The sequence below is a fragment of the Colletotrichum fructicola genome, assembly GCF_000319635.2.
Source record: "Colletotrichum fructicola Nara gc5 chromosome Unknown KSG_Nara_v1_contig04, whole genome shotgun sequence".
Taxonomy (NCBI): domain Eukaryota; kingdom Fungi; phylum Ascomycota; class Sordariomycetes; order Glomerellales; family Glomerellaceae; genus Colletotrichum; species Colletotrichum fructicola.
Genome location: NW_027094054.1, coordinates 3,731,277 through 3,851,200, shown reverse-complemented (window position 1 = coordinate 3,851,200; position 119,924 = coordinate 3,731,277). Strand labels below are relative to the sequence as shown.

The window sequence follows — 119,924 nt, the reverse complement described above, 5'->3', positions numbered from 1 at the left end:
GGGCCGCCGTTGTCGTCATCGTCTGAATATTCATTTGATTGGATATGAAGTTCTCGGTTTACGAGAAGAGCTAGAGACTATGCAGTCCACAACACACGCCAGACCGCCGCCAATGTCCGTTGAACCTTCTCGGCGTCTTGACCCAAAGCATTACCAGCCTCCCGGGACTCTGGCCGTGCGAGCTAACGAGGTTGTGCATCCAAACCATCGTGTCTCCAACCCGCATGCATCGCCCTACGTCCAGAGAATGCTGCCCTGGCGCCTCCAAGCCTCGTGGCATTGGGCTGTCACCGTCACACATTCTGTGGCATCCAACGACATGATCGAACAGCTACTTGCGAGGCTGTTGTGCCAGCCTATGACGGGTCGCGCGTCGCATCGTCAAGCCACCTAGACCCTGGCCCGCCTACTCGGGAACCTTGCATCCTCCCGCTTTTCGTCCGCCTGCGAGCCAGTGTCGCTTGTCGCACTCTCGCGGAGGTGGCTTGGAACACCTCTATTTCCGGACCTCAAGCCTGCCCGCCGTCGAGCGTTGTCTTCGAGGTGTCGACGCCAGCTCTTAGACAACGAGTAACGAGACATGTTCGGGGAAGGCTTGGCAAGCGTCGGCCAATTTCCATCTACGGCTGTCTTGCCCAGTTGCTCTGAAGTTCGGTATCACTTCCAGAGTGAGAGGCTCTGCCGAGACGATCTCAGCCTCCCAGCTACTGCGAGGCATTGTGTGCCACCAGCCGGCTTCATCGCATGGTGCACAGCATCTCCTGAACGACGTGGTGTTCATGAGAGCCACGCACCGATTCCACGACAGCAACTCATTGCAGCCAGCTGGAACTCGCACGTATATTACTCATTTTTTTGATCATACAGAAGGAATAATGTCGGCCAGCTCGAATCATCATTGTCGACCAACGCCAATTCCATGGCGTTGGATCAGACATTCTGAAAGTTCTCGAACCCGTTCAATATAGCCCGGGAACATCTTTGTCTTAGCAGAACCGCCATACGGCTTCTTGCTTAGTGGCCTGGACAGAAGTGCATTATCGGGCTTTGTCGCACTCCGTGACCATCGACGCAACTAACGCGCAGCAGCAGTAAGTCTCCTTGAACTACCAAGTGAACGACCTGCGGACCGCATCGCTATCTCGCAGGTTGCAGATGCATCGTAGATCAATATGCGCGCCTAGACGGGCTTTGGCCGAAGCTTGGAAAGTCAAAATGGATGGCGATCGATGTGTGCGTTTTCCGGTCACGACGAAGTATTACATACTCCACAGTACGTGCTGGAACCTGGTCCAAACAAGTTATTCTACGCGTAACTCGATTGTATCTCGAGGGAACCCTTGGCCAAAACAGAAACTCAAACTCTACATGTGATGGTTGCAACACGCTTCTCGCACCCTTGTACGAACGTACACAAGCGCACGCGCAACACATACGCCGTACACACCGAAGCTGGCTCTCGCAAAGTATGCTCATGAGCGTCCACTTTTATTCAGTGGCTGCATGGACTTTATCAAGGCGAGGTGAGCCAAGCCAATGGTTTGTTGGCGGCGTTCTTGACGAGAAACGTCCGAAGTCATCCGACGATGCTAGAGACACGTTTCAACGAGGACCGCGAGTGAACGATGTCGATATCGAAGGGCGGACCTATACATTGCGAAATCTGACCTCAACGCCTGATATGACCAAGATATACGGTGCGTTGCCCATGTTTGCCAAATGGCATGTTCCCACTGGGTTGAGCCTTCATGACAACCAGTGACTGTCGGCTCTGTGGCCCAGCCTTAGCCTTAGTCCTCTTTCCTCTTTTCGCACCAACAACCGCTTCATATGCATGCTCAAATCTCGGAGGCATCATAGCCGCCTTTGATACTAAGTTTATGGCACACCAATGAAAGTTCACGAAGATCATAAACGCGACCATTCATATCTTCCGTTACAACTCATCTAGTGGATGACGGCTGTGTATGGCATCTACACCGCCCGACAAAAGAAGCCTCTGCCCAAACGCTGCCTGCACATAATGATACTAAAGTGCTTATGCATCGACCATCTTGACATCTTCCTCAGCGTTATCCTCTGGCTTTCTCATTAGCCAGTTCATCAGAGACCAGACAAGCCGCATGGCATTGAGACGTTCCTCGAGCACGAAAAAGTCGAACCAAGGGGTGCGGCGCACTTCAACCTGGCCCCAGCTGCGGTGCACATCGTTCTCGTCAGCGCCCTCGAGGACCTCGAGCAGCCGCTCGGGGACGCGAACTCGCAAGAAGCTGACGTGGTGGAACAGAGAGCTGATGACGAAAATATCATCGTAGCCAGTGCCCTGGACCTTGCCAATGGCTTCGTAGCGCGTTTTCTTATCCCAGCTAGCCGACGGTGGCCTGACCATGCGGTAGTTATCGTAAATTGACATGTTCTTGCGCGGACGCTTGGATGCGGGAGGCTGGCCGGATTCCGAGTTGACATTGTCCTTATCTCCCTGGATGGCGTCACGCTCGACCTCACGACCGATGGGGCCGCCTTCACCACCGCCCCAACGAGATTTTGACGTCCACCATTGGCCTTCGCCAAACCGCTTCTCCGTCTTGCCTTCACGAGCACGGTGCTGAGCGGTGACCAGCGCGGCAACAAGCTCGCGGGCCAAGTCGATGGTCTGGTCGTTATCGTTCTCAAAAGACGTGGTCGCGCGGGCAGAGACGGCTGCGAGTGGCCCCTCAATGATGCCTTGACGGGCGGCATCACGCGTCCGCGGAGTGCGGAAGATGAAAGTGCAACCGGATGCGAAGTAGGACACTCTGGGCGCCGGCAGGGACTCAGCCTGGCGTTTGTCGGACGCCGGCGAAGCGGCCGTGATATGCAGACGGGGTTCGGTCCGGGGAGCCGAGACGTTGCAACCGAAATCATAGGCAACGAGCTTGAGAAAGGCTGTGATGAGACTTTGGCGATACTCTCCTGGCATCGACGAGCCAGCTGAAGTGCGGATAACGCGGGGCAATTCGGGGGTTTGTGAATTGTCCCGCTGCGTCTTGTCTGCGTCGACAACATTGTTTGCGCCCGTCTCCTCGGGGGTCTTTAAAGGCTTAGAAGTGTCATCCCAGTACGTCGTGAAGGCTTCGAGGCACCTAAAGAACTCGTACGAGTTGCCCAAGCGAGCTTGCTGCTGGCCCTTGGGTGCAGGAATACGCCTCACGGTTCGAAAAGCAACCTCGTTGTCATGGGATAGCTCGCGCTTGCGGTCCAGGTAAGTCTGACAGCCGGGAGACTGAACGCCGTTGTTCAAGACTTTACGCGTCTCTGCGTTCTTCTCACGTGCCTCATCCGGGGTTAGCTTATCCCAAGCCTCAAAATCAGCAAGACACGCGGGGTCTGGGATGAGATCTGCGGGAGTGGCGTCCGGGATGAGATTTATGCCAAGGGCATCAAAAATGGCGGAAGTGACATCTCCCGAGCGGTAGACATTTTGCAAGACGGAGGTCAATGGCTTCGTCTCTCCCGAGGGTGCCGAAGGAGCGTGTGGCTGAGGCCGGCTGGTGGGCAAATTCAACGGGGTTGGAGGCGGGATGTCTTTCGGATCAACCTTGACAGCGGTTGGCAGGTTTGCTAATAAGCCTTGTTAAGACAAGAGATTCTGGAGTAGGAACATGACGGAAGCTTTAACCAGTGCGCAAGGTAGGTGAGGAGGATGATCGTGTGATTGGTCAATGGACCAGATAGGGTGGAGGAATGGGTTCCGGGGACTGTGGACAGGAGCTGGACGCAGCCGGCCGGACCAAGTGGCTCCGCGGACGGGCCGCCAGGGAGGCAGAGCCAAACAATTGAAGCAGATCAGGCACGGAAGGCACAAGATTCCGGTGTGGTGATAGGCAACCCAGAGCAATAAGTCTGCCAGCCAGCTTGGCTTAAGGTTGAAGAGGTGAAGCACTGGTAGCGTGATCGAAGGCGCCACGAAGGTGGGATCAAACTAAAGGGGGTCAAAGAAGTAGGGTGGTAGTAGGACGACTAGGGGTGTAGGCCACGAGGCTTTGCAATGTTGAAAGGACCATCGGAGAAGAGACGAAAAGAAGATGATGGAAGCGGGAGCGGGAGCGGGAGCGGAGCGGGCAAGATCAAGTGAGGTGAGGATGGCCAGGTGCGCTGTCGATGACGGTCAGGTGTGGTGGCTGGAGGTGTCGCTTGACAATGATATAAAACGTAGGCACAGTTGCTAGACAAATTGAATAGGTCGACTCACCCAAAGCGGGATACGTGCCAAACATGACGTCGCGAACGTCTCAGAATAGTTGTCCCGTGTGAGGATAACGAACGACGGGCGCAGATAGAGTAGTTTGGGGAAAAGATGCACGGCTCCCCAGGCAGAGACAGTGTGGTCGGCGCTGGCAGCGGAGTGTGTGTGTGTGTGAGAGAGAGGGAGAGGGAGAGAGGGTGGGAGGAGAAAGCAAGCTCGAGCGGGGTTGAGATTGTGCTCGATGGGTGAGATGAGAGATGGACTGTTCGCTTCGCTTCACGTTCGGTTTGTGTGTTGAGTCTCGTCTCAGGCCAATCAACTGTGTTGTTGAAGACTGATGTCGGCTTCGGCCAGGGTGAAAAGGGGAACTAAAGATGAGTAAAGAGAAAATGAGAAAATGAGAATTAATCCAGTACAGTCGGGTACGGATAACGTGGGAGACGAGATGGGCCGGAGGAAGCCCAGCAGTTCAGTCCGGGACGGAAGTCTGCAGTTGGTACGACTAGCCGTCGTGTTGGGTTGGGTTGCGCTCTGTGCTGCGCACTACGCTACTATGTATGTCTGCGGACCCTGTCGTAAGGTATTGGATGTATGTATGGCCCTACCTAGGTAGGTGAGGTAGGTACGGATACTCTCTTGTCTTTGTCTAAACTCAGGTAGGCAAGCAGAGGTGGACGACGTGAGGAGGCTGCAGAACAGGACGCAGAAGCGAGCGCTTGGCGACCGGTGCTGTTCGCTGCCAACGTCGTGTTTGTGGTGCTAATCACCGCTGTCGGGCTGCTGTTGGACTCTTTCCGTCAAGGGCCCACCGTGTGATGCAGCGTTGCTGCACCTCTGTGGCTCTCTCCTCCCCGGGCGAGAGTTCCAACAGGTTCATTGCCCGTTGTTTGTTGGTTCTTTTCAGGGGTTGCGATACCCTTGGACGCCGGTGATTTCCTCACGAGCGAATGGCGCGACGGGACGGAAGGGACAAGTCCCTGCCGGCTGCTGCTGTCCTGTCACATATCCGTACAGCTAAGGTCCCTTGCCTACGCCGCACCTTACTTGAGGCTGAGGTGTGTGGCTGGTGAGAACCAAAAGTCGGACCTAGTTGCTTAGACAATCACCAGCCGGACAAACCCACGTGGGCCCACGCTTCGGTACTGGAAGCCGGCGGCCCCGTTGCATGGCTGATCCTAGCCGCCGCCGTCAAAGAAATTCAACTGTGCTGCCAGCCCGGAGCGCGCGGGGACTTTCGGCGCCCCTCCCAGCTACCGAGTCCCGTCCCAATTGTCCGGTCGAGCTCCGGTGTTTCGGAACGGTGCTAGTCCTAGTGTCCAGAGCGGAGCGCCCACTTGGCACTTGTTCAACAGACTATGTGCCAAACATACCGACTCACAGGACGGGAAAACCAGCGCTTGATTGGTCCCTTGAACCTTGCCGACGTCTTTCTCCTCTCCTCTCCTCTCCTCTCCTCTCCTCTCCTCTCCTCTCCTCTCCTCTCAGTGCTTCCTCCACTCCGATTGCCTCTGATTGATGGTCGCTGCAAAAAGGGTGGTGCACAAGCCCCCGATGGTTTTAACACACAACTATATGTGTCTGTGGTGCCGGAAATTGATTATATGGCTTCACGGCTGTAAAAACAAAACACGGCAGGGCCCCGGTCTAGACTGAATTGTCCAGAGCAAACAAACGCACGTCCCGTCTTGTTTTTGCTCCCCCTCCTTCCAGACTAGACACATTAGGCCGAGGTGGCATTAGCATGAATGCACACAAAGTCATGTCTGGTGTCCTCGGCTGACGGGACCCTTTAGCTATGCAATGTTAACCTTACTGAGCCCTTGCCACGGCCCTATCTGCGACTCATCCTCTACCCTCGAGCACTCCTGCACACAGACGCGGAGCACTGTTCAAGTACGCGTATGACGTTTCGGTTTTCTGCAGCCAAGATGAATGTTCCAGTTCTCGTGTTCTCTTTATTGACTGCTGGTCTTGATTGACTTTCTACCCCATAGCCAAGTTCGTCCTTACTATCCTGCGTGCCGTTCGCCAACGATCCTGACGGTTGTCTCAGAGACATCTTGCTGGCCACACCTTCACCAGAGCCAATCGCGGCCATTCCACCACGAAGCCAGTGCGCCGTCAAACTGCGCAATGTTGCTCGACATTGTCATCGTCGGTCGTATGTCGTTCGGCCCTCACAAACAATCTGAAATGCAACAGTTCGGTCAAGTATTTCCCGATGCCCTAGAATGTTTGTTCGCCAGGTTTCATACCGCAGGTTATGGTTGTCTCCATCGTTTGATGATCCGCGGATCTGGCATGGTACATAGCACAAACATAAGCGGGCTTGACATTGTGCACCACTATTGTTTTGCAGTGTGATTGCTCGGCTAGAGTATGAGCCGGCCTACGGAGTATCCCTCGTAATCTGGTCAGGTTTGCATGTATCCCTCATCAAGCTGGTGCCCGTACTTGTTGATACAAGTCTTTTGCGGCCAGCATAAGCAGGGGACGACATCCCAATTGATCGGCGACACCGTAGGCACAGTTGTCTTCTCGCAAGCCTACCGTCTATAGAGCTTGACGTGATGACGAAGAGATGAATGTAAAACCATTGGGCGCGCGACTTGGTGGTGCTGATGGGATTCGGGCTGTGCACTGAGCATGTTTAGAAAGTTGTGCATTTTCGTGTCGATATTTGAGACGCGCCAACCAGACAGGACCACGCTGCGATCCCGTTGCTTGTCCCCTAACGCACGGCGGATGCATCTGTGAAGGAAAAAGCTAAGCGAATAATAGGTCGCGAGGCCGTAGGGATGTCGGGGCACGTACTCAAGGGTCACCCGTGCAGAGGTCGGATGCATGTCAGTTGATCGACGTGGCTACCCCTAGGTGTTTGACGCAGTGGTGTAGAGTAGGGAAGACTGGGGGGAGGGGGGCAACAAGAAGCAGACAGCCGAGGAGCTTTTAAACAACCGCGGGCATGCCTCCATATGGGCCCACGGGGATATTGCTTGGTTTAGCGGCACTGTCTTGTGCGTGATTGGGAAGCGAATTATTCTGTGTGTGGAGGATTGTCTCACTGTGTGGAAGCCGGTTGCCAGTGGACCGACCATCTCAATTCTACACCCATCACAAGCCGTCAAGATGATTTGGCGCGTCCTGGGCAACCACTACGATGGATGACATGCCAAGCGATGGAGGGAGGGTACAACCGTCGAAAGTTTGAGAGGGGATAGCCGAACTCGCGCAAATGCCGAGAGAAGAGAACCGCTCCTCACCGTCGATCTTCCTGTTCTGGCGTTCATCCTCAGAATATCAGGTCAAGCAGGTTCGGCGGGCGTTGACCGAAAGCAGGATGGCATATGTCGAGGCAAATGTGAATCCGCATTCCACTCAAAGCGCATTGGGGATGGACACGCAGTAAATGGGGCCCGCCGCGACCGACTCGGCGGTGCTTCAAGGAGCGGGTTAGTTGCGTGGTGTTTCCTGTTTGATAGGTGCCGCCTCGCGGAAAGAGTGTGGGCAATTGTATCTTACGACCGAAATGGGAGCGCGTTGCAAATAGGTGTGTAGGAGGAAGCAGCAGCAGGCCTTCTCCGGATCTACAAGCAAGGGAGCGGATGGGTGACGGAGCACTGCAGGTATCCGTACGGCCCGCCCTTGTTTGAGAGAAAGAGGCGAGAAAGCGCAGACTGGGTGAGGTGATGCTATTTCCAGAGAGTGTGACGCTTGTTGAGGTGGATCTGGGAGCGAAGGGGCCAGCACTGCAACCGCGGCCAAGATGCGCTTTCCGGGGTGCTGTCCGGACATGGCCGGAGAAATATACTATGGTGTAAGCGTTGGATGACGGCAGACACCAACGAAGTCGAAGTTTAAGTGGATGGTGTTGGAGGAGGAGGAGAGGAGGAGGAAGACGACGACGAGGGTAGGGGCGGAAGAATGCAAACTCGCGGCATGTCTTCAAGTGTGTCCTCCTTCTTCTTAAAATTTGCAGTGAAGCCAATACCGTATCCCATGGATATCACCCATGTTTAAACGGTTTCTTTTCATGTCGAAAATGAAGGTGAAGGGCATGTCGTCGTTTCCTCACGGTGAAATTAGTGCCTACTGCCTACTGCGTGCATAGGTACCTAGAGGGCCAGTGTGGGGCGTTGTGCTACTGCAGGGGGTTCGACTCCAAGATGGTTAGACTGTCACAGATGGCGAAGACTCTCAGTCCCAATCAGCCAGTTAGTAGCGCGGAGTAATGGCGGGGGGGTCCCCAGTCTGGAACGCGACTTCCTGCTTTGGGGGCGGGTACAGATGCTTCAGGTGTGTTACAGACCAGGGGTAGCCGCCGTCTTTGGGCGCTTTTGCTGGGCAAGAGGCTCAACTGCCTGCCTTGCATCTGCCAGTCAACGGCCAGACCACACCCCCTTGTTCTGGGGGACCCCCTCCCCGTCTAGACCTCTTCCATGCTTTCTTGATGCGCTCTCGCGGCTTGTCGCTCGTCTTCTCTTCCCAAAGCAACCTCCTCAGACACGGCCGGCCTGGGACCCAGCCAATCCGCGCTGCACCAGAGATCCATCAAACATTGCTCAATCCTTCCTGGTTGCGACAGACACCATCAATGCCCGTGCCTTTCTGTCGCTGGTGCTGGCTGGTGCTGGCTGGTGCTGGCTGATGCTGCATCTGCATCTGCATCTGCATCTGCATCTGCATCTGCAACTGCAACTGCAACTGCATCCGCATCCGCATGCTACGAGTCGACGACTTGGTAGTCAGTCAGTCAGTCACTTACCTTGTCGAGGCACGATGCCTTTGGTCCGTACAACGGGCCTGACGGCGCGGCACTACGGCATTCAGTCGAGACACCTTGCGCAAAACACTTGCAGAAGCACCAGAATACCTCACCAAGTATCCGTAATGGCCTTGCAGATGCTGCTACTGCGCTGCACCACGCTGCCCCGGTCCCAATAACTTGCATCCCGTCCTCGGCGCTGCCTCTGTTCTTGTCTGCCTGTCTGTGACCGGGTCTGGGGTCTGTCACCTCGGTCGTCCTCGATTAAAGTAAGGAGAGGTACGCGAAGTAACGCTGTCGCTCGGCGCCTACCGTCCAATGCTCATCCTTCCCCTCTGCCTCTCTTTCTTTCTCCCTCTCTCTCTCTCTCTCTGCGTGTGTGTGTGTGCCCCCCTCTCTCCGTCCATAGTACAGACTGCACTCATCCATCCTCACCCCCGATCATGGATGTGGCCCATGCTGTTCCATGTAACACGCAAGTGCCTGCCTGCATGTAGCATAGAGGTGTCTGTTTGTGAGAGGCCCAGAAAGAAGTGTGTGTGGTCCCCGTCCCTGTCCCGCACGATCGGAGAGACATCCCGCGAGCCTCAGTCAAGACTCAGACCCTACCTTACCGATGCAGTCCACTCCAAACCAAACCACACCACGCCCTTTTTTCCCTTACCATACCCTGCCTCCCCATGCCTTACCCTGCCTGACCCTCCTTCGTTCCTCTTACACTTCCTTCACCCCAATCTTTTTACCTTTTTCCTCCTCATCCCGCCACTTTCGATCTGCCTACCCTTCGATTCTTCTCACGATACCGCCGCTGGCGTCGACTTGCTCTATTCCGCAGTTGCCCGGCCTGACCCGCTGGCTATTCCACTTCGCCCTCTGTATACTATCCGCTTCTCATCATCGACGACAAAGTCTCGCCCTTTGAATGTCCGCTTCTTGCTCATAAACTTCCGCCAGACAGCAACTCCGCCGACTCGTCTCCATCGGCTCGTGGCCGCGTTTTCTTCTCACCCAGGTTCCTCATGAGCTTTTACCGATCGACCTAGATGGCCGGCTAGGCTTCTGCTAGTTCTTGTCTTTTCATTGTTTCGTTCCCTCGCTGGGGGCTACTGTTCGATTCTCAACCCCACGGTTCTCTGCGACTGGAATCGCAACGCGCTACGACAATGTCGAGTCCAAACCGATCAAACCTCCCGGAGGGGGCCTTCATCACGACGTTCAATGGAAAGAGGTGTACGGCTGTGCCGAAAGGGGCGAAGACGAGATCGGGCAACCAAAATCGACAGTCGACGAGTACGTCGCACTCGACATCGACAACTTCATCGACGACACGGTCGACCCCTCCACCGCCTCCGCCGCAAACAAGCGCACCCTCCGTGGCTCCTCCTCCTCCTCCTCCGCCGCCGCCACCGCCCGTGGTAACAACATCACCACCGCCGCCGCCGCTAGTATTGACTACCAGTTCAGCGAGTACGACGAGCTCCTCATTACCACCCCCTCCTGCACCACCCCCTCCACCGCCAGTGACGACTTCCTCTTCTCCACCACCACCACCAATACAGCAGACACAAGCGCCGCCTGCTCCCGTGGTCTCTAACCCTCCGTTGCCCATCATCATACCCTCCTCTTCTTCTACGCCGCCACTTGTTGATGCGGAACCACCGGCAACCATTCCTACATTCCAGCAGATTCCTAGCATACCCCCCCAAAGTGTGCCTCTTCCTGCTCAACTGCCTCCTGTTTCCTCATCCTCCTCCGTTCCTCCCATCATACCTCCAATCGCTCCAGGAACCAGCCAGACTGATGCCAACGCAGTCCCCACGCAACCAGCTCAGACGCCGCCAGCGCTGAGCGACGTCAGCCCTCCACCCGCAAGCTCAAGCACCCCTGCGCCGGCTGCCCCTACGGTTCTCAACCCTGGCACTGCCGCGGGCGAGGCTGGGGCCGGGGCCGGGAACGGCAACAACGCTCCCGCGAGTAGTCAGCCTTCTTCACAGGGCAGCAACAGATCCGGTGGCGTGGCTACACCTGTGGTGATTGCTTCGAGCGTAGTGGGTGCTGCGGCTGTCATAGGCCTGCTTGGCTTCCTTCTATGGTTCTGGAGGAAACGATGGCTCAGGAAGCGTCGGAGCACGCTTCTCACGCCTTTGTCGACGGATCCCAGCTTCAGGACTGGCGAAAAGTTTGTTATCGACCGTGGATCCCTGGGACCGACGCCGCGTACAGCCAAACTAAAAGCTGCCCTTGGCTACAATTTCAATCGGTTCCGTGGTCAAGTGGGAGGCCTGGTGTCACGCAATCGTGATAGTAGCTCTACCGGCGGCCGCTCACAGTTCATGAACATCTCTCAACACAGCCGGAACAGCTCGTCCATGTCGAATCATGGAGGTCCCCGCGACGTTGTCACAACTAAGGACCGGATGAAGGACTGGTGGGAACGATTAAGAGCGGACATGAAGTTCAACTGGCGCCTCCGGGGCGACAAGAATGCTGAGAAGGATCCGTTCGCCGCGTCCCGCGACATGAAAGAGCGTAAGGCTGCCACGGGTGGACAGCCTGACTTCTTAACATTGTTGGGGATGGATGAGAGAGAAGTCGAACGAGAGGCCCAGCGCAGGCGGCTCAGCCGAGGCAAGGGTAGCGCTGGGTCGGGCGATCACTTCCTTGGGGGTTTGGGGCTTAACTTCGACAATGCCTCGGCCAACCCCTTTTCCGATATCAACGCGCTACCACACGACTCTGCGAAGCCCGCGCCCCTAGCCGTGGCGAATCCGTCTTCGAATAACCCCTTTTCGGATTCCAATGCCATCTCGGCACCAGCGGCGGCTGTCAAGCCACCAATGACTTATGTAGCAGACGTCCGACGATCCAGGGGTACGTCGGTTGGCGGCAACACGACGCGGCCACCAAGTGGTTCCACGTTCTCTCCCCGGCTGGACTCGATGTACCGAGATTCAATGCAGAGCGTCGAGAGCTTTTCAACAAGACGCAACAAGTTCCGTTCTGACCCTTTCGATTTGGAGCGGCCTGAGTTGCTTGGCAACCGCTCAACGCCAGCTAGCAGTAACTACAGCCAGGCTGGCGGTGGGCCGCCGCGTGTACCTGGGTCAGCGCACACTCGATCCGACAGCTTCAGCTCCAAGTACAGCAGCGGGGTGAGCATGGACGGGTGGAGCGATCCGGGTCCAGACGTCGGACCTTCGGGCGGGCCCGCGGCATATCGGTACGAAGCCGAGAGCCCCGTGGCCGGCTACCGGCCGGGAGAGCAGCGCAAACCGGGACGCAGGCCGAGCCAGACCAGCCAAGGAAGTCAACAAAGCGTGGGCAAGGCTCTGTAGAAGCTTCCACAAAACATTTCACTGAGATATATGTCATATACCATCATGAAACACAATTCATGTACAAAGAATGAAGGAGCTGGTTGAAGGGAGAAAACGGTTTTTGTTATGCGATACGCAATGGTGGAACGGGGCGACGACTCAGGTGCAATGAGGTCATCTTGGTCGTTCGCTGCGTTCCTGATGAAAGGATGGATGTGAAGATACCGAAAAAGGATGGATCCAGGTTCGGGTCCGGCATGGTGTTTTGGTGTTACGATGAAGCGGACACATACGTTCAGTTATGCTGTGCCTGTTGCTCTCTTTTCCTTGTTACGATCACTCAGTCTTGATGAGAGAAGCTGCCTCTCGCCTGCCCCTGGAAACCCCTCATGGGCGGCGCAGATTGAGGCAGCGAACCTGTTAAAGGTAATAGTTATGTCAGAGCAATTTCACAAAAGGGTGAAACCAAGTCGACACTAATTAGTTACTAATTGTTCTTGATGCGCTGTGATATGCGTTGTGCGTGAATGAGCCGGGTTACAACATAATGGGCCGCTGCAAAGGCTGTGACTTGTACGTAACCGGAGACGAGACCGGGCTCCCGGACGCCCGGCCGGGGGTGGCCGGGGACATTTGGAACGAGGATGGAGTTGAATTGATAATAGATAAGCAATTATGGTCTCATGACCGACAGCTGGCGGCCAGTGCTAGGTTGACCGAGCTCTGGCATACGCTTATCCCAAGCAGGCAAGTCTCTGTCAAGTAGGTAGGCAATAGGTCACCGGGCAAGATACCTGAACGAAGTACCCCTGAGGCGCTTGGCTGGCACGTTGGTTACCCCTCATAGCGTACGGGTCGTAGTAGGTAAACAGGATGCATGCAGTATTAGCCACCAACGACGTCAGGTCTCCCCCGCCCCCCCCCCCCCCCCCCCCCTTGGCCACTGGTCCCGCATCATCCCACTGCACACGCTCCAATCCAACCTAGGTAGACGACAGCAGTCATACAGCTGCCATGGTTGAAACATCAAAAGGAACGATACCATCTATAACGACGGCAGTGCGATAGTAGCTATCCCTTGCCGTATCCCAAACGAGCAAGGTGATCGTGGGCCAAGGCATAGAGGCCCTTCGAACCCACGTCCCCCGCTGGCGCGTCGACGTCCTCGTTGAAGGACCACCCGACTGCTACAGAGCAACTCGCAACAAGACGGCGAGCGGGACCCGATCCGAACTCACCGCCGTTGGCCAAAAAGCCATAGTCGCGCCGCCGACAAACCCGTTTACCTTAATCTTCTCTGGCCTGGCCTGGCCTGGCTTTTTATCATACATGTCGTTAGGCAGCCTGCCAGCCAACCCTTCTTGCTTTCTTGTCCTGCTTACCCCATTCTACTAACTACTGTCGTTTTCGTCTGGTCGTTGGACCTACCACCAAGTTACCTGACGTAGGCAGCTTTTCCGTACATCTCGCGCGTCCGTCAATGAATGTCCTCCACCATATCTCCGCTACCGACGCCATCTCAATCAAACCGAACCTTCTCCATCTCTCCCGCCCATAAACCTGCACCTCCCACAGACCCTCGCCAACGCTCAACGCACACGATGGCTTACCAAAGCCCCCCGGAAACACCCTCCTCATCCGGAGCACACACACCTACACACTCGTCCGCCAACCCCTCCTTGTCCAATTCCATGATATCGACAATGTGGTCCGGTCTCGTTCGTCGGTTTTCCTCTGATATCCCCGAATCGTACGGTCCCCACAGCCATCACCATGAGTCCTCCCACCTAGCTCACGCGTACACCGAGCCCACGGCCCACGGCGCCTTCAAGGACGGCATCAACGGGGTGTTTGTGCCCGCCAACATCAAACGTACCGCGAGCCCCTTCCGCCCTCCACCGCTGGATCCCATCGTCCTTTACGGCTTCAAGGAAAGCACGCCACTCAGCGCGCGATTGCTTAGTACTGGCGTCGCCGAGGAAATCCGCATAATGCTGCCAGAACGACTACGAATCATGGAGGACTGGAAGCTGGTATACAGCCTGGAGCAAGACGGGGCTAGTCTGACAACATTGTACCAAAAGGCAGCTTTGTATCAAGGGCTGCGTGTTGGCTTCGTCTTGGTTGTTAGAGACGATGCTGGTGGCGTGAGTTGATTGCTCCAACGCGGGCCGTGAACCTGCAAACGATTTCACCTGCTAACAGCTTACCAGACCTTCGGCGCCTACCTCTCCGAATACCCTCACCCCGCACCCAAATACTTTGGAAATGGGGAATGTTTCCTGTGGCGCGCCTCCACCCTCACACCCTTGCCACCACCGCCCTCTGCCGACACAACCAACCTCACGCGTTCAACAACTGTGGCTAGCCCAACCCGCTCAGCATTCAACGATGACGACCGCGCCCAACCGTCCCCGGCACCCAGCGAGTCGATTCGCTTCAAAGCCTTCCCCTACTCGGGCGTGAACGACTACTACATCAACTGCGAGACAGGCTTCCTGAGCGTTGGCGCTGGCGACGGGCACTACGGCCTGTGGCTTGATGACAGCCTTGACCGCGGCCACAGCGGCCGTAGCCACACGTTTGGTAACGAGCCGCTCAGCGACGAGGGCGAGAAGTTTGGTGTCTTGGGTGTCGAGCTTTGGGTGTTGGGGGCTTGAGGGGGTTCGACAAAACAACAACAGGGGAAATAAAGGAAAGGGGGGAGGAGAAAGAAAGAAAGAAACAACAAGGGCGGGGGACCTCGTCCATCCACGAGAATGAGAGAAACGACCAGGCGCGGCGGAAACAGCACGCCGAGAAAAGAGAACCCGCGAAAGACTGATTACGGAGCATCTTGCGGCTTTAGGTAGACACGGCGAAACGGAGCGTATGGTGTTGTTCTTATGCGTAGTAGCTGGAGAGCAAGGTCCTACTGAGGCAAAGCAGAGCGCCGCAAGCATGACACGTCTGCTGCGAAACCCCCTCAGTTGGATACTGGCCTGAATGTAGGAAGGGGGTGCGAGTTGAAGAGTGTGAAGAAGTGGGAGGCGCGAACAGGCTGTGCTTTTTGCCCGCGCATGGGGAAGCAGACGATACCTCGGCCCTCAAGAGATTGGGCTACCTAGAAGCAACATACAAAGAACGTGGGCAATGGGTGCCGCCGGTGGACAGAGATTCTTAGCCTTATCGGTCACTGCGAAGTTTATATATATAAACAATGATACCCTCGAATTACATCAACTGCATGCATTGGTGTGCCGTTCTTTGCGAATCGCCTTATACAAGTACCCGCCATCTTGAGCAACGCAATCCTTTTCCAACTGCCTGCAGGCATCAGGTAGTGCCAGTGCCATTGGTTGTTCCACTAGCCTGCGGATATCGAATGTATACGACGTCGCCGTTGTTCTTCGCACACGAGAAGTGGAGGTGGACCCTGAAGTGGCGAAAAGAAGAAAAAAAGGGAAAGAATTAGACGAGAGATATTTGCTTATCCATCAATGAACGATCTAGCTTGCTCCAGCCGGATCTGCCTCGCCTCGCATATGTCCCTCTGTATTTCCTAACCTCGAAGACCCTTGCGGCCTAATTGTCCTCATCTCACTTTGCCTGTCTATAAAGTCATCTGTGCCCTTTTCGTTCGTCTTCTCGTTCCTTGCTCTGTATCCATCTCTCACAGCGCCCTGGCAACGCCACCAACAAGTCCCGACGACAGCCCTTTCGTCCATCTTATGCTCTTGTTCACCGCATAATCTCCTGGTAAATCAACTGCTTGAGCTGCTCCTTGCTTAGGTTGTCCTTGTGCTTGTCAAAATCAAAGAACTCCTCCGGAATGGGAGGCGCGGTAGGCTCATCGTCGGGATCATGGTACGGCTCAAGGTAGGGGTGCTTCAGAGCGTCCTCGACCGTGATGCGCTTAACAGGGTTGAATGCGAGGAGCTTTTCGAGAAGATCGAGAGCCAGGTCGGACGTCTTGGGGAACAAAGTCCGGAAGGGAACCTTTTTCTTGAAGGGAAGAGAGCGAATGTACTCTCTGGCGCGGCGGGACTTGATTCCGTAGTAATCCTCCATGGTTGGAGTTCCCAGTACATCCAGGATGAGTGTCAATTGGTGGTGGTCTGGTTTCCATTAGTATCATTGGCATGCGATCCTTAACAATTCGCAGATGGGGGAAGGAGGCTTACAGTCCTTGCCGGGGAACAGGGGCTTTCCGCTAAGCATTTCCGCCAAGATGCAGCCGACCGACCACACATCAATAGCTTTCGTGTACTCCTTGAACGTCAGCATAATCTCTGGCGCGCGGTACCATCGCGTCGCCACGTATTCCGTCATGAAGCCTGAGTTATCCTCCTGCGACGCCGCGGAACGTGCCAGACCAAAGTCACAGACTTTCAGGTCGCAGTTGGCGTTGAGGAGCAGGTTGGAGGGCTTCAAATCACGGTGCAAAACGTTGGCCGAGTGCATGGCCTTCAGGGCACGCAGAGTCTGGTAGATAAAGTATTGGCAATGGTCGTCGGATAGGTCCTGAGTGCGGATTACGCGGTGCATGTCCGTCTCCATGAGTTCCTGAATTGCGATGGTGTGTCAGTAAATTTCACAATGAAGCTTTTCAATTGCCTCGGAGTATCTTACTTGGATTAGATAGACCTCGTTGAAGGTCTCGTAGCTTCGGGGTTTCTGAATGTCGAGAATGGAGATGATGTTTTCATGGTTGAAGTATCTCAAGAGTTTCATCTCACGCAGGGTACGGAGACAGAACATGGAGTGGTCGAACGGCGTGATCTTCTTAATGGCCACCTTTTGGCCGGATGGTTTGTGTATCGCGGAGCTAAGGCAATCATGGTCAGTTCAGCAACTCTCTCGAGGATTTGGGTAGGGCCTTTGACGTACCAGACGACTCCGTAGGCACCCTCGCCGACGACATCCTGGATGTCATACTGTTCGCTCACGTTGAACGAAATCTTTCGGGATCCCGAAGCGTTGGGGGGATTCGCGCGCGACATGGTCGCTGGTATAGGACGATGTTATCGAGCTGGAAGGTGTTGTCGAGCAGGTAGTTATCGACGGATTGGTAGCACGAAGGCGGGTCCTGGCGAGGGAGATACTACTTCGGGCGGAGCACGAGAAAAAAAGGGGGAAAGGGCAGGATGAGAATTAAGCCGTCCTAATAAGGTGTGCGCGAAGAACCACAATTGCCTTGGTCGGTGGTTCGGTAACGAGCCAGGAGCTATTTGGTATCGTCGTCTGCGGGGGTATAATTATTGGCGGGAACGCTGTTTGTGACTTGTCGGAAGAACGGGTGGGATCGACGGGTGTCAAAAACGATGGCGTCGGAGACACAAAGTTTCGCAAGCCGGGCGACTTTGGTTTCTTGGTGGAGGAAAGAAAACCCAGGTCGGTTCAGTCAATGAACAGACGCGAGCAAGTCGGCTTGGATATTTTTCGAGAGAGGGGGGAGGTGACAAAGGGAGACGCAGCTCAGCGGACGGGAGGGTGGAAGGAGACGAATGTCGTCGGAGGTTCGAAAGTGGGCGAGGGCCGTGTTTCTTGGGTCCGCTCGGGCCTTGGGGTGCTGGTCCACAGGCCGGGTAGGCAACGTCTCGGGTTTTGGTTGTCAAGCACGCAGCGGAAGAAGTTTTCTGCCCTGGTCGGTGCGGCTTGCTGAGTAGACGGCAAGCGAGACGAAGAGAAAAGAGGAACAATTGTCGATGGCTCGATAAAGGGGATTGAGGGTGGTGGTTATTCAGATTCCGGTGTCAAAGAGGAGAATATCCCGCGGCAGTGGACTGTGTGCGAAGATATGGTGTTAGCTGGAAGGAGCTCCGACGGGTTAAGCGACAGAAGGGGCAGGTATCCCGATATGCGCAAGGTTGAGTGAGAAGTGAGGGTCCAAAGCAGCTGGGTAGGACGGGATAGGGTCAAGTTAGGCAAGGTAAGGTACGGTTTGGCAAGCAAGCCACAGCCAGGCTAGGCGCTCCGTCGCTGTCCCCCAAGCCAAAACTGAGTTGCGGAGCCAAAAAGCACACACTAGGCGATGGCATCCGTCTTCTTCGCTTCTTCTCGAAAACTGTCGCACCAAGAAGGTTTGTAGTGGCAGACAGGACGCAGGAGGGACAGGCTTCCAGAAGATGGCAGGAGCAAAGCGCAAGCCAAACAGCGAAGACAAGGAGAAGGATACCTTACTGAGTGGTGACTGTGGCCGTGAACGGTGCAGCAGTAACACGAGCACGAGCGACAGCGACGGCAACAGCAGGTGAGGGGAGCGAAAGCGGGTCGTGAGACAACGAAACGACGAGGCCAGGTAAGGGGAACGGGAACGGGCGATGAACCGAGCACCCCCTGCGACAGGACTTCAGACGAGGGATGTAAGGTGCGCAAAAGGACGAGAAGCACGCGGGGCCAAGAGACTGGCTACTGAGCACGAGGGCGGACGACTCCAGGACCAGGGCGCAAGGACGAAGGAGGTCTGGTCCAACAGGCAACCGCTTGGATGCGTCTTTGAAAAGCTCTCCAGGCCGACCTGGGACGGCGACGTGCCTGTGTGGTCGTCACGGCGCCACGAGGGGTTTATAGAGCGAAAGCGAAGAGGCGTAAGGCAGAGGAGAAGCGCCGTGAGAATGGAGAAGCGGGATGAAGAAAAGGAAGGAGTTTGATGGGCGGAAAGTTTTGGATGCAGTTGGGGTTGAGGCTTCGGGATGGGAACGCAAACTCCTCAGGGAATGAGAGAGAGAAGAAGAGCTCGAGTACGTACCGAAAGCCTTTTGACACGGGGAATAAGGTAGGGTGATCAAGTAGGTTCGGTAGGCAGCTCAAGGCCAGCAAGTCTGAAGTTGAGGTGGCTGAAGTCTTTGGGTGAACATTTCAGTCAGTCTAGGTATGAGGTAAGGTATGTAATGAAGTGCATCCAGGTCGACAATTTCGGGAGGAAACAGGTGAATTGAAAGCAGATGCATGTGCATGTGCAGGTGCAGAGACGGGCCCAGACGCAGACCCGGGCCCAGCAGGTAGACAGAGAGACAGACAGTCTCATCAGTCAGACGGCTGAGGCTGGTAACAAGGAGAATCGTCACGCCAAGCGCAAGTCCACGATGAGTAACTTACCCCGCCAAAAGCTGAGATTTCTTGTTCTCTAATGTATCTCTCCTCTCCCTCTTTCTCTCTCTCTCTCTCTCTCTCTCTCTCTCTCTCTCTCTCGCTCTCGCTCGCTCTCTACTTATGCCGTAGACAACAAAGGTGTTGGAAGAACAGCTTACTTGCTGGCAGGTGGGCAGTGTGTGGTTTTGCTCGGCCTGATGTTGCTCGTCTGGTCTTCTGCTGGTGTGTTGCAGCAGGTGCAGAGGTGAGGTAATAAGTGGAAGAGGAGAGGGAGGAGAAGAGGACGGGCTGATGTCGTAGACAGGAATCTGGCGAGACCTAGGACTAGGTCTGGGTCTGGGATTGGGACCGGGACTGGGACTGGACTGGGACTGAGAAGAAGTGAGCGGAGGAGGGCAGGAGGGGGTGAGGTGAGGGAGGGAGGGGGAGGGGAGGTGGGGGGGCCAGATACTTTGACCACATGTACACGTGGTTGCGGGTGCTGTGCCATCCACCCCGAGCACCGCTACTTACGAGTCGTGTACCTTAGCGGTAAGGTCGCAGCAGGGGAAAGCTACGGTGCCGCAACCGCCTCCTCTCAGTCTGGGCCCGTAGACAGGCACCACACTACTACCTACTACGCAGTACGAGGTAGGCACCGTAGCAGTACATAGGCCATGGATATTCGTACCTACCTAGGCGACACCTCCATCTGCCTGCGCTCAAGAGTGCAGTCAAGGTCCAGGAACCTTTGTTTGGAAACGTACTTGCTTCAACCCCAAGCAGGGTCACTGCACTTTCAAGGGCCATTCACACTTCCCGTCACCAGCACAACCTACATACCTACCTTGACCTTTGCACATCTTCGAACTCACCCTAGGTGCGTGCTGCAAGGCGAGCGATCCGGTTGGTATGTCACAAACACTTATCCGCTCATTAGGTCTATCACAAACACCGCCTACATAGCTACGTTCTGCAAGGTACGATGATGAACTGCATCTCTCAAAGTGCCCGTGTCCAGCCATTTTCAGATGCACACCCCATGCCGGGCAGCCCCAGGGGCGGACGAAGCCAGTTGCACTGTGTGCAGCCTACCAAGTAACAAGTCCGAAAGGGCATGGCATCATGGCGACTTTCAGGGACCTGCAAATACGAGAATGTGATACCTGGTCCGGCGTTTGAGGCCACGAACGCCTCCTTTCACAGCCTCGCAGTAAAACAATCTGGGACGGAAACACATCTCATCCAATCCCATCTAGCACACAAGAATTGACATGTTGCGGTACAAATCAATCTGTCCACTTGATTGAGCCTTGTTTTCCTCCCAGGAAATGCTCCTTAATACCAAGATTATGGGAGTCATTTGTACTTATCGTCTCGACTTCGCCAGTCTCACCCGCCCGGTCCAAGTGGCCTGTCAAATGTGCCCGAGCCAATACCTGTATTTGGCCATCACTGCTACCTGTACCCGCGACCCCTCTCCCCCGCCGATGCGTTGAGTCCAGACCGACGATGGAAACCTCAGATAGATGGGCTACGCTGTCATTAGGCACCTCTCGACTTGCTCTCGAACTCGGATGCCTTATCCATATTGTAGCGTGTTGAGAGCTCCCAGCAAGTCACATCATGGGACGGTCCACAGTGGACTACATTCGACATCAGCTACGACATGTTCCGCTCCATGTATTTCCTATTTCAAGGTCCGTACATGATCCTCTACAAACTATGCTGTGCTCACATAGGCTGTTGGGTAGAGTAGTTATGTTCTTTGACCACTACCACTTCTGCGATACCGTGAATACGTTTGTTGCATATCCCCACTGCTGTCCACTCTAGAGTTGCAGGGTCACCCTCCCCCCCCCCTCCTTTCCCTGATATAGCAACTTTCGTCACTTTGGAGTAGCTGCAGGACGGTTATCTCTGCAGTACTGGGCCCGAGAATGTGGCCGGCACGAGCTGATGACGGCCAGGCCATGTGATGAAATACCATGCCTAGAAAGCCAAAGGATACCATCCGAGCCCATATCGCAGACAGCATTGGCCAGCACGCTGCAGACCCAACACACAAGGGCGCAGACGGCGCCTAGCACTGCCTGCTATTGGCCAGTGAGGCGTCTCCTCCCACTCCGGCGCGTGTGTTTCAGCTCTCACTGGTGCCAGTTTCACCACCCGCAACCCACAATCCACAACATCCAACCCATGGATCCATCCATATTGACCACTTCAAACCAAGTCAATACGACACGGGGTTCATTTCGAACTGCATAGTGTGTACAATGCCTGCGGCGACATCACACATGGAAACTGCCATGCTTGTGCGGACTGCAACCATTCACTAGTTCAACAAGCTTGCTTGTTATGCGGGGCACGCAAATCACAAGCGTATCAGTCTTCCGAGACGACTTCGTCAATCTGAGGTAAACCAACTGAGCTCGCAGACCAACTTTCCTTCTCTATATCCACACTTTCTCCTTCGCCGTGTCACATGCGAAGCTAGAAGAAACGAATACACAAGCTTTAAGCGCGATGCATCGCTTGCTCAGGGGGATCTCATTATGAGTGCTGACAACGTTTGCGAACAAATTTAATCGTATTGATATTCTCTCAAGGGATAGTAGAGAGATTGCTCTAAAATGACAACCTGACACCATCGCGTACCCCCCCCCCCCCCCCCCCCCCCCCCCCCCCGTGCACCATTTCTAGTGCTTTTTCGTTTTTTTCGTCAAGTGACGACCTATTCAAATCATTAGCTTTTTAGACTTTGTATCGGGAGCTGCCGATGCTGCTTACCTTTTCTCTAAGAATTCCGAGCCATTGCGCCGCACTCATGCCCTGGTCTGCTCTATCCTCCACCAACAGTGTCTGCGCCCAGAGCTTGAGGCTAGGTTCGCCATCTTCACGCACAACATAAAGATGAGGAAGGATGATGCTGCCGACCCCCTTCGACTTATGGTCCCGGCTCTTGTGAACGACGGCCCGCACCCGCTCGTTGAAGTCGTTCTCAAGCTCTGGTACCGCTCCCTTACCCACCCGCAGCTGAGTCCTATCCTCGACGCCAAATACATCCGCCAAAAGCTGTGGCACAGCATCCCTGCCTGCCCACAAGAATTGTGTCTGACCATCATCGATAAGGTACAGGCCGTACGGGACGAAACGCTCCGAAGACAGGTTCAGGGGTGATGGGAGGACAATCTGGCTGGTCTCCTGGTCGGGCACGCCCGCATTGTCCGGCATGTCGTGAAGGGAATAGAGTCTTGGATAGATGTACTGCATGAGAAGAGGAACGGGGAGCGTCGAAAGCAAGCAAAGTGCGGCTGATCTCAAGTCTGACGGGATTTGTGCCGACTTTCGAAGGCCAACGTTCTTCATGAGGCCCAGGAAGAGAACAGGAAGACCACGCAGATTGGATGGGAATTGCAAGCCGCCACCCATGCTGCCACCAGCTAGCTCCTTCCTGAATGTCTGTAGGAGCTCAATGAGCTTATTCTGCAGAGAATCGCGAGCCGCCTCCAGGCCTCCACTCAAGGCGCGCTCAACAGCTTTGTGGCTGAAGTACGTTGTGATCGCTTGCTGGTCCGCCGAAGCGTAAATGTCGGCAAGATTCGTCGTTGTTGGCAGAGCCAGCGTCATGACGCGAATGCGACGCTCTCCATTGCAAGTGGTGTGGAGAACAGCCGTTTGCAAACAGACGACGTTCTTAGTGAGATTCTCGTCGATGGCGACTTCAACAACGTAACATTGATCCCGTGGAAATGCAGGAAACGCGCAAAGATCTGAGCTCCTGTTGAAAAAGTTGCCGTAGAAGGCGTTCATGCGCAAACCCGTGGTGGCACGAACACGAAGGACTGCCTCAAGTCCGATCTCCGATGATAGATAATCGCTGAATTCGGACGCGAACTTGATTGCGTCTTCGGGACGACCTGCGTTCCAACCTGGGTAGAACCAAGTCTGGCCGCCAGTGTATCTCGGGAGGTTACTGAGGGAGGCGACATCCTGGTATTGCGACGAGAAGAGAAACATATCGATAGAGACCTGGTTCTTGGAACACTCCACGGCAAAGCTCTTGTAAAAGCTGTTCGACGTCTGTAACAAACTGCTTTCCTTGCTCGTACCGAGCAGCTTCTTGTCCTCGCGCATATCCAGCTTGCCAACGCCCACATTGGGCAGCGACGCGCTAAGCACCACAATTTTGCCTCCAAGGGCCGAAATGAGTTTGTGGCCGGCTCTCAAGGCCGATCCCATTGCGGAACCGTTATTCTGATTGCTCTGGAACATCTCGGGTAACTTGGTGAGGAAGCTCTCGATGCTCTGACGGCTTTCAGTTAAGGGAACGAGCAGATCTTGAGGCACGGGAAGGAAAGGCTCGTCCAAGTCGCTGACGACCAGCATGCTGGTCTCGGCATTTTCTTCGCCGTCCTTTGGGACCGAGAAGTAATGCAGGCTAGAATCGACGGCAATGAATCCCAGACGGGTACGGCGATCAGCATTCGGTATCCGGTCGAGGCTGTCAAGAATCGTTCGGGCACTAGTCGCAAGGAGGCCAGTCGAAACGGCGGCGTAGCTCACATCGAAGAGGAACAGGTAGACGAGAGGCTGCGGGGGGCGGACCATATACTCCTGAGGAGCGACAAACTCGACGACCGAGTAGTTCAGCTCGTACCGGCCCCATCGGTCAGTGCTCCTTTGGGATGCAGCATCCCAGTCGAAGGCTTGGGGTACATCGTTGGTCAGGTTGCACATGTTGCAGCGCCACCTGTGACCGTGATCCAAGAAGGTGACGAAAGGATTGATGTATGTCCTGCAACGACGGCAGCGGGCGATGACCTGATCCTGCACAATCGGGACCGGATCCTCGTTGTCATGAAGCGCACCGTAAGGTTGAATGACAAGCGCAAACGGCAACCGTGACTTTTTGAGCAGAGAATGTGTGGTCGGGACAGCGTTGAGCGTGGAGCGCACGTATTTAGGAGAGCAGTTCGCATCGGGGGAAGGAGTTACGCTGGTCTGCAAATAAAGGTTAGCATGAAGCCTCCACGGGAGAAGGAAGCGGTGACATACATTGGGAGGCAGGATGATAGGAGGTGGAGGCAAGTCCAGTTCCGAGACATTGAAGGGCTGGGCCATCAAGTCAGTGGGATAGAGCTGGTTCAAGGTCACTGGGCGAGCAGCTTGTCCAGGAGCTTGCTGCTGCGGCTGACCGCCGAGATTCATGCCGGCCATCTGCTGGTTCAAACCAGCAACTCCGCCGGGGGGTGGAGCACCACCTTGGCCAGGGTAGCCGGCATCGGGAGCCTGATAACCGCCGTAGCCTCCGGCCGGAGCGGCAGCAGGCTGGGGCACGCCGTATTGCTGGGTTTGGGGAGAGCCATATCCTGCCGCAGCAGGCTGACCGTCTTGCTGAGGATACCCTCCGTACGCCGGTGCCTGCGGCTGCGGCATGCCGTAGGCCTGCGCGGGTGCGCCAGCGGTGTTGGAGTTGGCGCCAGCTCCGAACTCATAGGCCTGTGTCGCATAGCCTCTCTTCTTCTTCTTCCCATGGTCGGCAGCGGCAGGTTGAGGAGCTTGGGCAGTCTGAGGGTCGTAGCCATCTTGCGGCTGGTCGGCGTACGGCTGTTGCTGCGGGGGATACTGGCCGTAGCCGTCGTTCGGCGCCGACATAGTGAGCGGAGGCAAATATCAAAGAATCCTGCGTTGGGGGGCGTTGTGTCTCCCCTTAATTCTAGGTGGAGCAAGTTTTGGATGGATGGGAAAACAGGTATTCTTGTGCAGAAGAATGCGATGTGCTGCGCGGGCGGTGGGTGATTTTGGGGAGTAATGCAGCAGGCGGCGTGGCGTAGCGAGGGGCTCGAAGAGGACAGCAGACAGCCGGGTCAAGGCAAATATGTGTCCACAGCACCGGCGCCCAAACGTCGCGTTTGTTGGGGTCGATTGCGATCGAGCTGGATGCGCTGGCCTGAAGTTGCAAAAACCAGGCAGGGCGAGGAGGGAGAGAGGGAGGGAGGTAGGTGACGAGGTTGTGGCAATCAGCCTTGAGGACAGTTGAACACTGTGAATGGACAGGTGGTTCAACCCACTGATTCGAGCTCCTTGTTAGAAAGGTGTCGACCTGTCGTGTCCATAACCTTAGCCAAGTAAGGTGCCCAGGACTCAACTGGCTGCGGTGCTGGGTCTTGGCCAATGGCAATGCGGGGCACTGCCGCACACGCCATGTGAGGCTGGTGAACCTGACCTAAGCCGCCAGGAAAGAGGCGGAATATTGTTAGACCGCCGTCCGCTCAGCATGGAAGGTAGGTGGGTCCCCGTGTGAGGTAAGGGTCAAGCTCTGTTCCGACAAAGGTGCGCCGTCTGGTCGGGACTTCTGGACTTGGCACCGATGCCCATAGCTCCCAATGCTAATGGCAGTCGCCCTACCTGACACTGAGTACCTGGCAGTTGTACACATTGGCAGCCAGGAAGGAAGAACCTTAGTTCAAAACCAAGCCTATGCTGGTTTCCCCGCCAAAGAAGATCTTAGCTCATGGACACAACAAATAGCAAAGTCAATGAGGGCGATCTCAAAACGTATTCTACGAGGCAAGGCCGTTCCATGTTGAGCACGCATAGATGCCTTGTGACAAGTACCTACCCAATAGCCAAGACATGTGGGGACGACGCCGAGCAGCATACGGCACAGGCGAACCGTCAGGCGTCTTAGCAATTGCCCAAACTGCTGAATCCCGAGCCAGAACAGGTCAGTCTGGCTCTTGTTGAAGCAGTGCAAAACTATCGCATGGAGGTTTCTATGGACTGCGCAGCAAGCATAATACATGTGTACTTCGTCCTGGAAGCGTGTCCCTCGGCCTCCGGCAAAGTGGCTGAGTGCCTTGGGTTCATTTCTAGGTATCCGTACGCTCGCTGAAGGGGGTATGGGTGCGGCAGAACGAACGCGTCCCGCTGCCCGTCATTTGAGAGAGATGTTCAGTCCCTCATCCCAGCACCCGGCGGGGCCGTACAGATAGTTGCTTGGTATCCTTTTCAGAACGAACCGAAAGGGGCACTTGCGTGCACTAGAACAGAGGTTGGTGGCCCCTCCCGCATTCCACGAGCCTCTGCCAGCCTACGATGTACCTGCCCTCTCTACCTACTGCGTACACCTGGCCCCACCATCCAATGGTCCCTGGCACCCACTTCTATCTCTATCCCCTGTGCCTACCTAGCACCGGGCTGTCTCGTTGATTGCGTGTCGCCATCCGCCGCTACTCAGCTCGTGAGTGTTCTGGTTTTTTTTTTCCCTCTCTTAATGGAAGCTTGTGATGGAAGCAGCCACAGCAGATGTAAGTTTTTTTCTAAGGAGTCGAAACTATTACGGAATTGTGGGAGGGCGGCTTGGTTTTGTGATACATGCTTCCCGGCTAGGTATCGTATCGAGTTACATCCCACAAGAGGCAACCCGGGACACTACTAGACTTGTCTTCATCCACCTACCTGCCTGCCAATCTGCCAACCTGCCATCTACCTACCCAAGCTTAGGTCCGAGGTCTTGCATATTCGGTAGTAGGGCTGCCTCTGCTCCTGTCTCTATTGTAAGTCTCTACGTGAGGTAGCCCTGGTCAGAGAGGGTCAGAAGCGTCGCCTCGTCTCGTCCCGTCTCGACTTGGTGCTTCCGTTACTTTAGCTTCCCAACAAGGAGCCCAGCTTCCCTTTTCCTTCCCAAACTCCTGCTCGACCAACTTCTCTTTTTCAACTGTTTCTTTTCTCACACCGAACCGAATTGCAGCACATCCACCGCGTGCCATTACTCGCTCGCCTCTAATCGACCGGCTCCATCTTTCTACATCTTCCTCTTCTTCACCGGCGTAACTCTCGCCGACCCCTTTCCTTAGTGCCTGTCCAGTTTTTCGACTTTCGATCTAAATCAGGTCCTGCTATCTCTCTTCTTTATTCCATTTCTGAGAACGACTGTCAACCGAGGCCTGGCAACGAGTTTGCGTGCAAAATCCTCGGATCATTCGCATCGACAGCGTCAACGTCAACGTCTACCACCGCAGTAACCGAGTCGCAGCTACAGCCGCAATCATGGCGTGGGGCAAGAAAGTGCAGCCCCAGCCCTCGACGATTAGGTGAGTGAAACCAACAAAGACGACAAAGGGCGCACGGGGAGAATGAGGGCAGGCGCAACGCGCTTACGCACGACTTCCGTGTCGCATTGCCATTCCCGACCTGGCGCACTCTGCGCAAATTGAAATCTCACGGGGCGCGACTGTTGAAAAGGCTCAACGTGCTGACACAAACCTTGCGCTCGCGCACCTACAGTCAAATCCTACCACTCATCATCACCTTCGCCTTTATTGGTGGTGTGGCTTGGGTGCTCTGGCAAGTTTACATTTCTGTGGGCAAGATCCAGGAATCAGCCTCGGAGAAGATGGGCAAGAAGAACGTCGTCTTCACTAAGGACGGTGTTCGCGTCGGCGTCAAGCACACTTCCAACGAGCGATACGTCGACCAGACCCAAAATTGGGTCGTCAAAGCCTGGAATCTCAGCGGCAATACTGTCGGGCAGATAAAGAAGACCAAGTAACCAGTGTGTGTGCCCTCCTGTGTTGTCGGCGATACCTCCGTTGGTAATCCAGCCGGAAGTCCAGCCGGATCAACACGTCTTGGCCGCCCGGCATGCTGGAAGAATGCGACAGAGCAGACAGCAGCAAGTCGAGACGGAGATGAGAATGTCAAGAACGAACATGTCAGCCGCATTTCTTGGCAGCGAAGGGGTGTCTGGTGGCGGATCTGTCGTCAGGTGTGGCGACGTCGAAAGATTCCCAGCAGGATGCGATCGTCGAGATACCATTAGGACATACAATGGTCCAGTAGGGATGCCTACCAACGTAGAGTCTTCTCTGGAGGGAGGCAGCGTCGAAAGCCCAACGGCAATCGCTTGAGCACCGAACGGCCGTCGCCGAAGTCGTGGGTTAGGACGGACGGAAGCGGGGTCGTCTTCCATGCAGAAAGTCTGTCTTGGAAGTACCGCCGGGTTCTGCTGGTGCTTACGCACTGATACTGTGCCAGCGTTTGCGTTTTCTACGACGTACATACTAGCAGAGGGCCAGCAATGCACTTGGTGTCACAACGATAATGCAGCCAACGAATTTTGAGAAAACGTTGCGTTGATAGGGCATTCATTCATTCATTCTCTACCAGGAGTGCGCCATACAGTGAAAACTGACTTTGCAGTAAGGATTGGATTGTTTGGTCAACGATATCACCTCCAAAGCCAACATGGTAAACAATCATAACGCCGTGGTATCAAATCCCCTCGAAACCTGCGCTGCTCAGACCCTCGCGGGCTGGCAGATGCCTCTCCCAACTTTTGCTCATACCGTCAACAAATCATTGCTCTAATTCCAGGTGATTGTTGGAAAGTCTCGTTTTAGAAAGGACGACAAGTGGGAATGCATGACCAAGATAGAAGACGACGACGAAGACGACGTGTGAGCCAGCTCGCAAAATTTCCAAAGGCCCGCCTCCGCAGAGTGTCCTTGTTCTGGGTTGGTGAATCATTGCGGTCCGGACCGCACCGTCAACCAGTTCTGCGCCACCCACTGTCCTGCCTGGCCTGCGGTTCCAGTGGCTTTTGCAAGTAGCTCTGCCTTGTGCTTTTCTACAAACTCCTTCTGCATAGCCTCACGTTGCTGAAGAGGGTTCATGGAGTAGCCCGCGGTTGGAGGAGCATATCTCGCTGAAAGGAGCTTCTCAAAGTTGTGAGCTTGTGGGTAGGGCTGCGCCATCAACCCGTCTCTTCTGATGAGCATTGACGGGATACGAACTTGCAACTACAGAAGGCTGTTAGTCTGACTCGGCGACCAGTTTGTAAATGAACTTGCCTGTGATAGAATATGAGCGTACTTAACACCCAGCTCGTCGCCGATGAACTTTAGGCGACCAACCACCCAAGCTCTTTGGGCGTCCGTCGTGTAGTCTTGGCCGTGTAGACATGCCAGCGGCCACGTGAGGAAGTAACCGGGAAGGCCTTTTTGGGATTCTTCCAAGCCACAAGCGAAGCCGGAGATGTTTGCTCGCTCTAGAAGCTCGGGACGCTTCAAGTGCCAGCCGAGGTGGTATGGTACCGAAGCGATAATGTCGCCGATGGTGTCGACACATGTGCGTGCCGCCGTCGCGTACTCCGGGGTTGTACGATAGTCGACGGGCGAGCAGACCCACGCGGCGCAACGGACGATGACCGACGCAAGAATCAGGCGGGATACTCGTGCCATGTTCCAAACACTGGCAATCCAGAAATCTTGGTACACATCTACCCTACCCGGGAACACCTCGGCCTTGGTATAGTCCCCATTGGGAACGTTGTCTTCCCACGCCACGGTTGTGTACTGAAAGTAGTCTGGCGTGTTTCTCATCCAATTCACAAACTCTTGATCAACTGTCTGCGCCCGCCGAATCATGTCAAGCATGATGTCAATATTTTCGGGGCTTCTGGCCACAGTCGACATCAGACGGGTGACCTCGGCACGCAATTCGGCAGTCTTGATATTTAACCGCTGGCACTGTGCGGCTGACTCGTCCTTGACCGCATCGCTGAGCCACCACTCTACGCCCATGATGGGTGCCGTGCCCGTACTCAGGGTGTGTATGATCATTTGGGTTCGTACCGCGATGAAGAGAAGTAGACCAGTCTTGGTTCGTAGTTGTTTGCGGCCGCGAGCTTTGACCAGTTGAATTGCTCCTTCAATGTGCGAGCCCCAAGCAAACATACCCATTTGACGGGCTGTCATATTCTCGAAGAGGCCAAGCATGAGAACGGAGGCCAACGTGGCGTCCGACTTGGACTGGTCGGGGTCCTGGAGGGCTATATGTGTCGCTGCGAGTGCCTTCGTGTAGTGGCCCAGGGCCTTGTCGCTGAGCCCAGTCCCGGCAGCGTTCGGCCGATTGCCTAGCGAGGCAAGAGCACACGCGTTGAAAGCATGCTGTAGATGGTGATTGCCCTGATCATGCTTGAGTAGAGGCAGCAGATATTCCATGAAGCCACGAGTGCTGCCCTGCCGGGGCAAAAGGACGTAGTTGGCGACGAAGTGACATGATGCCATTTGCTCCACGGGCACATTCAGGCCGGGGCTCACGGCGGCTGGGGAGTCGGCTTCCTTCTTGAATGTGGGAGAGATGACCTTCTCGGACCCTGACGATGGCGAGTCGACATCCTTTCCCTTCTGTGCCAGCGCCTTGCGGTTTGCCTTCTGGGCCCTCCTCTCTGTCGCCTTGGTCTCGTTACGAAAGACAAGATCAAATTCGTCTTTGTATCCAGGACATTGTCGGCGAGACTTGGCGCATTGGTTGCACGTAGGCTTCGTCTCGTCACACTTTGCGGCAGACACAGCTTAGTCAGTATAAACGACACCACGGCGGCTCACTTTCATATGTTGCAATAACTCACCTTTATCCTTCGGGTTCTACACATCTGGCAGCCCCTCGAGGGCTTTCCGCAATAAACCATGGCGTCGAATATCAGAGTCGGTTTGTTCCGGCGTCGAAAAGAAGTCGAAGTCGAGGCACGGGTCGTGTGTCTTCAAAGTGACAGCAATGAAGTAAACGTACTCGGTTCGGACGCCTAGTAGAGTTCGTCGGGTTGGTAGAGCGGCGAGATTGTTGAAGTGTGAACCAGCGTGCAAATCACGGTGACGGTAGATCAGGGTGAAGATGGAAGATCGACAGGTAACTTCTAGACCGCGAGGGCGGCTACATGAAACTCGAGAGGTGGGCGACCTATTTCGGAACGTGGACAAAGTGAACGTCAATCTGAAAGAAAAAGAAAGCCGGCAACCATGCGAATGTTTGGGAGCAAGACTCGGGAACAGGTCGGGCCCGGGAGCGCGTGTTCGTGTTGAGATGATGGGGTGGTTAGCAGGAGGCGAGGAAGGCGGCGACGTATGTGTATCCACGGCAAATCGAAACCACAATGTCGGGCAGTGCACAGGACGAGTTGATGTTTGCCTGGTCGTTTTCAAGAACCAATGGGAGGTGAGAGGAACAGACGTTTTCTATGCGATGTTCCTGACGTGGATGAGGGAAGATTGGGCGGAGGATGGCAGGTGTGGACGAGATACAAGAATGCCAGAGAGGCGCATAGATGAGAGTCTTCCAAGCCACTCTGGTGGTGTTTGAGAACCGGCGGTGTTGCGAGTCTCACTGGGCCTGTTTCCCTGCTGGGTCTGGGGGTGACCGTGGTTTGGAGGATCCGGGGTGGTCCTGGTCCGGCCACAGCCCAAGATGGGATTGAGGTTGCAGGGTGTGCGTCGTCGAGTAGCGTTCGGTTAGAAAGAATGAACCAAACGAGGTCCTGGAGAACTGATTGATGCAGCAGACACCCGCCTTGAGGGTGAGCAGGATGTGGTTATGGTAAGCAAAGGCAGCGTACGAAGATCGTGGGTAGTGATTGAGTGGCACAGGCTGTGTGCGTAGGCAAGCTGATGGAGGTCGGCAGGAAAAGACAAATCGGCGAACCGCTCTGGGGCGGCCTGGAGAAGCGCAGCGTTGATTGGGTTCTATGTGTCGTTCGTGCGTTGTTCTTTCGGAAGGGGCGTTTTCTTCTTTTCTTTTTCGGCACCGAGTTTTGCAGGGCCGTATTGGAAGACGAGAAAGTAGCAATTCACCCCTGGAAGAAAACCATCAATACAGCCTTTTCTTCCAGACGCAGCGCAGCGCCAGTCGGCACATACAAGTACTTGTAGGGCGTCCCGATCCAACGTCTCTTCAAACACTCAAGTACAGTGGAGACGGAACTTTGGAGAGGGGCTTCAGCCCCTCTCCGCCCGTCGGATTAGACTTGCCCTGGCTAGTGCTAGTGCATGTGGCTAGCCTGTAGCAGGCGATGCGTTGCATTGGGAGGGGTAGAGGGAAATGATTGTGAATTGTGGTGGGGACTCGGGGAGGTGGGAAGAGACATGGAAGCACAGCACAGCACATCACATTACCAGCACATTACAATTTACCAGCATCAGACCAGCGATCACGAGAAGGGGGGAGCAGACAGGGGATAGTGACGCGCAAGGGGGAGGGAAGACTCGGTACTTGCAAACTAAGAGTAACGTGCCTCCCTAGACACCTTACATGAGGTACCTTAGGTACCTTACCTCCTGCGTAGGTAGGTAAGGTATTAAAGCTACTAAGCAGTAGAACAGAGTAGGTGCCTTAGGTTCCTGAGGGAGGTGGGCACTGTGCTACTGCGTAGGTAGGTAGCATATTGGGGACGTGACAGGGGAGCCGCTTTGACAATGGGCTGCAGATCCGACACTCGTTGGTTGACAACAAAGGACAACGGGAGAGAGAAGACGAGTGCGAGTGCAACTCGCTGAAGGGGGGGAGAGGGACGAGTGGATGGGAGGAAGACCAGTAGTCGTCGCAGAAAGCGCGACAGCGAGGGGGAGCAGAACCTGGTTCACAAAGCTTGCGGCCAGGATATGCCCAGCACGACGAAGCACCAAGACGTCGGGGACTCGGGGAAGGGCCGCCTTGTGGTGAGGTCAGCTAAGTTTGGTTTGCCTTTCAACGCTTTGCTCCGAACGGCCCAACCTGAGTGCATCTAATCTACGTGTCTAAATACCTAGGTAGGCCCTCGGCTGGGCTTGAGTCTTGACAGCTCACGTCCGGTCCTGACCGGCTGACGGGCGTTGTCTGCCCCAGCAGCCTGGCAAACAGCTTTGAACCAAGTCATGAACTCAAGCGCCGGAGAAAACCACAGTGGCCGTTTGCGTCGGGCTCGGTTTCTGTCAGTCTCCAGTGCTCTGGTTGGTGGCGCAGACACTTCTCGGCAGGCTACCCCGACGGCGCTGACTAGCGCGCCGAGGTCTCTGGACGGTTTCACCTGGGCTTGTTCTTCCTGTTCTGCATACCTAAGGTAGTTCGTATGTACGTACTTATAGTAGGTAAGTACACTACAGGTGACAGCTTCTTCCTCATCACTGAGGCCCCCGGCTGAACGGTTTGTTAGACGCATGCTACTGCTGATATCAACAACGGGTACTTCCGCGTCTCAAAGCGCGTGGCGTTATCTAAATACACAACGGGTATCCGCACTTGGTCGCACCGGCAGAGGTGGCCTCTGCCTCTGGCCTAATGGCAAAGAATACCGCCGCACACACTGTATCCGTACTAAAGACTACGACCGGAGTGAGGCCCAGAGATTTTGTGGGGGCGCTTGACCTGCGATGCTGTGCTGCTCCAAGAGGCGTATGGCCGAGACAAGTGGACTGAGACATGCGTGCCTCTCCATTCATGCGGATATCGTAGATAGCACGCTTTTCTGTTCATCTTTGATGGACATGCAGGAAACAGGCAAGGCAAGGCAAGGCAAGGCAGGCAAGATAAGCCAAAACGAGACATGGCAAATCCCGAAGGTACCTATCTAAGTACTCGACTAGACCCCACATTGTCACATTGTCAAGGGCCAGAGACAAAGGCAATTGTGATTGACCATCGGCCAGCAGATGACGACGAGTCGGCCCTCCTTGGGTTCGAGAACAGATGAAAGGCATGTTTCGCTGCGTATAGATGACGGTTGGGATTTTACAGTTCAAGGAAGCTCGTTGTCTTGATAGACGTCCAAGTTTAAGCTCAGGCGACACGACTCAAGAGATTCGAATACCTGACATGTCACTAGTAATTACTGCGCAGTATCCGTACGGATAATCGACCAACCCACGGACCTGCCCCGCCTCTCCAGAGGCACCTCAGCAGATGCGCTCTCTTGGTGCGACGATGGTGGTGACTTCCGACGGCAAATTCCTTGATCGTCCCATCACAGTTCATACTTCCCGGAGGTGGACGCCCGAAGCATTGTAGTATCCCAGCCCCTGGTTTTGAACAGTACGCAGTATTGTGCTTGCTGTCTTGCATAGCCCGCAACGGGTGTGCAAAGTTCAGTTCAGACGCCCAGTCGAACGACAATTGGGTTGGCACCGGGTCGGGATGAAGGCTACTCGCCGCATGACCGCAGGCTCTCCAGAAGCTCAAGTAAAACCGTGCGAGGTCTCATTGTGCCTACCGTCTCCGGCTCCCTCTGCAACTACGGAAACCTATGTCAATACTATGGTCTCCTAAGTCCAGGTCATCGGGGTTTATAACTTCGCCGTTGCCGTTGTCGAGGTTGTTGGTAGGCCAGACACACGACACCGCCGTACCTGACAGAGAACGGAGGATTATCCTTTACCGTGACCCAGACCCGAGAAACGCTACTCGCCGGGCATTTCTTCCGAAACGCCAAACACCAGACGTCGAGTTCCCTGTCCGTCCCTGCCTGGCTATCTTACCAAGCTGTGCAAGCATACGCTCTAGTTCTAGATCGCCCAATATCCGGTCTCCGGGGGAAGCGGTCCTAGTTGGACTGGTCGATCACGGTGACCCGTGCCGGGGTTCCTAGATCTTGAGATAACGCACAGGAACACTGTGATTTAATTCGGTACTGTTCGTGTACGCAGGCAGCACTTTGTATCCTGCAGAGACAATGACGCGGGCAGTCGATCGCAAGGATCAGCAGGGACAGCGGGCTGTAGTACTTTATCCGTCACAAGCCGACCCGACTTAAGAAAGAATACACCTACGAATACCGACCCTCATCCATGGAACGCAGTGTCGTGAAGCCGAAGCCTCAGTGAAAACCATCCCATCCCGCTACACCCCAGCGTATACTTCCGTATTCTTTTGCTGACTGCTTCTTTTTGTGCTCCATTACCTACGAGCGAAATCATGACTGTTGCTAAGGCACGTGGTCGGCCAGCCTCGCGTTAGGTACTTCAGAGACAGCACATTAATGCTCCTCAAAACCCTGCTCGGTACTGTGTATGTTTCCATCTTCACATAAATAATCACGTCCACCCTAGTGATCAATCACCGGCATCGAATGCCCTCTTCATGTCCTCTTCGTTGTGCAGGAGTGCCGACACAAGAATTCTACACGTAAACATCCTAACCTCCAAACTTTTGCAACTCAGGGCAACGCGGGCACCCCTTCTCGAGTCGACCCAAACCTGTGGAACAACCATTACCCCACCCTCCTGCGAAAGATTCAAGAAGAACCTGGCCGAGGCACAAAATGGAAAGGAAGAAAAATCCAGCGTACCAGACGTCGGCCATGTAGTTAGCGGAGCAACGCAAACCAATGAATGGCTCCCGGTCTCAGATGCCCATCTCTTCAATGCCTCGGCCGAAGAAGAAGAAGCAGCATCAAGTAATTGCCCCCTCCTACCCCTCCACACTCCTCGAATAATGCGTTGCGAGTGGCCATGTGGTTTTCCATGGGCAGTGCTCCATTTGCCTACATTGGGAAGACTTTGGGTCTACGCTGTACGCTGCTTGGTTTGGCCGAATGCGAATCAGAGGGCCCAATCGAGGTAAAGGAGAGGCTTGCAAATTGCGCTCGATACTCGATGCCGATCCCATGTCGCCAGGAACAAGTCCCGACATATATCCGCGCAATACGACGATGAACAGCTTGAGCTACGTGTCAATTACCGAGGTCGAGACTTGTCATCTATTTATTTCATTTGCTCCTCCCTCTTCGCGTCAGTGTACACCCTACCCGTAAATTCAACCAAACAACCATTCGCAAAGAAGTTGCTGCTGTCCCCGACGGCCTTCATGAAGTACATAAATGTCTCTCCTGCCGGGTACGGATGATCCATCGGCCGAAGCTGCGGATCGATCCCCCGTTACTTTCCGGCTGACCAGTCAGAGTTGCTCCAGCTATGCCGGCCAACGTGACGGGACCCCGGATGAAGCCATCTCAGTCCGGCAATGCTTGCGGCCCTGCACCTGCATGTCGCTCTCCATATATCGGCTTTGCCTCTAGCAAGTCCAATCGCTTGTCGCTCACGTTCAGGTATTCTGTATGAACTATTCTGAATACTCACGTTGTCTCAACCAGGTTCCTACTGACACAGTGCCACTGTTGCTTGCACCTGTCCCTGACAAGAAGGAGCATGTCGCGCGAGCGGGCGACTTACAATATCCAACGTTAGAGACTTCAGCCGGTGGCTCAGCTTCTGTACGGCTCATGTACAACAATTTAGGCAGCGAAACTAGCAATGTTGATGTATCCGTATGCTGCTCTGGAGATATGACTGAGGGTAGAGCCTGTGGTCGGAACGGTACAACATCAGTCAGTGCGCCTCGAAAAGCGTTGGTATCTTTATTTTCCTTCTTCCCTTTTAACCTTCCCAATCCAGTGCCGAGGCACCTATTCCCAGGCGTGACACCTCGACCATGTCTATACAACGTTGACCCAAACTGTGTATGCAGGCTTTCTCGGTAAGCGGCTCTGTAGATGCACAGCCAGTCGGCAAACGCAGGGGGAACCAACAAAATTTCCATACTGAGCACATGCGTGTCTTTCCCGCTTGCCCCTCCTCCCCCTGTCCTCCTCCGCGGCAGACAGCGCAAATTAACAGGAACCGATCATCACAGGATTCACTAGCCCTCGAATAAGTTGGCCACGCCCTCAAGGCCATCTGGCGTGCCTTGCCTCGCCCCGGTGACCGCTCCGCTGCGTGTAGCCGACTCATTCACGGGTGTCATGAATTCTTGCGCCATCTTACTGCGATTTGATCTCTTGACTCGCCCGAAACTGCTGGTCTTGGGCAATTTTCCCTGCTCTGCAATGCTTATTCCCTTGAGGTCTTTGAGAAGGTCAAGCACAAGTGCTCGTTGCTGGCGTGTGTGGGATGCTGGCTTCGACACAAAATCGTTCAGCTTTTCGAGATCAGCTACTTTAATGTTGGGTAGCGAAAGGAGGACGTCTCTGGGCGTGCTAGTCGAGGGGCTGTAATAAACCACTATGGAGGCAATTAATGAGGCCAGGTCCTTCTGAAGGTCTACGAAGTAGGGCTCATGGAATGAGTTGATGCAAGCTTGGAGCACTTCCGATGAGATGTACTCCCTGATTGCGGAAGCTGCTTCGGAGGAAATTGGCGTCGGATCAAGAGAAGAATCCTTGCCGCTGGGAGTGGAGTTTTGGCCCTCGTGCGCAGGTACAGATTTTGGCGAGATCGGTTCCGACTGATGGAAGTCCGGAACAATAGATCGAAATACCCGCAAAATTATGCTACAGCATCGCGTGTCTCTCATCCGGATTGCGTGAGTGCAGAAGAGAAGGAGCGGCTCCACAATCGTAGACTGCATCAAGCAAAATTTCCTCAATGACGGATACCTGCGAGGTGGCTCGTGCCCATTTTGTGATCTTAGTAACGGAGGGTCTGCGTTCAATGTTAGTACTCCATACCGGGATAGCAATACAGAAACACCGCCGGGAAGCCTTAGACTGCATCTCCAAGCCGAGGTTCGGAACGCGTGGGCAAATCTAAGCGGGGATGTCTCAAGCAAACTGAACCAAGTGGTTCAGAGGAGATTGCAGGAGACTGGAACACATGGCTGAATGAAGAAACGACAGAGAGAGGCGAATCATGAGAGGTGGAAAGACACTACTTACTTCTCTTAGTGGGATCCAGGAAATCCGCCACCATGATCACGGCAGTGTAAGTGACCTGGCGCAAGATGCTTTCCGATTTCATCTCCTCGGTAAGCGCATCCCCAGCAGCGTCAATTGCTTGTTGGCGCTCCAGCTTCTCCCACTCCGAGTTGATCTTTGCATCCATCTGTTGGAAGCAAGCTGCAAGGAGTGGGGGAAGGAAGTGCTCACGTTGCTCTAGTGGACAATCGTCCACCAGATAACGCACGAGATTCAGCAAGTTGATCTGCTGATGTGCAGAGAGATAGAAAGAATTTTGGAAAAGCGCTTGTGCAAGGGGGTTCGGCAGTTCGCTGAAGCCATAGAACTGCATCTCCAAACGGCTCATGCAGTAGATAATGGCATAGCATGTTTCTCGTACGAACCTCACGCTTCCCCTTATCGTTGAAGCGAGCCCTTCGAGAGTGTGTTTCTTGTCCATGACGCGGGCATAGAATTCATCTTTGCTGCCCTCAGAAATTCCCGCCTGCCAAAAACGATCACTGAGAACGCCGCCAACAACGGACCGCATTTCAGGGGGCAGTTCTGTCCAATTATCTGGATTGTGCGAGGCGTGGGCATGACTGTAGGCTTGGTCAGTAGGCTGAGCTTGAGGGATGACTGGAAATCTCACCTGAGAAATTGCAGAAGGTCGGGTAAGATGATTGGAAAGCTATCATTCCACAAGCGATACGAGATTTGGAAGGGCGCTGAAGACTTCTCGAGCTTCTCTACGGAAAAAGAAAGAAATGTTTTTGTCGGGCGAAGAGGTAACACCTGTCGTCAGGTCAGTCGATGATACCTCAAACAGGCAACTTTGTCTTTACCTTCTGTCTCTCCTCTAACTCACTCTGGAGAGCCAGACCCTCTGCATCCAGCTCGCTAGAGCCCCAATCCTTGACTTCATGGACGCGATGGCTCATGAGGTATCGCTTGGCTTTGTCCAGGGCCATCAATTCGCAAAAGCCCGCGTACGATGACAGAGCACTTTTCAATTCGTGGTTTTGCCATAGGCTTGTGACTGGCTTGATGAATCCCTGCAAACGCTCAAACTGTGTGGAAGGGTCAATATTGGTGGCTCGGTGAATGATGATGAAGAGAAAGCTCTGGTAAGCAATTTGTCGTTTCTCGTCCAAGCTTCCCGAGGTTATCATGTCGTTAACCTTCGCCTCTATCTGATCATATACGCCTAGCAGGTGGTCAGGGACCTTTGAGGCTAGTCGCTGCAGCTCAACCATGCTTTCGGACTGGAAATCCTTGATCGCCTCGTTAAAGGCTCGGTGCTCTGGGCGAGGAGCAGGCCATGTCATGAGAATGTGTTCGAGGACTTTGAGCATGAATCCTGGATTCCTGTCGAGAGCTGTAGTAGAGAAAGCAACCAGCAATTGTAGCACTCTCTTCCGAATCAGAGGGTCCTCAAAGTTCATTTCGAGGAGTTTGCTGCACCAGGACTCCAGATCTCTCTCTAGAGCAGCGCGCTGTTGTTCCTGTCATCTATTAGCTGAATGTCGTCTTTCCCATGACTATTTACTCACGTAGTCTGGCATGCTCTGTTGAGTCGTGCTTGCTCTCCACTTCATGTAGCCTTTCAGCGCCGCCTCGATGACTGTGAATTGTGCGTCAACGCGCAGAACAGGCATTGAATGCTTGATGTACTTGGACACTACAAAAATTAGCCGTCCCATTTCCGTCAAAGTAATTCAGATACATATATTAACGTACCATCCATCGGTGGGTGACCGTCATATAGATGCTGCAAGACTTGCTCGGCTTGGCCAAGAATATGGTAAACCGCGTCGGAAAGCTTCAGTTGTACAATTGTTTCAATGACCTGTGTGCTGAACCTTCTGTAATTGCCGAGAAAAGCATGTCGTTCCGGGACGGTATCAGTATCTTCCATCAGGAAGAGGAAGGTTGGGTCCTGAGTGTCTTCCGGCAGGTTCTCAAAACGGATTAGGCGGGAACCACAGACCTCGAGCAGTGGTCCGACGAGATGAGCATTAGCTGGGCTCTGTCCGATGAGTCTGTTGTTGAGTAGCCGCGTCCACGTAGCTAATACGGGTATGGCGATGATCAGACTTGGGCTTTGCACCGTTAGAAGCAGCAAATTGAGAAACCCGTCTACGTCCGAAGTCGTCGGGATCGCCGAAAATCTTCGGTCGAGATAGTTGCCCAAGAGGGACAGCATCTACAGCACATCAATAAATGTAATCTAATCATCTCAGACAACGACTTGCCTCGGAAAACTTTTTACCGAATTGGTATTTGTCCTCATCAATGTCGTCCACGTCAACAGCCGACCACTCGAAGAGCCTCTTCAAGAGGTCTACTGAGCTGGCATCATACATGGGTGCAACGAGATCCTTAAACTCTTGTTCGGTGAAGTTTGACCGGGAGTAAAGTGCATGTAAGGCCTCCAGAGATGCCTATTGCTGGTTAGCTGTCCCATATTCTCTTCCTCTCGAGTGTGCGTAATCATGCAGCGTTCAAGTACCTTCTGAATAGACACTTCGGGTGTCGCAAGGGCTCTGCACATGACAGGCACGCAATTGGCCACGGCAACAGCCTTGGGTATGGCCCAGGGCATCAGAGAGTGGAAAACGGACAAGGATTTGACGGCACAAGACCGAACTTGGTCGTTGTTCTGAGCATCCCCTTGAAGGCACTGACTGAGAAATTCGGATACCCGGCTTAGCCAACCTTCTTCCCCATATCGCACCTCGGGGCCAGCAGTCCTGTTCGGGAAAGCCTCTCTAAGGACTGTGGCCGGAGTAAAAATCTCGACACAGCTCCTGCTGAGCACTCCTTCGCGCATGGCGACCACGGCATCGTCGCCGTTGAAGACTTCGTCGGAGAGTGTCTCTAAGACGAACAGAACGAGCTCTTTGTGAACAGCAGAATCAGGAATTTGCCATAAGCGAAGCAAAAGCTCATCCATGTCCATCCACTCGGCGCCCCATGATCTCTTGCCAACTTCAACCCATAATTGAGCCGTCTTATTTCTGATGTATAAGGGATCGTCCTTCGACAGGCTGCGGCAGAGCTCCAGCATCCAACCACGGAGAGTAGAGGACTGTTGCTCGCTATAGTCGGCCCATCTGTGCTTGATCGCATGCTCAAGAAGGGAAAGGGCATAATGGCGCACAACGGGTGACTGGGACTTGTCGGAGGCAAGGGTAAAACCGTGGAATGGAGCTTCGTCTATGCCCTTGATGTTTTCGAGGAAGGCCTGCGCGTCTCGACGGGAGTCATTGGGCGAGTAAGGGTTGTGTATAGCCTCGAGGGCCTGGTGGATCTGTGATATTATGTCGGAAATCGCGCCGTTCACGGAGGTGATATTCTGACCCAAGCCGGCCGCGCCATTGGCGGCCTGTCCGTCCATGACAGCTGGAGTGGTCGAGAGTAGGGTAGGCAGACGCCTGCAGAAGCTGCTTCTTCAGCAGATGAATTGGTCTTGGTTCATACGGCGGATGTTGTACAGGCCAGACTCGGAAGGTGGAGGACGAGGAAGTGGTAGGAGAATGCGATATCGAGGGAATGCAGGTTTCGGTGAGAATGCTGCCCAAGACGCGAAATGCGGCAGTTAGCGAAGGTTGAGAGTGGTGTAAAGAGGGCCGGGCGGCGTGGACAAGGCGCGGACACAGAACCAAGGCATGAGCCTTGCAGCGCGAGTGAGTGTAACTTACCTTAGGCAGATAAGGGCGTCTTCAAAGGCACCCAGACAGACTAGTTAGGTTTGTTCTCCGCGTTCCTCATTACCAGCTTCGCCCGACTTTTGCTCACTGCCGTTGACAGGCGCTTGATGGGAGAGACAGGTTCGAGCGAATGTGACAGCAAACCAGGTTAGACGGAAAAGAGAGAAGCAGTATATACCTCTGCCAGTGGAAACAAGCGCGGACAATCGTACCGACTGGCGAGACAGGAATACCGGAAGTTGCAAGAATATGGAGTAGATGCAGTAGCAATAGCGACAGCAGCGAACATGCTTTGCATCATCAAAAACCAAGCCAGGCCAACAGTGCAACGCAGAGCACCTCAGTTAGGTACCTAGTGTACCTACCACCCGTAGCGGATGAGGATTGTTAGGTAGTGGAGTCGCGTTGGCGGGCCGGGGCACCAGTGCGAACGGTGTGCACTACGTGGTGCCTATCCGTAGGCACCTCAGGCGATATACTAGCTAGGTATGGTGGGTAGGTAGCCAGCTTGTATTGATTACATAAGGTATCTAGGTAAGGCACCTAAGATATGCACACCGGCATTGCAGTGGAGACGTCTAGGTAGGTTCGGCCCAAAGCCTGGCCTCTGGGACCTGCATCGCGTTGACCCGTCGTGCTTCTCTCCTCAGGACTTCCTCTATTGAGCCCGCTTTGCCAGTCTAGACATATCAAGGCAAGGCCGTCTCCCATAGGCACAACCTCTTATCGTAGAAGCTCGTCGACACACAAATCAAACGCCCGTCCTCAGAAACTGGAACGCAGTCACTGCCATAGTTCATGCTCTGGTGCTCATCAAATCTTGCAAGAACCCCAATCTCCCAGTCCCCGCCGTGCAGAGGCCCCTCGAGCTCTACAACCTTTGCACCGGCGTGCATACAAGAGGCTAGGATCCTGGCGCGACAATGTCCAACATCCTCTCGGATATCGATCAATTTCAGCCTCCAGACGCCACCTCCTAGGTTCTTCTCGCCCAGATGCTGAAACTTGCGAAGGCCATACGTCTCGTGTGGAGGTTGTATAGCAAGAATTCGCATCGAATCATCGTAGCTTCCCGTGACCACAATTCTCGCGCCGTCTGCTAAACGCACCGGAATTGGAAGGATGGCTGTCACCCCGGCGCCATGGCCGCTGATGTTTAGTGGAGGATATTGGAGGCTCACCGCCGCATCTGAGTCTTCACCCCCAGACTTCTTGTCCGCGCATGATGCACATCGCAAAGCAGAGTCATCCCCACCCGAGTAGACGATGAACGAGTCGCTCTGGGCATCACCGCCTGCAACACCAAGCTGGCTTTCATTTGGCTCTGGCGGACAAAATGCCACCGTCCAGGCCTCCAAAGAGTGCGTCATGACAGTAGTGACATTTCCCTCGATGATTTGCCATGCATCGTCGAGACGTACGACTCGCACCTCACCTGCGGATGTTGTGAGAGCAACCAATGAAGGATCATGGGGACTCCATACACCCGAAAGGAAGAGAACCCCTTCAGGAGTGTTGGCGATCCTGCTTGTCGCCAAGTGCCTCAGCGGCTCAGATGCATCTATGCCTGGATCCAAACGAAAGATAGACAGCGTACCGGTGCTGGAGACGACAGCCAGGATATCCTGCGCACCAGACAGGGGGCAGAAGTGGAGGTCCAAGATTGCCGAAGGATGGGAGATAGTTTGGACGTGATGCCTAGGAGGGTCAGATAAGCGGCGTAGCTGCGTGTTTCTGAATGACTTACACGGTTCCGTTGTCAAGTCGAAAGGTGACGAGACTGCCACTGCGATTTTGCAGTTTCTTTCCGGTCAAGGCCTCGTTGTCTTCCGACTCCGTATAGCCTGGCCCGTCCTTGATGAGGTTGTACGTGCCGACAACAAAGTATGTCGGGTGCGAGGGGCACCATTCTATGCAGCTTGGAGGGAGGTCCAAAGTGAGAGTTTGCGTTGACGCAACACTACTGTTGGGCTCGGCCATTTTCTTGTTCCTCTTTCTCACAATCTGTCAAGTATGGTTCCCTGAGTTTTTGTTATTATATCGAAGAAAAGCAAGGGAGGGAATGGGGACGAGGTTAGAAAAAGAAAGGAGAGGGGAAAAGAAAAAGAAAGGCAAGAGACCATCCGCTCGTGGTTCCCTTGCTCTGTAGCCAGAAGTAATTGGCAGATTTGTGTGAAGATTCGCTGTGGTCAATAAGCACCTAGGAGGAAGGAGAGCCTAATCCTACCTAGGTAAGGTACCTAGGTACCCGACCCGCCTATCCATGGCCACTCCCGGCCGCCGGTCGTTGCGTTCCGGGAAACACGGAAGGATCCCGCTTCTCATCCACAGATTGCGTGCCGGAATTGGCGCCGCGAAGTCGGATCGGCTCCTCCAACCCACCCAGAAATGGTGGTATCAGACCAGCCTCCCTCCCTGGAGAACATTTCATAGTCTTATCCCACCTTCGTCGACCCCTTCCATTGCTTCCAGTTCTCCGCGACAGCGTTAGGGGAGAGCATTGGGTACCTTGAGGTACATGAATGGTCACCGCATTTGAGAAACTGTCGATTCGCCCGAAGGAGCACCTATCTCCCTGGCCTCGCCTGAGTATTTGCCATAAAACGGCCACTGCCATACAACTCTATGCCGTTCAGACCCTTTGTCGAAATACTGCCGTTTCGCACTTTGCTTCGAAGCCCCCGCTTGCGAAGCAGCGATGGACTCGGAGGAGTCGGACTTCTACGGTTCGTGCCGAGACCCTGATAGTGCCTGGGACTGACTGTTTGCCAGGAGACGAGGATATTATTGAAGGGCTGGAGGCCCGCGTCAATTCTTTCAACGTCGCCCAATGGTGGGAGGAGACAAGGGCGGTCCAACTCAACCGGAAAGCCAAGGCGGAGCCGGCGGACAGCACCAAGCTACATAACCCATACGCAGGTGTACCTTATGCGTGGCAACTAACCGAGACCCTCAGTGATTTCCTCAATCGCCTTCCTCCCGAGACAACTGAGGGGACTGCCGACGTTCCCTGGATTTTCATCTGTAACCCGTTCATTGCTCGGAAGAGCAGGTTTCTCGCACAAAACCAGTTCAGCAGAGGCAATGAGGATGAAGCTCCAGAAGAGGATGGATCACAGCTCAACACCCTAGTTGAAGGAGGCACCGAGAGGTTGCGCATTCTGGGCAACTTTGTGGACGGCATCCACAGGACGAAAAAGTCTGCGACAGCAAAGCTGTCAGAGATCAACCACGAGAAGAAGCAGGCAGTCAAGGACGTCCTGTCTCTCGCGCACGCGTGCAAAGTTAGATCTGGGAAGGCAAGCAACCTGTGCTTTCCCGTTTCATCAGATAAAACTGCTGACAAACAACTTCAATGAACAGTGGCTTCTTTTTTGTTCGCCCCGAGACGTGAATGAGGTATGGGCAATCATTGCCAGGGCCACGGCAAACAACGAGCTTGGCATCGCTGCTAAAGTGGCACCGCGGCAAGACGCAACCGGCCGCAAAGATCGAATGATTGCTGTTTACACTGCCGATTTCAACGATGTCACAGACGTGATGAGGGTGTTGCGTCGGCTCCGGGAGCTGAAAGTGGTGGAGGCGATGGGACGACCTATCTATTATAAGCCGGGTTTGTCGCATCAATTACCCCTTCTCTTCCAGTTATGCGGTGCTGACATGTCGTAGACGCCTTTACATACATTGGGGTTGCCCACGGCAACCAGTGGGATATCAGAGCATCCATTCACAGTTCTCTGGATATCATGCCCAAGCAATAATCTTAATGGGGAGAGTAATGAACAGATTGACCTTGCGCAATCTTCGAAGACAATCCTCGAAGACTACACAGAGCGATCCTAAGAAAAGTGTTAAGACCTATGGGCAATCATGATGGACTGTGCTCGAGCGGTCGTGGTATATTAGTTGCGTTAACAATTCTGAAACCTACCGTCTTGCAATTCGAACCCGTGACCATGAATATTGTGAGCAGGAGCTCTTCGTATGTCTTGCCATGCACACCAGAACCATTTGAATACAGCCAAACCTCGCTACATTTTGAATGCTACCACCGCACGTTTCGAACAAATGCATGCTTTCGTTTCCAAGCCACCGCTGTGCCGCGTATCATGGTCTACCCCGAACCTTTGCCACCAGTATCCATCCATGCCCACTCATAACCAACGTCGCTCTATGCTGTGGCTGTCCATCTAACCAATGAATGCCCCCCATGCGGAGGGAAAGAAGAAATCGTCACCGCCACGCCAGCAGCAGCTGAAGCTAGCTGTGACGTGTGCGCGAGCCATGTATATTTGTCTTGATAACATTGCAGAACGTGGCAACCAGTCCTCGCGAGCTGAAGTCCGTTCCTCCCAGTCAAGCATAGTGGCTATCAAAGTCCTCGATAACGGCGTCAGGGTCAATGGACTTGAGAAGGAGGACCAAACGGTAGGCGCTGTTGCCGTTGAGATAATATCTGTGCAATTTCTTTGAGCGCAAGAAGCCCAGGCGCTCGTATAGACGCATAGCCTGGGTATTTGTCTCTTCCGTTTCCAGAACAATCTCATCGGCATTACGCTCGGCCATGGCATCAATGGCACGTTTCACGAGGGCAGTGGCGATGCCTTTGCCTCGGAATGGCGAAGCGACAGCGAGCATGGCAATGTAACCTCGGCGCGTCGGTGGTGAGTGAGATGAGTGAAGCTCTAACTTGCAGACAATGACGCCGATGAGGGATGAGTCGACTGGATTCAGAGCCTGGGCAGCAATTAGTGTCAATCAGAGGAGTGGTTATTTGTCAAGACAGATGCGGACCATGAAGCACAAGTGCCCCCATTGGTAGAGGAAATACCGATAGACATAGATGCTGTACGGTTCGCTCAAATCCTTTGCGATCAGAGAACGTATGGCGGGTAGGTACTTCGCTTCCAGACCATGTTCATACTGTATATAATGCAAGTCTCCCGGGGGGATGCTGATTTTGGAAGCATCCATGGTGCATCTATCGGCAGTCCCTGGGGGAGATGGGGGCGTTGATGAACAATGGGGCGGAAGAAATGAGGACGGAAAACTTCGAGGGTCGAACTCGGACCAGCAAATGCGCAGATATGCTCAACTCATGACAAGACGATGAGGTAGAGACTGAAAACGACGGGGAAATCGCTTCGGATTAATGCTGCGATTACGGAAAAAGAAGCGGCACTGCCGCGCGCGAGGAACGAAGAGGATCAAGCGGCCGATTCGCACGACACGGTCGCGAATTGTGCGTTTGCAGGTTGACTTGATTTGAGTTGACTGGCGGCGTGGGAGGGTAGGTGAGACTACGTCGGGCGTTGTCTTGAAGTGCTTCCTCAGAGTTGAGGTCAGCCAGGCAGGGTAAGGTAAGGCGACGCGACTCCAACCCGTTGCGGAGGCCAAGTAGGGCGGGTGACAACTCACTGGCCTGCATGCCCCGTGCACCCAACTTGGTGGAGCTCTGGATGTTGAAGTGCCTCGAGTAAGTACCTACCTACCTAGGTAGATACACTAGGTAAGGGAGGATAAATAGGTAACCTTGAACTAATCGTGCCTTTACCATAATATTTAACCCAGTCTGTCAGCCATTTCTTCCGTGGGTGTTTGGGTGTTTTTCATGCAATGCACCCAGCCTGCAACATTGTCGCTCTCCCGTCCATGTTGCGTGAAGTCGGCCCGGACCACTATCACATGCTAAACGAGCGGTAGCGCATTTGCAAACGAATTGCTTTCTGAAGCTTCGGGGGCTGCCACCAGCAGTCAGTCGTAAGGCCTTTCTCGCGCAGCTTTAGCTAGCTTGTTGGTTTTTATTTGGAGGGGTTTTTTTCCCCTCCCCTAATTACCCCGTTGCCTCCGACCAAAGCGACAAAAGAAGAAACTTGCTTTCGTCGCCGGCCAGCTGAAGCGCGATCCTATCATTTTTGGGGTCGTGTGCATCCTGTTGTCCCGCTCTCGTTAAGAAAGGTGGTCTACCAACCATCGTACTGTAAGACAATGTGAAGAGTGGCGAGTGGCCTTGTGTATGTTCCGTTGGAGAAGACGGCCGATACATGCGCCGCAAGGAGTCCTCAAAATTAACTTACCTACTCCAGCAAATGTGAGAGATCTCGTCTGACCTTTGGCAATGGAAGGTATCTATTAAGTACATATGTGCCTATGATTGGTAGGACCTCTGAGAGACAAAAGACTGGAATAGCTACACCTGGCTTTCAAGTGCCGCATTTTATGCAGTGCCTGATGAAAACACAACGCCCGGACCACTGGCAACCATGTGGCCCGCCCAGATTGACGTCACGTTGAATCGACGGCTTACTAGCCCGCTGCCCTGTGCCCTCTGACCTCCCTCCTGGGCATCTTGCCGTGGCCGTGGCTACCTACGTACCGCTTTGAAGCTCTGGACATTTTTACTTCACCTCCATTGGACGGCTTGCTCTAAAGTGTTCCCATTAGCGTCGGGACTACCAGCGACCTCTCCTCGTCCCACTCAACCTGTCCGATAACCCAGGTGCGTGGCTTGCGCAGAATAAGCTTTCCGCAACTCTCGGCCACGCTCTGTGCCTTCCACCCCGTTACCCCGACGGTCCGCCTGCCTCGTTGAGTCCTGGCCTGCCGCTTAGGCATCACGAGCACCGCGTTCCGCGACGAATAAGTATTGAACCCTTCTCCCTCGAGCACACCGGCGCCCTGCATCCCAGGCCAAATGTTGGGCACCCGAACTCCTCCCTCTGCGCTGCTGTACACCATCTCTCGCTTCAAACCTCTCGACGGCGCAAGCTGACCTTATAGTCATTAGATTTCTCAGGTCAGTCGCAGGCGATTGCGATCGTGATCATGTCTGCGCCTACTCTCAGGCGGCGTGCCGTCCCCGCCGATCCTCAGACCGAGAGCGAGTCCTCTACACCCCGAGATGAGAGTCCCGACAAGTCCGAGAAACACGCCCACGTCGTCCAACACTTGAAGCCAAAGACAAGAAAGCGCCGCAACACCGCCATTTTCCTTCTCGGAAGCTTGTTCGGCATTATAGCTGCCGGCTTTTTTGCCAAAAGCAATGACCTCATCGACTTCCCTGAGCTGGGCGAGCTCAGCATGGACAGCTTATTCGACGTCTTACCCGCCGGTTTAGTCAAGGACATGCGCGATCTAGTGGTCAGTAATGCTTCATTCACAAGCTTAAAAGAAGTTTATATTCCAGCTGGACTGAACTAATGCGGCTTCTCGTAAAGCAAGGCGAGCGCGAGTTCGTTGATAGCTACGACGCTTTCTCAGTAGGTTTGCAGGCCCGCGCCGAAGGCCTCCACGCACACCACCCCATGATTATGGTCCCGGGCGTTATTTCAACAGGTCTCGAATCGTGGGGCACCACCAATGTTTCACGCCCGTACTTCCGCAAGCGCCTCTGGGGCAGCTGGAGCATGATGCGTGCCTTGGTTTTGGACAAGGAGAATTGGAAGAGACACCTCATGTTGGATCAAGAAACAGGCCTTGATCCCCCACATATCAAGTTACGGGCTGCCCAAGGCTTCGATGCAACCGATTTCTTCATTACGGGATATTGGATTTGGAACAAGATTTTCGAAAATCTTGCGTCCATAGGGTACGATCCAACTAATTCCTTCACCGCCGCTTACGATTGGCGGCTGGCATATCCGAACCTCGAGATCCGGGACCAGTATTTTACGAGGCTCAAGTCCTACATCGAAACCGCCCACGAATTCTCGGGGAAAAAGGCGGTTCTCGTGTCGCACAGCATGGGCGGGCAAGTTCTCTTCTACTTCTTCCACTGGGTCGCATCCGAGACAGGTGGCCGCGGTGGCGATGACTGGGTCGAGAGGCACGTAGAGGCGTGGATTAATGTTAGTGGCTGCATGCTTGGCGCTGTCAAGGATTTGACGGCAGTACTGTCTGGCGAGATGCGAGATACGGCGCAGCTCAATGCTTTTGCTGTCTATGGCCTCGAAAAGTTTTTGAGCAAAGACGAGCGGGCGCAACTATTCCGTGCCATGCCCGGGATATCTTCCATGCTTCCCATCGGAGGGGATGCGGTATGGGGTAATGCCACCTGGGCTCCCGATGATCAGCCCGGGCAGGACTTCTCCTTCGGGTCACTGCTCAACTTCCGCAGCGGCATGAACTGGACCACACCCGACCGTAACTTGACGGTCGAATCGGCCATGGAATACCTATACAACACGACGGAGGAGTGGTACCAAAAACACATCAAGACAAGTTACTCGCACGGAATCGCACACACAGAGGCGGAAGTCGAGGCGAACGAGAAGGACCCCCGCAAGTGGATTAACCCTTTGGAAACGCGGCTTCCACTGGCGCCGAGCATGAAGATTTACTGTTTCTATGGCGTTGGCAAGCCCACTGAGCGAGGATACTATTATCGGTCTCCAGAGATGCCGTCTCTCACGAACCTGAACATCACCATCGACACAGCTTTCACCCAAGGACAAGTTGACCACGGCGTTGTCATGGGCGAGGGAGACGGTACTGTCAACTTGATCAGTACGGGCTACATGTGCAATCGTGGCTGGGACTACAAGCGATATAATCCGGCCGGGTCCAAGGTCACTGTGGTAGAGATGGAGCACGAACCGGAACGATTCAATCCCAGAGGTGGACCCAAGACGGCAGACCACGTAGACATTCTCGGGCGGCAGCACTTGAACGAGTTGATTTTGAGAATTGCAGCGGGCAAGGGGAACACGATTTCTGACTACGTTGTGAGTAACATTTTGGAGTATGCGGATAAGGTCAAGGTCTACGACGAGGACAAGCAGCCCGAGGAAGAGGAGGAATAGCATGTTACCCGAAAGCATAGCTATTGAGGCAGACAGTAGCAACAGTTTGTGATTTTGGTTAGGGGCGTTCTGGTGAATTGCAGAGGAGTCGGAGGGATTTGGCGATGGTCATGGCATGATAATACCCTTTTCGGTCAACTGTGATACTGAGGACATGTACTACTTAAACACACAAATAGAGTCCACATCATCGACACCGGTAATAACATCAGAAAGAAGAATAAAATAAGCAGAAAAGGAATTTCTTTGTGTCCGGCCACGGCTGTGGGCATCGTTACCATTGGCCCTGTTTTCCATCTCCCAACGAATAGATGCAACACAATCGCTTCGACCAGAGCCGATTGCTCCGAATTGATGTATCCCAGGCATAGTCATTGCAGGTCAAGTCGGGCGAGTCGAAACTAAGGTAGGTAGGACGGCGGGGACGTTGAGGCTGCCCCGTAGCTGTCCAACCGTGTGCAGCAGATTCAGCAAACACCGCACAGCAAGCAGTTGAATGCCTAGGTACACACTATGAAGGTACCTTCTGGTGGATACCTTAAGGTGCTCACCATTCCAACCCCTCACGCTCTGAGTAAAGCAAGGAACGCATTCCCCTCCATTTCCCCCACTCTGAGCCCGGCACCTACCTTCCCCACTGCACGGGGCACCCGAACAACGTGGACCAACTCGCCTTCCTCTACTAGGTACATACCTTACTTAGTACCTTACCTACCTACCTACCTACCTACCTAATCTCACGGGCTACATACCTAGGCTGACCAGGTGGTGCCCTCGTGCAGTGGAGAGGGGCTTTGCTGTCAAGCCAGACCATGCCTTATGTGTATCAACCCTCCAGAGTCGAAACTCCAGCCGGCTTCATCTCCCTCCCACAGAATCCTCCGTTGCAGTCGCAACTCGACACGCCCTGCGTCAGTTATGCAGACCATTTTGGGCACCAAACTTTGGCGATAATACCACCATGGCGGATTTCGATGTGTACGAGTCTCTTGAGACCCGGCAGCAGTTCTGGGAAGGTCAGTCGCCCTCGTGCGCCATCTTCGCTTTGTCTTCGTCCCTTCCCTCAATGCCTTCACGATTTTTTTTTTCCGATTTCCACGGAGCCTGCCGACTGACCGCCTGCATTATTTTACCAACAACAGAGCTTGACGATGTCGTGACCACCCAATACCAATCGCACGATCTGATTGACGAGACGCTTAGAGCCTGGCTGCACCTTGCCTCAAGATTCAGGGATAAGTTCTACGATGCCGAGGACGATGTCGCCGTCTGCTGCGATAAACTCCTCTCTAGCCATCTGTTTCGAGAAAATAAAGAATACATTCGCACCCAGATCGTGTACAGCCTTCTTCAAGAAGATGACACGGCATCACTTCACGTCATCGCCCTCTTCCTCCTCCTCGATGGCCAATCCGACGAGTCAACGTTCTCCCGCATGATTGAGGAAGCCTGCTTTCCACGGCTGCTTGAGCTCATCAATGGTCGCAAAGAACAGGACCCGAGACTACACCGTCTGTTGCTGGAGCTAATGTACGAGATGTCTCGTATCGAGCGACTGCGTACTGCCGACTTGATGCAAGTCGACGATGGCTTCATCGCCTACCTATTCCAAATTATCGAGGAGCTGTCTAACGATGTCCACGATCCGTACCATTATCCCATCATACGCGTCTTGGTAGGTGCATACCCATTTGCGCTCATCTTCCACCCGCTGGAGCTTGCAGGCTGACAACACGATAGCTTGTCTTGAATGAGCAGTACATGCTAGCATCCACCGACGTCGCCGCCGACCCGACATCTCCCACTGCACCCCTTACAAACAGAGTCATCAAGTGTCTCAGCATCCACGGAGCTTTGTTCCGAACATTCGGAGAGAACATTATTCTGCTGCTGAATCGTGAGACAGAGACCTCACTCCAGCTCCTGATACTCAAGCTTTTATACCTTCTTTTTACTACCAAAGCCACCTATGAGTACTTTTATACGAACGACCTGAAAGTCCTGCTCGATGTCATCATCAGGAATCTTATGGATCTTCCAGACGAAAAAATATCCCTCCGCCACACATACCTCCGCGTTTTGTATCCACTCCTAGCGCACACACAGCTAAGCCATCCACCACATTACAAACGAGACGAGGTGATCAAAGTCTTGAGGATCCTGGGCGGACTGGGCAACCCTCATTTCGCGCCTGCCGACGAAACAACAGTTAGGCTGGTAGATCGTGTTTCCAAGGTGAAGTGGCTGGGCGACCAGGAAGCTTCCGGCGAAGCGGAGGTAGCTCGAAAGTTCCTGGGCATCAGTCTGTCTAGATCGGAGACGGCGAGCAGCGTTAGTGTTGTCGATGTGGCGGCCGTGATGGAGAAGCCCGGAGTCATCACCCCGAGTCGTAAGGCCGAGGCCGACATGGAAGCCAAGGGGGAAGGAACGAAGGCGAGCGCAAGCACGGCGCGGCAAAAGAAGCCACTCCCGGAGGTGCCCAAACACAGGCACGGCACCCCCGTTGGACCGACCGCGACCTTGCATTTAAACGGACACAAGAAGATACCGCCCAAGGCACCCCCGCCACGTCGGAGGACGAAACTCAAGCCCATTGAGCCTACCGCAGACGATGCTCTAAGTACAGACTCGTGACTGACACCACGAGCCGGAGACAACAAATTGGTCCTGGCGACCGTGTAGTTAGTATGAGACCATGACCGGCGTCGGTGTTTGTTCGATTTTGAAAGCAGCGAAGCTGCAGGTAAGGGAGGGTGCATTGCAACTTCGAACTCGTTGTTGGCGTATAGCGTTCGGGTTCAAAGCTACGGCATAGCAGGGCGTTTCGGTTTCAAGAGGCAACACCGTCTTTCATTGGAAATAGGTTAGGAAGCTCAGTAGCCTACGTTGTCCTAGCAATTGCTGAATTCGTATCATTGGCAAAACATACTACGCCTTGCTCATGTGACTTGAAATCGGCGTGGAGTACTAATGCGTTGCTCTGAACCTCCACGGCCCCATAATGGAGGGGGAAGGGGGAGGGGGAGGGGGAAGACGGGCTAGATAGGCGCGTGAACATGAGATGAACATTATCTGTCTCCCGATAGTATGCAGGGTGAAACCTTGGACATGATTAAAGACCGGTAGGTGAGATAAGTGGGTTATTCAACGCCAAGAACCATTCAACAGCTTGCCCGACAGAAGATATATTGCAAAGCGACGCAAGCCAGAATCAAGGCTTTATCTGTAGGTTGCGGGTGGGAAAGAGCTCCTGCGGTCCAATCAGATGAAACGCACCCTCGGAAACGATAGGTTTACCACGAATGCGCCACCGAGTATTGGTCCAGGTGACTGAACAAAGCGATTGAAGCACACTGGCTGGCTGACTGAACAGGCACACAGGCTACTAGAAGGCGCAGAAATATCGTGGCGCGGTCCACATGTCTGGGCTTTCACCAGTTGGTTGGTGACGTCGCAGAGGTGATGATGGGTACCTGGCATTTTGGACGATTCCAACCTCTGGTATTCTTCTAGTGTTCCGTTGGCCTAATCGGTCAGAACGGATAACAGAGGTCTGCTACGCTTTGGTTAGATCGGCCTAGACTGATTTGATGCAGAAATCCAAGCACGGCTCCGACAAGATCTTCTTATTATGGTTCGTGATGAGCATACACGCTGTTTCACAAACCTACTATGTAGACATAGATACAAGCGCTCGAGGAGACAGGGAGGGTGTCGCTGAGGTTGCAGCGAGTATCCGCTGCTGTGGTTGTGATTACGTCGTGGGGAGGAGGTGGGGGGCTTCGAGCCAGGGGCACATACGTCATCGTGTGGCCGAACTGCAACGAGGAGCTTCTTGGCTTCTTGTTTGCGATCAGTTCGAATGTCGCACGAACAGGCCACGCAGATCGCAGCTCATCCGCGCAACCGCGGCACAATGTACACCACTCATCTACGTATCTAGGAAACGAGGGATATCGGCTGGCCCGTGAACGCGAACTTCTCCAACCGAGTAAAATGGCAGAGTTCTAGTGTCGTAGTCAACAGTGCGGGGCGGAGGCGCATACAACGGAAAGGTCGAAGCGAAGCTTTCCACCAGACAGAGAACCCTCCATGGCATGGCGGGGGATAATGAAACAAAATTCCACGACCAAATTCGCATGTACTTGGACCCTTGAGCAAGAGGCGAGACAGCGGGATCGAATTGCAGGATGCTTGTCTCGAATGAGTATTGCAGTATTCGTACTGTAGATGTTTAGGATGAGGCATGAAGGGCGATCGCAATCAACCACAGACCTTAGCCGAGATACGGAAGCAAAATCCAGGGTCCAGCGTCGTCCCGTCTCGCTGCATGCGCTTCCCGAGAACAGGGAAACAATAGGTATTCGTACATAACTTTGACGCGCCGGGTGGATGATGGGATGGGCAGCCACTCATCGTCCCAAATAGTGCCTTTTCGGGTCAGGCCGAAGACATGAGGTGCGTTATGGGAATTGAGTGCCTTGATCCAGTTGCTGCATGCTGCAGGGCGATTGACGTTTGGTCGCTCGAGGTTCGTGGCGTGGCATGGATGTTGCTGTGTAAATTATCCTCAGATCCTGACACCCCCCCTGCCCTGCTCGCCCCGAATGGAGTACGAAGTCGGCTGCGGATGTGCCGCAGCGACTAGCAATGACAGACAGACTGACAGGGTACCAAGCTGCGGAAGCGGGTGCTGATTCAAGCCCCGGGTTCTTGTGTGTAAGATGAACAAACCTCCACGGGCACATACCTTGATTACTTCAAGCCACCTTTCTGGCCCAGCTTCTCTCTTGTCCTCGTCGCTCGGCCTCATATTTTCTTGCACGATACGAGCGCCCAACGATCCACCTCACGATACCGACCGACCGACCGATACAGCCCCTCGCTATAATTCCACCTTCTGGACCCGGTCATCTTCGCTCTCGCCGCAGACCTTCCCAGCATCCATCCCTCCCCTGCCCGTACGGCGCCCAACTCTCTAGCAGCCTAGCTCGCCCGTGACCAAGACACATCAGCATTCCACTGCGCCGAATCGGGGCCACCGCTGCGACTCGCGCGCCTCGATGACGACATCAGTCTGAGTTTGTGCAGCTCTTCCGGCCATCATTGCGTCAAACGCGTCGCGACAGTGTTCACTAGCCAGACGTCGATTGCACACCTGGCGCCATTCTTCGCTGCGCTAAGCTGTCTAGACAATCTTCCGGTTATCAAAGAGCTACGCTAAACTCAGGACCAGCAGGAATCTCTCTCAAGAGTTAGTTGCTCTGGTACCGTGGTGTGCCAGTTGAGACGCCCGTTTCCACGCCTACACCAATGTCCATCTAACCATAGTAGCTAGATCCCCGCTCGCGTCGTCCACCGTCTCAACATCCAAACACACCCCTCACTTGCCGAAGCCGGTCGCTACAGGGCAGAGGACCTGCGAGACTGAGGTCTGGACGCCGCATACACCATGAACTCAAATCGCACTTCCTCCTACTTTCCTCAACAACCACCCCCCGCCACCATCTCTTCTGTTCCTTCCTCCTCTGGTGGCCCTTTACAATACAACGAAGATCAAGAGACACAACTCAACACGCTTGCCAACTCACATCCTGGTCATCAATTACATCACTTCCCGCAAGACGTCGACCATACTTCTTATGACTATACCAACAACGATAGCCTAGCCGTGCCATCAGCAACTTCTCGGGGCAAATTCACGGAAGAATGGGATGCCAGTCAGAGAGGGAGTAGTATCATAGACGGGCCGTCTTCCAACATGCCACGATCAAACTCGTTCGTCTCCAACGCAGGGGAGGATCACCTGAGCCTGCCCTCACGACACAATACCCTCAAGAAGAAGAATTCTTTGCGAAGAAATGGCAGCCTCAAGCGCAGTGGTAGTCGTCGAAGCATGAAGGCTGGGAGTGTCCGCAGCCTAGCCTTACAATCGACTTCAGACCCCGACGAAGCGCACAGCGCTTTTCACTGCCCCGTCCCGACGTCTGGTAATCCAACCGAGGCTCTGTCTAACAGATTTCAATGTAAGTCGCAGGGGTACTTCACCAGCTTGACAGGCGCGAAAGTTTTTGACCTTATCTATAGCTTGGCGCAAGATACTCAAGGATCTCATCGCATATTACCGCGAGATCCAGACTCACTACGAGCACAAGTCTAAGTCGCTCCTGAAGCTGGCCAATGTTGCCAACAATATTTCAACCCCGCCTGGCTTTCTCGAATCAGGGGGCATCGACGATGCCTTGCAAATTCTCCGCACTTATCACAAGGGTGCCATCCTAGAGTCGAATAAAGCCAAGGAAATTGAGGAGGATGTCATCTTGGCACTCACAGGTCTAAGGAGCGATCTGCACCAAAAGATCAAAGAGATCAAGAATCTTTCAGGCGATTTCAAGAATTCTGTTGAAAAAGAGATGGATGGGACAAGACGGGCTGTGAAGACATTGCAGGACACAATAGGTCAGAGTGATCTTGATCCTTCGTTGACGACTGGGAAGCAAGATCCTTACCTTCTACGTCTTGCTGTGGACCGACAAGTCGAGCGACAAATAGACGAGGAAAACTACCTTCACCAGGCGTATCTCAACCTCGAAAATTCAGGTCGCGAGCTGGAGTCTATCGTCGTCGGCGAAATTCAGAAAGCGTACAATGCGTACGCCGGCATCCTCAAGCGCGAGTCCGATGCAGCTTACAGCGCGATTGACGAGCTACGCATTGGGCCCATAACCATGCCCAAGGATCACGAATGGACATACTTCGTTCAAAAGGACGACCAATTTGTGGATCCGAACATCCCGATACGGTCCGCCGAGCACATCCATTATCCTGGCCGAGACCATGTCGCTTGCCAGGAGATACGTGCGGGACTTCTTGAGCGTAAGAGCAAGTATCTTAAGAGCTACACGGCTGGTTGGTAAGTCGCAAGTTCTGTTTGTAAGGTATCTGAAAATGAGATTGACAATGCCAGGTATGTACTGTCTCCGACTCACCTACATGAGTTCAAATCGGCGGATAAGGGCCAGGCCCCCGTCATGTCATTGTATCTTCCAGAACAGAAACTAGGATCCCATTCAAGCGAGGGAGGATCATCCAACAAGTTCATACTCAAGGGTCGCCAGACGGGTTCGATGCATCGCGGCCACACGTGGGTTTTCCGGGCCGAAAGCCACGACACAATGATGGCATGGTACGAGGACATCAAGGTACTCACCGAGCGTACGCCACAAGAACGAAGCGAGTTTGTGCGAGGACATGTGCGGAGCTTAAGCCAGTCTTCCCATCGGTCAACCAGTAGTGACGGTGTTCTCGACGACGATGATGACGAACCGTTTTCGGCCGATACAGCAGTCGCAGCCAGCACGAGTTCGAGGCAGGACTTGCGCCGTCCCGAAGCAGGTGGGCGGTTTCCATCCGACATCCAGGTCAACGCGCAGCGAGGCTTACAGGCACCTCTTTCGCCATCTAGTGTGAGCTCGGGATTTGATAACTGGGACAGAGACGCGGCTGCGCAGCCGTCGGCTTTGCCTGGCGGCATGTTGGGCACCGTCCATTTAAACGGATATGGGGGCACAGCACGGACTCCCATGGAACAGACGCCATCCAATGCGGCCTTGGTCAGTCAACAAGCAAAGGAAGATGGGGTTAACCCGTACACCAATGAGCCTCTGCGCCGCTCTCAGTCTTTGCACAAGGATTCCCAGGCAGCATACCTGTATGCTACAGGCATGCAGAGGGCACACACCCAGCAAGCTGCACCAACCAGACCCGAGGAAGATGTTCAGCGAACGTCGTCTATAGATCATGACCGCGGACTCGAAACACCAGGTGGCAACAGCCAGTACGGCCAATGGATGAATGGAAACACAAAGTCGAGTCAGGTTACTTCCAGCACCGACAACCAACGGCAAGATGCGAGCGATTATTCCGTATCAGCTAAACCAGGCAACGATGATATCAACGTGGCTGCGGTGGCAGCAGGCACGAGTGCTTCGCGCGGTTTGAATAACATACACACGCAGCAAAGCGGTACCTCGAGTGGAACACCCAATCCCAGAAATCAGGATCTTTTCCGCCAAACGCAGTCCGCTCCTAGGCCGACGGCTGGCACTATAAGGAATGATAGCGTCCCGACGATTTCCAATTTACATATTCCAGGAGAATACCCCAAGGGCGGGTCGACTGCTGTTGATGCCAGACGCTAGTTGCGTTCATTAGAAGGGGTGTGTCGCAACGAAGGAGGAGAGTATCGGCAACAAGTTGGGTATGGACCTACCAAGAGACGTTCGTTCTTCAGACATTCCTGATCCCCAATTGGTTCCTCTATTTTTTTCTATCATTATTGTATCTTCTCCTTTCCCTGTCAAAGACATGGCAGAATATGCTTGCGGGAAGCAAATTGCTACAGAACAATATCACGGGCCGTGATGCATTCGTTGTTTGAATTCCATTCATAGCTCGCCTCACTCGCAAATAAGTCGTCAGCTAGTCTGCCTCTCTCATCTAGCCTTTGCTGTTTCGGAACATCCGAACCCCCGAATCCTGTACCCGCGGTAGACTAAATGCTTCTATCTGACGAGTATTGGAACAACAAAGCAGACGCGAGTAGCGTACCAAGACCCCCAAGCCCAATACCACAGTATTGTGCCCCGCGGTACCCAGACAGTACATCTAATTTGATCTCGTTGACCTGTGTTTCGACCGTTCTCGCCATTCCCAAAGCAATAGACATACTGTAAGCAAGTACAGATAACACCAGGCCCCCTATAACCCTCCGATAGTCCTCCGGAAGACTATTTCTCAGCAGTATCGTTGCGAGTGGCCCCGCCATGACGATCCCAAGTGGGAGAAGCAGTGTGCTCACGAATATATTTGCCCAGTACGTCTGATCCAAGGGTGCCGTTGCCACGAGTACAGACGCCGACGTGAACCCGATGAAGGACACGAGAAAGGCCCAGTACACCTCTATGCCCGGTGTCAGATACGCCAGAAGAAAAGCCACGGCCAAACTCTCCACCGCCATCGGTACAACTGCAGCGCTTGCCACAAGGCAGTCCCAATCTCGTACTGCTTCCATGATCTGGAAAAGATAGAATGCCCAAACAACGAAGCATCCCCAACCAGCTGCGACACAGGCCAGCACAAGATTTGTCGACGAATTCATCACCCGCAAAGGCACGAGAGGGTTCGCGACGACAGTCTCATTGTACACGAAAGCCGCAAGCAATAAGACCCCGATGATGAGAAGAAAGTAAATGTGGGGGGTGCGCCAACCGACCGCTGGTGCCTGATTCCATGCGAAACTGAAAAGGGCCAGTCCAAGAGCACTCAGGATGATACCCGTGAAGTCGAGTTTCACCCAAATGTCATTAATACAACACTCTTTGCGAGGATCTTGTTGTGGAAGAATAAGAACGCTTAGCCCCGCGGCTGAAAAGCAGACGGCCGCGAGCACAAAAAAGCACCATTCCCAAGCGAAATTGACGGCGAAGACAGAAGACATCACAGATCCGATAACGAAGCCGAGGGGCGCGCCGGAACTGTAGAGCGAGAGTGCCGTGTCCTTCCTTTGGCCAGGCGGGAAAAAAGCCTCCAGGATAGAGAAACCGTTCGGAACGCTCAGCGCTGGACCGATACCCTGCATAGCACGGCAGACGCAGAAAAACGTGGCGCCGTTATAACCGCCATTGTGGACAGTCTGAGAAAATCCGGCGAGAAGGCTCCAGAAGGCGTACCATAGGCATCCGCATATCAGAATTCGCTTGTGACCAAAGACTTCTCCTAGTCGGACCGAAGGTATAGTAAACACGCCCAGGGTAAGGACGAAGCCTGCAGTAAACCAGGAATGCTGGCCCTCCGACAAGTTCTTGAGTGAGTTAGCGATTTCAAGCGCAGGAGCGATGCCCTGGGAGAAGCCAGCGAACATAAGAATCTGATGAAGGCTAGTGACACCCAGTAGCGAAAACTCCTGGGAAAACCCCTGGGCAGATACGGGTCGTTTCTCCAATAGGTTTTGTTCTTGGTACAGATAGCCTCTACTTGCCCACGGAAGGTCATCTTCAACAGCGTTTGTCTGCATTACGGCCAAGAGGCAATCGTTCCGGCAGTTGGCCGCAGGAATCGTGTCGATCGCGTGCCTGCTGCGTTGAGTAATGACAATCTTCCGTGCTGCTTCGAACAGATCAGGGTATTCTGACGGGTGTGCCAAGGCCTCGGGAGCTAGCCTCCTGCACAATCCCAAACCATGCGCCGTGATGTCCCTTGTAGAGGGGGGAGCTCGCAAATGTTCTCTCGCATGTGCTCGCAGACTTTGCGAAGCCAACAGTGGATGACTAAAGAGGGCCTCAGGCGTGGTGCCTGATGCGAGTGACACAACTGCTGCGTTGTGGGTTGAGCTAGGTGATCCTGGTGACGTTGATGATATTGGTGATATTGTTGACGTTGGTGACGTTGGTTCGTCGCGTGGGGGAGTATATGATGAGGAAGTCGTGCTCGGCCTGAATGTACGTGATTGTGTTCCGCTCAGATCATTGTCAACCATACAGAAGACAATGTCTGCAACCGATGCTCGCAAATCCGAATCTCCAGCCTCTTCGTGGCGAGAGACGTTATTGCTGGGGTGTTGTTCGTCTCGGAACTGCTGTCTGAAGGACTCTGTTACAGCTATCATAACATCGGCTACCCTTTGCATTGCTTCGGTAGCTCTTCGTGTCTCCCATACTGTTGTCGGAGTCTGGATGAAATCTGATGATGTGGGCGGTGTTGCCATATCCGTCTTTGTCGTGCAAATTCATAGGGAAGCTTCCCGTTGCTAGTATGAAATAGTATTTGAATGCGGGTTGGTGCTGGTCAAGAAGACGTGAGCATTGTGCTTTCACGCCAGAAGGAGACGGGTAGGTCCAGAGAAGAAGTCCGTGAGCTGTAGTTGAGAAAGTGAGAAATCGAACAAGCGACTCCAATACGTTCAACGTACGACTGGGTTCGCTACCCAATCCAGGTTGGAAGGATGAGCGAAAATGACAGGGCGAAGGCCATGGAGACCTTCCAGGCTCCCGTTCTATCGATTTGCCGCGTGTAATCTAGCTAAGCAAACAGTTCCCATCCTTTAGCAATATGCTGTGGCTCGTGGCCCAGGACGTCACGGTCCCCCATGCAAGTTGATGCCAGAACTCCATCCGTGGAAAAGTGTCCAGGTTATTAGCGCTATGCTGCTACCGACAAACACTCTCTCTCATCTGATGTTTGCTCGTTAGTTCCGCTGAATTTTGGGAAGCTTCCGTCAGGTTTCGGGATACATAGCTTCAGATGAACAGCCCCAACTGAGGGCTAGGGGGCGTCGCCGACAACCCTGTCGGCATTAGCTCCGTGGTTAGCTCGAGTACTTTGAGGTCTTGGGATCAGAACCACACGGCCAGGATGAGGCTGAAGCGAGTAGGATGACGGAGTTTTGCAACTCATTCTCCACAGCAGTAACCCGCGCCACCAGCAAGATCCTTCGCCTTTGCCTAACACTGATCTTTGCTATTTCCCCCCACAATGTCTGCCGTCTTGGAGCTTTCGGTGCTGCGAAGAAGGTCCCAGGTTAGCGGGAGCTTAGAGGCAAGAGGCGCCTGACTCAGAATAACGCATGGATAAGAACTTGATAAAAAGAGACTAAAAGGTCAAGTGACAATCAAAATGCGGTTTGTTGACTCGGCGCAAGGCATTGTAGGTTGTATACCTAGCTGAAGTCTAATGTGGGTAGGTAGACGGTCCCATAGGCTGCGATGATGTTGGTGCTGTGATAAAAATGGAAACAGGCTTCCGTCGAGAGGCCCTGGTCGGTCTCGCGCTTGCGCCTCGTTCCCACGTCAGCTCACCTCGCGTCCACCCAACCTCAAATCAAAGGCAGATAGAAAGACACGCAGTCTTCCAGAGCACTTCTCAAACTATTACCAATTATTTCAAAACTTACTGGAATGTGCCATGGCAACAAATCATGCTCGCAATGAAGACCTCTGTTCCTTTTTTTTCGGGTAACCATAGTAGATGATGTACATGCAGCCTTGAGCCCCTTTCACCAGGACTGATGCCAAAGCAAAGCAAACCAGAACGCCAGAGTCGTAGTCCAACAGAAGAAAACCTCCCCCTCTCAGAGCTTCGCACTTGGACACAAGGCTACCGTCCTCTGCTAAAGCCTCCGCGGCCACGACCACCGCTGAAGCCACCGCCGCCTCTCGGTGTGCCTCCCCGGCCGCCGAAACCACCGCCTCCACGTCCGCCGAAGCCGCTGCCGCCGCGTCCCCCTCTTGCGGGGCCTCCACGTCCTCTGCCACCGCCACGCCCGCCGAAGCCAGGACCGCCGCGACCACCCCTGCCGCCAGCACCACCACGGCCTGCACGCTTCAACTTGGGAGCACCAGGGGGGGGCTTCGGCTTAGGAAGGAACTTGTCCAACGGAAGAAGCTTCTCGGAACCGATGTAGAACTTGTCGCCCTCCTTGAAAGAGGTAGCCTGGATACCCTCAGAGGGCTTGATAGTAAAGTAGACCTGGTTGATGGGACCGAGAACCTCGTCCACCTTGCCGACAGCAGTCTGTATTCTTGTTATTCTTGCGGCTCACATCGATGAAGGTATTTGGCGCGTCGATCCTACCTTGTTCTCGAGGAAAATCTGGGCGTTGAAGTGAGGAACCTTGGGGTTGATGCTCTCGCAGACCATCTCGCCCTCACACGCGTGCATGAACTTGCCCATCTCTGTGAACAAAAACAGTCAGTTGGGCAATTGCTTCTAGGGGAGGTTTCGAGTCGTTGCTCGATATTCACATACCGAGAATCGTCGCGGGCGGGCCCATGTCTCTTTGTCCGAATCCACCTCGGCCTATTTATCATCATGTTAGCTGTTGATGCGAGAGCGCTTCACCAAGTCTTGACTTTGCAGGGGATACAGCGGTAACTTGAAGAACAATGATGAATTGAAGTAAATGAAAACTTACCGCCTCCTCCACGGCCACCAAAACCACCACCGCCGCGGCCACGCGGAGCTCCTCGTCCAAACGACATAATGATGGTGGATTGGCTGTAATGTGGGAGCTGCTCGTACTGCTGCTCTTTGCTGCTGCTTGGGGAAAAAACGATGCCTCTGGCGCGCCGACAGAAAATTTCCAGCGACCCAATAGTGGTGCATGCCCAATCGAGCTTTCTCATTGGCTAAATCTGGCGGAGCGGAATATCCTCAGCCGACACACCCCGCCAAAATTCCCTGGTCTCCACCATAGTGGGACAGATGTGGGCTGGCAGCAGTTCACAGTATGTACAAGCAAGTGAGCAATTGTGGTCCGGGACACAGCGCCTCAAAAAGTCACCCGAACCCTTGTTTGACTCACCATAGAGCTTTGGCGGGGTGACTGGCTGTTTCGCCCAAAATTATCGCCCAAAATCGTGGCTTCGTGTCCGGCCGATCTCACCTATCCGCACCACCAAATCCCTTCAATTGGACGAAACCATGGATTCCGCGAAGCAGGCTGTCGATGCTGTTGCTGAGGGCGTCAAGAAAGTCGCTCTCGGCAGCGCCAACAAAGACAAAGCCCCTAAGAAGGAGAAAAAGGCGAAGAACGCTGGCGATGCGTCGGCGGGGCCCCTTGAGCTCAACCCCCCTCCCAAGTTCTTGCAGCAGCGACTTGATCTTTTTGACAAGTTGAAGAAGGAATATGACGAAGAGCTCGCCAAGAGGCCTCGTGAGCCCATCACCATTACAATGCCCGACGGTTCTGTCCGCCAGGGAACGAGCTACGAGACTACCCCCGGCGAGATAGCCAAAAGCATCTCCAACAGTCTGTACAAGAGAACAGTCGTCGCGAGACTCGATGGCGATGAGAACCAACTGTGGGACTTGGACCGACCCTTGGAGAAGAGCTGCAAGCTCGAGTTGTTGTCTTTTGAGGACGAGCAGGGCAAGCAAGTATTTTGGCACAGCTCGGCGCACATCCTCGGTGAGGCCTGCGAGAGGAGATTCGGATGTTCTCTTTGCATCGGCCCCCCGGTAGATAACGGCTTCTACTACGAGATGGCGCTTCCCGACGGCGCTGCTGTCCAAGCAAGCGACTGGAAGCCCCTTGAGTCCATCGTCGGATCGATCGTCAAGGAGAAGCAGAAATTCGAGCGCCTGGAGATGACGAAGGACCAGCTTCTTGAGATGTTCAGCTACAACAAGTACAAGCAGCACATCATCAACGACAAAATCCCTGACGGTACCAAGACTACAGTCTACCGGAACGGACCTTTGATCGACCTTTGCCGTGGACCCCATGTACCCAGCACCGAACGCATCGAGGCATTTAGCATCATGAAGAATAGTGCCTCTTATTTCCTCGGCTCACAAGAGAATGACTCTCTCCAGAGAGTCTACGGTGTCAGCTTTCCCAGCAAGAAGGAGCTGGCTGCTCACAAGAAATGGCTTGAGGAGGCCGCCGCCCGTGATCACCGCAAGATTGGGCAAGACCAGCAACTTTTCTTCTTCCACGAGCTCTCCCCAGGCAGTGCCATGTGGCTTCCGCATGGAGCCCGCATCTACAACACCCTGCTGGCCTACATCAAGGAGCAATACTTTAAGCGCGACTACCATGAGGTTATCTCCCCTAACATGTATAACGCAGACCTGTGGAAGATCAGCGGCCACTGGGATCACTACAAGGATGACATGTTTGTTCTGGAGGTCGATAAGGAGAAGTTCGGTCTCAAGCCCATGAACTGCCCAGGCCATTGTCTCATGTTTGCCCATACCCCCAAGGCCTACCACCAGTTGCCGTGGCGAGTCGCCGACTTTGGGGGTGAGTTTACTACAAGCTCTGTCTTCAAACGTATCGCATGCTGACTATTGCCTGTACAGTCCTTCATCGTAACGAAGCAAGCGGTGCTCTGTCCGGTCTTACCCGTGTTCGCAGATTTCAGCAGGATGACGCACACATCTTCTGCAGGGAGGACCAGATCAAACAGGAGATTAGCGGCCTATTTGACTTCCTTAGCGAGATGTATGGCTTGCTGGGCTTTTCCTTCAAGCTCCGACTGTCTACTCGCCCAGAGAAGTACATGGGTGAGCTTGAGACCTGGAACAGAGCGGAAGGCATGCTTAAGCAGGCTCTGGACGAGTTCGCGGCTTCGACGGGCGGTAGGAATTCAAGGACCCAATCTTTTCAAATGAACGCTAACTCTGCCGAAAGGTGTGCCCTGGACTCTGAACGAGGGTGATGGAGCCTTTTACGGTCCCAAGATCGATATCAAGATCTTAGATGTTCTGAACAGAGTAAGTATAGCTAATACCTGGCTGTAGTAATGAGTACTGATGGCACCAGGAATGGCAATGCGCCACGATTCAACTCGACTTTCAGCTCCCACAGAGTATGCAGTATCTGTTCAAGTGTGAGATGGGTGGGAGAAGCTGACCTAGGGTAGATTTCGGATTGGAATATGTTTCGGCGGATGTTCCCATCAAGCCCAAAGATGATGAAGCTGCCGCCGCTCCCAAGGCCCCTGAGGTCAAGATGAAGGACCCCCAGGCCGTCGTCGACTCTGCAGCTGGGACGGGCGAAGATGATAAGAAGAAGCGGGTCACCAAGCCCCTGACCACCGGATGTCAGCGTCCTGTCATCATTCATCGTGCCATGGCTGGCTCTATTGAGAGATTCACAGGTAAGTCCGCATGTGCATGCTCCCGGGGGAACAGTAACTCAGCGTCTTGCGTTAGGTATCCTTATCGAGCACTTTGCCGGAAAATGGCCTTTCTGGCTCAGCCCTAGACAAATCATGGTTATTCCAGTCGGCAAGGGCTTTGTCGAATATGCTGAGGAAGTTCAGTCCATCTTCAAGAAACAGGGCATGTGGTGGTACGTTTGGTCTCCGGTATTGAGACGTTCCTAGAGGGAAGAAGACTGACAGAACCAACTAGTGACGTCGACTTGACCGGAAACACGCTGCCCAAGAAGATTCGCAGTGCTCAGTTAAGGTATGTCATCTAGATTTGATCGGCGTCTCCTCGGAGTTGCTTACTAACCTTGGTAGCCAATACAACTTCATTTTCGTCGTCGGCGACGAGGAGATGAAGGGTAGACAGGTCAACGTCCGATACCGTGACGATACCTCCAGCCAAGACCGTGGCAAGCCTGTGCCATTGGACGAGGCTATCGAAAAGCTTAAGAAGCTTGGTGAGGAGCGCGGCACCTACAACCCTTTCCCTTCGGTCGCCAAGCCTGCATCCAAGGAAGCATAAGCATGAGTTTATGAGATGCGATATTGATGAGCAGGAGCATTCACGGCGAAGCACGCTACAAAGATCCACGCAGGGTTTAGACTAGGAGGATGGCTGATATCGGTGATTACGGGAAGGGGGAAAAGTTTCGAGACACGGTGACACTTGCAACAATCAAATAGGCGTAGAGGGAATGGGTATCATGCATATTTTTCGTGTGCGCGTGTGCTGAGATGTATCTCTGTAAGCTGCGACAGGCTTTCAACCGTTGGTTTACCTATCCAGCCCAGCCTCTGCCCATCCTAGTAACTCTGCCAGTCCGCTTATCGAAAGCTGTATCCTTGCTCGTCAACAAACTCCTGGTGGCGGCTCATGATCGCTTCCGTACACAACATTCGTATGCTGGTAAGGTCACTACCATTTCCCTGGAAGCCAAGCCCCCAAAGCAACGATTTGGTTTGTCCTACAACGGTTAAGTAGCTCATCAATTCCTTGCCGAGTGGCGTGGTTTAAGGCTTCGGAATGTGAATGCTCTTGCTTGTCATCATGCATCCGTGCAGGACGAACACGAGGGCGATTGGGTGGAATTCGAGCGGTGACCCGGCGAACCACGTACCCAAGGGCAAGTCCCCCAGTATCCATCTCTGTGAGATGAAGTAGGCCATGACTGCGTCTAGGCCCAGGCTCGTAGGGATCGGCGTACCCTCAAAATACTTGCTCTTGCCGGTAGCATCCTTGGGGAGGACCGAGACAGTGACGTTAAAGCGAGCAAGGCGAGTGAGACCGCAAAGAACGAAGAAGGTAAGGCAAGCATGGTCCACAACGGTACGCAGGCCGAGTGCGAAGGCCACGGAAGCGGGAGCCACGCCGAATGATATCTATGAAAGTTAGCCTGGTCATACTATCTTCAAATAGGTTAAAGTAGTCAACGGGTTCAGGTGACTTGTTGTCCAGATACATACCAAATCAGCCAGCGAATCAAGCTCCTGACCCATCATACTGCTCTTCTTTCTCCATCGCGCAACCTTTCCATCCATGAAATCAAAGAATAAGCCGAATGGCAAGAAGAAAAGGGCGAGGTACAGAGTGCTAGTAGATGCGGGATCGCCGAGACAGTAACGGAGGGAGGTGAAAATCGACATAACGCCGCAGGCACCTAGGAAGGCAAGCCATCAGCTTTCTTCTCCGGCAGTATCTTCGACACGTACAGCGAGGGGTGCCAGCAGAGAAAGGACATGTTGTCTGTCAGAGGGAGGAGTATGTGCACGCACCATTGCACAGTGTAATGACATCCGCAAGGTGAAGTGCTCGAATCAAGGAGAAATGGCCCGTGTCGGCGGATAAGAGGAGTTTCTGCTTGTCGTATGCTGTCGGTAAAGTTCTGGTCAGCTTCTCGGTCTGAAATATGCACCGAATGCTCTGAAGTGGGCGGTGACGCACCCGGCTCGTTGAAGCTGCCGGCATCCTTGGCTGCGCTCCCGTTCGTCACGGCGCTGCTTGTTCGCTTTGACATGATGAGGTGTATGCTTCAGCAGTAGGTACGATGCTTGTGGACCTGGCAAAGATGCGAGGGGCGACGTAGCTGCTGCTTTTGTGGCAGTTTTTTTCTATTTCGTCTCAATGGGGGTTGATATGGCTCCGTTGGTGGGTGGAAGAGACCGAAGGCGAACGATGGCAGGAAACGAGGGGAACGGCCTTTTTGTATGTGAGGTTTTCGTTGAGCTCCAATGCGGGTGCTGGTATAGAGCGAAGTAGCTGCGAGTAGGGATGCGTGTCTGTAGGAGCAGGTCACACTCTTCCGCCTCAGAAAGCCAACAAGGATAGCCGGGAGAAGCACATGCCGTCATAGCCCTGTCCGTTCTAGACTTGAAAGTGCCTAGCGGTAGCTTCGGCTAGTGCACGTGATCGCCTTGTTTTGGGGTTTGTACAGAGTACGTACTCTGTCTGTATTGAGCATGTCGGGTGTTTAGTGTTATACTGTCGGGGCATCTACCTTATCGGAGCCCACACTGCAGCCAAACGGTCTGCCTCACTTAATAGGTAATCTGACATCAGTCTAGGTTGATGTAGGGTCAGAAGAATATTCGCCTGCCTTCTCCATGGGACAGCCTGTTTTTCCTGTGTAGCGACGGCGATGACATTAGCGTAGAGTATATGACTACGGGAAAAGTAATCGCCTCAGCACAGGAGGAACAGGCGGCCTCTTCTGCACTGGTTCTACCGTTTCATCACGTAGTCTGGTCTGGATTTCGAGGCTCCATCTAGAGGAAGATCATGCCCATTCTTTACCAGGGTTTCCTTAATATGTTTTTTTCTTTCTTTTATTTGGATTGAGCCGATTTTGCAGAAGTATTCAGCCACGCAAGAATCACCTGTGAGGCCATACCCACCCGCCATTTTTATACAATAAGCCCAGGCGAATTAGCAGTACCGACGCCACTGAATATGGACAACGTTCTCCGATGTTGTTCATATTTGTGGATACACTTACAGCAGAACAGAGCACCTCCACTCCATTGTAAACCCATTTGTCGTGGCGTAATTAATAGACATTTACCACCGTACTGAATCTCCCACCATGTTCAGTGCGCTGCATGTGCTCGATATGTATCCTGATCCCCAAGCCCCTGGTGTTTGATGCCCCAATAATACAAAACAATGCTCTGGTTCGATGTGTTACTCCAGAATAACGGTATCAAAGGCGCAAGCATAGCAAGTGACACGCCGGCTCCTAGAATTTCTTCAGGTAGATGATGGCGTCCAAGCTTATGCCCCCCTCTTGCCTCTCGTGCATTACTATTAAACTTCCTGAGACAGACTTTTGACCCTCATCGAACAATGAGAATCGAAAATCCATCAACCCAAGGGCCGCACGAGCCAGCTACGCCGCAGATAGTGTATCCCCTTGGAGGTATCAAAGTATGTCTAGTAATTCGGTTAACCAATGTCGACGGTGAAGTTGCTCTTGTCACTACTTACGCTGAACCCCCATGCGCATTGCCAAATATGGGCGATCTTCGACCCAGGCTGGTAAGCACTTGGATAGCATCGATCCAGTGACCCGAACGAACGAAGAAGCCTGAAATGTATTCGCCTCGACGGATGTCTGTCGCGTCACAAGTCAGTTTATTTTGCGGAAGAAACATTGCTGAGGCTGGTTAAAACGAGGGGCATCAGCTTACCCAAGTCGAAGGTATCGCCGCCTTCTTTGCCCCCTCTCTTGCCAAAAAGCTGGGTGGTATCATCGTCATACACGAATTCTATACCGTCAACCGCGTATCCGTGGTAGAAGATAATGCGAGATAGGATCCTGTTCTGTTTAACGGCGCTCTCAAACACAACTTCTTGCGCGACGCTTTCCTGCATGGATGAGAGCCCTAAAGCCTTTCCTCGGTAAGCCGTTTTGCCAAGGGGACCAGGAGTCAGCTTGAAGGAGGACTCCTTGGAGCATAGCTTCTTGAGGTCGTCAACGTCCAAGCTGCCGCCTCCATGGGATTTGACCGAAATTCTGAGCCGTCCTTTCCGCTTGCTTTCTGGGAGCCTCTCCCGCAGCTCCTGATCGCTCAGCGTCAATTGGCGTTGCACAGAGCCAGTCTCAGCTGGGTACTCGATCCAAGACCGACAAACGTCATCGTCTTCAGCAAATAGCTCTATGAAAGCTACCCCGGTCGGCGCCATGACAACCATCTTCCCACCCTCGACAGGGAAGGCATGTACGCTGTCATCTGGGTTCATAGGTGGGTCGTTGGGCAACCTGAAGCACGGATGGGCGCGGAAGCGCAAGCAATCCAATCGATGCCAACCGCATTCGTCATCTTGACCGACCAAACCACCCTTGGACTTCGTTCTGGTACAAAAGGCCTCGCGAGCTACGAAGCTGCGGTTGAGTGTCAAGTAGTCGCGCAGCATGACGCCACTTTCCTGATGAGGGCACCCGAAGAGATGGCCCGTCTCGTGTAAATGCGCGCCAATTCCGATGCTGGCTGCCTCCCAGGAACTGCCAGCTTGACCGCAATCGTTGGCAACAAAGTCCACATCAGTCGGAGTGCAATCCGTGAACGCGGGGACTACTTCTTCAAAACTCGCGGGGTAGCTCTGCAGGCAATGCGAGCCAAAAATAGCCAGTTGTAGATCACCAGCATTTCCGCCGAGCGCCGCGTGTCCCCTGACCACGTTGGCTTCCTTGTCCCACTGCGTATCAAGAATCAGCACGGAAACGTACTGCTTCTGACCGCCTAGTGGTTTGAAATGTTGCTTCACGGCTTCAGCGGCGATTCCGTACAAGTCTCCCTTCTTGGTCGCCTTTTCGTTCTGCTGCGCCAGCTCCAAGTCTCGAATTTCTGCGACAGTCTTATCCGACCTGATGATGTGGACCCTCGCTTCCGAGCGCAGCGTTCCGTTCTCACGATCCCGTTGATTAGAGGTACCAGTGACCCATTCCTCCTCAAACCTGAAGGCACGACGCCCAAGCTTATTGCGCCACATCTGCTCAGCGGTGAAAGCCTGCCAAAGGTATGCGGCCATGCGGAATTTGCGCACTGCCATGTCCAATTCGTTGCCCTCGCGCTCGATTCGGGCGGGAACCGCATCGAAAACTTCAGCAGAATCCTTGGCGACGAGAATTGCGAGCTGTAAGGGTGGTGCACTGTTGGCTGGAAGCATATGGATTGTGAGGTATGATGCATGTATGGGGTTTGAAGAGCTGCTGTTGGGCAGTTTTGGACTGGAGAAGTCGAATCGGATCTTGTTCGGTCCTGGCTGCAGATAAACCAGCGCCTTAAACTGAGAGTCGCACACGGGCCAAAATGTTGGCGGGAAGTTGTCGTCGAGTCGTGTTACGGAGAGGGTGCCGTCCACAGGTTGCTGAGAGGGCTCGCCAATGGTGCCGTGGACGAGAAGCACCTTTTGATAAACCTTGCCTGTTGTCAGCAGAGCGTTCTGAAGCTGGAAATGCAGCTAAGAGGTTGACAGCGGTTACGACCACCTGTGGCGAGCTGTCTGATCGAGGACGCCATCCGGACATAGACTCGGGGGATGCAGGTTGCACAAGGCGGAGGGCACGTCCCTCATGAGGGTGTCAAATTACTTACCCAGGCATTTTCGGCGACATTGGCGATCCGGGGCGCGTATTGGGAGACAGGCAATGTGGACTTGCCCGTGACCACGGGAGAGCCCAAGCCCGCCATACCGGAGACGCTGTTTCTGTGAGAGTTGCTGACGGGCTGTAGCGGAGGGCGAGCGAGAGGCTGATTGGAGTCCTTCACTTGAAGATTCAGAGCGGGATCAGAGGCATGGGCGAGTGATGGTGGCGTTGAGGCGCCGCTCGTGGGTGTCGGGGTATTTCCTTGGCTAGCATCACTGGAAACGTCTGTGTTGGATCGGTCGGTTTTGAAGCTGGCCTTAGAACGACGACGCAGCGCTCGGAAATTGAGGATTGACGGGGCCATGGTGAGGGCAACAACTGCCCTCCGAGGAAGAAGGGATTTCGACCGCGGGAGAGCGATTTAGCGAGAGGCTTTTGACATGCGTGGCAGAAGAGACAACAAGATGCCAACGGATCCGGGCGCAGGTACGTTATGGTGCGCGAGGAAGTGGAGGATCGAGCTCTGGCCTATCTGGAAACTGGCGTTAAGGGGTGGAAAACGAGCCCGGATGGAGGAGGGAGGAGGAAGGGGCGGAGGGTCGGGTCGGGTCACTGATCAGCGCTCGACATGGACGTCTGCAGTCGTAAGTAAAGTAAGATGAAGAGGTGTCGGTTGGAAGGTGAGGGCAGGATGTACGAGTGAAGCAGTCGAATCAAAATAGAGGGATTGACAGGTAAAGTGGGAGGACAGGAATCGAATTGATGTGCAGGGAAGCCGCATGTACGCCCGCTCAGAAGAAGGGCAAGGTCCCAGGTTGGCGAAGACACTGGACGAGGTAAAGACCGGATAAGTTTCGGGGAGGGGCAAAGCGCAAGTGGTAGGATGGAGAAGGGATGAAGAATCAAGGCCAAGGTGAAGGAAGCATGGAAGGTCAATCGATTCCGCCATCCACGGGAATTGAGACTGAACGGGACGGGAGCGAAAGGGAAACGAACGTGCAGGCGCAGAGCGAAAGTGCAGGCGCCAATGCCAGAGCAAGTCCAGGTCCGGGTCCGGGTCTAGTCCCACGTCTACTTTGACCCAAGTCCCGGTTTGGCATGTCTGGGTTCCATCCACGTATCTCTTCCTGCAGGCGCAGTAGTAGTGTCCCGTTCAAAATAATCAAGCAGGGTAATTTACGAAGGTGGGAAAAAAAAGGAGCAGGACCTACCTGGTCGGCAGACGCACGCACGGCTGCAACTGATCGATGACGTCGCCATGTTTCGATGTGGGAAACACACACTTGAGATTGCAACTACACAACCTCCTTGCCGGCCCAAAACAACAGGCGGGAAACAGAGTACATAGGAGGCAGACGCAAAGATAAGGCACCCAGACACGGCATGCGTCCGATGAATTTGGGATAGCAGTAGATGGATGAAGATGGAGCAAAGGAATGCCCCTTTTGCACGCTCAAATAGAGCGCTGTGAGACGGCGACTTCACTCAACTTGGCCCGTCAAGACAGGCTGGTGGATGGTGACTTGCGGATACAAATGTACGTCCGCACCTGCACCTGCACCAGTAGCACTGCCCAGTGCATCAGCCAGCACCCGCACATGCACCTGGGCGATCGGCCACTGAGGGTGGATACCTTCCTTACCTACCTTAAGGTACGTATTTTTTTTTATTTTTTTTATTTATTTTTTTTGGTCCCTACCATCCCCTGATACCTAAATAACAGCACACCGAACACCTACCTAAGCAGCACAAAACCGACCAACATGAATGGACAAGCACGAACCTGTGGGACGAAGGTTACACTAGCCTAGATAATTAGCAAGAAACTAGAATTGGGGGTTGAAGACGGGGCAGACGATCAAATGGCATGAAGAAGAAATGTTGTTGGATGGCTATTTTGGCAGGTCAAGAGTTTGCTCCGGAATCCAGTCCGTATCGACCGACGTTCGTTTGCCGTACTACAACAACGACTTTTCAAGCTTGCACCAGTTCACATCACTTGTGAAGGGATGTGGGGGTTTGTGTCCAGAACACTCACATTGCACTAACCAATGAGCGGCTGCTGCTGCCCAGGTAAGAGAAGGGTACCTGAAGTTGAAGTTGGGTGAGCTTAGCTCGAAACGCAAGGTGAGGTCGACCGTCGAGGGACAGTAGGCTTTGTGTGTTGAGTGTGATTCACGAAATCGGCATTACCTGGACTTACTTTTTAACTGTCGTGATTAATCTACCAGTTTTCCAAATCCGGGGCGTTGGCACTTCGCGATCAGGTATCCGTATAAGTAGAGTGTCACAGCGTTTAAGAAAGGGAGAAACCCAAGAACACTACCCAGCCTCAGTGTTGTTGCCACAGGTCGTGGAGCAGCTGTCCAGGAGGAATGGCACAGCAGAAGCCAGTACAGGGCACAGGCGTCTGCTGGAAAGAGTGGCCGGCTAAGGTCCCATTGGATACCCTCCCTAACTAAGTGCGTAGGTTGGCTACGGGTGGACGGCACGGGATAGGGAAACGACGCGTTTGCTCTGATCGAGATCAGAGCATGGCGGGCACAACAACCACACCAATCAACATCCCGACCTCTATCTGTATGTAAGTAGGTACTTCCGGGGGCCGACTGGCCGATGTGCCTCAGCCCGAGGTGGTTCTGCAAACCAAGTTTGTTCCAACAGAGACTAACAGATACAAAGGTGGGTCGATGCGGCAAGCAGAGAATTGCGCCAGAACAGCTACGGATACGTCGATGGCTTTCGAGCTGGGCTGTTATTTTTGGCCGATGATCAATTGGTAATGGAAGGATCCACCGAATTGTCCTTTTTGCGGACTCCCTCTCCATAGGTTACACGCGTACTACGCAGTACTACTGGAGTCCAGACGCCGGGGAGATGGCAGTGACAGCTGAATTATTCAAATCGTCATTTGCAAGCAGCCGCGAATGAGTGATTACTTAGTTGCTTGACTACAGAGGACCCCGCCCTCTCAATGCCCATGCCAACCGCGGTTCCCATGAAGCAACTCCCTGTGTTGTGCATTAATCTATTCGCAATTTTGCCAGCGCTCGCGTGAAGCGATGGATACACAGTGGCGATGAGGAGCCACAATCAATACTCAAGATATGTTGACCAGATAAGCAACGATGCAATTGCCGACGTCGAATCGGTGCAAAAGAGCCCTGCCGGCGTCAACCTAGCATTTCTGAACCAGTGGATGGCGAGCCAACGGGAATTACAGGGGTCTTAATTGATTCTACTCTTTTGAGCAGCGGGCGCGGAGGCCTTCAGACGCTATTCCTGCAAGCTTCGGCGTACACGTACGCAAATTGCTCTGCAGGCTGGTTTCCCATCAAGGCCATTCGAAGTTCCAATTCCCAAAGACAGAGGGGTAGCTGAGGTAAGAAGAAGTCCAGGTCTTCGAATAGAGATCAAGCGAGACAATGGAAACTTGCTTAGGAGGTTGGAGTTGAAGAGATAATAACATGCCAGGTGGTTGAAGGAGTATCTACATACTGACGGAGGCATTTAGGCAAATAGGGATTTTAATCTGAGGGGGCCTTATCCGTTCCTTCAGGTGCCTTACCTTAAGGTACCTTAGGTAGCACGGTAGTTACCTTACCTTACCTTGGGTGCCGTGGTGCCCAGGGTACGTGGGCACCTACGGCGACTGTACCTACGAACCTTATGGTACCTTATGGACGGGAAGGTCAGGTACTTATCCACCCCGGTACTGGCGCCGCTTGGTTTCCACGGGAATGAGCTGCGAATGGATGGAATTCTGCGCTCTCCTCCGCTGAGGTCGGGAGTCCCCTCCCCAACACTATCCCCTGCAACCAGGCGCCATTCAGCACGCACTGGACATCACTTCAGGAGTACAATCTCTTCCGTTCCATTTCGTCTTCACTCAACACCAGACGCGTACCGCCGCAACCAACACCCAGCCAGACTCCAACTACAGCCCTCGGGTACTCTCTCGAAGTGCGATTGACTTCTTCATTTGAAGCCTCACCCCACAAACACACTAGGAACATAATCCTTCTCTTTCTATGTGACCATCCACACATTCCCTCGGGCAGAACATTCAAAGAGAGCATTTCGTCCAACCCCACCCTTTTTCTTTCCGTTGCTACGAATACAACCTGCCTGTCAGCAATTCTGTGCCCGACATTATCTGCCGAAGCACTCAACCGACGTCTCTACCATCATTGTACTTCGCCTTTGTCGCCCAGTCGGTCCGTTGGCCCATCCGTGTATGCCGTCCCCTCGAATCATGTCTTCTCCACGAAAGCAGCAACCAGATGAGGTCGCGGACAAGGTGCTGAAAAGAGCAGAAGTTAGCAAGGTAAGTAGGCAGCGCTTAGAAAAGCACAAGGGCAACTTTTGCTAACACTGAGTTCGCAACACAGATCGCTAGAAGGTTGCAAAATCGGCTTGCTCTTGCGCAATTCAAGACGAAGCATGGCTGGGAGGACCTCACACTCGACACGATCGAACCGAAATATGAGGAAGAGCTGCGCCGGAAGCGCATGTGCGAAAGCGACGTGCTGTCCGACTCTTCCTCCAGTGCTTCCGATCTGCCATATCCCACGAGGACCCTTATGAGCTCCCCTTTGAAGGCTCCTCTTTTTTCCGACGCCATAGGTTCGAGCAACGGAAGCACCGGCCATCGCAAGCGAACGTACAAGGCTTCTTTCGATTATCCCTCGTCCAGTCCCAGCAAACGCTATCGCTCCTCGCCTACGCCGCAAAAGCCCGTACACGCTCACCTGTCGTGGAAGGAAAGCCACCAGCTTGCACAGTCATCTCCTATCAAGCCTAGGCGGCAACAACATTTCACAACATCTACTGGCCCTGATGTTTCTTTCTTCCAAGGAGCTCGAAGGATGGCTGACGAACTCGTCTCACCCAACTTCGCGGCCAACTCGGACGATGAGGATGATCTCTTGCCGACACAGTCGTTCAGAACCAACTTGCGCTCATCACCGCCTACGACGCCGCCAATGCGCAATCGTCCGATCCCCAATCGCCGCATTAAAGACAGGCCTGCTGGCTCGGGCCCGGCGAAATCGGGCGAGGAGGGTGCCGACCTCCTTTTGTATCTCGCTGCTTCACCATCGCCAGCGGTTCCTTCCACAAAGACTAGAATGGAGCCCCCATCTACACCACCCTCTAAGGTTGGCCGCGACATGACACTCCCATCGTCACATATGACCACTCCTGGCGGAGGCAACCTATTCCCTAACACCCCAGGGCAAGGCTTTGACTTTGCTGAGTTCGTCAACATCACCCCCAGTCCCGCGCAAAAGGCATGGAAGACGCCTGTTGCCCTGTCATCAGCAAGGACCCCCGTCAGCCTAACAAGGAGGCGGCTCACATTTGACGAGCCCCTTGCGTAATGGAACGGTTAAGAGCCTGTCCATCCCTCATTACCTCTTTTTTTTCCTTTGCTTGAAAAAGAAAAAAGAAACCCCCCCCCCCCCCCCCCCCGAAAACGAAAAAAAAAACTTTTTACATGATACCAGGGTGGACGAAACTTCTAAACAGCATTGCGAGATGGAGCTTGGATTGCGATGACTTGGTCGAGCAACGATAATTGCCAGAAGCAGAACGAGACGAGGCACTACTACGCGGGTGTACTTTGGTCATTTGAATACTTTTCACTATCGGAAGTCTGCCATCGTCTGCATGACAGACGCAAAGCCCAGCGCTCAGGGAGGTTCGCGTTACGATGATTGGCGGACATGCGTAGTGGCTTTGTCGCGGCTTTTCTTTCTTGTTCTTTGAGTCCCCCGAAATTTTCCCCCTACACTCCTGCGTGGTTTGGAGCCTGCCGCGATGGGACCTACTAGCGCGTTCTGACGTTTGGCGTGCACGCTTCCCACCGCGAATCTGGCGACTGTTTCGCGTTTCGCGTCACCCATTAAGTCGAACAGGTATTCTAGCCAATCAGAACATAGAATTCACATCCGCCATTGTACCAACTCTGGAATTGTAAATGAGTGCGCTCCGATATCCATTGCAGTAGAGATAAGCGACGAGGCGACCACCGTGCAGGATATCAGAGCATCAAGACTTCTGATGGAAACCTTTTTGTGTTTGGGCACTTTCTCGCCCGCAATGTCAAGTGTCTCTGTCTAGGGCAATATAAGGATGCCAAATCATGGTCGTCCTTTCCAGCTTTTGCTTGGGCACTGCTTGAGGTTGTCCATGAACTGGATGATGCCCTGTTTGACCCCTTCAGGACTGGGTTCCTCAGCACAAACATCTGGCTCGAAGGCGAAAGTTTTTCTCAGGTAGTCTCGTGTAGTCGGCCCAATTGTTGCGATGAATGTTTTTCGCCTCCCTTGGCTCTTGTTGCAACCCATGCCCGTTGCTTCATCCAACATACCGAGGCTACGCAGCATGCTATCGCAACCTGTCGGGGAGAAGACAACCACCCACCGTGACGAAGCCGCCTCTGTGGCTTGCAGGATGTGGGAAAAGTCTCGCGGGAACGATTCCATGACTCCCGTCCCGTAAACGACAACCTCATCAACTTGAATCCTTTTTTCACTGGCCAAGTTTGGAGCCATGAGTGTCTTGGGAATGATGTCCCTTCTCTGTTCACCGACGAGGAAGAGAACGGGCGGCTTGATCGGTCTGCCATGGTACCATTGGCTGTAATGATCCAGAATGTACTTGGCCAAGGCATCGCCATTGCCGGTGTGCTCTCCGAATACCTGCAGTGGCGGATCCTGTGTTACGGCCTTGAGCGCCCGCGTTGTGGCAGGACCAACGCTGTAAACCGGCACTTCATGAAGATGAGGCCAGCCCCCTTCGGTGTCTGAGAACTAGGTTAGTACAGTACTCTGAGAATTACCAATGTTGACTCGCCCTTCTTTTCGTCAACCAATTTGGTGAACGCCTCGACAGCCCGCTGAGAAGTGAAGATGAGGCCGCCGTAGGCGGCACTGGTCTTGGTGTCAATAGCGCGGCGATTCAGCACGTCCCTTATCAGTGTCATTCCTGCGTCTTGGAAACTGTGGTGCAAGACCGGCACGAAAGTCGATTCGAACTCATAGCCAGAATGTTGGCGCGAGAACAGGTCTTCGTAAGAGTCGCCAGGCGTTGACTTGGTTTTGAGCAACAAGACGGGCACTTTAGCTGATGGGTTCAACTGGGTCATGCTGGGCGTGTGTTATCGACGTTCAATATGAAAAGATTGGAGGGTGCGTGTTCCGTTGGAAGTCAGATGCCCTGGAATTCACTCGCAAGAAGACACTGCTGGAGCCGCAAGAGAGTGTACATCGTCCAAATACTCTGTGCCCCGCCACGAGTATGAAATCTGCTACCTATTGGCTGGCTCAAGTCACCTCACATAGTTTCTTAGGTAAGTTCCTCTAGCTACGTACTCTAGCCCACCGAGGCGCACCATTTGCGACTCTTTGAGGAAAATAGGATTCATGATCATCATGAGTGTAAACCAAGCTTTGGAACTAGATTATGATTCACGCAAGACGCGAGAGGAGGGGATGATGTGCCCAGAGTCGAGCTACAGCTTGTTCGCATTCCCAACTCCGTCAGTAGCTATCTTACGAATTACCCGACGATATCCAGATGCTGAGGCGCATTAGGAGCTTGAAAATAAATAAAAAATGGTAGACATGGCACCACTGTCGGCAGACCCCCATTCCCAACAAACGTCCAGAAACGGTGTGGGAATGCAGCCCATGTTTGTCCACTGTGAGCAGCCCCGGGCCGAAAAGACGGCACTCCCTGGTCGAAATCGGGAGACTTTGAGTCGCCTTCGTACGGCGATGGCACTTACGCACCTCATCTCATCTTGATGGTGGATTGATTGAGCCACATACGCAAGCAAGTCTCGCGAGGCATCACAGATCTCTTCCTCTGCCTTGTCCGCAAACACCCCGAGATATCTCACGATTCCCATCGAATTTTTAGGTTCATTTCCCCTCAGATACACGCCCGCTGCTCACGAGTTCAAGGACTGAATGAACTTGCTGCCAGGTACTCTGGGGGGTCGTACTTTAGGGACCTAGCAGCCTTACGTCAGGAGGCCACCGTAAGGTACCTCATCTAGCATAGGTACTGTACCTCAACCCTCCCCCTACCCTAGAGTGTGAGTAGCCTGTTATTCATTTAAATTTCTCTTACAATAGTCTTATTATACTATTTTTTCCTTTAACTCTTTATTCTACTTTTTTTATATAATTTAAGTAATTAATAAAACTTTTAATAAAGTAGTTCTATAAGTAGTATATTTATTACTTGAGAAAACTATAATAAGATCTTATTTTATTTAATTTATTGTAAGGGGCTGGCCCCTAGGCTTGTTCAACGTAGAGGTGCCGTCGATTGACTATTCTAAGCTGAAGAAGGAGGAAAGGACTTTACAGGGATAGGCGCCTAGCAGCAGTGATGCAGACCGGGGCTAGGCGGTGTGCTACAGCAGAATAGTGGATCCGGCGGAGCCGGATCTCGGTAGCTGCTCCGGCAAAGCCGGAGATCTCGGCCGGGCTCTAGCCCGTTACATTACCTCCCCGCTCCCCTCCGGCGGCGCGTCCGTGGCGCTAGAGCTGGGTCTCCGTCGTGCTTCATCGCAGGGCCGTAACGTTGTTCGTAAGCCTCCATCGCTTCCGTCCCCTGGAGCGTCTCGATAGGCTCCCAGGTTCTCTCTGCGTATCCTTCCCACTTAACCAGCACTTCACGGCGTCTCCCACGCCCTCGACGCTTCCAGGCGGCGGCGTCGATACTCTCTACATTCCAGGTCTCCTCGCCTTCGTCATCTATAATTGGGGGCGGCTGCTCGTCGTCTAGCGTTTGCCCAGGTAAAGGGTCGTTACCTGCACGCTTCAGGGTATCCACGTGGAAGCGTGGGTATATAGCCGTTGGCACGTTAAGCTCTACCACGTATGGTGAGATAACCTTCGTAACGGTATACTTATGGTGCAACCAATCCAGTTTCTTGCATGGCCTAGGAGACCTGTAGTGGCCCATGTGAAGCCAGACTTTGTCGCCTGCTTCTAGTCTCTCCGTAGGCTGGCGCTTCCTGTTAGCCAGCTCCTCATAGCGTTGCTGCGTTGAGGCAAGGGTCGACCGTGCCATATCCATCACGTCCTGGAGCCTTGTTACCAACTTGCGTGCCAGGTCCTCGCGACGGCCCCCATGGTCTTCTGGGTCTGCCTCTTGAACCCGGACAGGCTCTGGGTGGTATCCGTGTTCTAAGAAGAAGCTGCTCATGCCTATAGCGCTGCTATCGCGGCTGCAGAGCGCTAGTTGAGCTGCTGGGAGGTTATTCGCCCAATCCTTCTGCGAGTAGGTAATGTAATTGCGTAGGTAGGCCTGGATCTCTTGGTTCATCCTTTCTGGGCCGCCATCAGTCTGTGGGTGATAGGCAGTACTGAGCCGCTGTTCTATTCCTAAAAGCTTGCAGAATTGCCGCCAGAAGCGGCTCGTCCAGTTGCTTCCTCTGTCGCTCACGATTGAAGTAGGGACGCCGTGGAAGCGGAAGTGGCAGCTCAGGAATCGTTCAGCGCAGGCTTCAGCTTCCATACTTTCCATAGCTTCAAGGGTTACGCCTTTTCCTAGCCGGTCGATAATTACCCAAAGGTATCGCTCACCCTTATCCGTAAGGGGAAGGTCGGTAATGAAATCCATAGCGAGGTCGCTTCGTATACGCTGCGGTATTGGTAGAGGTTTCAGAAGTCCTTTTCGATGCTCTCTCCAGATGTGGCTTCGCCCGCAGCCATCGCAATTGCGGCAGAAGCGTCGTACTAGCTGTGACTGGCCAGGCCAGTAGAAGCGCCTACTGACTAACGCGAGGGTATTATCTCTACCAGGGTGGCCACTAAGTACTGAGTCGTGGCTGCTTTGAACGATACGAGTACGTAGTGTGTTCGCCTCGCTATCTAGGTCTTCGCTACCTGGTACCCAGATCCGGTCTCTGAATAGTAGTCGGTTGCCATTATCGATCTCACACTCAGCAATCTGGACCTTTAGCTTGAGGCTAGGAGGGAAGCTTCTTTCTCGTTGTTTCACAGCATTATATGCCTGCTGGTAGACTTGGTCTTGCCCTTGGGTCTGGTCCCAGAGTTGCTGTAGTTCCTTATCGTCGGTGAACACAAGCACTGATGGGGCTGCCTCTACGCGTCGTGTACGCGTTGAGGTAAGGGCTACTTCGGGAAGAAGCTGGAGAATCCGGCCTTGTTCGCGCTCGTCCTCTAGAGACGTAGGTACGTCTTGTTCGCGTCTAGAGAGTGCGTCTGGCACTACTGCTTCACTTCCTGGCCGGTACTGTATCTCGAAGTTGTACTGAGACAGCTCCTCTGCCCATCGGCTTTGTCGTTCTGTGAGCCTCTGCTTTGTCATGAAGTACTTCAGGTTCTTATGATCAGATAGAACCTTGAACTTATTGACGCTCTGCAGTTCCGCTCTCCATGCTCGTAGGCAGCTAATAATAGCTAGCATCTCCTTATCGTGGATTGGGTAGTTGAACTGGGCGGCATTCAGCCGCTGCGAGTGGTATGCTACTGCGTGACGTCTCCCATGCTCATCTTCTTGTGACAGTACTCCTCCAAGGGCGAAGCCTGAGCAGTCAGCCTCAACGTAGGTTGTACGCTCAGGGTCTAGTTGATGTAGGATAGGCTTGGCTGCAAAGATCCTCTTAAGCTCCTGGAATGCTACTTCCTGCTCTTTACCCCAGTGGAATAGGACGCCCTTCTTTGTAAGAGATATAAGGGGTCCAGCAATCTCTGAGTATGCTGGGATGAAGATCCGATAGTAGTTTGCAAACCCTAGGAAGCTTCTAACTCCCTTAACCGTCTTTGGCGCAGCCCATTCCTTGATTGCCTTCAGCTTCTCAGGATCGCAGGAGATGCCTACTCCTGCGGTGATAATGAACCCTAGGTACTTGACTGTCTTCACAGAGAACGCACACTTATGAGGGTCTAGCCGGAGCCCTGCAAGAGCAAGCTTCCGTAGTACTAGCTTAACCTTTGCTTCGTGGTCTTGCCGTGAGCCGTTTGAGTAGATCAGTACGTCGTCCATATATGCCGTAGCGAAATCGTCTAGGTACTCTCGAAGCACTCCGTTGATATATCGTTGAAATGTAGCGGGGGCTCCTGTAAGCCCAAAGGGTACAACTAGCCATTCGAATAGCCCATATCTTGTCCTGAAGGCCGTCTTATGCTCCTCTCCTTCAGCAATTCGTATCTTATGGAACGCTGCAACCACATCCAGTTTCGTGAACCACTTAGCAGCACTAACAGTGCGTAGTGTCTCTTGGATTAAGGGGAGAGGGTATCGGTCGCGCTTAGTGAGTTCATTAAGGGCGCGGTAGTCAACACAAAAGCGTATCCCTCCCCCTGGTTTACGTACGAACAGTACTGGTGCTGATGCCTCTGAGCTGCTGGCGCGGATAAAGCCTTTATCCAGTAGGTCTCGTAGGGTCTTACGGAGGACGAGGAGTTCTTCTCGTGACATGCTATAGAGCGGCCCCCATGGTAGTACAGTCTCATTACCACTACTATCCTGTTTGATAGGGATCTTATGGTCGACCCCAGGACGATGTGGTGGAAGGTTGGCGGCTTCGTCAGGTTGGAACAGCTTGTGGAACTCAGCTAGTATAGCTGGCGGAAGGAGGGCCTTTAGATCTGCCTTCTCAGTCTTCTTCGTAAGGGCCTTCTGTATATCTGCTAGGCTGATGGCTCGGACTTCGTATCCTGCAGTTCGTTTGGTGTCTCGTTGTGCTCTCCTATAGAGTGCAGTGAAAGGAGCTCCTGGAAGGAGACGCGCGGCTCTGATCTCCCTTACTCGATCTGGTTCTTCTTCGCCTTTTAAGCGTAGGTCTACGCCACCCCTCCTATGCCGTATCCGTTGTGCAGCGGCATCGTATAGAATACGGTTCCTCTCCATCCAAGGCTTCCCTAGGAACAGGTCGTCACCAAGGCTACGTACGGTATATGCAAAGATCTTCTCATCATAACCACACAGCTCTAGGTTGAAGACAACTACACCTGTTGCTTTTGTAGCGCCTGTAGCGTCGCTAAAGCTGCCTAGCAGCCGCTCAGAGCGGTCTACTACCGGTAGGCGGAGCTTACGGGCGAGGTCGTGGTCGATAAGGGAGTATAGATCGCACCCAGTGTCTACTAGGGCGTCTGCTTGAGTGCCCTTGTGTATGCGGGTAGTGATCACTGCTGATTTGCTGCTCATGTGATGCTTGAACTGCTTCCATTCTGTAATGTCACTAGGCTTGGCCTCTAACGCCCGACTTCGCGTTAGAGTTACTCTTTTCCCGAGCTCTCTTCAGCTTCAGAGCTTCCTAGCTCCTCTATAGCATTACTATCGCTGCTCTCCTCTCGCCTCTTAGCTTTCTCAACCTTCTTGACCTTCTTAGGCCCTGAACGTCTTGGCTTAGGGCACCGTGTAGCAATATGGCCGATCTTATTGCAGTTATAGCATTTACGGTTATCTTTCTGGGGCCTTATGTTGTCTTCTGATGAGGAAGAGTCGCTGCGGTAGCGCTGTGACTTTGCGGCTCTTCTGGGCTCCTTAGTCCGGCTGACTCCAGCCATGAGGGTGTCCCCATCGGCATCTCGGTATCGTCGTCGTTCGTGACGTTCCTGGTAGGTCCTACTATCTAGCCCTGACCCTATTATCATAAGGACCCGGGCGTATTCTGGGTAGGTTTTCGGGGGATCGATTACACTAATTAGACGGTCCCGCAGAGTGGAGTTCAGGGCTCCTTTCAGATAGTTGATTCTGACTGCGTCTGCCCAGTGTCCTCCTCCACCTTCTGCTAACTCCTTCTCAAACTTTGGGAGGAATGTAGCAAAGCTTTCGTTTTCCTTCTGTCGGATAGTACGTAGCCTATCCAGTGCCCTGGCTTCTGCATTGGGATCTCCATAGCGAGTCTCAAGGTATTGCATAAACTGATCGGAGGATTCCGCTCCATCTGCTCCGCCTTGAGCGTAGTAGGGTGACGCCATGGTTTGAGCTGTGCCTTCCAGCCTTGCGTAGATGTATGCGAATATATCGGCATCACAGTCGAAAGCTTCCCTATCTCTTCGTATCTTTCCCTTCATCTCTAGGAACCAACGTTGGAAATCTTTACGTATGCCGCTAAACTTTGGTGGGTTTGGTATTTGATGTTTCCTCCGCCCTCTAGCTGCCATCGTTATACCGTCGCTCGTTGCCTGTATAGTTGTATCGGCTGTGGACGGGGTCGTTACGCTGCTCGCAAGCGGCGTAGGGGTTGCTCTATCCGTTGACATAAGCCCATTCAGAGCTGTCAAGAGCTGCGTCATCTGGGCCGTCTGCTGGGCCATCTGGTCCTGAAGAGGACGGACGCTTGCGTTGACCGCTTCGTTGATCCGGCGATCAATCTCAGCATTCATCGCGTCGTTTACGCTACCCTCTGGCGGATCCATCGTGCCGCTCTCGTGAGGTTCCATATAGCGTCTTCTCGTTGCGCTACCCTCTAGCGAATCGTCGTGTCGCTCTCGTGAGGTTCCGTATAGCGTCTTCTCGTTTGCACTACCCTCTAGCGAATCGTCATATCGCTCTCGTGAGGTTTCGTATAGCGTCTTTTGTTGTCGAGCTTAGAATATGTAAGGGGCTGGCCCCTAGGCTTGTTCAACGTAGAGGTGCCGTCGATTGACTATTCTAAGCTGAAGAAGGAGGAAAGGACTTTACAGGGATAGGCGCCTAGCAGCAGTGATGCAGACCGGGGCTAGGCGGTGTGCTACAGCAGAATAGTGGATCCGGCGGAGCCGGATCTCGGTAGCTGCTCCGGCAAAGCCGGAGATCTCGGCCGGGCTCTAGCCCGTTACATTTATTACTTCTTATTAATATTTTTTATAAATATAATACAAAACTTAAGTTTATAAGCTTATTAATTATAGTTTAGTTTATTTCTAGAAATAAATACTAAAAATAAGTATAGTAATAATATTTTTAGTATTAAATTTAGTAATATTTATAAAGAACTTTTATATTCTTAACTGTAATTTTTATATATTTTTAATATTTACTAAAAAATTAATATGTATAGTACTTTTTAAGTTAAAATTATTATTAAAGTTCTTAAGTTATTAAGTTATTATTATATTATTAATAAATATAAAGTATTAACTACTTATTTTACTACTACTTTCTTTATATAAAGTAAAGTTTTTATAACTTTAATAACTAAAGTTATTATAATAGAAAAAAAGTTATTATATTTTATTTATTTTATTCTTATTTCTCTTAAAAATTATATATTTTCTAATACTAAGTATAATACTTCTATATTTATACTTTAGGTTATATCTCTTGAGGTTACTTAGTCCTTTTCTATATCTGTACCTTGCTGTATACTGTACCTTAGGTACCTTACCTTAGCGTTCTAAGCTTATCGATAAGATGTGGAAGCTCGGAAGATTCTACGACGTCTTGAAAGTGTAGTACTCAGGGATGTGCGTCGTCGGGTTGCATTTGAAATCGCCGACACAAGCTGACAGTGTGTGCTAAATCTTGCCTAAATCGCGCGGCCCGAATTAATCATCCTTGACCCTACCTTTCCGCGCTCAAGCTTCACTTCATAGTGTTTTCACGTTTGTTCCCACAAGACAAACCGAACCCCAGCAGTTTGATCATGACCGACACAGAGCAAGATAGCAACCCCGGTGGACTCGCTCCCGCCCCTGTGACCACCGAGGCGCCGAAACCGCTGTCGAAGGGAGTTGTTTTGGGCAAAGATGGCAAGCCGTGAGTTCTTGTGCCAAAATTATCTTCTTCTCTCAATGGATCATTCACACGAAGTTTCCTGCTAACGAAAAACCGGCTTAGCTGTCGATCTTGCTCATCTAAAAGCGCATTCTCAAGCTGGGCCGCCCAAGCTAATGCCTCCTTGAGGAAGGATGCCCCAAAGATTTCAACGCCCGTCAATGATTGCCCTCCGGACGTGGAAGCCCTCGGTCGCGGGACTTGGGCGTTGCTTCATTCCATAGCGGCGACATACCCTGAGAAGCCCTCATCAACGCAGAAGGAGGACTTGCGTGGCTTCATGCGGCTGTTTTCCAAATTGTACCCATGCTGGGTGTGTGCTGAAGATTTCCAGTCATATATGCAGAAGGAACAGGTGCGCGTTGAGGGCCGTGGTGAATTTGGCAACTGGCTGTGTGAGGCACACAACGAGGTGAATCGCAAGCTGGGAAAGAAAGAATTCGACTGCAGCAAGTGGGAAGAACGTTGGCGCACGGGCTGGAAAGACGGCCGTTGTGACTAAGATTTGGCTATGGAACTCGGAGCCTCAAGTGACATTAAACACAGCACATGAATGTTGCGGGACGCAGCGCAGCACCTAGATAGACATAGATAAACCTTTGTACCAATATGTAAAATACCACTCAATCGGCATTGGCGAATGGGGTATCATCTCGGGTATGGTGCGAGGGCATGATCCCAAAAAGCAGGGCCAGAGAGCAGGAACACTCCAAAGGGAAGTGAAGGGGAAAAGCCCACACCAACTCGGATGTCACCGCGGGCCCTCGGGATGCCGGAGCGAGGCAATGCGGCGTTTCAGCGGCTCTCCGAAAGCGCAACGCCATCGCCATCGCCGGGTACCGCCGGACGGCAGGTATGAGCATGAATGATGGTGGTAAGCTAGAAACGCAGAGAACTGGTCTAGATAGTCTAGGAATGCAAAATCTTGAGCCTGACCTTCCCGGATCGGCCGTAGCAAGGCCGAACCCTGGTTTCCAATAATCAGATCATGTCAAGCTTGAAGAAGCCCTTCTAATCGATTTGACAGCGTGGCGGTCAGTCTGCACTCACGCACTGCATTAGAGGCGGCAAGGTCATGGGCGAGATCTGCCTTGGCCCGGCCTATCATTGGGGTCGGGGCCGCATAGGCGCATCAAACCACAGCTGTTCCCTGCCTGACAGCTCACTTTAAAAACCCACTAGGAGCGCGCGGGCATGATCGGGGGACAAAGAGTACACCTGGCGTAGGTATTCGCAGGTGGCAGCTTCGGCGCCGGGACCCCCTACCACCCCAAGGTACCAGGTAGGTAGGTGCCTTACATAGGACACCTAGTTATTGACAGGCCCGGCATCATCAACGGCGTCGTCCTACCTAGTGTACAAGCCAGAAGCGTCCCAGGGCTCCATGTTATGTTATGTTATGTTTTTTATTTTTATTTTTTTGCCCTCGGCGGCCGCTGATTTTGTCGGCCAAAATAGCATGCGTCTCGTTCCCCGGCAGCAAGGACAGGGCGGACAACAAGAGTCAGGTCTAGAATGGCAGGGTATGGAAAGCATTCGTACTAGTCCGACTCGGCCCCGGCTCCCGACCACCCTTGTCCGGCACCAGCCCGGTGTAATGGTGACCGCATTCTGTTGTGGCGTGTTGGATTACATCAGTATCTTCTGCAACTGATGGGTTCCGCTGCCATCATCTGTCGCTGGACCCTTCGAAGCTCCCTACTAGGCTTGTTGCAAGGTACCTCGACTGTTACTCAATCTTCCAACTTCCACGCCAGTCCCATATCACGCCCTCCTGTCCGAAACCCGCCAGATACCGACATCGGTTGGCCCATCGCTTCCATCTTTGTCACTGTTGACTTATTCTTTCTGTAACTTTGCCCTATCTTGTAGTACACGAACATGCAGCTTCTTGGGTTTCCGCACATCGCCGATGATCTGCCCGTTTCATCAGGAAATTCTCAGTGGCCTGACTTGACCCTGGTCATTCACTCCTTGTGTTGAGCGAGCCTGCCGAAAGCGATGTCGCATACCGAGATGCGGCTACCGCGTTCCTCTTGATATAAACCTCATGGCCTCTGTCAATGTGAACCCCCTTTCCTCTCCTCCAGATCCCAGAGACCTAGAAACAAGCTCAGCTTGATCATCTGCAGAGCTGCTCCGAAGACCAACTCTACTCTACCACAGACAACCAGGTCCGCCCATTATATCACTTTTTTCTATTTACAGTACGACGTCCCTTTCGAGGTGATCCCGCCATGGCCGATATTCGAACTCAGGCGCTTAAAGAGCCCATTGATGTCGCAGAATACCTTTTTAAGAGACTTCACCAAGTCGGCGTCCGCTCAGTCCACGGCCTTCCTGGAGACTACAACCTTGTTGCTCTCGACTACCTCCCTGGGTCTGGCCTGACTTGGGTTGGCAGTGTCAACGAACTCAATGCTGGTAAACGGCATCGCCAAACCCATACTGATGCGCTTCACTAATACCTACAAGGTTATGCGGCTGATGGCTATGCGCGCGTCAAGGGAATCTCTGCCATCATCACCACCTTCGGCGTCGGTGAATTATCAGCCATCAATGCCCTCGCCGGCGCATACTCCGAGCATGTCCCCGTCGTCCACATCGTCGGATGCCCCTCCACCATCTCACAGAGAAACGGAATGCTTCTGCACCACACTCTAGGCAATGGAGATTTCAACGTCTTTGCGAACATGAGCTCACAAATCTCTTGTGATGTCGCCAAGCTCAACAATCCCGCCGAGATCGCCAACCAGATTGATCATGCTCTCAAGGAATGCTGGATTCGCAGTCGTCCAGTGTACGTCATGCTGCCTACCGACATGGTCCAAAAGAAGGTTGAGGGCGAGAGACTGAGAACACCTATTGACCTCAGCGAGATCCCCAATGACCCCGCGAAAGAGGACTACGTCGTCGAAGTTGTCTTGAAGTCACTACACGCGGCCAAGAAACCAGTCATGCTCATTGATGCCTGCGCCATTCGGCACCGTGTGCTCCCTGAAGTCCATGACCTTTTGGAGAAGGCCAAAGTGCCTGTTTTTGTCACTCCGATGGGCAAGGGCGCTGTCAACGAGACACATCCCAACTACGGCGGTGTTTACGCCGGAGATGCCTCACAGCCCGACGTCAAGGAGAGAGTGGAATCTTCTGACTTGATACTTTCCATTGGCGGTCTCAAGGTAAGTAAAAGGGCTACACATCGGCTTCCTTTCGGGACAACTCGCTGATCCCGCCACAGAGTGATTTCAATACGGCCGGCTTCTCTTACCGGACATCACAGCTCAACACCATCAATTTCCACAGCACGCACACAACAGTTCGATATTCGGAGTATCCTGGCGTCACCATGCGTGGTGTCTTGCGCAAGGTGATCAACAACCTCGACCCGGAAAAGCTCAGCATCGTACCTTCGCCGGATGTCTCTAACAAGCTGCCCATCGACGACAACGATCTATCCCAGACCATCACTCAAAAGTACCTATGGCCGAGAGTTGGCCATTACCTCCGCGACAACGACATCGTTGTTACCGAAACTGGCACCGCCAACTTCGGCATTTGGGATACCAAATTCCCGGCCGGTGTCACAGCTTTGAGCCAGGTCCTTTGGGGTAGTATCGGCTGGTCTGTTGGTGCTGCGCAGGGTGCTGCACTGGCCGTCAAAGACGCCGGCGAAGACAGGAGGACGATCTTGTTCGTTGGCGATGGATCATTTCAGCTCACGGCGCAAGAGATAACAACAATGTTGCGCCATGGCCTGAACCCGACAATGTAAGCTGCATCTGCGAGCCCTCCAAGATTCCTTGATACATGGCTCACTAACAAATTCCGCTTAGCTTTGTCATTTGCAATGACGGTTTCACCATTGAGCGGTTCATCCACGGCATGGAGGCCGAATACAACGATATAGTCCAGTGGCAATACAAGGAGTTGGTGACGGTATTCGGTGGAACCGAGCAGACGGCCAAGAAGTTCGTCGTCAAGACCAAGGACGAGTTGGAGAAGCTCCTGACCGATGAGAATTTCAACAACCCCACGACGCTGCAGTTTGTGGAGCTCTACGTCCCCAAGGAGGATGCTCCAAGAGCTCTTATCATGACAGCTGAGGCCAGCGCCAAGAACAACGCCAAGGTCGAGTGAAAGGTGTAGCTTGGCGGGCTTGCGGACGCGCACGATTCCGGGTCAGGGGGCCTCATTTTGGCAAAATTCGGATGGCGCAGGAACCTGAATTAGCACACATAAAGGTAGACGGCGCAAGATTGGTTACTAGTTAGAGTAGATGTAGAGCTCCAATGCATGTTATTAAGCAGCAGCTCGGAGCACACGTCTGTTTTACTGTCTGAAAAGCCACAGGAATCAAGCATTCATGATTTTGGCGTGCCGCAGAGAGATGATCGACATCCCCTAGCCGGACTTCGTCGTCCCGTCGTCCGCCCTTCCTCGATGCGTTGATACGATGGCTGGTCGGGTGGGGATGGCTGATGTATGTACGACCGATTGCATGATGATTCCCGACCGTGCAGCCAGACTGTGAGTAATAATAGTGTTGAGGGTAAGATACTCTGTACCTACCTAGAGTGGGGATACCTTAGGTTGGTGCCTAGGTAGGTGCCTCCTAAGCGCCGATAAGTGGGCCATACCGTCTGACTCCGGTTCACAGTTCTTTCCTGGCCGCGGCACCATCCTAAATTCTCATCCAACCAGCAAAGTAGACTGCGTTTGGCCACCAAGCAAGCAGCCACGCCCCCACGGACGAAGTGTCGAGGACTCACACTTCGACGTCGTCTCGCCAATAGCTGTCATGACCTCCGACGCAACGAAAAGAAAGCAACCCAGCTCCGGGTACGAAAAGTCCCATCCTTCGAAACGAAGCAAGGCAAGTTGCAACTTGCGAGAGCAAAAAAACCCTGGCCATGCCGACCTGAATATGAATAGGCTCTGCTCCATCCGTTGGTAACGAAGTTCTGACTGACAAATGGTAGGGCGGTCGCGGCACGGGAGCATGGCAAACTCCTCACCAAAAGGCCAAGGTTGCCAATCTCCAGGACAGAGACGCTTCACTAGAGGTGGGCGATCAGGGTGTATGGGTCACTTTCGCCCGAGGGATGGATAGTAAAGCCATCCGTGAGTTCAACTTCATTTGTGACGAATATGGCAAAGCCATGTATGGACTTGCTCCACCCGGCGAGTACATCGAGTCTGGTGACGAGGACGAGGACATTGAATCATCCATCAAGAAAGAGCTTGTCGGTATGAGCTCTGTCAACCGTAAAGATTCCAGACGGAACTTTAAGGCTATCCGCGCTGGTATTGAGTGTGTCTTCTTCATGAAAACACGAGACCCCGTTGAACCAGTTGAGCTGTGTCGTCGCATCTGTCGAGATGCAGGCGCTTGTCCAGATTTGAAAGAGCGCAAGACCAAGTACATCAATAGGTTGACACCTGTGAGTGCTCTGGACAAGGCCTCAGAGAATGGTGTAGTAAGGACGGCACGAAAGGCTCTCGCGCCTTGGTTCAGTTTGACAGCGAGCGAGACAGCCATAGAGAATGAAGTGGGAGTCAAGAACGATGTGGCGGGAGCGGATGGAAACGAGACCGGGCCAGAAATCAAATCGGATGCGAAGCACGCGTACACGGTCAGTTTTGCGCCCAGCCTGATGGATGACTTGACTCATTGATGGACAGTATGCAATTCGGCCCTCCATACGCAGCAACAGCTCCATCGAGCGTGACGACCTTATCAAGCAAATTGCCAGTACTATCGACCAGAGACACAAAGTCAATCTCAGCAACCCGGATAGGGTGATACTTGTTGATATCTTCCAGGTGAGAGTAATGGCCAGAGATTGAGTTACGCAGGCTGGACTGACACCGTTCATAGAGCTACTGCGGCATGAGCGTTATCAACGGCAGTGACTGGGATGGGCTCAAGAAGCTCAACATTAACGAGATGTACAAAGCGTCGCCGGGTGCAAAGGGTGCAAAGCCCAAGTCATCACCCGTCGAGACAGAGAAAAAACCCGAGGAAGATATCATGAGCGAGGCAGCATGAACTAGCTGGTCGAGCAGCAGGCCGGAGGGGGGGGGGGGGGGGGGGGGGGGGGGGGTGCATTTACAGCCGCTTCAGGGCAAAAGTAAGGGTCCTATCCGTACTTGTAATGGTTTTACCCCTCACCTCCTGTGTACAGGACGTGTTGGGGCAGGTTGCGAGTAATCAAGGCATCGGACTTAGCCGAAGATGTGGAATGAAGCAGCTTAGGCGAGATGGGTGGTACGAAATGCGGGCAAATCACTCGCCGTCCTCACGCCAGGACCTGCGGCGGCACCCGTCGGTGCACCCGACCTTTGGGTCCCCTCGTTTTGGAAGGTTCAAAGCTTCAATTCTGTCGTATTGGCTTGTCATGTTCATGTACGGATAAGGACACCGGTGGGTGGCACGTTGTGTAAGGAGAGCTGTTTCTGAAGAACGGACCCCAGAGGATGAGATTACTACCTATGTAGAGGTAGGTAAAGTTGGGGTGTGCGGCTTAGTGGAGCCCCCATTGCGGCGCTAAGCCCTATTGCGATAAATTTGACGAGTCTCCAGAGCCGTCAGCAGTTCCCCAAGTTCTGAGGAGCTTCTACGCAGCCAGGCAAGGGACGGGGGCGGATCGGACTAGAAAGGCCGGGATTGGGCCGTAACACGGTATAGGACGCTCCTCTTTGACGAGGAGAGCCAGCCACGCCTAAAATGTCAACACGTAGTACGTCGTCTACCTCATACTAAATGTCCTTAAACTTAGCTTTGCTGCAATGCATCAATTTCCAACCATGTTCGAAGACAATAGGAGAAGATGGACATGACTATGGCAAACAAACAACTCTAACCATTCCAAAACAGCTGGTCAAGGAGAAAGAATGAGGGAAGGACCCGGTCCCGACGGCCGACTAATTCAGGCGCCTGGAAGACGACGCCAGAGTCAGACCCGTGAGCGGAATCCGAACACGCCCATCCGGCTCGCTTGAGAAGTGTCCAATCACCAGATTACCGGCTCGCTTCTCGATGCACAGACTAACCAGGATCTGGGGTTATGGTGGATCTGATTGGGATTCCAGGCGGGGCGGATAGATCCCTTCTTCGCCAACATCCATCTCATTGACCACTCGTCTGCCTTCTGATATCCTTACAGCATCGTGTTAGTCTTCAACTTCGCCTGACGACATCAACAGAGCTTGGGAGCTTTCCCCCTCTCGCGGTTTGATCCGTCTTACTAGATTGGTCTCCTCCCCCTTGCCCTCATCTCTCAGCGACATGGCACCGTTCCCCGCTGCGATGCGTTTTCGCTTGGGTTGACCCAAAGTAGCACCCGAGGGCAGCTATACTCTATGTTTTTGGTGATTCGTAAATGACTTTCTCGCCTGCTGGTTCTTGCCTCCCAAGAAAGAGAGCAATTTCGATCCGCTTCCTTTCGCCTGGGTTAGAAACTGGATGCCCGCCTACACAGTTTGCTTGGGTCCAGGGCATCCTTAGCGTTGTCTCTCTCGCTTATCCGCAGTTCTTCTGGGTGCTGATTGAACGCCTCATGGCCCTAATGTCTGTCCTTGCGTGACGCCTCGCCCTTCACCGGGACAGTCCACTTACCCTACGCGGCTAGGTGATCATTGCTGCTCGCCTGTCCCAGCTCCTCATTAGTTGAAATGGGCACCGTGAAGGCATTTGTGCCCTCCCCAAAAGACTTATGGCTCCTTGACCACGCTTCAAGCACCATACAACATACATTTCTTTTCGTGGTCCTTATAGGCGACTACCTCACTTGGCTGGAAAAAGCTGCCGGTCCGCTGGGTTCGCTCAGAGCCTTAATGACACGCCCCCAAAGAATACCATTCCGAGCAGCTGTTTCCGCCACATTCATTCTGTGACCCAGTTGTCACTTTATTCCTCGTCAAGTTGTCACTCCTCATCTTCGCAAGGGTTCTTCAACCACCTCCACTCCGGGCAGGTTCCGTATACTCCCTTCCACAGTTCTCACTTTCACAATTCTCGGTTGCAACCTGCCAGGCTGACCGCTTATACACCCTGTCCCGCCATGTGCTTCGCAATCCTTCGCTAGTTTTCCGTCCAGGTGTTCGCTCATCATCTTCCCGCTCTACTCCGGTGGACGTGCTGCGCCTACTTCTCTACATCCTCCTCGCCTGGAAGCCGATGTGATTGGCAGTCTCTCTATTCGCAGTTTTCCAAAGCCATCAACTCTGGGTTCGCGGGTGCCCCATCTCCAACCCAGTGCCAGTCTGCATAACACGCCGTGACCCCTGCCTCATCGTCTACACACTGGGGCTTGACGGCTTGCTATATCTAGGTCAATGTACCCACCCCCATCCACATGGCTCCGACACGGTATCACCAAAGCTACAGCTCACCCTCACCCTGCATACGACTCACCTTTCAGGTCATTCTCAGGAGGTGTCGCAAACCTGCAGTCTCCCGTCTGCCACCCGTAGCCCACCCGTAGGGCAGACTCGTCCCAGCTTTCGGCATCAGCGGCGGCGATCCGCCAGCGACAAAGCCCATGCAAGCCGTTATAAGCCATCTGGTGCCCCAGGCCACAGTACAACAGGTCCAGCCTGTGTCTTCGGTCCATTGCCAGCGCGCCTATGGAGTCAAGATCTCCGACGGAACGAGTCTTTTCCTCGTCGCCCCTCCGCCGCCGATGGTCAAGCTCCTTCGATCGGAGCGAGCCTCCGTCGTATCGGAGGCGGCCGTCTTGAGTTGGCTTGCAAACAAGACTACTGCAAAGCCCCTCCTACAGGAACGAACCCCAGAACCCGAAGACATTCTCGACGCTGGAAAGATTGAAACCAGAGGTGCGGGGGACTTAGGAAGCAGTGCCAACTGCGCAGAAGATCTGCAAATGTTCCTTCCGAGGCTCATAGCCCATACAAATGCACCTAGCGAAGAAGGTCACGAGTTCAATCTCTTACGACCCACGATGGGTGTCCCGATTCCCGAACTCAGCCCGCCCCTTTCTTCGCCCGAAAGAAGATCGGTTGATTTTCAAACAGGCCAATTTTACAGGAAACTTTGCAGATTGGTCTCACCGACAGGCCGCTTCGGTCCTGCTTTCGCTGTCCTCCCACCTGCGACACCTATACCACCGTTTGACTCTGCGAAATCGATCAGAAGAGATTTAAATGCCAGACTGATGGAGTCGCGGGGGGTTCAGTCTTGGTCAACAGCGTTCCACTCTATGCTAGAGGCCGTCTTACGCGATGGTGAAGACATGCAGGTCATGCTAGGGTATGGTTCCATCCGCCAGCACTTCAAACAGTTCCAGTACACACTGGAGAGTGTCAAGACACCGCGTTTGGTTGCGGTAGACGCCGGCAAGGACCTCAATACTTTGGTCATGAGAAGGACGTGTCGGAAGGGTCCTCCATCACTAGCAAGCAGCCACCACCTTGAATTGCGAGGCGAATCCCGGGTGGTTGACGACAGCGAGAGTGAAACCGACGATGATGACAGCAGCAGTGAGTTGGGGCTGGGTGGAGACGACCGAGCTACGCCGTATCAACAGAGCAACATCATTATGACCGGTATGAAGGAGTGGAGCAATTTTGTATTTGGAGACCCTCTGTTTGCCGTCGACTTTTGCCATGGCCCCAGTAGCGATTTTTTGTCAGGTTTCAACGATGTTTCGCCAGACCAAGACACCACCGCCATGTCTGCGTTCTCTTCGGATATGATCGAAGACAAGGCCACCGCCCATATCCGCATTCTTCTGTATGAATGCTACCACACAATCACGCACATAGCCAGGGAGTTCTTCCGGCCGCGCAGGGACAGCAGTGGGCGTGAACTGGAAGCGCGAAAGAAGTTGAACTATATCTTGGCCCAATTGGACACACTTAGCAATGCGGGTGATCAGAGGGGAAGAAGACCAAGTGGGGAGTCGAGCCCAGCAAAGCGCTCCAAAAGCTGTGAAAAAGATGACTAGGGAGGGTGTCAATGACGTTACGAACCAGCCATCTCTATTCGGCCGTGGTTGTTGTACATACTAGCATGACGCGTGATACAGAACTAGATGCTGTCGCGCGGCGCATAGAACGACACAGGAAACTAGGCTGTGCTCTCATCTCGGCAAGTTTTGATCCGATTGTCTGCCGTTTTCACTTTTTGCTTTTGGCGTCGCCGTCGGCCTCGTCGCGCGGGAGCTGCATCCCCATCATGCCCAGGATGTTGCCAGCCGGACCTGGCAAGCCTGCCTGACCCTTGAAGCTCTCCAGCAGATTCTTGGCTAGGTTGTAGTCAATATCGATTTCTTCATCCCCAGCTTCCTTGTCGTCTTCATCGTCACTGCCATTGTGTTTGACAGCGGTACCAAGGCCGTTCACATTGGCTGGATGGCTGTCTTTGCCTTTGACCGCCGGCGCTTTGCTGTTGTCAGAGACGTCTAGTCTGAGGGCCCCGTGCTCGGTAAGTTCGGCTTCCAACTGTGCTGCAAGCTCCCGCAGATCTTCGTCGCTGGGATCCTCAGGGAAACCTTCTCGATGCTTTCGCGTCCCTGCTGGCGGACTAGCTTCACCTTGGTTGTTTGGAGCTAGTCCCATCATTTCCCTCATCATTCGAGAAAACTCAGCCTCGTCAAAGCTGACTGCCTTGTCTTCCTCATCACTGCCATCTTCGCTGTCGTCGTCGTTATCGTCGTCGTCATCGTCGTCAATGTCCATGTCTTCAATCTCGGCTCCGTCAAGACCTGCTCTCTCGTCGTTCAAAAAGGCCTCGAATCGTGACACGATCTTGCGCAGGTCCGCCTGTGTTGATGGGTCTCCAAAACCGGTACGGCCTTTTCCACTTTCACGGCGTCCTTGCAGTTCCTGTTCAAAGTCCTCGTAGTTGATGTCCAGCCAAGATTCATCGTCTTCTCTCTCTGAATCTTTCCAATTTTGGATATCGTAATCGGTCGGAAGGACTGATTCCCCATCCTCTTCGAGATCCGCTACAACGATACTGGCCTCTCTGGCTTCGCGGCTTTTGGTGGTGTTGATGTTATTCATCATGATCTCGAATCCGCTGGCAAGCTTCATCCCCATTTCGACATAACTCAACTCATTGCCTTGTGCTTTTTCAAGCACATCTGACCACGGTTTAGGCGGTTCAAACCGTTGAGATCGAAGTTGGGCAAACAAAACTTTGGTCAACTTTACGCTCAAGGTGACCATGTCGTGTGGAGGAAAGCGAAGATTATCTGCCTTGGACAGAAGGGCTCTCAAATCCAACGCATCACGTAGATAGAATGACTCCACGGCCGGTGCAACAGCTCTAGGAGCCTGATGAAGAACATGCGCCAGTCTTCGAGGGATCCTTACTAGAGAGTGATGCATCGACTTCCAAATCTGGCCGGGGTATTTTTCTAGCCGATAGAACGCTTCCGCCTCGATGAACTCTGAATGCACAAGAGCTTGTGAGTCTTTTCTGATGGTCGTCACAGATTCTTCCAAAGTGAGTGGCTGTGAATCCGACACCGTTGAACTCTGGTCAAGAGGGATGATGCAAAGCCGGCCATTGTTAATCCAAACTCGATGTTGATCGTTCTCGGGACTCAGCCATTTTGGCAGTACATTTGCCGCCTCTACCAAGAGGAACTCGCCGTCGCTGTCAGAGATGCGAATCCATACCGTCGAGTCGGACTTGGATAGCTCCCTGAGGATGTAGACTATCAGCCATTCATCTTCAACGGAGTCGCCATAATCCGATGTTCCTCGCAGAAAAGCAAGTCCTTGTTGGGCTGGTTAGATTTTGACTACATAATCCTCTCTCTCTTTCCGTCTCTTTTATTATTCCATCTTTGAGGGTTTGGACAAACCTTGCTCGGTAGTGACCTCGAGATTTAATGAATCTCTTTGCCATATGTAGTCACCAACCAAGTGGGTGCCTAGCAGAAGGGCTGTTTTGCGCAACTTCTCTAGTCGCGAGAGTTGCCCCCGCGAGTCTTCTTGGGCCTCCGAATCGATCAAAAAGATGCAATACTCGACGCGATTCTCCGACAGTCGATATGGAGTGGCGCAAAGACTGGGTTGTTCATCTTGAGCATGTGCAGCCATGATAATCAGTGGTCGATCGTTGAAGTTGTCGTCGTTGAGATAAGTTGGGTTAGGTGGGTTAAGGTAATCACCATGAAGGTGGGGTGGATTCTAAGCTGCCCCCTCACATAGGTGCACTAAACTACAGTGTCTTAGATACCTCCACGTCGCCTTACTGCAGGGACTTAGGCTTCCATTTCAGAGGGCGGTCCGTATAGGGCAGGCGGCCGGATTCCCCCAGGGCCTCCACTTTTCCTCTTCCCGGTCTTTCTCCATCTCCAAGCCAGGTGAATTTACTTACAGGACACCCCACCAGGCCTTTAACGCGATCGCGTCCCCCTGTATGTCGGCACGCGTCGACCCAAAGTCCGAGACTGTTCACGCCATTCCACCATCACAATATCAATCATCATCGCCAGCCAGCTACGTCCGCACCCGACTTGTCATACCGCCCTCAGAGGCAAGTGTGACCCAGTCATATTCCAGTATGGCTCCTCCCAAAAGATCTCGTGCCGCTGTAGAGGCGGAGGAAGTGTTGGATGTTCGGCGGGCACGATCCTATCTTAGCCAAGACGCGTCTGTAAGCCAGCCCCAAAATTCTCGAGCATTATCGCAGCGCAGCTAATCTCTCATTTTCGACCAGTCCAAAAGAGTCCGACTATCCTACTCTACCCACGAAAAACGGGAAGACGAAAGCTCCAGTTTGGATAGCGAGGCCACTGGCAACCAAGACGAAGACGAAGACGAGAATGGACGAGGCAGACAAGATTCGCCTCCTCGCACTCAGTACGAAATTGCCCGCGACGATGGATTTAGGCATTTGCAATACGAAGACCAGGATGATCAGCGCGCCACACAGAAAATTAAGAGCCGCCCGCAACGAATCGGCGAGAACCACGCCGCCGAGAACGGCATCATAGAAAGTGTCGAGTGTTTCAACTTCATGTGCCACGAGCGTCTCTTTGTTGAGCTGGGGCCATTGATCAACTTCATCGTTGGAGAGAATGGAAGCGGAAAAAGTGCCGTGCTGACCGCTCTTACTCTCTGCCTCGGCGGCAAAGCAAGTTCAACAAATCGAGGCGGAAGCCTGAAAAGCTTCATCAAGGAAGGCCGAGACAACTCTATCATCATCGTCAGAATCAAGAACCAGGGTGTCGATGCCTATCGGCCAGAAATATATGGCGACACCATCAGAGTCGAGCGTCACTTTTCCCGGGCTGGCTCCAGCGGCTTCAAGCTCAAGAGTGTGACGGGCAAAACGATATCTACGAAGAAGGCCGATGTCGACGAAATCTCCGAATACTGGGCCTTTCAAGTCGACAACCCGCTTAATGTTCTTTCACAGGACAATGCGCGTCAGTTTTTGAACTCTTCATCCGCTTCTATGAAGTACAAATTTTTTGTCCGTGGTGTCCAACTCGAACAACTCGACAATGACTACAAGCTACTGACGGAGATCCTTGAAAGCCATGAGGCCAAACTTCCAAGTCTGGAGGAACACGTCCGACGCTCTGAGCGTGAATTCTCAGAGGCGCGCAAGCTGAGAGACATAGCCCAAAGGAACGAGGAGATGAGGAGGGAGTATCGTCGTCTTCGAAATCAGCTCTATTGGTCTCAGGTGGCAGAGCAGGAGGATATCCTTCAACAATGCGACGATCAAATCGCCTCGCTGGACGAAATTATCAGTGGCGCTGAGTCATCGATTGAGCAAAAATCACAAGCCTTGTCTCACTGCGATGAGCTGCTGGCGCGTGCTCAGGCAGCACTTCATGAGAAACAGATGGAGGCTACCACGATTAATGTAGATGTCGCCGCTGCCAGAGCGGAGTTTGATGAGGCCAAGGCTCAAGTCACAGACATACATCGTCAGCTGAGAGATGTGCAGCAGCGTCACAGCAATGCAAAGGCATGGGTAAAGGACTCTGAACAGAAAATCCAAGCAGAAGAACAGCGACTGGATGCTGGTGCCGGCAGTGCCCGACAAGAACTCGAAGCACGGCTGAACGACGCCAAGTCGGATGAATCCAGCACCAGGGAGAGAATGGATCAGGGTGCCAACGCCATGCCAGAGCTTCGTGATGCGCTCAAAGCAGCTCAGTCTACTGAGAACGCGGGCAGACTAGACATAAATAAGAAGAGAGAAGAAATCTCGTCAGCTGAATCGCGCCTGCAGACCCTCCAGCGAAACGGAGGATCGGCATATGCTGTCTTTGATAGAAGCATTCCTGCTCTTCTTCAAGCCATTGAACAAGACAGTGGCTTCGAAGAGAAGCCCGTTGGTCCGATCGGAGCTCACATTCAGCTCCTCAAAGCTGAGTGGGGGGGTATTCTAGATACAACTCTAGGTGCGACGCTGGATAGCTTCCTTGTGGCAAACAAGAGAGACCAGCAACGGCTGGCAAGGTTGATGCAGCGCTTCACTTGGGGCCGCACCCCGCCGATCATCATCGGCAAGCGTTTGCCGCCCAATATGAACCTGAGAGAGCCCGACGAAAGATTCGACACAGTTCTCCGCATTCTCCGATTCGACAATGACTGGGTCCGCAGCCAGCTTATCGTCGCCCATTCCATTGACAGGATCATTCTCATAAAGGAGAGGAAAAAAGCCGAGGATGTTATGCTTAACCACTCACCACCGCCAAACGTGCAAGTGTGTCTTGCGTTCCATGACGGTGCCAGCAAGCGCGGTCATGGACTCCGAATCCAGGCCAAAGAGACGGGCGCGAATACATCACCAATCAACGCTTACAATAGAATGCCGAGAATGAAGTCAGATAACGAGACACAGGTCAAACTTCAAGGAGAGGCATTAGCTCATCTGCGGGGTGAGCTGCGGTCTCTAGAGACAAACCAGCGACGGCTCGAGCAGTCATCGGCCAAATGCAAGGCGAATCTAACTGCCCAGGAATTAGGAAATCAGTCTTTGGAGCGGCAGCTGCGCAGGGCTCAGGCCCATATCGAGAGTATTTCAGCGGAGCTTGATCAATACGAAGGAGCCGATGGCAGACTCGTAGGTCTTCGAGAGGAGCTGGAGAAGGCCAAAGCGGAAAAAGACCACCAAGGCACTCAGTATGGAGAGATGAAGCTGAGACAAGAAGAACTAAACAAGAAGACGGAGGAATACAAGAGGAAGAGCGACGAGGAGAAGAGAAGACTCAAAGACTACGACGCTCAGCTGAACAAACTACAACTCGCTGTTACGAGAGCCGAAGACCTACGGAAGCTTGCCGTTATGGAGAAGAATCGCGCCTTCGAGGACCGCGATAATGCGATTGAAGACAAACGACGAGCTGAGTCGAAGCGTGACCAGCAGGCCGAAACCGTGGCCAACTTCACTCACCAAGCTATGGAGAAGGCACCGAATCGTGTGTACATCGCCGAGGGCGAAACACACAAGACCATCGAAGCCAAATACGCGACTATACACCAGCAACTAGAGAAGAGGGCTCAGAGGCTGGGTGCTTCAGACGAGGAGATCAAAGAGCGGGCAGCGAGAGCTGAAACAGCCTACGAAGCCGCGAAGCAGCTCTACCAGGGCCAGTTAGAGGAGCAGGCCGCAGGAAAGCTCAACTTGGAAGACCGGTTGAACCGATGGCGTTTGTTCCAGCGTCACATCTCGGCGCGAGCACGCATTTGCTTCCAATATCTCCTCAGTGAGCGTGGATTCAAAGGCAAACTTGCGATCGACCATCCTCAGAAGAGACTGTCGCTTTTCGTGGAGCCAGACGAGACGAAGAAAGGCACCGGTGGCAGAAGCACGAAGACACTGTCAGGCGGCGAGAAGTCTTTCTCGTCAATTTGCATGCTGCTGGCTATTTGGGAGGCCATGGGTTCGCCTCTGAGATGTCTTGACGAGTTTGACGTCTTCATGGATAACGTCAACCGCACGATCAGCACAAAGATGCTGGTAAGTCATCCATGTACGCTTGCAGACCTCATCCAATGCTAACTCGGCTTCTCATTCAGATTGAGGCGGCGCGACGCTCGGTATCTCGCCAGTACATCATGATCACACCCAACGCCATCGAAGGACGGGCATCGCTTGATGAGGATGTGAAAGTCATTCGGTAAGTGCGATTAGCCTTGTTGAAAAAGAAAACACTAACACCAGCCCTAGGTTGACCGATCCTCGACAGCGGACTTTGGTTTGATACGCCAGGGTCTTTCTTGCCTGAATGGCTACGTTTGGGGGCGTACGGTACGGACCAAGGTTTGTGGCAAAGGCGGGGAGGAATGGATCTTGCGGGATCTGGCGTTGAGGCGTTGAATCAAACGGCAGTCTGTAACATTGGGCCTCAATTTGCGTCTTGCATCGCGGCAGTTTAATAAGCCAGCTTGTCGAGGTACCCTTCTATATCATACAATTGATGTGTTTGTGAGTAGGCTTTTGTACAGTAACCCCAGCCGTGGAGCGGTTTCTTAAGAGAAATCCCCTTGTGACTGGTTCTAGATTCGGAGCCCTTTGCTCCTCAATACGTTCACACCCGCACTGGCCGTAAAACCAACCCACTGCCCTACGGAGCCAAGTATACCACCAACCTCATGGACCTCTTTGAGTCTTCGTCGAAGGAAGTCTCTGGTGTCCCTGAAGCCAGCGGATTTGTCATTGGTCATGAAAAGCTCGGCGGAGGCATAAATCATCGACACGCTCGCGCGCTTGCTGTACCAAGAGGGGTCAACGGAAGTGTCCCCGGAGAGAAACCAGATCTCGTCAACTAGCTTAGCCAGCTCTTTAAACGAGGCAGGAGCATGGGTTGGCTGTGCCATGATGGCCAAAGCCTGCAGCCGCATTAGCGAGCACAAACATAAAGGTGCGGGACAGGGCCGCCCACTTCTTGCCAATGTCCTACGATGACTTCGTTTCCCAGAAGCCGTTCCCATGTTATCATTTCCACCTTTTCGTCGATGCTGGCCTCTGTGACCTGGCCGAAGATTTCCTTACTCTTGGCGGCTAGGCTCTCTCGCCTCGTCACCAAGTGGTAACGTATGAGGCTGAAGGGGCCGTCGAGCAAAACGCTGGTGCTAATGTCGAGATACCCGGCATCCTTCGCGCCGAGAGCTAGAGCTTTGTGGGAGAAACCGTGCTCCGGGACATGTTCGTAGGCGGCGGAGAGAATTGTCTTTTCTTGGGTGTTGAAAGAGGCAGTCTGGTCTGGGTGGTCGTACGAATGGTAAGCTCGTTTTGTCTGTAGTCTTGTTGGAAATGCTATTTGGCAATGGCGAAATGGGCGAAAGGCCCATCTGGCAGTCGGTCGGCGTGGATGGAGCATTTCTGTAAAGGAGATCGTGCGTTTAGTCGGGTAAGGTCTTCTTCGTGCCAACTCGTCGCAGACCCGTTCCCAATCCAGCAGTCGTAGATCAGGTGATCCTTTTTTTTTTTTTTTTTTTTTTTTTCCTCTTCTTCCCCGAAGCCCCTCTGAGGCACCGACAGTGTACCTAGCGTGCTAGTCGCCTAGTAGTTGGTCTGGGCTAAGTACGGCACCTAGGTTGAGCTCTTTTATGGGAGAGGTCGCGTACGGAACAGCGCGGTCATGCCTAAAGGAACCTTACCTTAGGTACCTTGCCTACCTTAGGTGAGGTCCCCTAGTAGCTTAGGTTGGTGTCTGCGGTAGGTAATTGAATACCTTAGGCTTGAACGTAGATACCTAAGATCGCCCCTCAAATACTCGCCTTAGGAGCTCGCTCTGTTTCGGCCATGTTGTTACACAGCGTTGAAATCCTACCTTGTCACCTCGTGTATCACAGTCAAGAAGCTATGATTGGGCTTCATCCAGCATGGTGTGCTACGCAGACCGTTGCTCCCGAGGCTCCGACAACTGCTTACTCTGTGAAGGAGCGACACATTCCGATCCCCCGACCTTGCGCTGCGTGGCCCGCGCCATGCGCCAGTTGCACCCACGGCAAGCAGACTGAGATCACCATCGTCACGGTCGTCCGTCCTACAGCGGGCTTACTGATGCAGCACACAGCTAGATCAGCCCGGCAATAGACAGGGAGGTCTATACAGTGCACTGGACATTCGATGCAATGCTGGGCCTCTGCAACGCAGGACTCACTAGCTTGGCAGCACACTGACAAGTAACTTACTCGAACACTTCCCTGGAGGGATGTATTACGCGGTGCTTTGATCGTCCCCGAATCATCATATGATTAGTCACTGAAAAGCGTGGTTTTGGATGGGGCTTGCGAACGTTAGTACTGCAGTCCAGCCTTGAGCCATGTAATGCCGTATACATGTACTTCTGTTCGCACTGCACAACGACCAAGACGGCATCAATTCGGCACGAGAAATGTCGACCTATAGTAACCATGCCTTGGCTGAGAATACGTAGACACTCCTTGTCGGTGCTTGAGCTTCTGCTCCGTATAGGCTTGTATCTTGCGTTCTGTAATGTCACGCCAGGCGAATGTCACAATGGGGGACACGATCCCACGTGCATAGCTTACGGTAATGTGAGGTTCATAATGAGGTACTGCCCGAGGTAATGCTTGCTGTCTACATGTCGGTCTCACCAAGCTACGCGAAAGTCGCAAGACAAGCCATCGCAGACTCGGTAGAGGTCGGATTCTGTCCGCGGCCACAGAGGTGTGTGCCACCTTACTCCCTCCCCACCCCACTGACAGGACCATGGCCCTCAAGGTTCTCTCAATCACTACTGCATAGTATATTGTGGCCAAACAAGGCACTCAGGTGTTTGTGCTTTCTGTCATGTAGACCATATTCTATTCACTTATATGTATATACATGCCATGGCTCTAGCTAGACACACCTGGACACTAGGCAAAAGTCCCAGTCCTAGTCCACAGGCCTTCAAGGTTGCGGGATCAGTCGCGCCAGGATGTGCAGGCAGAGGGTGTAGGTTGGACATATGGCTGTTATCTCTGTTTTTAGAACAGTGATCTGTGACATGATACCACATACTTCACACTATGGAGAGATGGAAATTTACTGCCCATTTCCATTCTTGGGAGGGAGAAAGACAAGAAAAGATAGTCCCTTCGCATATGCAAACCTGGCTGCGAACTTCAGAGCATCGTCTACCTACACACTCCGCATCCGCACGGCATGCATCTCACCGGCGGGCAGCAGTGCGCCAAGGTTGACGCCTCAGCAGTAACGGTATCTTACTCGTCGTCTGATGCAGCTCAAGCTCCACCCTTCTGCGGTGCTCTTTCACGCATGTCCTGTCCTGCATTCACTTGGACTCCGCCGCATCGGCCGCTGATTGGCCAATGAACACGCACTATTGACGCAGCCATCTGATGTGCTTTCTGGTGTCATTGCTCGTTCGCCGCGACTTCCCTGGATGTCGGCGCCACTTCTGACTGGTAAATGCCGTGGGTGCTACGGAGGAGGTATTTTATACTGAGAGCTGGAGAACGCCAAGTTGGGTACTTACTGTGTACCTTACCTGGGTGAAAGCCGAGACCAAGTCTGAATTGAAAATTGCCCTGCAAGGCCACCATGGTGAGCTTTACTCTTGAGGTCGCCGCCGATTCAAGCCAAGGACCAACGCCGCCCCTCCATCCGGGCGGATTTCCGGGCGTTTCGAAGGTAAGGTAAGGCACCTTACTGTTTGCCTCAATGCTCAAAGTTGTTGAGAAGCTGCTGCCCTTTCAGCTTCCTCCGTCCGGCCGGCTCCTTTCTTAGTTTACCTGGTGCCGACAGTCGAGATATGGAGGTTCCATCCGTCAGAGTCCTTGAGCTTGAGCCCGGTAGACCGTAGTCGCGGCTCTGATAGTACCTCACTTCCGTCAACTTAAGTACCTTACTGGACTGGACCCGACCCCACCTAGCATTGGTTCCGTTCCGTTTCTCCGCTCCCGCTCGCACCAGTGCAGCAGGTCCGGTTGAGGTATTCGTACCTTCCTACCTTACCTACCTACCTACCTACCTAGGCACCATGGACCTCCCGTCCCGAGTTCCACCTCACCTTGCTCTTTGTCACGTCTATTGGATCGAAGGTGCCGTTTAGACCCAGACACACCTTCCACCTGCTCTGGAAATTCTCTCACCTGGCTCACCTTGCGTGCTTGCCTTGCCTTGTGGATACGTCGCCGTCGCGCCTACCTATCTCAGCTCCCTGTCTTGCCTTAACTTACCTAAGGTGGCTGGCTGCCTGATTCGCCTGGCCCGGCCCTGACCCCAGCCTGCTTTCTTGCCGCCTGCGTCCGCGCCTGCATCTGCGCCTGCGTTTGTGTTCGTTCCTCCCGCTCCTGTTCTTTTTCCCTTCCGCCTTATCTGTCCATACACCACCGCAACGCGCACACACGCGTCACATTACTTTGTATCGCATCGCATCGCATCACAACAGCACGACAGCGAAGCACCATCCGCCGCGCCACCAGCACCATCCACATCAAGACGTCGTTGTACTGGTGTTCAGCAATCGCTCTATCTCTTTTCTCCCGTCCTTCTTCGTCAGGTCTACAGACGCGAGTCGTAGGGAGCCATGGGTAAGTCAATCTCTTTTTCTCATCCTCTTCCGTTCGCTGTTCCATCATTTCGTTTCCAGAGCGGGTGGCTCAATTGCATCGCCTTGCTACTCCCGTCCATCTGGTTGGCCTTGGGGCTGTCATACCTGGCTTGTCCTTGTCTGTTTCCTCGTCGTTCTCCCGCGCATCCTCTCGTCCTCCACAGTACACCGTTACCGCCCCGTCTCTCATCGCTTTGCCTCGCCTTGCCTAGCCTGCCATTGCCTTACTTTGGTTTGGGGTCGGATGCGGTTCATTGGCTTGCTTGCTTGCTTCCTTCCGCCCAGCTCACAAACATGGTCGGTTGTTGCCTCGCGCGAAGGAATTGAAATCAGCATTTTGACTTGGTGTCGTGTCTTGAAGAGCAAGCAACCTGCTTGGTCTCCCAGCCTCACCACAAGCTGTGCCACTGGCTCTCGTTGCCCTCTTTCCTCAGTACCTGACCCCAAACCCTGCTTGACGCCGCGTTTCGCGCATCTCACAACGCCCAACAAGCTCAAGTCCAAACTTGAGCCAGAGCCAGAAGCCTGCTCACACGGCGGATGTGGCCACCAGCTCCTCCCTATCATCCATCTACATTGGAATTCCCTTTCACCAAGCATCCATCTATTTACGAATTCATCTATGTCATGCTGGCATTCATGCATGGACGAGCTACAAGCTAGGATCCTTACCTGCGTGTACTCGCACCTGAGCTTGTCACTTCCGCCCCAGAAACCCCCCAATCATTCTCTTTCAACTTGGCCCGTCATTCTCTCTGTCCGTCTGTCTCTGTCTCTATCCAACCCCTCCTGCTCCCTTGTCCTGTCCTTCCCTTCCCTCATCCCCCCCCTCCTCATCCCCCCTCCCCACCCTCCGTCGTGCCTCTGGCTGCTGTTGCTCCTCCACCACTCCAAAGAGGTACCGATGTACGTACATCCGTACCTGGCCTGCCGATTCCTTTCCCTCCCCCGCCTGCCCGTCCCTCCCTTTCCTTACGACTTCATGAGCAAGGAACGTACCTCCCCGTACCTTACCGTACTGTCGTGCCTTTGGTAGCTGCATGTTCTTCTGCCCCTTCTCCACTGCACTCTCCTCGTTCTGGGCTGTACCCGTTCCCGTATCCAGACCCGTACCGTGCCTCTACGCCCCCCCCCTTCGTCTTGCCATATGCCTGCCCACGTCCGCCCTTCCCAGCTATCCAAATATCGACCGCTGGTGCCCTTTCTCCGTCGTTCCTGCTTCTTTGCTCGTGTTCTCTTGCTTTCTTCTCGCAGGCACTCTTTTCTTAAAGCTCCCCTGTTTCGGCCTTCCGACTAACCCTACCTTTTCGTAGCTGACTCCGGCGACACTTATCGACCCGTAAGTATCTCTTCTAACGTTTGGCAACATCTTCGAGCCGGCCGACCTTTTGAGCCCCCCAGGCCCATTGTCTTTCTGCTGTCAACATACCTCCGAGCCTGCTCGAACTCGCGCACATATTGCTCAGTTTCACTTGCCCAAAACCACCTGCTCATCTGCCTGCCCGCCCACCTGCTCTACCTCGCGCTTGGCTGTTTTACCCCTCGGCGCTTCTGCCAAAGCCTACCTCCGCTTCTGGTTTGCGGTTCTTTCCTACAGCATGATCCGATGCATACAGAGACGACGAGATGGAGCTTTGAAGGTTGACTTTGGCTACGGCGGTGCAGGGGCTCTCGGTGCACCTTCCAACTCTACCTTCTCGTCTAAACCCACTCGCCCCATCCATTCCTTCGTTCTGAGCCGCCTCTGGCGCCTCCCTTCCCTCACCCTATCTCACTTTCCATATCCCGCCACGTTTCTGTTACCGAAGCATCCCCCCTCCCCAACCCTCTCCAAGCATCACGCTGCTATCGACACGCTGTACTAGATGGCGGCACATAGCGCTAACACTCGGCAGCGGGAGCGATCTCGATCCCCTCGACGCGGACGTTCACGCAGCCCCAATCGCGCCTCAAGACGCCGCTCATTTTCCCCGCGGAGTCGATCCCGCAGTAGAGACGAGTACCGTGGAAGAAGAGATCGTTCACCCATGACTGGCACCGGAGTCCCGTCTGGAGGATCTAGCACTGGGTACGGAGGGGCGCCTCAACATCGATCCTACGAGGAGCGCGCAGCTGCTAGAGAGCAAATGATGAGCAACATTAGGGAGACTTCGCAACAGGACCGACGCGTCTACGTCGGCAATCTTTCCTACGATGTCAAATGGCATCACCTCAAGGACTTCATGCGACAAGGTGAGCACCCTCCCCTCCCATGTGTTTCTGCACCAACAAGACACTGTGTTTCTTCAAAGATGTGACTCTGGTCTGGTGTTGCTCGTTGAACTGGACTAACTGCCTTTCCTAGCCGGAGAAGTTCTCTTCGCCGACGTGCTATTACTTCCAAACGGAATGTCGAAGGTGGGCGTCTACACGTAGTCTATGGCTGGTTTTCTTTTGTGGTCTCTTCCCTCTGGTTATTGATGGAATTGTTGGATTGACGGGTTGGGACGTGTGTCCACGGGTCTATGTAGGGATGCGGGTAAGCTCTTTCATCAATCATCTCTTGTGGGCTCGCGACGCTGACGAAACATGCAGAATTGTGGAATATGCGACGAGGGAGCAAGCCCAGAACGCTGTGGCAACGCTCAGTAACCAGAACCTCATGGGCAGACTTGTCTATGTTCGAGAAGTAAGTCATGACTGGTAGCACTGCTATTGACGAAGCGAAATCCGGGCTGACCCAAAAACTGCAGGATCGCGAGGCTGAGCCTCGCTTCATCGGCGCCACAGCTAACCGCGGCGGTTTTGGCGGAGGCGGTATGAACCCTGGCGGTATGAACCCTGGCGGTTTCGGCGGTGGCGGTGGCGGTGGCGGCTACAACGCTGGTGGCAGCCGACAGATTTACGTGGCCAACGTTTGTTCCCATTCCAATCCAGCCTCGGAATGTCGCCATTTGTCAACTAACGAATATCACAGCTCCCCTACACTGTTGGCTGGCAAGACCTCAAGGATCTCTTCAGACAAGCTGGTGAGTTCGCGATTACAACGCAGCCTTGCTCCCATTACTCATGGTCATTAACTTACACTTTGAAAAAAGCTCGTAACGGAGTTGTCATTCGTGCCGATGTTCATCTTGGGCCTGATGGCCGTCCAAAGGGATCAGGGATAGTAGTATTCGAGAACCCTGACGATGCCCGTACTGCTATCCAGCAGTTCAATGGCTATGACTGGCAGGGTCGTCTTCTCGAAGTTCGTGAGGACAGGTTCGCCGGTGCGGGTGGCCCCATGGGTTTTGGCGGTCGTGGCGGTTTCGGCGGTATGCGCGGCGGTTTCGGTGGTGCTTACGGCCGCGGTGGATTCGGTGGTCGTGGCGGCTTCGGCGGTGGCGGCGGCGGCGGCGGCTATGGCCGTGGCGGCTTCTCAGGAGGAGGCGGTGGTGGTGGAGGGGGCTTCGATGCCGGCAACGCAACTTCCGTCCCTCCCAACCCATTTACCGACTTCGCCACTGCCGGAACCGATCGCGGCGAGACGATCTATGTCCGCAACGTGAGTTGACGAATCGTTGTGAATTCGTTGAAATGTCGGTGCTAATAGTTGACAGTTGCCTTGGTCCACCAGCAACGAGGATCTCGTAGAGCTATTCACTACTATCGGAAAGGTTGAACAGGCCGAGATCCAGTACGAGCCCAGCGGGCGCTCGCGTGGTACTGGCGTTGTGCGGTTTGACTCTGCAGACACTGCAGAAACCGCGATTGCCAAATTCCAGGGTTATCAGTACGGTGGCCGTCCTTTGGGCCTGAGCTTCGTCCGCTACCTCAATGCGGCTGGTGGTGGAGATAGCATGGAGACTGACGCGCATGCTGGGTTGACGCAAGACCAAATCATGTAACTTGCCGAATAAGTTCGACACAATTCCGTGTCTAGGCTCGCGATATCGGTCGATAGACCACCCAAAACGGCACATTTCTATACCACACTGCCGGCAAATTGTTCTTGTACCCACTCTCAATTGCAGTCCGCACATTCATTAAATTGTTTTTAATTGCGCTGCGACGAAAAAAAAAATCATCATTCCGATCCATCAGGTTTTCCAGGGGGGCTGGGCTTTGGTGTGCATGGCTGGTCGAGCATTGAAGGTGTCGGTCGTATTCTACACGACATCTCATATAATGTGGTTCGTTAGCTAGGATGGGTCTTTCGGACTACGTGGATGTCAGTCCAGCTGCTTTGATGTGCTGGCCCAACTTCGTCTTAATACTGACAACGGACGTTCATGGAGTCTCAGTTCGGGCAGAGGCCGAGTCTTTCCCACCAACAAGCAGATAGCCTGTTCAGGGCCCCTTACCTGCAATTTACTTCGAATAGCACATAAACTATGCATGTGACGATGGTTGTTGGAGATCACCAGGTAGAGGGCGATAATGTACAGCCGGTGATTGCATCAGATATTGCAACACAGGTAGAAGACAATAACGTCCCATGAGCAATCGTTGACTCTGGGTCAAACTCGTTTGTAGCAATCCGCTGCTCAAGTTGTCAGGGGCCGTAAGACGATACTCAATGCACAAGCTGAGTTAAAATGCGCTTGGTTCTTGGGAACCCTCTTGTTTAAAGATTACCTGCAGCAATAGATCTGGCACAACCCCAGTCTTCCGGGTCGTCGTCACACTGTGGATGTTTTCCTTCTAGATCATTCCTGTCGGTCAGTTTCCTGCAGTTTGCTACCCCGGAGACTACTTGACGCACCTCTAGTCATCACTCGGTGCGTCACATCCACAGGAACGCCGGCTGGCTGGTTGCATATTCGTTCCATCGGCACCTCCGATCAGCTTCACGGCCTTCTTGCAGCAAAGGAGTGTGCTAACCGCGATTCTCGTTTCGCCAGCCTGCCCACGACTCAATATCACATATAAGCCCGACATTGCCACAATGCAAGAGTTAAGCTTTTGCATGACATCCACAGCATTGGACCTATCAGTATTGCATACCCAAAAACAAAGAGCAAATGTGCGAGCTTCATCTACACAGGTGCCCAACCTGTGGCGCGAGATGGGTGAGCCGCAAGAAACTAGCAAGTTGTGAAAGCAGCGACCCAACTTCCCGATGTCCAGAGAGCTTATGTATGTATGTAGGAAATCCAAAAAGGCCAGGGCGACGTGAGTGCGGAGCATGTACACGAGTCAGGGAGGCACTGGAAGCATTTGATGATGACGCTTATTTCTGCTCTGGAAATGGTGCATTGCCCGGTGACTACAGCACTTGTTCATCAGGCAAATAGCGCTGTGGGGCATGAAGACGCGAAGTTGGACTCGTAGGATCTGCCATCTGCTTTTCGCAAGAGTATGGCCTTCCGGTTCGCTCCTGACATCTGGCCGAACACGCGAGGGCTATCTGCGCCTGAATGTATATCTGCATGGTAGCAATCCCGGGATGAATACCCTTCAGGAAATGGTCTGTAGAACATACTCGCTTACATCCCATCGTCAGCTGGAGAATTGCAGCCAAAAAAGAAAAGAAAAACAAGGCCGTCAAGACAGTAAGAGGGATTCGGGTTCGCAGTCAGTCCTGTCCGGTCTGACCTTCCTCCATTTTCTTCCTGATCGTCTCCAGCTCGATTTTCACCCGATGGCTATGTTGCGCAGACAGTTCGTGGGGGTATTAGCCCGGGCTGTTGAAGGTTGCTCTAAGGTCGTAATTCGTTAGGACGCAGTAACTGTTGGCGCTCCTCCCTTCTTTCTTCGGGCCTTTGCCTTCTTCTTGCTTCTGTCTCTGGGCTTGAGAGCAGTCATCCCGCTCTTGCATAGGTCGGCATATCGAGCGTAGAAGGCGTCCAAGGCATCAACCTCCACAACAGTTGACAATTTGATCTTTGCATCTCGGTGCATTTTGGATTTGCCGTTGGAGGCGCGGACCAGCACGGGTAAGGGTTTCGTTGGGTTTAGGTCCGGAAACGGATCGGTATCTGTCGCAGCGGGAACATCTTGTCCGTAGGAGACTAAGAACGCCGATGTTAGTGCAATTGTACTCTCCTGTCCCGGGCTCATTTGCATACGTCGCTTCTGAACGAGGAAGATGGAGCCATGGCCTTTGCTCTTGCGCTGCTCGAAAAGGTCGGCTAGCTTGCCGAAGAACTAACTCGGTCAGCTCAGCCTGCGCGTGATGCGGGTGAAGACAAGTTATGAAAAAGAAGAAGAAGAACCAAAAAAAAAAAAAAAAAAAAGGGAAGGAAAGGAACCGAGACACATACTTCGTCGTGGCTCAAATGACGAGCCATGATCCAGTCTGCAGGCCGCTTGTTGGATGTTGCGTTCTTATCAGCCTTGGGTCCGCAAGAAGAGAGACGTCGTTGAGCATATCAAATGCCCCGCCAAATTGATCTTGTCAAGGACCCCGTGCGCCCAGCCCTGGATTTGCGCCTTGACACCTGGAGCTAGGTGCTTTAAGGTTAGCGCTGGCTGCATCCCTGTCATTCCTTCGCTCGCCAGTCTCCATCGGGTCCGTGCTCCATAGAAAAGTTCCAGGCGACGCTTCATGAAGACTTTGAAAAGAAAGTCAAAATTGTCACATATCTTTTCGCTTTTCCTGCTGCCTCTACCTTTGCATTCGATCTTGGCGTCCCTCGTCGTCTTACTTAAGGGACCCAATCTGGTGATTGGCCTCAATCCTGTAAACCCTCCCCGACAATGCCTCCCAAGCAGCTTTCTCTGCCGCCGAAGCTCCTCCAAGAGATCGGGGCTCCGGGCGAGCTCAGTGCCTCTCGATCTCGCGGGCGGTGGAAAAGCCAAGATCAGAACAGGAAGGACCGTCGCAAATTTGAAAGACAGTCCAAGAAGCAGCGCCAATCCCTATTTTTACAGGATTCGCATTCAACCAAACGCCACTATGCACGGGGGCCAGAGAATGCGGATAACGATGACGATGACGACGCTGGTGGTTTGAACGACGCAGACCGTCGCGCCGACAGCCACCTACAGACGATAGAACCGCGCGCATCACCGCTGTCTGCCTCCAAGAAGCGCAAGAGGAGCTCTCCCGAGCATGCCGACGATGTCAAGGGCGAACAGCCCGCCATGAAACAACCTTCGCGTGCCGTTCGCGACCGGCTAGCCCAAGACAATGCTGAGATCGAGCAACTTGAACGGAAGTTGGGGCTTAGAAAGGGTCGGAAATCACTGCCCCAGGCCTTTAAAGATGACGGATTGGTGGACCTGCTTGGCGATTTAAGCAACGGCAGCGGCGAGGAGGAGGAAACGAAGCAGACCAGTAAATACAAGCAATGGCTTGCGCAAAAGCGGATGAACGCGAACCGATCTCGAAACGATGCGGCATATGTTGCAGAAAGCGGTGAAGATGACAGAGTCCTCGACCAAGGCGACGAGCCGTCGGAGGACGATGATTTGAGCGATTCAGCAGAGGAGAGTGACAAGGATATTAATAATGACGATGCGGAAGGCGTCAACGATGACGACTTGGGTGACCAGCAATCTTTTGTTGGTTTCGGTTCAGATTCGGAGGAGATGCCAACAGCTCCTAGACGGGTCAGGGAAAATCCATATTTGCCACCAGTGGCTGCTGGCACACAGTCCTCAAAGTACATACCGCCATCAATGCGAGCCAGAGTGGGAGGCGACACCAACCTCGAGGCCCAGATTCGCAGAAAGTTGCAGGGTCCCGTCAACAGAGTTGCAGAAGCAAACTTGGTATCGATTGTCGGTGAGATTGAGAAAGTCTACCGTGATTATCCAAGAGGCCATACGAACAGCATTTTGACGGAACTACTGATGGCTCAGATTTGCGACCCCACAAGCAAACCCGACACCCTTTTAGTTCTGTCCGCTGGTTTTGTCGCTGCTCTTTATAAGGTCATCGGAATTGACTTTGCGGCACACTTTCTGACGACATCGGTGGAGCGGTTTCAACAAGAGAGGAAGAAGGCGACGACCGCCGCTAGCCAGCAACAGGTTCCCACAAAAGAGACATCCAATTTGATTACAGTCCTCGCGGAGACGTACATTTTTCGCGTCATTGGCAGCAATCTTATGTTCGACGTTGTGCGGCTTCTACTGGGCGACCTCTCAGAGCTGAACGCTGAGCTCTTGCTGCGGGTCGTTCGCGTAGCTGGGCCCCAATTGCGAAAAGATGACCCGTTGGCCCTCAAAGACATTGTCAGCCTGATGCGTCCTGCAGTCGCTAAGATTGGGGAGAGTAACGTCACGGTCCGGACGAAATTCATGGTCGAGACTATCAGCGACCTCAAGAACAACAAACTGAAGGCCGGCACACAGGACTTGGTCATTCTCAACGACCATGTCACACGCATGAAAAAGGTTCTGGGTTCACTTGATACTCAGAAGCTGAAGGCCACGGAACCACTACGAATTGGCTTACGGGATATCGAAAATGCGGATAAGACCGGCAAATGGTGGCTTGTGGGGGCCAGCTGGGCTGGCGTAGGACCTTCAGAGGCGGACGTCCAGAATACTCGCGGTTTCACGAAGAATACGGACGACGGCCATGACTTTACTGACGAGGGTGACGCCATTGTGGTCGCCGATGCCGACGATCTCATAACCCTCGACTATGCACAGCTTGCGCGAGAACAAGGCATGAATACGGATGTTCGGCGTGCGATTTTCGTTGCCCTCGTTGCGGCAGCTGACTATCAGGACGCATACATGCGCATTCTGAAGCTCAAACTCAACAAGTACAATAAACGCGAGGTGCCGAATGTGCTCATCCAATGCTCTGGAGCGCAGCAGCACTATAACCCTTACTACACCCTTGTAGCTAAGAAGTTCTGTAGTGACTCGCGCATCAAGTACGCGTTCCAAGACACAATATGGACCCTTTTTCGACGGCTCGGCGAGCCGTTATTCGGGCAGGAACCAGAGGATGAGGATGAGGAGGCCACGGACGATCGCAGGCTTATCAACACAGCCAAGATGATGGGCAGCCTGGTTGCTGATGGTTCTGTGAGTCTCGGTGTTCTCAAAGCCCTGAATCTTGCCTACATAAAGAACACGACAAGTCTTTTCGTCGAAGTGTTGCTCATCACTGTGCTTCAAGAGTGCAGTCGGGCCAAAGACAGGACTCTAGAGCAGGCTCTCGGGGTGGCGTTTAGCAGCGGGCTGGCGCCCGAGCTCGCTCGAAGCATTGCGTACTTCTTGCGGGAAAAGGTGCGAGATACAGATCTTGTAGACGGCAAGAAAGACGCCAGGAGGGTGAAATTGGCTTGCAAGGCTGCTGAAGTGCTTTTACGAAGGCCTACAAACGATGATCACAGGTAGATAGAAGAACCAGGGAAGAAAAACAAGAAGGAAAGACGTCAAATCTCAAGCCTCAGAAGGCGGGCGAGTGGACGTGACTTCCGTATGAGCATGTGCAACAATCGCAGATTGATACGGCAGCGTAGCATAGGTCGCGTGGTGGTGTATCCAGTCCCGCGATGTGTTCCCGAAAAAAAAAAGGCATTTGGAGCCGTTGCGGGTGTTGGATTAAGTGAACCCTGCTAGTAATGTCTAACGGCGGCAATGCTCTTCTAGTAACAAGCAAATTGCTGCAGATCAAAGATGTGGCCTGGACCTCCGTATAGCAAGCCCATGGGCTGGTGTCAGCATGTTCCAGGCTGTTGCTGACATTATTATGCTTCATGGTAATTCTCGTCCTTTAGCCGGGGAATCGGCGCCATATCCGTGACAGACGCCGAAGTAGGTATGGACTGAAGGGTAGCCGGGCGGGTTGCGGCTAAGATCGCCTGGACGCGGGAGATGACGGAGGCGTATGATACGGAATGGAGGAGAACGTTGGGAGCCGCGGCCTCTAGATTGCATAGTTCAGCAAGGGGATACCGGGGTTATGCGCTTAACACGTATATGTGCGACCTCCATCCCTGCAAACCCAACCGCTGGAGACTGGATGCAGGCTACTGGACGTGCCCGCCCCGGCAGACGTAAAATTCAGCACCCCCGTCCCATGATTGATGAGGAAAGCTCCAATTCGATCCGAAGCTTGCCCAACATTAGACTGCGCCGTCCCGTCAATTCAACTATCCCACTCATCCACACACCTTAGGGAACAAGTGTCGCAACAATTTCTTTCCTTCCCTCTCGCACCTCCCCCTCTCGTTCGTTTCCTTCTGAGCTCCTTTCAATTGATCGCCGATTCGCCATCCCGTCTCAGATACCGCCATGCTGTCCAGTCGATTGATACCCCGTACCGCGGCCAAGTCGGCATTCAGGAAACACACCTCGTGAGGCTCCCTCTCTTCTCCGACTTCGCCGTGTGCCTGCATCACCCACGTCACGGTTCATGACGCTCACACTGTCTTCCTCTAGTCTGCCCGCCGTTGTGCCCTCTCAGCTTTCAAGATGGAGTCGAGCCTTCGCCTCTGCCTCTGGTGGGTGAAGAATCCTATGCCTGAATGATCTCCTGGAAAGGAACATATAACGTTGCGCCAAAGATGACATCAGCTGACGTTTGCGCCTACAGAAGAGAAGGATCTGGTCATCATTGGTGGCGGTGTTGCTGGCTATGTCGCTGCTATCAAGGCTGGCCAAGAGGGCATGAAGGTAACCCGCGTTGCGCGCTGCGCAGTCAAGATATCCGGTTAGCAGTGCGACTGACTGAGATTGTCTTTAGGTCGCCTGCATTGAGAAGCGCGGCACCCTCGGCGGAACCTGTCTTAACGTCGGCTGCATTCCCTCCAAAGCACTTCTCAACAACTCTCACCTCTACCATACCATCAAGCACGACACCAAAAACCGCGGAATCGACGTCGCCGACGTCAAGTTGAACTTGGAGCAGTTCATGAAGGCCAAGGACACTGCAGTTGGTGGCCTCACCAAGGGCGTCGAGTTCCTCTTCAAGAAAAACGGTGTTGAGTACATCAAGGGCTCTGGCTCTTTCGTCAACGAGAACGAGATCAAGGTCGACCTGAATGACGGCGGCGAGACGTCGGTTCGCGGAAAGAATATCCTGATTGCCACTGGAAGTGAGGCGACTCCCTTCCCCGGCTTGGAGATTGATGAGAAGCGTGTGGTCACCAGCACCGGCGCGCTTGCCCTGGAAAAGATACCCGAGTCTCTTGTCGTTATTGGAGGTGGCATTATTGGTTTGGAGATGGCTTCTGTGTGGTCCCGACTGGGAAGCAAGGTGACAGTTGTCGAGTTTCTCAACCAGATCGGTGGCCCCGGAATGGACGCCGAGATCTCAAAGAGCACTCAGAAGATCTTGAAGAAGCAGGGTATCAACTTCAAGACCAGCACCAAAGTCGTGGGCGGTGACAAGAGCGGCGACAATGTGAAATTGGAGGTTGACGCTGCCAAAGGTGGCAAGCCCGAGACCGTACGTACCCCTTTTCGGGATGCGAATAGCGAGATGGTTCTAACGTTAGTTCTAGATCGACGCTGAAGTTGTCCTTGTCGCCATTGGCCGTAGGCCGTACACCGGAGGTCTTGGCCTCGAGAACATCGGCCTGGAGGTGGATGAGCGAGGACGCGTCATCATCGATTCCGAATACCGCACCAAGATCCCCCACATCCGCTGTGTGGGCGACGCAACCTTCGGGCCCATGCTTGCGCATAAGGCTGAGGAAGAGGCTGTTGCCGTGGTCGAGTACATCAAGAAAGGCTACGGTCACGTCAACTATGGTGTCATCCCTTCCGTCATGTACACGTATCCCGAGGTTGCCTGGGTCGGTCAGAGCGAGCAGGATCTGAAGTCCCAGAACATCCCTTACCGGGTCGGTTCCTTCCCATTCAGTGCCAACTCTCGCGCCAAGACCAACATGGACACTGAGGGCATGGTCAAGATGCTTGCCGACCCTGAAACCGACAGGCTCCTTGGAGTGCACATCGTTGGGCCTAATGCGGGCGAGATGATTGCGGAGGCTACGCTGGCTCTTGAGTATGGAGCGTCCAGTGAGGATATCGCACGTACCTGCCATGCCCATCCCACTCTTGCTGAGGCCTTCAAGGAGGCTGCTATGGCCACCTACTCAAAGCCTATCCACATGTAGATTAGGATGAGAGGTAAGTAGGCTGATTAGTAAAACTAGCAGACCACGGATGCTTGAAATAAGAGCATATGACGGATGTACTTTAAATGATAGTAAGAATAGCAGATAGAGGTCTACTTATAAGTGGTTTTTATATTTAAATAAGTTTAAAATACTTTTAGAACGATATTATCTCTTTTTATTAAAAAATATATATAGTATTTTTATAAAGTTTATATTTATAATATAGCCTTTTTATAGAAAGATTAAGAAAATTTACCCTCTATATAAATGAAATTTTAGAAATAATATATAGATATTTTAACTTATATTTTTAATAAATATAGAAGTATAATAGAGAAACCTTAATAAGAATATATAATAAGTAGATATTTATATAAAGTTAAATATATATTTTAGCTAAATATAAAATATTCTTATTTAAAAAATAATATTATAATATTTTTAGCTTATTAAAACTATAAATAATTTAAGATTAAATACTTATTTAAAGTTTAGATATTATAAACCAACTACGTATTATATTTAGTATTCTTTTATAAAAGTAATGATAATATAAATATAATAATAATACTTAATTTAGTTTAATATTTTATATTTAAAAAACTTATAAAGTTTAAGATATTAAACTTTATATAAAAATACTTTATTTATTATAACTTATAACTATAATATTAAGACCTCTAGCTACTTATTATGATTTTTACTTAGAACTTAGATAGTATATATAACTGCGCGCATAAGAGGAAATAAAACTAAAGGGCGATCTATGAGAAATTATATCTATTAGATAATCTTATTACTTTTAATATTACTTTAATAATAACTTTATAACTTTAACTTAGTTTAATTATTATAGATTTTTTTAAACTTCTTAACTTTTCTTCTAACTTTTATATATACTTTCTATTAACTTAGCTATTTTCTTTATAGCTTATATTATGCCCTCTAAAGCTAACGTCTGTTATGATATTTTTAGAGGCTATTATACTATTACTATAGTTTAAG

At 53.1% G+C, this 119,924-nt stretch overlaps 31 protein-coding genes across 31 annotated transcripts; 17 read left to right on the top strand and 14 right to left on the bottom strand.

Annotated features, from left to right (window-relative positions):
* Positions 1 to 2,038: 2,038 nt before the first annotated feature.
* CGGC5_v007854 (uncharacterized protein) lies at positions 2,039 to 4,256 on the bottom strand (the record flags this gene model as incomplete). The annotated part of the gene is made up of 2 exons (XM_032020889.1): positions 2,039 to 3,600; positions 4,232 to 4,256. The coding sequence occupies 2 exons, from the start codon at positions 4,254 to 4,256 to the stop codon at positions 2,039 to 2,041; spliced, it is 1,587 nt and encodes a 528-aa protein (XP_031882040.1).
* Positions 4,257 to 10,153: 5,897 nt separating this feature from the next.
* CGGC5_v007853 (uncharacterized protein) lies at positions 10,154 to 12,325 on the top strand (the record flags this gene model as incomplete). Its single annotated transcript, XM_066151922.1, has 3 exons — positions 10,154 to 10,220; positions 10,274 to 10,576; positions 10,803 to 12,325. 3 exons carry the CDS (start codon positions 10,154 to 10,156, stop codon positions 12,323 to 12,325), a joined length of 1,893 nt encoding a protein of 630 aa, XP_066008585.1.
* Positions 12,326 to 14,010: 1,685 nt separating this feature from the next.
* On the top strand, positions 14,011 to 14,967 carry OXR1-0 (Oxidation resistance protein 1; the record flags this gene model as incomplete). Its single annotated transcript, XM_032020887.1, has 2 exons — positions 14,011 to 14,454; positions 14,521 to 14,967. The coding sequence occupies 2 exons, from the start codon at positions 14,011 to 14,013 to the stop codon at positions 14,965 to 14,967; spliced, it is 891 nt and encodes a 296-aa protein (XP_031882042.1).
* A 1,060-nt stretch (positions 14,968 to 16,027) lies between these two features.
* Positions 16,028 to 17,289, bottom strand: MAPK (Mitogen-activated protein kinase; the record flags this gene model as incomplete). The annotated part of the gene is made up of 4 exons (XM_032020885.1): positions 16,028 to 16,404; positions 16,471 to 16,852; positions 16,919 to 17,114; positions 17,177 to 17,289. The coding sequence occupies 4 exons, from the start codon at positions 17,287 to 17,289 to the stop codon at positions 16,028 to 16,030; spliced, it is 1,068 nt and encodes a 355-aa protein (XP_031881962.1).
* Positions 17,290 to 20,037: 2,748 nt separating this feature from the next.
* Positions 20,038 to 20,349, top strand: CGGC5_v007850 (uncharacterized protein; the record flags this gene model as incomplete). The annotated part of the gene is made up of 2 exons (XM_066151921.1): positions 20,038 to 20,240; positions 20,301 to 20,349. The coding sequence occupies 2 exons, from the start codon at positions 20,038 to 20,040 to the stop codon at positions 20,347 to 20,349; spliced, it is 252 nt and encodes an 83-aa protein (XP_066008584.1).
* Positions 20,350 to 22,082: 1,733 nt separating this feature from the next.
* On the bottom strand, positions 22,083 to 25,018 carry CGGC5_v007849 (Protein transport protein SEC24; the record flags this gene model as incomplete). The annotated part of the gene is made up of 3 exons (XM_032020884.1): positions 22,083 to 22,094; positions 22,151 to 24,364; positions 24,419 to 25,018. 3 exons carry the CDS (start codon positions 25,016 to 25,018, stop codon positions 22,083 to 22,085), a joined length of 2,826 nt encoding a protein of 941 aa, XP_031881963.1.
* Positions 25,019 to 27,415: 2,397 nt separating this feature from the next.
* On the top strand, positions 27,416 to 27,917 carry CGGC5_v007848 (uncharacterized protein; the record flags this gene model as incomplete). Its single annotated transcript, XM_032020883.1, has 2 exons — positions 27,416 to 27,459; positions 27,653 to 27,917. 2 exons carry the CDS (start codon positions 27,416 to 27,418, stop codon positions 27,915 to 27,917), a joined length of 309 nt encoding a protein of 102 aa, XP_031881955.1.
* A 973-nt stretch (positions 27,918 to 28,890) lies between these two features.
* On the bottom strand, positions 28,891 to 30,839 carry WOR2-1 (White-opaque regulator 2; the record flags this gene model as incomplete). Its single annotated transcript, XM_066151920.1, has 3 exons — positions 28,891 to 29,166; positions 29,281 to 30,705; positions 30,780 to 30,839. 3 exons carry the CDS (start codon positions 30,837 to 30,839, stop codon positions 28,891 to 28,893), a joined length of 1,761 nt encoding a protein of 586 aa, XP_066008739.1.
* A 5,969-nt stretch (positions 30,840 to 36,808) lies between these two features.
* Positions 36,809 to 43,516, bottom strand: MSN5 (the record flags this gene model as incomplete). Its single annotated transcript, XM_066151919.1, has 13 exons — positions 36,809 to 37,590; positions 37,824 to 38,425; positions 38,476 to 38,618; positions 38,669 to 39,328; positions 39,377 to 39,504; positions 39,564 to 39,893; positions 40,096 to 40,267; positions 40,336 to 41,260; positions 41,307 to 41,399; positions 41,528 to 41,567; positions 42,285 to 42,971; positions 43,134 to 43,234; positions 43,284 to 43,516. The coding sequence occupies 13 exons, from the start codon at positions 43,514 to 43,516 to the stop codon at positions 36,809 to 36,811; spliced, it is 4,896 nt and encodes a 1,631-aa protein (XP_066008738.1).
* A 718-nt stretch (positions 43,517 to 44,234) lies between these two features.
* CGGC5_v007845 (UPF0696 protein C11orf68-like protein) lies at positions 44,235 to 45,297 on the top strand (the record flags this gene model as incomplete). The annotated part of the gene is made up of 4 exons (XM_066151918.1): positions 44,235 to 44,262; positions 44,309 to 44,820; positions 44,867 to 45,149; positions 45,206 to 45,297. 4 exons carry the CDS (start codon positions 44,235 to 44,237, stop codon positions 45,295 to 45,297), a joined length of 915 nt encoding a protein of 304 aa, XP_066008741.1.
* A 595-nt stretch (positions 45,298 to 45,892) lies between these two features.
* On the bottom strand, positions 45,893 to 46,517 carry naa30 (N-alpha-acetyltransferase 30; the record flags this gene model as incomplete). The annotated part of the gene is made up of 3 exons (XM_066151917.1): positions 45,893 to 46,273; positions 46,331 to 46,382; positions 46,437 to 46,510. 3 exons carry the CDS (start codon positions 46,508 to 46,510, stop codon positions 45,893 to 45,895), a joined length of 507 nt encoding a protein of 168 aa, XP_066008740.1.
* Positions 46,518 to 47,799: 1,282 nt separating this feature from the next.
* Positions 47,800 to 50,337, top strand: plh1 (Phospholipid:diacylglycerol acyltransferase; the record flags this gene model as incomplete). Its single annotated transcript, XM_032020876.2, has 5 exons — positions 47,800 to 47,820; positions 47,981 to 48,179; positions 48,317 to 48,332; positions 48,382 to 48,676; positions 48,754 to 50,337. The coding sequence occupies 5 exons, from the start codon at positions 47,800 to 47,802 to the stop codon at positions 50,335 to 50,337; spliced, it is 2,115 nt and encodes a 704-aa protein (XP_031881961.2).
* Positions 50,338 to 51,298: 961 nt separating this feature from the next.
* Positions 51,299 to 52,971, top strand: dip1 (the record flags this gene model as incomplete). Its single annotated transcript, XM_032020874.1, has 3 exons — positions 51,299 to 51,353; positions 51,480 to 52,012; positions 52,078 to 52,971. 3 exons carry the CDS (start codon positions 51,299 to 51,301, stop codon positions 52,969 to 52,971), a joined length of 1,482 nt encoding a protein of 493 aa, XP_031882060.1.
* Positions 52,972 to 56,098: 3,127 nt separating this feature from the next.
* Positions 56,099 to 58,538, top strand: SLM1 (Phosphatidylinositol 4,5-bisphosphate-binding protein SLM1; the record flags this gene model as incomplete). The annotated part of the gene is made up of 5 exons (XM_066151916.1): positions 56,099 to 56,363; positions 56,425 to 57,250; positions 57,305 to 57,574; positions 57,691 to 57,732; positions 57,803 to 58,538. 5 exons carry the CDS (start codon positions 56,099 to 56,101, stop codon positions 58,536 to 58,538), a joined length of 2,139 nt encoding a protein of 712 aa, XP_066008737.1.
* Positions 58,539 to 62,490: 3,952 nt separating this feature from the next.
* On the bottom strand, positions 62,491 to 63,374 carry GAR1 (H/ACA ribonucleoprotein complex subunit GAR1; the record flags this gene model as incomplete). The annotated part of the gene is made up of 4 exons (XM_032020871.1): positions 62,491 to 62,907; positions 62,968 to 63,068; positions 63,142 to 63,192; positions 63,308 to 63,374. The coding sequence occupies 4 exons, from the start codon at positions 63,372 to 63,374 to the stop codon at positions 62,491 to 62,493; spliced, it is 636 nt and encodes a 211-aa protein (XP_031882066.1).
* Positions 63,375 to 63,816: 442 nt separating this feature from the next.
* CGGC5_v007839 (Threonine--tRNA ligase) lies at positions 63,817 to 66,576 on the top strand (the record flags this gene model as incomplete). The annotated part of the gene is made up of 8 exons (XM_032020870.1): positions 63,817 to 65,140; positions 65,200 to 65,478; positions 65,531 to 65,613; positions 65,663 to 65,708; positions 65,763 to 65,999; positions 66,055 to 66,193; positions 66,256 to 66,312; positions 66,369 to 66,576. The coding sequence occupies 8 exons, from the start codon at positions 63,817 to 63,819 to the stop codon at positions 66,574 to 66,576; spliced, it is 2,373 nt and encodes a 790-aa protein (XP_031882065.1).
* Positions 66,577 to 67,064: 488 nt separating this feature from the next.
* On the bottom strand, positions 67,065 to 68,068 carry pps1 (CDP-diacylglycerol--serine O-phosphatidyltransferase; the record flags this gene model as incomplete). The annotated part of the gene is made up of 4 exons (XM_032020869.1): positions 67,065 to 67,433; positions 67,518 to 67,711; positions 67,827 to 67,922; positions 67,996 to 68,068. The coding sequence occupies 4 exons, from the start codon at positions 68,066 to 68,068 to the stop codon at positions 67,065 to 67,067; spliced, it is 732 nt and encodes a 243-aa protein (XP_031882064.1).
* Positions 68,069 to 69,383: 1,315 nt separating this feature from the next.
* On the bottom strand, positions 69,384 to 72,002 carry CGGC5_v007837 (putative zinc metalloproteinase; the record flags this gene model as incomplete). The annotated part of the gene is made up of 4 exons (XM_032020868.1): positions 69,384 to 69,480; positions 69,535 to 69,661; positions 69,738 to 71,469; positions 71,646 to 72,002. The coding sequence occupies 4 exons, from the start codon at positions 72,000 to 72,002 to the stop codon at positions 69,384 to 69,386; spliced, it is 2,313 nt and encodes a 770-aa protein (XP_031882063.1).
* A 3,891-nt stretch (positions 72,003 to 75,893) lies between these two features.
* On the top strand, positions 75,894 to 77,019 carry CGGC5_v007836 (uncharacterized protein; the record flags this gene model as incomplete). Its single annotated transcript, XM_032020867.1, has 2 exons — positions 75,894 to 75,965; positions 76,030 to 77,019. The coding sequence occupies 2 exons, from the start codon at positions 75,894 to 75,896 to the stop codon at positions 77,017 to 77,019; spliced, it is 1,062 nt and encodes a 353-aa protein (XP_031882062.1).
* Positions 77,020 to 77,781: 762 nt separating this feature from the next.
* On the bottom strand, positions 77,782 to 78,788 carry ups1 (Uroporphyrinogen-III synthase; the record flags this gene model as incomplete). The annotated part of the gene is made up of 2 exons (XM_066151915.1): positions 77,782 to 78,357; positions 78,483 to 78,788. The coding sequence occupies 2 exons, from the start codon at positions 78,786 to 78,788 to the stop codon at positions 77,782 to 77,784; spliced, it is 882 nt and encodes a 293-aa protein (XP_066008881.1).
* Positions 78,789 to 80,155: 1,367 nt separating this feature from the next.
* Positions 80,156 to 85,050, bottom strand: CGGC5_v007834 (Transposon Tf2-9 polyprotein; the record flags this gene model as incomplete). Its single annotated transcript, XM_032020865.2, has 2 exons — positions 80,156 to 83,867; positions 83,909 to 85,050. The coding sequence occupies 2 exons, from the start codon at positions 85,048 to 85,050 to the stop codon at positions 80,156 to 80,158; spliced, it is 4,854 nt and encodes a 1,617-aa protein (XP_031882061.2).
* A 1,208-nt stretch (positions 85,051 to 86,258) lies between these two features.
* Gfer (FAD-linked sulfhydryl oxidase ALR) lies at positions 86,259 to 86,891 on the top strand (the record flags this gene model as incomplete). Its single annotated transcript, XM_032020863.1, has 2 exons — positions 86,259 to 86,371; positions 86,453 to 86,891. The coding sequence occupies 2 exons, from the start codon at positions 86,259 to 86,261 to the stop codon at positions 86,889 to 86,891; spliced, it is 552 nt and encodes a 183-aa protein (XP_031881936.1).
* Positions 86,892 to 88,626: 1,735 nt separating this feature from the next.
* Positions 88,627 to 90,526, top strand: pdcA-4 (Pyruvate decarboxylase; the record flags this gene model as incomplete). Its single annotated transcript, XM_066151914.1, has 5 exons — positions 88,627 to 88,813; positions 88,865 to 89,189; positions 89,265 to 89,568; positions 89,628 to 90,157; positions 90,223 to 90,526. 5 exons carry the CDS (start codon positions 88,627 to 88,629, stop codon positions 90,524 to 90,526), a joined length of 1,650 nt encoding a protein of 549 aa, XP_066008879.1.
* Positions 90,527 to 90,890: 364 nt separating this feature from the next.
* On the top strand, positions 90,891 to 92,438 carry TAN1 (tRNA acetyltransferase TAN1; the record flags this gene model as incomplete). Its single annotated transcript, XM_066151913.1, has 6 exons — positions 90,891 to 90,916; positions 91,183 to 91,228; positions 91,369 to 91,830; positions 91,885 to 92,022; positions 92,072 to 92,212; positions 92,268 to 92,438. 6 exons carry the CDS (start codon positions 90,891 to 90,893, stop codon positions 92,436 to 92,438), a joined length of 984 nt encoding a protein of 327 aa, XP_066008880.1.
* A 4,091-nt stretch (positions 92,439 to 96,529) lies between these two features.
* CGGC5_v007830 (Protein ecdysoneless-like protein) lies at positions 96,530 to 98,464 on the bottom strand (the record flags this gene model as incomplete). Its single annotated transcript, XM_032020859.1, has 2 exons — positions 96,530 to 98,139; positions 98,227 to 98,464. 2 exons carry the CDS (start codon positions 98,462 to 98,464, stop codon positions 96,530 to 96,532), a joined length of 1,848 nt encoding a protein of 615 aa, XP_031881938.1.
* Positions 98,465 to 98,930: 466 nt separating this feature from the next.
* smc6 (Structural maintenance of chromosomes protein 6) lies at positions 98,931 to 102,594 on the top strand (the record flags this gene model as incomplete). The annotated part of the gene is made up of 4 exons (XM_032020858.1): positions 98,931 to 99,023; positions 99,087 to 102,350; positions 102,410 to 102,510; positions 102,561 to 102,594. 4 exons carry the CDS (start codon positions 98,931 to 98,933, stop codon positions 102,592 to 102,594), a joined length of 3,492 nt encoding a protein of 1,163 aa, XP_031881939.1.
* A 295-nt stretch (positions 102,595 to 102,889) lies between these two features.
* Positions 102,890 to 103,713, bottom strand: CGGC5_v007828 (Ubiquinone biosynthesis protein coq9; the record flags this gene model as incomplete). Its single annotated transcript, XM_066151912.1, has 3 exons — positions 102,890 to 103,222; positions 103,276 to 103,298; positions 103,386 to 103,713. The coding sequence occupies 3 exons, from the start codon at positions 103,711 to 103,713 to the stop codon at positions 102,890 to 102,892; spliced, it is 684 nt and encodes a 227-aa protein (XP_066008725.1).
* Positions 103,714 to 107,563: 3,850 nt separating this feature from the next.
* Positions 107,564 to 110,789, top strand: CGGC5_v007827 (putative RNA-binding protein; the record flags this gene model as incomplete). Its single annotated transcript, XM_066151911.1, has 11 exons — positions 107,564 to 107,677; positions 108,234 to 108,259; positions 108,816 to 108,919; positions 108,964 to 109,152; positions 109,265 to 109,317; positions 109,431 to 109,438; positions 109,495 to 109,588; positions 109,653 to 109,814; positions 109,877 to 109,928; positions 109,998 to 110,446; positions 110,502 to 110,789. The coding sequence occupies 11 exons, from the start codon at positions 107,564 to 107,566 to the stop codon at positions 110,787 to 110,789; spliced, it is 1,539 nt and encodes a 512-aa protein (XP_066008726.1).
* A 1,810-nt stretch (positions 110,790 to 112,599) lies between these two features.
* srp14 (Signal recognition particle subunit srp14) lies at positions 112,600 to 113,174 on the bottom strand (the record flags this gene model as incomplete). The annotated part of the gene is made up of 3 exons (XM_032020855.1): positions 112,600 to 112,895; positions 112,953 to 113,031; positions 113,148 to 113,174. 3 exons carry the CDS (start codon positions 113,172 to 113,174, stop codon positions 112,600 to 112,602), a joined length of 402 nt encoding a protein of 133 aa, XP_031881942.1.
* Positions 113,175 to 113,583: 409 nt separating this feature from the next.
* Positions 113,584 to 116,187, top strand: sgd1 (Suppressor of glycerol defect protein 1; the record flags this gene model as incomplete). The annotated part of the gene is made up of 3 exons (XM_066151910.1): positions 113,584 to 114,438; positions 114,484 to 115,604; positions 115,704 to 116,187. The coding sequence occupies 3 exons, from the start codon at positions 113,584 to 113,586 to the stop codon at positions 116,185 to 116,187; spliced, it is 2,460 nt and encodes an 819-aa protein (XP_066008885.1).
* Positions 116,188 to 117,087: 900 nt separating this feature from the next.
* On the top strand, positions 117,088 to 118,916 carry CGGC5_v007824 (Dihydrolipoyl dehydrogenase; the record flags this gene model as incomplete). Its single annotated transcript, XM_032020852.1, has 5 exons — positions 117,088 to 117,149; positions 117,235 to 117,296; positions 117,389 to 117,468; positions 117,539 to 118,243; positions 118,299 to 118,916. The coding sequence occupies 5 exons, from the start codon at positions 117,088 to 117,090 to the stop codon at positions 118,914 to 118,916; spliced, it is 1,527 nt and encodes a 508-aa protein (XP_031882056.1).
* Positions 118,917 to 119,924: the final 1,008 nt, after the last annotated feature.